The sequence below is a fragment of the Gambusia affinis genome, linkage group LG17, assembly GCF_019740435.1.
Source record: "Gambusia affinis linkage group LG17, SWU_Gaff_1.0, whole genome shotgun sequence".
NCBI classification, from domain to species: Eukaryota; Metazoa; Chordata; class Actinopteri; order Cyprinodontiformes; family Poeciliidae; genus Gambusia; species Gambusia affinis.
Window position 1 is genome coordinate 1,993,354 of NC_057884.1, and position 144,179 is coordinate 2,137,532.

Here is a 144,179-nt window from a genome sequence, read left to right on the forward strand (position 1 = left end):
TACGTTTTAGAAAAGTCTTGTTCATTATGAGAATATCTAAAAGTTATGTTACAATCTAAAATATTAATGGTACCTAGTGATAAATTGTCCTGCTTAGCTTTTAAAGACTATATTTCAGTAAAAATTGAATTTTTTTTTCTATTTTTCTTTTTCAAAGTAGATGATTGCCTTCATCTCACCCTATCACTGTCCTCCATATCCATGAACTATCTGTGGCCTTCCTCTTTTCCTCCTCCTTGGCAGCTCTCATCACCTTCCTAAAATAATGGCCCAAGTCATTTTATGCAAAAAGTGGTTTGGCAAAAAAAGAAAGAAAAAAAAAAGAATCATCACGTTTTTTTTTTTTTTTTTTTTTGCCAAAAGATATGGACAAAAAAGAATCTCCTTTGGCAAAACATGATGTAGTCCATTATTTTAAAGAAGGTGACGATATTCAATATCCTTTTTCAGCCTTGCTATGTGCTTCACTTTTACAACCATCCTGTCACAAATCACTCTGTCCACTCCATGTGTCTCTCTCATTCACACACACTTTTTAAAGCTGCAGTATGTAACTTTTACAAAATATGTTTTTTCCATATTTGTTAAAACTGTCACCATGTTGTGACACTATAATATTAGACAGCTACTATTGCATCTGACCAAAACAACCAATCAGAGCCAGGAGGAGGGGCTTAGTGCTGCTAATCAATGCTGCTCAATGTGCTAATGGCAGAGAAACAACTTACCATTCCACAACAATCGTTTATTTGCTGTCATTGGTAACAATGCTAACTAGCATAAGTACCCCAAAAATAAATACTCAAATAAAGAAAAGGTACTTAAAAGACAAACTTAAGTACATTACTCAAGTAAATACTCCATTTACTTGAGATAACGGCAATGGAAAATCCCTCAACGAATCTCAGAGATGAGAAATTTCTAGAAATTTGTTTGGAAAATAAAGATACATTTGATGACGATAGAAAGGAAAATCAAGGCAGGTTTTTCCAACCAACGGCATTTAAGTCAGCAGCCTGTTGAAACTGGACAAAACCTCCGAAGCTGGAGTAGAGAGCACATCCAATAATTGTCTATATTGTCTGTCGCAGTATATAGAGAACAAGTTAGTTAAATACAGCCAGGTACAGACGCAGGCAAAGAGCCAAGCTGCTGAGGGTTGGAGAGGTGATGTATTCAGGGCTGGTAGGAAAACACAAAGCAGACTCAAACAGGTAATTGGAGAGAAGGCGAAGAGCTCAGTCTTATGCGCATCATGATGATACAACATGAGTTACTGAACAGAGTGAGTCCCAGCCGCTCAAACATTGTTGTCATTGTTGTGAAGGTTGTTTGCTTCTTCATAGCCACATTAAAGATAAGACAGAGAATATCTTGAGCAACTGAAAGGAAGACGGCAAAGAAAACTATGAACACTCCTCTCTGTTGTTTTAGTCTCCTTACTCAGAGACCAAAGAAACAATCTGATGGATTCAGTGGCTGAGGAGGAAATGAAAGGATTACTGAACAACAGCGATTTGAACTCAGCAAACAGACACAATGTTGAAGAAAAAATATTGTCAAAACTGCTCACTCATTAATTTGCTTTTTGCCAAGTTACTCTGTACTTTAGCCAAAAATCTCTCATTACACATCAAAGACATCAAAGATCTCATTACGCATCAAAGATGCGTAATGAGAGATTACACATAATAAATAATAAAGCTGCCTTGTCTTGCTGACTCCTGATAAAGCTCTTGGTGCCCACTCAGGAAGAGAAGTGATCCTATCATAAATGGACAAGAAAAAATTTAGACAAATAATCCACAATACAGTCAAAAATCCTGACTAGTGTGGCTCCAATAGCAGGGTTTTGACCCGATGTTAATTTCCAGCTTATTAAAAAGAAACATAGAAGTTATGAAGTGTAAGTGTTTAGCACTGTAAATGCTGACGTGTTTAAAAGATTAAAATAATGAAGTACTGCTAACTTCAACATAACAATATCTATGACAAACAAAGAATGAGTAAAAATTTCCAGATTTTTATGCAGTAATCTGGATTTGTCCAGCCTGTGACAGGGAACTTGGATGTCTTCTGGAGCCTCGGGATATCTGCTCAAGATTTGGTCCGATGATTCACTGTCAAACATTAGCTTGTCAACAAATTTAGTATCCTCTTCATGCTGGTTTTCTATTCCTTCTATTCACTGAAATGATGTATTTCATCATTCTCCTGCAAATCAAATTCGATCTTAAACAACATAACATCATGACAGTATGAATGCCAGCAGTTCATAAAGTGGAAAACCTAGATGATTATCACAGGGATCTTGTCCAAGATGTTGCTAGTCCATTAAAATGCCTTTTTTCTTTCGTCTACATTTTTTTCAAACTGAAAAACGTATAATACGTTATTCCGTATTGTCGCTTATTAATGACGTGATGTAAGCCTCGCCTTGTGTGGCTTCTAGTGACACTGGCTTCATCAGGTTTTCTTCTAAACTCAGCCGCCAGACCATCACTGTTCCTCGTGAGGTAAGATAAGAGCTAATGTTTTGTTTTCGAAGTAGTAACGAGCTTTTCCTCGCGCTTCTGTTGACTTGTTAGCGCGAGCCGCTCTGTGTTTACAAACAGTTCCACCATCTGTTAGCTCTGACCAGCTAACTGCTAACACTTACATTTCTGCAGCTTACTGTCGTACAGGCTGGATATTAATGAAGTCATCTTTCAATTATAGCATTTTGTGTATTAGGAGGGTTTACCATTATTTTGGGTTTCAACTGGAACAATTAATAAGCAGAAGAATAGCAACACACACTTTTGTACGTCAAAGACTCCGCCATATTGGGAGGGTAGACTAGATTTTTCACTGCATCTAAAATAAAGTAAATTTTCATGGAATTCACCAGACACGTTGATATATACGTCATGGCGTCATTCTCTAATGAGCAGATTTGTAATATGACTTTGAAAAGCATCATGTTGGTTTCTCCAGCTGCTTTAAACATTATAATAAGTTGTATCTTATAGTTTCCAACAGAAAATATTTTTGCCAGAAGAATGTTGTATTTAGGCAATAGTTGTAATTGCAGTCACTTTTTACTGGTAGATTTTTTTTCTCTTATTTTGTTTGTCTTTTAAGCTCTTATTGCACAGTCAAATGCCTGCAGTAATAGTAAAGAAATGATCTAAAACAGGCAGGTGAAGCACTCATTGCATTTTATTAATACGACTTTGCAGCTTAAAGCTCTGACAGAATATTCCCTCCATCCCTTTTCTTTCAGTTTTACTTGGATGCAGAATGATGGGACAAAATAGTTCAAAGGTGCAGCTTCTTTTCATGACCTGAAAAAACTAAAAAGGCTGGACATCTCTAACTATTATTATTCCACATCCATGCAGAAGAGCTTTTGAGCTTTTGAGAAGAGAGAAAACCCTAATATTGCTCCCAGTGACGGCAAGTGATATTCCTACCATATGTGAAAATATACATTGTAAAGTAATAATAAAAAAATATATATTGTGTGAAATTTATTCATGCTTAAAATATAATTTAGAATTTTGTAGCTGGGAAATTAGTTTTAGGGCAATTTTGGAGGTTCTAATATTTATTTGCTTATTTCCTAAATTAATAGTTAAGAAGTTGGAACACATTCTTGTTCTTTACAACAAGCTATATCAGAATACTACGCTGTAGGTTGACATCTGCATGTATTTCTTTGTGTTTCTACAGGGATGAACACATCAGTGCGTGAAATCCACCTCTCCTCTCAGGCTGACTTTTCCTACTTTCTACGAGTGGACTGGGAGGGGCGGGGCTTAGGCTTTGGGTTCAAATTGCTTTTGACAGATGGACAGAAGGCATGGAGTGGAAAGGGTAAAAGTAATCCTTTGTGATAATTCATTGAAGATGTTAAACAGATTTTGTGCTTAAGTTATTTAACTATACACACTATTCCCACTTCACCTGTGTTTGCCTCCATTGATAAAAATTGGAGGATCAGTTGTAAGGGATTCCCAGTGACTTCCTGGAGGTCCTTGTAAAGATCATGTTGCTCCTGGTAGTTCTACAGGTGCTAGTTGAGTCTCCTCCAGTCTTAAAGGTTTAGCCTTTAAGACGTGATTTAATATATTTTCATTAACTTTACCAGCTCTTGAAATCTCAGATGACTAAGTTTTCTGTGCCAATAAAAACAAAGTAAACGATTGGAGTTGGTGTAGCAACAATAAATTAAGGGAACCATAGGTTCCTCGTTGTGCTATTTAAAGCACTAATAATTGATCATTAGTGGTGTGAAAAGCTCTATAAAAGAATTGTTGGCAGCTTGTTGGTCTTGAGCATAAGTGTGTGTGTTAATACAATGCTAACTGATTCTTCAGGCCTCACTTGGCATGTTAAATGTTCTACACCCTAAAGTAGGAACAAGCCAGAAGAATTATGGGATGTTGGGAAGAATTACCAGGACAAAGCCTTTCTTCAAAAAAAAAAAAAAAAGCAGCTTGATGTACAATGTTGCATCTAAATGAAATTCAAGTTTTCTTTGACAATTTTCTCTGGTGGATGAAACCATCATAACAATATATCACTGTAATGCATAATAGCGTGTTTGCCAAGAATGCATTTATTATAAAATACTCTAGTTAAATGTGAAGCTATCTATCCAGAAGCTGAATGTTGGCAGAAGCTGAGTTATGATCAGGATAAGAATCCCACCCCCAGTAGCCAGTCTGCAGCAGAATGTCAAAAAGAAGAAATAAAGGTGTTGCAAAATCACAGCGTAAGTCCAGACCAGAGCTTTATTGAAATTCTGTGGTATGACCCTTAAGGGAGCTGTGCAGGAATTACTGTGTGCAAACCTCAATTCACTGAAGCAACACTGCGAAGAAGAGTGTGCCAAAATTCTTTATGCATAAAGTCATACAGAAAACAATAACTGAGTACCGTGGCTGTTAAAGATTGTTCTACAGGCTGCTGAATCGTGGGGTGCACTTATTGTCTGACTGTATGAAGGAAGGTTATACAAAGAAAAGCATTTTATATGCAGATAACCATTTTATACCACTAATAACATTGGTATGTGTTTTGTATGTGTGCAGTGAGTGAGGCGGTGGTGAATGAAGAGGCAGAGGAACTGGAGATGGTGAAGGAGAAGTACATCCAGGACCTCCTGCAGGCTCTAACAGAGCCAGAACCCTCTGCCTCCTACTGCTTCACCCTGAAGCCACACCCACCCACCAGTAGCTGCACTGTGACTCTGACATATGAGAAGATGCAGAAGGACATATCTGTGAGCGTTGCTTACTTTTTAAGCATGTTATGTATCCACAAATAAAGACAAGTTTAGCAAAATTACATAGTGCAGCCTTAACAGGAAATTTATTTGACAGGTTAACGTTATGTCTTATTTTGTGACTGAAAAACAAATTATTTGACGTAATTTTCAATAGTCTTGCTTTAGCATTATCTTCTTCCCTCAACAAATATAAATAAAACGTGTTAATTGCTAGAGTTGCTCCCCTCATCAGATCCTGTACATAAGTATTAGTTTGTAAAACATTTTCACAATTCTCTGAATGAATCCTCCTTTATGCTGAAACTGCAAAAAGTCCTTGTTGTGACAGAATGGAAATGTGTTGCCGCAAAGGAAGAAATGAATCATTGTTTGCAGAAACAATTAAACGGACTGTTTAACAGAAGTTTATAGTCAGATGAGATTTTTCTTCCTCTAAAATGCATACACAAACAAAAAAGATGGTCTCTCATGTGTTTTTAAAATATATAAGGAGTGTTAGGACTTTCCATCAGAGGAACACTTTGGTAAAATCCCATTCTGGCCTCCCTTCCTTCATTCTCTTTCTTTATTTTCTCTTCCCAATCATTTGTGATGTGGAGCGACAGGCAGCTTTCTAACCCCTAAGAATTAAAAGTTATGAGCTTCACCTTGAATTATTATTTGTCCTTTAAAATAATTTGATTGACCCTTAAAATCTTTGTAATGTCTACTTTGAGTTGTTCTCTTGCATTTGATATTACAACTTTTATGTAACAAGCATAGAAATCTCTGTAAAAGCTTTGTGTTTCCAAAGTAAGAATTTCTGCTTTAAACAACTAGGGCTGCAATGTAGCAGCAAATTATATATTTGCAATGATTTTGCTGGATATTGTGGTGCTAATTGGGTCTGAAAAATATATATATATATCCCAAAGGTTTTGTTTGGAATGCAATATTTGTTATGAATTGGCATTTTTCATGTTAATGTAATATTTGGTCTCATACCAGCAGATGCTCACAGATCCATGATAAACGTCTGTTTATTGGTTTTAAGTTAGCTGCTGCAGAGACACCTCTGTCACTGCTACCACACCACTACACAAATGTGGCTATTATCTGCTAATAATAAAAATATCATAATGACAAGAAAATAACTTATTGACAAGTAGATCAAACAGTATATCTAACTGTATCAAACAGAGTACAAGCAGATAAACACAATAAAATTATCTTACTTTGTGCTGTGAGTGCAGTTACAGTTAGAAAGTTGGGCCATAATTCCTGTTCTAATTGATCTCAGCTGTTATTAAACTAAAAGCAAATTGTGTAAAACTATTTTAATCTGATTAGGTGGCCAGTTAATGGCTTCCAATTCAGTTTAAGGTCAGAAAAGGGAATGAAGTCAAAGTTTTCTTTCCATCTAATCTGTGAATGGACAAAAAAAACCTACAGACTAGAGATGCATACTTCTTTAGCATGCATGCTACAAAATGAAAGTGTCATCATTTGAATTTAATTTGCTTCTCATTTATTTAAAACCAGATCTTTGTGAATGGAAATAAGACTTATTGACTTCCTTACAAACAAAATAAACTAAATAGTGTGAAATTTGTCTCCCTCAGTTCAAACTTGGCTCTGTCTCGCTGGATGCTGTCGAGGAACCAGCTGAGGCGGTGAGAGCGGTGCTGATGCACACACTGCAGGAGGGAAACAAACTGCAGCAACATAACCACAAACTGAAGGAGGAGAACCAGAGGCTGATACAGGAACACCAGTACATCACTGAAAAGTAAACACACACTTGGTGTATATAGAACACTGCAGACAGATAAGTTCTGCTCCTGGAAGGCTGAAGTTGGCAGGCATGTTTGAAAAATTCCAAATTGGCATCAGTAGAACCCAAGAAAACATCAACAAACTTATAAAAATCGAAAGCTTATTTTTTTAAAGCTCATTCATGATGACTGTCATGGTGTTCATGACCATGTGTTGTTGTTTAACATTCACTTGGTCTGTATCCTAAGCTGTTTAAAGGAAACATGCTTCTTTGGCAGCACAGCATTGACCTGTCAATGTTTCGGCTTTGGTCATGTCTTTTTTCATTTAAAGCTCATGATCAGTGTCGGAAAATATGATTCATTGTTTGCAACAAAACCTATTTGAATCTGTATGGAAGAGGTTAGACGGCTTAAACCTGATCCTGCTCCATATGTTTGGATTAAGAGTTTGGAAACTAAAAGTCTGAAAGCTGCATTAGCATGCGTATTAGCTAATGCACCAGATCATTGTTGTAATATATTTCCAAGTAGATTTACCCATGTCTTAAAGAATAAGACAGAATATTCTCTAAGAATATTCTTAAAGAATATTATAACTTTAGATTTATAATCTACAGTTCTAAATCTAAACTGTAGATTTATAACTTTAAAAGTACAGTTATAGCCAATGAACCATTTCTTTCTTTTGCCAATGTCCCATTTTCACAAGCAATGTATTATTTTTTATGTTGGATTCACTTTGACTTGAGACTTTAATTCAGTTCAAAAGACCATTATTCATCCCAAAAGAATATTGTTGTAACTCATATCCATCCTTCCACGTACAATCAAAGAGTCATCAGTTGTTGGTGATGCTGTGGGCAGGAAGTATCTCGGGTAGCAGTCTGTCTTGCAACATTTTGTAGTGTTGAAGCCTCTGACTGAAGACACTGCTGCTGTACACAGACTCATAACAGCTCGATATCCAGGCAGCAGAGATTGGATTTCATAGTAACGTGTCCTGGTAACATCCTTGTGTGTGTGTGTGTGTGTGTTGCTGAACCCTTCCCCTCTAAATCCCTTCACTGAAGGTCACTGCTATTTTTTATTTGAAGTGCTAAGCCTCTCCCAGCTAACTAACTACCCACTCTGTGAGGTTAACATCTAACCGCCTCTCCACCCTTGGGGGGTGCAAAGATCCATAAATCTGGAGAATATCACCCTCTTCTCTGATGAATCCAGGCTGGTTTATTGGAGAAGACCATTGTGGATTTCTAATGGCCCACATCTGAGTGTTCCATCCCAGATGTGGTTAATTCTTCCCATGGATTAATCAAACTGAGTAGTCAGCAGCCAGCCAGCTTCACCAGATCTGACACATTAAATGGCTCCTCTCCCTTTATTACAACTGATCCAGATTACAATTTATTGACTCGTATAAAGTCCTCGGGATGTTGTGTTAATAATCTTGGGGCATAGCAACTACTTTTTATAAATCTGCAAACCATGCACTAAGACTGTTTTACTACTATTGAACAACTTCAGATTACAATGACACGATAATTGAATGTCCACACTTCTCTAGTATTTTACGTGCTTTCATTAGTAAGGTTGAGGATATGTCACTACCACTTAAGTAGCACAGAAAAATCTAACTAACCTGTCTTTCTCTAAATCCCTGTGTGTCCTTTGTCTCTGTCATCCATCACAGATGGATAGCAGTAATGTTAGGTTGCTGCTCCATGTCTGACGCATATGTGACCTATGTTGGTGTATGTTTCAGGATGAAGCACTACGCTGAAGGTGTAGAGACCCTGAAGGCAGAGCTGTACTCTCGGTTCGTCCTGCTCCTCAATGAGAAGAAAGCAAAGATTCGCAGTCTGCAGGAAGCTTTCACAAAGCTGCAGCAAAGAAGGTGCTGGGCTGACATTAACCAGGCTCTCCATTAGCTCTGCAGGCTCAGACATTCAGTCTTTTTGATGAAACTCACAACTAGACTTCCAGAGATATTTTCTTTGGAGCAACAATCAGGAAAAATAAACAATGCTTCTACTTACTTATTTTTAAACCCCTATTTTTAAACCCCTTAAAACCCCCTTTTATTTTAAAAAAGGATCAAAGATTTTTTTTTGTAACACAAATGATGCATTTGGAGTTTTTCCTCATTGTGTTGATTATATTTTTATAACATATATGGCATAATTTATATACTTTAAAAAAAGGAGAAATTACTGAGTGAAAATCAAGATTTTAGCATAGATACACATTCTCTCCAGTTTCTGTCATTTCATGTTTTTTTTTAACATAAGTTGTTATGACCCTTTTCAAAACAATAAAATAAAAAAACAGTTTTATGTTTTATTTTATGTCCTATAATTATTTCTTTTTCCTCCCCTTCAGGGGGTCTTTTGTGGGCTCTAGTGTCCCTTATTTGAAAGTAGGCTGACAGGAAAGTGGGAAGAAGAGGGGGGAAGACATGCAGTAAATGTTGACAGGTCCGGTAATCGAACCCGTGACGGCCAAATTGAAGACTCAAGGCCTCCAAACGTGGGTCGCGCTATCCCCTAACCCGCCACAGCACGCCCATGTCCTGTAATTATTTCAAAAGGAGGAGTTTGTAGTGTTGCCATCTTGGATCGAGACCATTCATAAGAAGGCAGAAAAGAACTATTGGATTGATTACATGCTTTTGACTAAAGGTCTCAGAAGCATGAGTTTGAAAAGTGATATGCTAGATCTTACAGAGCTATTAATAATAAAGTTGTTTATTACTCTGTTGTTTTCTTGTAGGAATTCTGAAGAACAGAAAAACAAGGATTCTGCAAAATCAGATCAAACAGCAGGTCACAACAGCGAGGTTGATGAATATGGAGGCAGTACTGACGAAGAGCTGAAGGAAGAGCAGTCAACAGGAACTTCTCATCTGACATCTAAAGGTCAGATTATTGGTAATTGGTAAACAAAGTACTCATGTAATGCATATAGTAATTATAAGAAGGTGTTAAACTGAACATGTTGAGTAGCACAGCACAGTACATTTGCTATTTACCATTGTATTTGTTGTTACCTGCCCATGCCTGCGTAGAACAAACCCTAGATCCATTCGTTCTGCCGCTTATCTGAGCTTTTCCACCTGCCTAATACTTGATACCACCACAGAGTGTGTTACAGGAAAGTTTCACTCTGAGACCTGGTTTCAAAAAGTGCCACTGGTCACCGTTTTTATACAAACGAGCTGCTGGATCGTAACCTAAATGTTATTGTTGAACAGAAGAGCAGCTCTGTGTCGGCGTAACCTAAGCTTGACCTTTTCTTTCAAAGAATAGTCAGCAAGTTGATAGATTCCCCAGCTGTACTGTCATCGTGACACAAACACACTTTTTTTCAGAGTTCCATTTGTAAAAAGGAATTAAAAAGAACATGCCGTGTTTCTACAATTTACAATTGTGCACTAGTTTTTGTTGGTCTGTTACATAAAATCCCAACAGAAAAGGAGTGCACTTTGTAAATCGCTTCTACTACTAAGATTGGATCTAACAGATTAAAAACATCATTATTCATCACATGGAGATGAAATGTTGTAAAGGATGAGAGTCAGTCTGGTATTCTTATGTCTTAATTACAGCAATATTAATGATTTTAATGTGTTTCTAAGCACACCTTTTCAGTCCCTCTATGTTTGTATGAAAGTAATGTCTAATGATGCATTGATGAGTCTGAATGTAGTAATCCTGGTTAATAAAATCCAACTGTAGTGTTTTTAAGTTCCAGGTCGGTTAATTTAACTGACCTGGTTTGTCAACATTTAATTAGATCTTCTGAAAACTACTGTAGTTCACTGCGCTTTTTTTTTTTTTTGTCTGAAGTGAGCAGATGTATGTTTTGGTGTTTATAGAAAACGCCATATACGCTTCAACATCACTGAGAACCTTCATGGGAAGTGTAATGAAAGATCCATAGATTTGTAGTATTTGGTTCAATGTGATACTTCTGACTGCTGCTGTCATTGGAGCCGAATGTTTTTGCTCCATTACTGTAGCAGTCATGACGTCACCGAGAGGTTAGGTAATACATCGAGTTGGACCTCTGTGAACCAACATCCCCACACAGCCTTAAATACAAGCAGCCGCTAATGTTGACATTACATTTTGTTATCCTCCTGACTTTTACTCGCTGTTGCCCTGGACACGAGTAGCGCGCCATCACCAGCGAGTACGAAGTGCAGATCATTCTTTACCTTTCAGACAGCTGTGAGAAGCCTTTACAAAAGTTGGCAGAACTCCCAATGTGTCATAGTTTTTTGTTTTTTTTCCTCCTAGAGCATCACAGCCAGGTTAGGTTTATTTTTTTTAATCCATCAAGGCTTTTTGGCAACTTTCTGGTCCCTGTTGGCTTTCCTCCTCCATCTTAAGAGGAACAGCTAGCTGGATTTATGTTGTTTCTGTTGCCATGGTGCTAACTAACGTGGTGAGCAGGGGGAGAGGGATAAAAGAAGTGTTGGGGAATGTTAGGTTTTGTTTTGTCTGAAAATGAGTTTGTTTTGTGCTGCCAGGGGGAAAAATGAGCACAAATCAGAGTAGGTAAAATTTTGTGTACTCTGATGTTCACACCCAGTAATAACCAGGAGGAAAAAGACATTTGCTTTCATTTAGTTTGATCTTAAACAAGATGACCACTAACCACTGTTTTTGTGTTAGAAAAAATGTTGCCAGTGCAACTATTGGTGAGTCAGATTGTGATAAGTAGGTAAATGAATCAGAGCTTCTCCAAAACTGAAACTCTTGTACGTTGTTCCTAATCTGTCAATAGTGGGCCAGGGAGGGAATACTGGTGATGGGGCCATGACTCGGTGATGCCACATTACTAAGACCCTGATAAATAAATCAGGGTCTTAGTAATGGTGATCATTACTAAGATTCAACATGTAAGCTTAATCATAATCTTTATCCTCATAAGATATAGGTAATCAAAGAAAAGTTTCTTTTGACATGTTTTATGCCTCGTATCATTCTCTCCTCAGATTCTTCTACTCCGAGCCCTTTGAACCTCCGTGACATCACCGATGTTGCTCCCTGTCGCAAGCGTCGTTTCCGCCATCTTGGTCCTCCAGAGATCGCTGTGAAAAAGCAGAACCCAGAGGCAGCACAGAAGAAAAGGTATGAGTGTGTGTTCCATGCTTTCCTCAATGGTGCCCGTCTGTGTTTGTGCTCCTGTTAAGATAATTGACCGTTTTGAGCTTTACATCGTTATCATAATGTTGTTCCCTCATCAAAAACATACAGGTGTTACCTTGTTCCTTTAATGCATGATTGAGAAATCCTTTAATCTCCATGGCAACCATTCAGCTGTGCACAACACCCTAGTGAAAGTATCACCACCTTTAAGGTGCAGATCCTCCTTAGAGCTGCAGTTTTTAAGCTCCCAAGTTTCTGCCTCACAGAGCAGCTCCTTCAGACTAGCCAGCAGCTGTTAGCAAACACCTGGTGGAGCGGTGTATGAGCTGAGCTCATTGTACCACCTACGTCTCAGTGCAATGCTGGTAAAAACACTGTTAAAGGCTTAACAGAGGAACCATATTTCTGGAGGTGAAGTTTCAGAAAGAGTAGAAGTTTTTAAAGAGACAGATGTCCTATTTAAAGGAATTAAATCAGGAAGTAAATTTCTTTTAAGTAATTTTTGATTTATGTCATTTTTATAACAACTGAAGGTAACAGTTCTTGGCTGTGCTACAAAATGGCAATATGTGCCTGAAAAACCATAGAACTGCCCCTTTAACATGTTGGTTTCATTGCAGGGCAGTGCACATCTTCACTGCAGGTACCAGGGTGTCAGGCGTAGTGTGACCATTTGGTAGATGTTTGGTTTCCTGTTGATTAAATTGTATCTCACATTTCAGAGCTGGATAACATCTCTCATAAGCCCCTTTTGCAATGCACAGCCAGACCGGACTGACCCGGGCCAGTCTGGCTTAAAAGCAGGGCTGATTGTTTTTGCAGTAGCATCACCGAGTTTGCACCCAACTCCCTGGAACCTCGAGAGCTGGGGGTCGGGTCGGTCAGACTGGGTTGGTTTGGAGTTGGCTGTTGATTGGTTCATTGGCTGCGGGGGCGGGACAAAGACCAGATCTCTGGGTTAGAGGAGCACGAGACTTTCTCGATGTCTGTCATTTCAATATGATGCATCAATAAAATCACGTCATAATCTATTCTTACCCTCCACTGGGATTACAATCACCTCTAAAGCTAAAGATTTTAATGGTAAAATGTAAATAACATTTCTCCAATTGAACCAATCAGAAGTCGGCAAGGCTGTGAACGAGGGGATTTCCACATTTGGCGTTGCTCCAGCGGGGAAATCCCACCAGCTGCAGCGTGAGTCCAGCTCAGAGAGACATTCAGATGAGATTTATTTATTTTTTTGTTAAATGTTTCCCTTAGCTCCCTCGCTCATGAGCTCATTCAGAAAGAGCGGGACTGGAGAACCAAGAAGGAAAATGTTCTGCAGTCGCTGGGGAGATCACCTCGGTAGCTTTAGCAAGAATTCGATTTACGTGACGATCCCGCTCAATGCAAAACAACCAAGGCTATAGGACCAGTAGGACTGAGTGGAACGGAGCCGGGCTGGTCCAGGCCAGACCCTGCAGTGCAAAAAGGGCTAAAGAAATGATTTGGCCTTGTTTTACAGTAATATGTTTTTTATTCTTCTTCTCCAGATTGTTCAGGTGTGATTTCTAAATGACTTTTCGGACTTGAAGCTAAAAGCTCAATTCCAGACCTCAGTGAGACAATTATGTAACTTTTCTATGGTGTCTGTGTCAGTGCTCCAACTCTGTTCCTGCTCATTTAAAACTTTGAAAAGATGCTGATTTGGTGGCCAAATACTTTATGAGCCAACTTCTGTTTGGATCACCTTCTAATTGAACACGTCCAAAGACTTGTCTCAGTCTGACTTTCTCTGTAGCAGTCCTACATCATCAAATAATAGGTGAATACGCTGCATCTAAACTTTCCCAAGAGCAGCTGATTGTACACTGTGTGTCTGTTACCAGCCTGCCAGTGAGCAGCTGCTGTTGCCTGGACAACAGATCGTTGCTCTCTGGTGGCTTTTAGTGGACAGGGGTGGTTGTACTTTCAGTTTTCACTTTTCTCCTTTTTTGTTCCCTTTTTTTTATTATTTTGGAATGGAGATTTAAAGAAAAAGAAACTGACCATTGATTGGCTGAAGGAACCAGAGTGGAATGAAATGAACGGTCATATGAGAACAAGAAGAGGGATGAGTAATTAAGGTTTTGTGAAATCTCGGAAATTATTTGCAACAACTGTGGCATTACAGTTTTGCTTAAGGATGAGTCAGTTGATGCTGAACACAATCTGGAGCATTTTGTTTGAAGTTTCTGAGTTCTGGCCACCACTTTCCAATTTTCATGCCATCATGTTGATTTCATCACAAAAAAAACTTGCTCTTTATTGTAAGGTTCCCATCCACCTAGCAGCTTTTACAGCTCAGCGTCTTCTCAGTGTTCAGTCACCATGACAGAAGGACTGAATTGTCCTGTCCAATAGAGCGGTCAACATTTCACACTCGGTTGTCTCCACCATCATTAGGCTGAGTTAGCTGTCTGGAACATCACCATTAGTCTAGTGAGCAATTGTCGATTGAATTTGACATCTGGTTGAAGTTTAAAAATCTGTTATTGAATTTAGTTAGCATCCTGCATCCTCTAAGCTGGTGCTGCTCAAACACTGTTATAACAAGTATCCAAAATTAATATTAAGTCTTCCATCTACAAAAAAAACAACAAAAAAACAAAATCAGACTTCAGTATTTTTTTTATATCAAAGTTACAGTTAAAATGGTTTTTTTGCATTGTGCTTTTCACTAAAGGGTGCAGTTTAAGTGTGTTCCACTCTTACTCAGAAGTTGAAATGTTAAAATTTTGAAGTTGGAAAAAATGATATGAAGTTTCATAGAAAACTGGAATTCCAAGAGTAAAATTATATTATTATTATTGTTGTTGTTGTTGTTGTTTTTTATTAATCCAGATGTCAAAATCCAATATGGCTGCCTTAATGAAAGTTACTATAGAAACAGATTATTTTTTTGGGTTCAGTTCCGTTGCATGCCTTCTCACTTCTCTCTCTGTCTGGTTTTTGTTTAAAAAAAAAAAAAAAAAAAAAAAGCCTTGTCACAAAAAATATGTTTGCACATCAACATGTTAGACTCAATTTAGAATGGTGGGGTAAGTAAGATTTCATTCTCAACTATATTTCATGTTCTGTCAGAGTAATGCACATTTTCCATTCAAACCATAAAATGTGTCCATGCTAGTTAAAAGCAAAAGTCAAACCCGCAGTGAGGCACTAGTACCACTGTGTCTTGTAGTGATTATCCATGATTACTGGGAGCCATATTTGATCACTTGCAGAACCAGTACATGTTTCAAGGACAGCCAGTGTTTTACTGTTACTTTCTGTTAGCTGCTTTTCGTGGGAAAACTTTCCTTAAAGTACACAAACACTTAAAGCTAAATGATGTGTTAACAGGGACTAAACCCAGGCAGAAGGGACAATCTGTATATTGTTAGAAATGTAACTTCTTCGTTTTCATCTGAGGAGGGATAAACTGCGGGGTGTGTGTTCTGCTCACAACAAGCTAGGAAATGATCATTTTTTTTATTAATAATCATTAATGGAAATCTTCAATGGTTGCTGTTAAAGGATGGAGTACACTCATCCTTAAACAGCAACCTGGAGTTGCTGTTAAACTCGGTTCATAAAATGGTAAGCATAATGAAAAGAACACTTGTTAGCTTTGTTTGTTCATTATCTTAAATTTTACATGGTTAAATCTGCTAACAACCTCTCGCACGCCATCATATCACATATCCTGATGTTTTTGTAAAATCATTGACCGGTAATATTTATGGGGGTCAGGGAGCACAGTGGCCTGCAAATAACTAAAATCTGTGACCATATTTTAGTCTTAAAATGCTTACAACTGACTATTTTAATAGTCCAAACATTATATTTGTCTTAATAAGCAGAGTGGAACCCATCTTGATACTACTGCAAGAAATGTATGAAAACAAACTGAATTGCTTTGGGATTTCAAATGCAATGGAGATGAAAAAGAGAGGGTCATAAAACCAACTTAATGAGGCGTGACAAATAAGGAGTAGATACGAAAGGAGAGAAAAAAGGATAAAGAAAAAAACACCTGGATGTTTGCTTCTACACCTGGAGAATAAAAGGGGAAAAACCCCAAAGAATGAACTGAAAAACCACAGCAATAAAGAACAATTGCTTTACTTCTCAACAAGACAAATTATAGCTCGCAAACTTTGGTGGTGGCCTTCATAGTGGGTGTGTTTGTGGTTAATTAAGCCACATTTTCCCTATTCGTGTTATTTTGTTTTTTTCCACAATGTTCCTATCACTTTTGGTGAGTCTTATTGTCTCAGTTTGTTATGTCTATATTAGGATTGAGTGGTTAAGAATGGGAAAGAGTCCATTCAACTATCAAGACACGTAGCTGGGATGCAGAACATGGATTCATGACCCTTGAAATCTTATACTTTATCAAATACATCCAAACAGTCCTTGTGAAATTCTGGCAGCTTTTTGTGCAGTTTTGAACAGGTCCCTTACTTTTGTAGTTATCCAGTCAAATAAAGCTTTTAGTTGTACACAAAGTTCCAATCTTGTGTCAGTTTACTTGCGTGCTTTATGCAGTTTTTCTTTTGTCTCTGGGATTTAGACTTTATATCAGTCTTCAGCATAATCAATAGTAAGGGAGTATTTGTCCATCATTGCTGTTTAATCAGAGATTAAATTTCCACTAACATAAATAAATACTTTTGTTGTTCCCAAAACATCCACATCAAAACTGCATACATGTTGTGAGCATTGTCAGTTAACAGTTGTTTTTTTTTGGGAGGGGCAAACATAAACTCTTCCAAACAGTTTGACTCACAGTGGTATTGTTTCTGTTGAACTTGGTCACTAGCAGAAAACAATGTTCATCAAACAACATTTTGATCTTTTCATTGGAAGTCAGGAAAAAGACCTCAGGCGACAGAAATACACAAAACTCTGTTCAAAGAAAATCTATTCAAATTGAAAACAAAGCCGCTGTGAGCACAAGACTGTATTTCTCCAAGATTTACTATATTATAAATCATTATAAATTCTCTGTCCATCATGGTCAAATAAACCGCATCTTCAACAAGATGGCGATGTATTGTATTGATCTTGTGTTGTTTTACATACTCCAGTGTATTGGATCGCTCATGCAAATAGTTAAATCCAGATGTCCCCTGGACACAAGTGTATAAAATCCAGCACATAGACAGGCAAACTGCCTTCACAAACATTTGTGAAGGAATGAGTCGCTCTCGGTGAGTTTCAACATGGTCCTCTGAAATGATGCTGTTTGTGCAATAAGGCCATTAGGAAGGCTCCTCACTTCCACGTTCAGCTGATAGTGGTATTATGATGAAGTCAAAGTGGTTTGTGGAGGAACAAATCAAGCTCGTATGTCTGAAAAACCACTGAAAGTGTTTGTCTTTTTTTTTTCAGCAGTTGTCTGGAGAATGATACTTGGTTGAGTGTAATGTGTCTGGCTTAGGAATGGTTTTCAGGAGTTTGAGTTGGCCCCTTAGTTTTATTGAAAGGAACTGCTAATGTTTCTGCATATTAAGGCATTTTTAATAATTTTATTCTCCTTAGACTGTGACTGCCCGCTTCAGTTCTAACATAAAGGCACACCAGAGCATGAAAAAAAGCAAGAATTAGCAAGCTTGGTGTGGAGGAACTTGATTGGTCTACACAGAGTTCTGACCTAAACCTGATTAGCAAAATTAATCTCAAGACAGAGACTATGTATATATAAACCATTATTTCCTATCCACTGAACGAGGTGAGACTCTTGTAAAGGATCAAAACATTTTAAAACGACCCAATTCCAACTTGAAGCAGCTAAATGGGATGAAAAAAATGCAAAAAGACACACCTGACAAATGCAAAGTGCCTCAATACAAGCCTACCCACACAAACAAAAAAACTCCAAACTCTCCTCTTTCCAAAGGAGTATCACTGCTCTACATGCAAAACCCACAGAGCCAGCGGCCAAGAAGACAGAAAAAATAACCTACCTTGATGAAACCATAGCCATAACTGACACATAACCTTTGCTGTTTTATGGTCATAATCCATGAGAGAGTATAGATTTCCACTCGGCTCCTGTAGTCTGTTGACCCTGGGTCACTTACCTCCAAATCTATTGGCCCTTGACTGTTTAATGGACATGTTAATCATCCAAATTGCTCTTGAGAAACTTCCCTGAGTGCAATTTACTATGTCTGACACGATTATTGAATGTTTTTACGCAGAGATGTTATTTTACAGTATTTCATCTCTTTTTGTGATCTTTTACATGTTGAGAGAATAATGGCGTGCTAGAACAAGAAGCTTTTCATGCTTACGAGTTGCTGGATTTGTTGGCGGCTGGCAGCAGAGCTCGTCTGTGTCCTGTCAACTTAGTTTATTCAGATTGGGATCCCAGCAAAACTACTATTAATAATTTGATTGCTGTGATGATAATGAATTTGTACAGCACTTTACATTTTGCAATCTCTTAAGTGCTACAAAATATAAAATATAAAAGAATGAAAAACGACAAAGAAATACATTTAACGCTCTAAAATCTCTTGAAAAGGAAGGTCTTGAGTCCTTTCCTGTAACTTATTAGGAGTTTGTGGTTTCCTCAGATTGTTTGGAGGGTATTCCACAGACGAGGTGCAGCAGAGCACCCATGGTACAGAGTGTTTCCCACATTACTGTTAGTAGAATGAGCCATGGATGAATTGGGGAGAAATCTTGTACCCGATATGGAGTGAGATGGGGAGCCAGTGGAGGTATTTCAGAGTTGGGGTGATAAGGTCTTGTTTTTGTCACTTTATCAGGATCTAATAAAGCGTATGGGTAAGCCAGAGTAATAAACTGAGTTTGAATATGTTCTTGGGGTGAAAGGAGATGGTCTTGGAACTCTGAATGCAAGATGATCATACACCAAAAAGAGTGATTATAGAAGAAAGAGGAATGTTGTGGCCAGAGAAGGTTATATGGAAATAGGTAGGAGAATCTGATGTTGGGTACCAACCTAGAATAGCTTTTGGTTTTGATTCTTAGTTGGAATAGATTGATGTTCCCACAGGGCGTTTACTCACTGAACACAGCTCATGAAAGTGGAAAGTAATGAGTAAGAATTTAAAGAGAGTTTTGTTGTAGAGCAGAATGTCATCTGCATTAGACTGAAAACAGATCCTGTGATGAGTGATGGTGTGACTAGGATGTAGAGGATAGACGGAGTGGATCCAAGAACTAACCTATGAACGAATACTGATTCTAAAATTTGATGACCAGAATCATTAAATTTCTGTAATCGGTTTTGCTGAGCTCTTTTTCTTTTTTTTTTTTTTTATTAAATAATACCTCTTTAAAACCTTAATTCTTTGCCTGTTTTCATTCATTTTTGTGCAGTTAGTTGTCAGATTGTATACTATGGCTTGCTACATGATTTGGATTTTATATACATTCCTTCAAAAGAATTACAAAGTGCTTTTTGTGTAGCAGGAAATGGATTTCTTTCTGTGGTGTGCCATTTTTAATTTGCTCTTTGAGTAACGTGGCTTTTATTACTTTGGGGTATTCTTCAAATTCCTCTTTATTGCTTTATTGTGTTGGGGTGACTGACTCTGTGGGTAGTGTAGTCGTTTTGTGATCGGAAGGTTGCAGGTTCGATTCCAGCTACCTCCTGTCACATGGCACTTAACCCCAAGTTGCCTTCCGATCGGTATGTAAATGTTTGTGTGTTTGTGAGAGCAAAGGGTGAATGTGACTCTAGTCTAGAACACTTTGAGTGATCAAAATGATTGGAAAAGTGCTATATAAGGTCAGTCTATTTACCATTTTAGTTTGGAAAATGGATACAATTCTTTTTAGGAATGTCATTTTCTTGTAGAACTCTACAAAAAAGGAAAGGTCCAGGGTTCTGGAGGTTAAGAATGGAAGTTTTATGTGTATAATCTGAGTCTATGGGTTTGGCAATATTGCATACATCAGCCAAAGCTGACTATGGTTCTCCCTGTGCAGAACAAATTCTCCTCAAGTCAAAACTAAAGCTCAGTTTAGCTTCTCGGTTGCCAGCAAACTCGTTATTATGGTACTGTACATCCTGCTGCTCTGACTCTTCCTCAGATCAGCTCTCTGTGGGGGCTCTTGCACACTCGCCACCCGATTTTAACCTCACCCCCTGGGGCTAAAAGAAAAAATCCTCTAGTCATGCCCCCCTTAGTGGTCTTCTTCTGCAGCATGCAAAGATTTCCCTCTCCACTGAAACACTTCTGTTGTTTGTTCTTAACTGGTTCCAGCAGTGCCCCAACTACAGTTGGTAATGATTTTAAACTACCTCTGGGCCTCTTTCCCCCTCTCTCACGCTGTACTTTTCTTCTCATGTTCAACTTTTTGTCATCACAGTAAGTTTGGAGGAGAAAAAAAGGTATGAGGCTGATGATGGATTGTATTCAGCCCTCAGGTTGGTTCTTGGGTTCAGGAAGGTGAGAAGAGTTGCAAGGTTTAAGAAGGTTTAGTTGATTCCTGATTCTCAGTAGCCTTGTTAGGCTCTTAGATTTGGATGTGACTGCTTCACACAGAATCAACTTCCTGCCCCTAACAATTTTAAGGGAAGTTGGTAACATATTGACAGTAGCTGCATTTTCTTTACAAATGTGCATAACACTTTGTCAGTATTCAGCTAATTTAAAAAAAACACAATTTTGCAATTGCGGTGTTTCTATTAAATAAGAAACACAATTAAAATCACATGTGAATAAGTTTGTTCATGCGAAAAGTCATGAAAAAGCATTGTGAGCCGTGATCCTTCTACTACTTCCTGTCGTCTTCTTAGTGGTTTACACCTATAGGAACATCTGGTTATTGTTTACGTGACTCGTGTGATGCCTAAAAAGTTTTTCCATTGCAATTTTGTAAAATAACCCAATTTTGATATGGCCAAAAAAAAAAAAAAAAAACTGATTTTGAACTGATTTTGACATATTTTATTATTTTTTTATTTTTTATTTTTTTCCCACCAGGGGGTCTTTTGTGGGCTCTAGTGTCCCTTATTCGAAAGTGGGAAGGTGAGGGGGGAAGACATGCGGAAAACTTCGGCCGAGTCCGGGAATCAAACCCGCGACCGCCGCGTCGAGGACTGAAGGTCTCCAAATGTTGGTCGTGCTATCCCCTACGCCACCACAGCACGCCCCAAACTTGACATATTTTCATTAAGCAGATTTATTTTTGATATGTGGTCAATGGAAATGCAGCTACGTCAAGTTCAAATGGTCTTAAGACATTCACACACCAGCCCTCCCATCTACATGCAGTCTGAAAGGCTGTGCCTCATCTTTCACCTGATTGGCCACATGACAAACTTCTTCTCTCTCCTGTAGACCAGATTCAATAGCCCACTCATCTTCTCTCCCTCTCTCTCTCTCTTTCTGTGTGTGTGTGTGTGTGTGTGTGTGTGTGTGTACCGAACAGGGCGGACCCCTCTGCAGCATCCAATCAGCTGCAGACTCCCCAGCTCCCTGTAGATGCTACGAAAGCAGCTTCAGCAGGAACGTCAGAAGCTGAAGACCTATTTGATGATTTCTGACTTCCAAACAGTCTCTGTTCCATTACTGCTGCAGGTATTCATCTCAAAGGCATTTTTTCTAAAAGTAAAGTGAATAAATGACGGTGATGACACTAAACTCTTTAATAATGAGCTATCTATCTGTAGATGCAGAAGAGCATATACATATATATTTGTATCTATGCTGAGAATCAAGGCCTTCATAAAAGATACATATTTTTGTCAAATTTCACAATAAATTGGAATTTGACTGTTAGTACAATATAAAAGGTAACAGTGTACATGAAATGTAAGATTTGCTATTTTTCCTGCTTAATGTAAGTCTAGCCTAATAGATTCTTGTCACAGTTGTATTGATGAGTACTTTGTATTTCACAATGTATAAATATTAATGCATTGTTTTTTTTTGGGTTTTTTTGGCCTTTTCTCACTTTCGCACAAAATAAAGCCACATACTAGAAGGTAACAGATGTGCAATGTCCAACTAGCACTGCAATAAAATCATCCAGGTCCTTTGTTACTGGGTTCAATCAAGTCTATTCATATAGCACATTTCAGAAACACAGCAGTTCAAAGTGCTTTACATTGTGAAAACATAATCATAATCAGTCATATAGTCAACACCTATGAAAACCTGTAATAGACACTACATTTTGTCAAGTGCCATGATAAAAATCATCAAACATGTTGGTCAATGTTCTTATTTTGGGTCTTGGTTTAAAGGAGCTCAGTGTTTCAGCTGTTTTGCAGTTTTCTGGGAGTTTGTTCCAGAAACATGCCATAACGACAGTCTCATCTGAGTGCTTCTGGACATGTGAAGACCCAGAGTGAAACTGAAAGTCAGATATGTGTAAAGTGAAAAGAAATGGAGCTAGAGCCGAACTGTGTGGGCCCCCCATGGTGCTGCAAACTGACTTATGTATTTTCACCATCTTGTTGAATCTAGGCCACAAGGAATTCATGTAGGTCTGAAGGTTTGCCACCTGCTACTATCAAGATGTATTTTCCTCAGTTAAGCTGGAGAAGTTTTCTGAAGGGAATCTTGGTTTGTTTTTGGTTCAACAGATTCTTTAGCAGAGCCAAATGACAGAGAAGATAAGTAAAAAAGTTAATTATAAGTAGAACTCAAGTTTCCAGAGTTGATTGGTCTCAATAAAATGTTTTACTCCAAATGTTTGATTATGTGATAACTTCTAATAGATCTGTTTAAATTTCTTGGCAGATGTTGAGGTTCAGACGAAGAGCTAAGTGGATACAATTCTAATTTCCAGGCTTTTTTTAGTCGTAAAATTATAAACTTGAACTGAGATCTTCTAGCTGGATTGAAGGCAGATCAGTTTCAAACTTACAGATTGCAAATTCAGTCTTTGACTCCGATGTACCACTTTAGTGAAGTTGCCAAATGATACTTAATCACAAAGAGATTCCAGCAAAATTATTATTGAGGTGAGTCGTACAACTAGAAGGACTCAGTCTGCACTGGAGAGGTACAACCATGGACAGAGAAGACCAAGAAAAGATCCAACACAGAGAAAAGCGAGCAAAATACCTCAGGTATACACTTGTCTGTCAAACTCTGCGAAGTGTGTAACCCTGGTAAGTTTTGGGTCTGTTTATGTAAAGCAGCAACTCCTTTTCTCCAAACTTTCCCAACATAACCCAATTTTTACACCTGCTAAAATAATTATTTAGATGGTTGAGTCATAACTAAGATGATCATAAGTTAGGTTTGGAACGCACTGATGCAGTGTCCTCATTAGCAAGCTCATGATTCACTGGTCTGTAACTTTCTATCTTACCATTGCTCAAGAAAACGACTCTAATATTCCATCTGCTCCATAACAACTGACTTTGGGTCAGTGGTCCTGTCCTGACAGCTTTGTCAAACAAAATGTAGATCTCGTTGCTCCTACCATATCAAGGTACGTAGATTCACTTTACAAGAGCGTGTGTATTTAATAAAGGTACCAAAGTACTCACACTTACTCTGTTATACACTTGTCTATGGTACCAAAATGTGAGACTTAGTCTATGTGTCCATTCTTAGTTGAAGGTTATGTTTCTCCTTTGAAGAGTCTGCAGTAAGACACTTTCTGTGTGGACAGAGATGTGTACCAGCTGTGGGCTTGAAGAGACATCGGTCATAGAAGACCTCTTCTAATGGTTGACAGCAGAACGCAGAGAATGGAACAGCCACTCAACAGCTTGGATGCTAAAGCTGAAATCTAAGAAACCAAATTGTCTCAACCGCTTTATTTTTGGCTATTATTCGTAACACTAGAATGATAGCACTTCCTGTTTCTGGTTTTCCAGTTAATCCCTGATAAAAAGAAAGATGTTTCTTTTTTAACATTTTTGAGAATTTGTCATGAATAGCATGCTCATGAAAATTGTAACATTTCATATGTACATTTTGTTTGGATTATATGTAAAGATGTAAGAAGCTTTTAAATATGAAGAATTTCTCTGTGACTTATAGTTGTCAATATTGAAAGTAAATTTAGTCAATTAAAATCAAGTAAGACCAATGCCTCATTGCCACTGAGCAACATGGCGCGGGTTGATGCCATGTTGTTTTGTCTATTGTAAAAGTGGCCAATACAACCACCAGTAGCACATCATTACTGGACTCCCTTCTGTTGTAGAACCATAGAACTATGGCACAATAGAACTAACATGTAGGACTAAGATGGAGCTACTGCCTTCTTAGACATAGTCAATAAACTGTCTGACATAACGCAGTCCATTGATTGGGGAACAGAAAATTGTTACTGTTTGTGAGGCATACTAGTGACATTTGTCGTCACATTAGCATGTTGCCATGTTGAGCATTTGGGTTTAACCCCGCCCACCCAGTGAGAATCCAACTGGCAGTGGAAACTCTGTTCTGTTTATCTCCTACCAGTTGGGTACTGCTGAATGCAAACGAGTCATTAGTCACCTACAAACAATGCAATTAAAATAACAGCTGACTAAAACGAAATTAGACCACGCTTTTCGAATCAACATTTGTAACGGAGACATTTACTAATACCACTTACCCAGGATCTACAGGAAGGTGTGGACAACTTTCCTAGAGTCAAAGATCCTTCAGATAGGGCCCTTACCAGATGTTCCCTTCTGTTCCATTACTACCCATTTAGTTTTGACTGTCCTCCATGGCTTCAGGTCCAGCACATATGTGTGGGCCATTTGGAGCATTTGCATGCTCTTTAGCCAAGCGTCTGATTCATATAGCTGTTAAAATGTCAAGGAAATACATCAGCTAACATAATGTTTGTAATAGGTGTCCTATTCCTACCATGGAAACAGATTGTCTCTTAGAGTAGCTTAGGCACGAGTGTGTGTGTCTGTGTTGCCCTGTGATGGACTGGTGACCCGTCCAGGGAGAACTCTGCCTCTCGCCCAGTGACCGGGTAAATGGGATGGACGGATGGATGTTATCAACTCTGTTTATTATAAAGGTTTTACAACTTTATTGTGTTTATATATTCTACAAATAAGGTCCTTATAAAGAAGATAAATGCAATGCAAATGGAATGTGATATGTTGTGATTATTGATCTAGAAGTGTTTTTTTGGATCAACAAGTTTCTTGCTTGTTCTTGTCATACAGACCTCACCTCTTAATGTGTCACTCTCTTTGTATTTTACTTTATTTCAGCATTCTACTGTGAGTCACTCCTTCTCTCTCCATTTGGACCAGTCTCTGGCTTTCCCCTCTCTCACCCCTGGACCCCCACCTCTCCCCAACTTTACTTCCCACTCCTCTCTCACTTCCCTCTTCTTCCTTTCCTTCTGCGAGTTTGCCTTGCGGGCTCCTCCTCTACCTCATAAGTGGTTGCAAAGTGAATCTGAACTTACTCGTGGTGGGCGAGGACATCTGTTTGAGAGGAGCTCTGCACAGACATTTATCTGGGGCTTGCAGGGAAGTTTGACTTGCGAAGTCTTAAATGATAAATCCCTCCGAATTTTAGGACTGCAAGGTAAGGGAGGAAGAGTCTCTGAAATGAATTTGTATCTTGAACACTGTCTTGTATGCAATGTATCTCAACCCTATGTCTTTTTTTTTTTGAGATTTTATAAAAAAATAATGTTTAATGCTTATTTGCTGTTTTGCCATTGAAAAGGCTGATTTCTGGTGGCTGTGACTTTTTCCCATGCTGACAACACGAAGCAGGGAGATAAGAAGCTCATTAGGGGAACTGACACTGGGGACCAATTATGTCATTTCCATTGACTGTCAGTGTTATCAGCTGATCTCTTTGTAAAACACAATGACCAGGCTGTGTCACAGCTGCTGATGGAGCTGCTGTTATCAACTAACACAACTTCAGCTGCTCTTTCTGTTATTTTCAGTTTGTACAAAGACCAATATTTTTTTTTCTATAGATACAATTTTTGTTGAGAATGTCAGAAATGTTTGGGTAATTTTGCTTCTAGACTAGTTTTTAATTTGTTTCAATTAAAGCAACTCGGGTTCATAAGTTTGCAAATAGTTAATTGGGATTATTTTTAAAAAGATCATAGCTGTGAAGATATTCACCAACATTTAGAGCAAATAATTTTTCATAATGATGAATCCTGTTTTGGTGGCAGAACTTTAAAGTCTTTTAGAGTATTGGAGGAACATTTCCTTTTACTTTCAGGATGCTTGTGGTATTCTAAGAAGTGTGATTGAAGCAACGGAGGCAAATATTTACACTTTAAGCAAATAAAGTTTTTGAAATATGTTCCTGTTTCTAGTCAAGCTGAAGTATATTTATTTGTATAGCACATTTCAGCAACAATGTAGTTCAAAGAGCTGCACAGCACAAAATCATAATACAGTAACCAAATATGAAGCAAGCAATAAACATTACATTTTGTCAAATGCCATCATCAAAATCATCAAGCAAATAGGCATCAAATACACAGATTAACGTTCCATTTACTATGAATCAAAGAGCCGTAACGAGGTGGGGTTTTAGCCTTTCAGCATCTTTGCAGTTTTCCGGAAGTTTGTTCCAGATGTGTGGTGCATAGAAGCTGAATGCTGCTTCTCCATGTTTGGTTCTGGTTCTTCAGACGACCTGAGAGGTCTGTAAGGTTGATACAACACCAGTAGAGCTTTAGTCCGTTCAGTGATTCATAAACTAACATTATCTTAAAGTCTATTCTCTGACCTGCAGGTTTCTAGTGTCGTTGCTTGGCGCTTCCTTATGGGGGCGCTAAATTCATAAAGGTCTTTATCAAAGTCAACCAGTTTAAAAAAAGAGCCTTGCTACTCTGACCATTAAAAACAAAAAAGTTACTAAACATTTTTCACTTTAAGATTGATGTATGGGTTTTGATTCAATTATTTCTGTTGTGTGACATCACCATGGTTGGTATATTGAATCATTGTTACTCCAGTTGCCAGGGATGCAGAGAAAGCTGGTAGATGTTCATCTGTTAACATTAACTGGTGGTTCTGATTCATATACATGTGCAACCCAATTGTCACATAGCTGTGAGCAGATGCAGTTTTTAAATAAAATGCTTCGGGAGTTTTATCACTTTGTAAATAAGACATTGTTCATAATGTTTTACCTGGTGAAATAAAGTTCTAGCTAACTAACAAAGGACAAACAATTTAGGAAACAATCTGCTTTTATTTTCTTTATTTAAAGGTGGTGCGTCAAAAATTAGTAATACTACTTATTGTTCAGTGGAAAAACTTTGTTGGCAGTGCAACTGCCCAACCTTTCTTGTAATGACATTAAGAAGGCAAGGCTTCTCTCCCATCACCCTAATCTTTAGTCCCATCTGTAGATGGGTTGCAAAATAAAATATTGTATTATAAGCAAGAGGAATGAATGTTGTCACACTGGACACAAATGTTCAAAAGACAAAAAATAATTTTCCTCACTAACTTTTTCTCTGTTTTATTGTTTATGGTAAATCTTTGGATTACCGGTAATCACAACAATGAAATGAAAGAATGCAAAACATTTAGGTTGATTTATATGCTTCAATGAAAGGTCCGTGATACATACATGGAATGTTTGAAGAGGACATCAGTAGATTAGAGTAAGGAAACAACTTTACGTCACACTGACCTCCAGATCTTTCTTACAGACCGGATGGAGATGACGGGACACATCGTCACACACCTGCTCTGTCTGCTGTGTCTCTGCTTGGCTCATCCTCAGCCAGGTGAGTTGGTCCAGAAACAAACTGTGTGATTCAAGCGCAACAGTAATTCATGTCCCCCAGGAGGAACCTTCCTGTTCGTGTCCAACCTGGGTTGTTTCATGTTTTCAAAGACACTTTTTGAAGTGTCTTTTCCATTCACCAGCATGTCAAAGAAAAATCCGACTGAATATATCTTCATTTTATTTTTAACCAAAACTATAATTACGGCAAGGTTAGTGGAGTCGGTGAAACTGGTTATTTAAACCATACGCTTCTCAAAAAGAGATAACTAAGGAAAGGTTTGGCAAGGTAATTTTATATATATTGCACAAACTCAGCAACAAAGCAGTTCAAAGTGCTTTACATGAATTAGAAGGAAATACAGACAAACAATTTGTTTTAGAATTGTAAGGTTCTCCATGTTTGATGGAGAACCAACATTTTGGTTCATGTTTGAAGGAATCAGGACTGAACAGCTCAGTTGAAATGAGGCCTTGAACTTTCCTGCATTCTCCTAACTTGTAACCACAAATATTTACTTATTTTATTGAGTTTTCATGTAATTCACACTCCACATAGATTATTATTAAAGAGAATTAAAATAATTAGCTGTTTTCACATTTGTATTGAGTCCTGTAAGTCGATGTTTAGTAGCTCCACCTATCACTGAAATACCTGCGACCTCCGCCAGCGGACTAAGGCCTCGATACGTGGGTCAAGCTTTGCCTCTGCGCCACCACAGCGCCCCCATTGGTCTTCGTATTAACACTGACATTACTTAATGGAAATAAAAAGCCCACAGCCTAATGCAGCCACCATCATGTTTTGGAGTGTGAATGCTGCGTTTAGGGAGCGGCCCAGTGCTAGTTTTCATGCATGATGACCAGACATGTGCTTCCTTCCACATGTCTGCTGTGTCCTCTACATGACTTGTGGAGTCATGTAGGATAACTTGAATAAAATGTGACATCTGACAGTTGGTCTTTACATAGGGATTGAATCAGTAATCTGCAGTGAAGCGTAACTCTCCCATCCCCATCTTAGATCTACTATCTATCAGCAAAATGTATTTGGACTGCAGTACCCTCAGTCTAAACTTGTTTTCCTGCCCCCCCCAACCACAGTGAGGATACCTGGCAGCATGCATGTAGCTGGCTCTCTGGGCAGCAACGTGGAGTTGCCGTGCAACCTCCCCACGATGCCAGCTTCTCCCAGCGGTCCCTCTGCCACCTCCACACCGGGACCCCTTCTTGACGAGAAGGTCAGAATCCAGTGGGTGAAGCTGGAGAAGGATAAGCCGGTACTGGTGGCCCAGGACGGGCAGATTAGGGTGTGGAAAGAGTTCATAGGCAGGGTGTCGGTGCCCAGCAACCCGCCGTCACTGGGGCACGCCTCACTGACCATCACGAGGCTCCGGGTGACAGATGCAGGACCATACCTCTGCAAGGTGACACAAGGACTGGAGGAAAAGCAGAACGTCGTCCACCTCAGTGTCTCCGGTGAGTAAAACCTTTTATATACTTTTTACAGGCAAATAAACAGACTCCTTTAAGAGTCTACAAACTCTCTGACCTCCTCCAGATGTTTACTGCTGGTAGAGTTCAAAGCTGAAGGTGTTAACAAATGCATGAAATAAACCTTGTCCACAAGCTGCCTCCTTCAAGGCCCCTTCCTCAAACAGGTTCAGCGAGTTCTTACCTGTCAGCTGGACAAAGGAAGGCACTTGATCTTAAAATGTTTATTGTTCGCTCTTCCTGTAAAGCTGGAGACAAACTGTATGAACATCGTGTGCAAAACCTCAATCATTTTTGCAGAAAATCAAGAGTTTACATAATCTACAGAACCTTCCATGCCTTTAGACCTTCGGTACTCTGGAAAACAATCACTACAAACTAACTTAACCAGATAATGAGCTCAGCAAGCAAACCAGACTACTGCCCCCTTCTGTCCTGGTTCCTCCAGTGGTTCCTCCAGCTGTTGTAGGTCTCCTGCCTTGCATCAGTTTGAACCTCTTGAATAAACTAGTTAATGCTAAGCTTCAGTTGTCAGACAAATACGATGAGTATCCAAAATCATTGGATTCAGGTGTTCCAATTATTTCCATGGCTGCAGGTGCAGATAAAATCACCTGTAAGGTTTGAATTTGTTTTCTGTTTGTTGCTTAGCCTCGTTAAAGCCACTAAATGACCCCTGTTATAAACCCTGGTGGCTGATGAGCCGACGTTCCTTGGAGGCACTTTGAAACTCTCAGCTCTCTGGCATCCATCAGTCCCCTGGAAACGGCTCATCCAACAATTAAATCCAGGCTCTCTCCTTCTCTCTCTCCTTCTCTCTCTCTCTCTCTCTCTTTCTCTCTCTCTCTCTCTCTCTCTCTCTCAGACATTTCCACAGATTCCACATTAACGCTGAACAGAACTCTTTGTTGGGGGTCACCCACACAAAGGCCCTCCCTATGACAGACACACAACTCTCCATTTAACGGCTCAGACATCCTTTCACGTCCTCCTGTGACTCTGCCAGGATTTCCCCTCAATGAGAAATGTTCCACCAGACCTAATAACACAGGGATACAGTGATACGTTTAGTCCCAGGATGACAGCTGAAATGCTCTCTCTCTGTACTCCCATGTATCTGATTCAGCATCTGTCAGCAGCAAATTTCTGTTCTTATAAATAACTGTGGAGGAGAGAGACACTTTTCCAGTTTTCTTTATTATTTTCTTCCTTTCATGGAGAACCCTTTATGTTGGGGTCGTATTATGTAAAATAAACTTTTTTGAGCTTTACGTTATAAAATTGTTCCCATATCAAAACATACCTGCAGCCTCGATTCTATCATGCGTGTTTGAAAAAATCGTTTAATCTCCAAGGCAACCATTCAGCTGTGCAAAATGCTTGGGTGGACTTAGCCCCGCCTTCATGAACAAAGCTCCTCCCCAGAGCTGCAGTTTCTGAGCTTCTGCCTGTCAAAGGAGGCATCCCTGCAGTCCCCTCCTCATTCAGCTCCTTCAGACTAGCCAGCCACAATTAGCAAACACTTGGAGAAACTGAGCATCAGCTGATCTCATTATAGGAGGTCCTTCTCAGTGCAACGCTGGTAAAAATATTGTAAAATGTTAATAAAGGAGCCATGATGTGATGACTTCCTCCAGGTGGAGTTTAAAAAGAGCAGGAGGCCTGATTTCAAGGCATTATATTATGAAGTCATATTTGATATATAAAACATTTTTTTTCAACAACTGAAGATAACAGAGCTACTTGATTGTCCTGTAAAATGGCATATGCCTAGGAAAGACATAGTACTGTTCCTTTAAGTTTTAATCTTATTCAAGATTATGAAAATCTTTTTAGAATAGTTACATCAATTCCAGTTCAAACCACTGAAATCCCATTAACTCAGTTCATTTTTGCTCCCCTAACCCTTGGTGATTTCTGTCCAGGCGTGGTGTTTCACTACCGAGCCAATTCCAGCCGCTACGCTCTGGACTTCAAAAAAGCGACGGAGGCTTGTCTGTCTGTGAACGCCTCTATGGCCACAGCTGACCAGCTGACTGCTGCCTTTCACGACGGCTTGGATCAGTGCGACGCAGGATGGCTCACTGACTATACTGTCCGGTTCGTTCAAGTCTAATCTCTCCCATTCACACATCCATTCCAGTTTTCTACTGTCAGGGGAGAAAAAACCCACTTCACAGGTGTCATTGCAATGCAGAGGTGGATAGAGTACCTAAACGTTGTACTCAAGTAAGAGTAGCACTACTTCAACATATTTTCACTCAAGTAAAAATGAGAAGTATCTATCGAAGAAATTACTCAAATAAAAGTAAAATGATATTTAGTAGAAAGACTACTCAAGCACTCTGATTTAATATTTAAAAATGACATCATCAGACAGAAAAAAGACATATGGTTGCATAAAAGTTTGGTATTTAAAGGCCAAACATGGAATAAATGAATACATTTGGACAGAAGAAAGAGTTTTATAAATTTATTTATTTTTTTTTTTAATCAATATTTTTGGATGGATCTGTCCCTCTCTATCAGCAGGTTCTGCAGACAGACACTAACAGCAGAACAACAAAGCTTGTGTTCAAACAAGAATTTTCCCTTTTACATAAATTGTAGTGGTGTGTGTGTGTATGTGCTGCATTTTTGATTTTCATTCAGTGAAGTTACTCACAGTGGTTATTAGAGTACCCAGAAATTATACTTGAGAGTAATAATACTTCACAACAATATTAGTAAAAAAAAAAAATGGAGTAGTAAAACTGCTTCTAAAAGTAATTTTTTTTTCCAAAAGGCTATTCAAGTAAATGTGAGTAAAAGTATTTAGTTTCTACCCGCCTCTTGTACTTAAAATAAGTCAATGAATAAAGAGGCTGGTTCAGAGGTTGTTTTGTTGCTGCAGGTATCCGATCAGACAGCCTCGTCCTGGCTGTGAAGGCGACCTTCTGCACCGGCCGGGTGTGAGAACATACGGCCGTCGTGACCCCACAGAGAGATACGACGTGTACTGCTTCGCTGACGAGCTGCAGGGTAAACACTGTTTCATTTAGGTTTTATTTTCTGTTAAAATATATTATCTTTCTGTTTTTTCCTAATATTTATGTTCTACAGTTTCAGACTTAAATTTTTATTTTGACATTTTGATTTAATTTCTTCACTTTATTTATATTGTAGTTTACTATTTTTTTTAATGTTCCATCAGCTTTACTTTTTGAACATTTTTTCCATAGTCAAACATCTATAACTGTGCTTTATTTAAGTCATATTTTTACATTTTAGACATTTTATCCATTTCTATTTTTGTTACTTGTTTACAAATTTTCACTCATTCCTTTTTTTGGGGGAGGGAAGCTGATATTTAGAAAAACATGTGACCATGGATGTGTTGACATTTTAAGCACTCAGTGTTGATTGGCAATCAGAGGATCATCTTTCTCTGTAACTGTATATGGAAGACTTTATGGACTAACCTTTGGCTGAATAACTCGAAACGACTTGCATGGGTCCAAAATTGCAAACCCAACCGTCTGAATCTTCCGTCGTCTGTGTGCAGGTGAAGTCTTCTATCCGTCCTCCATCACTGAGAAGATCACCTGGCAGGAGGCGAAGGCGGAGTGTGAGAAGCATGACGCCGTGTTGGCGTCCCCAGGCCAGCTGTTTGCAGCCTGGAGGGCGGGGCTTAGCCGCTGCGACTACGGCTGGCTGTCTGACGGCAGCGTCCGGTACCCCATGAACATCCCCCTGCCTCAGTGTGGAGGCGGCCTGCTGGGGGTCCGGACACTCTACAAGTACACCAACCAAACCGGCTTCCCAGACCCCACCGACAAGCACGGAGCGTTCTGCTTCAAAGGTTCGAGTTAAACACAGATCAAACAGAAAACGCACATAATTAAACAAAAGCAAAGTAAATATGGTGCTTTTATTACATACTAAGTATTTTAAGCGCGTAAAGCTTGAAGTTATTTATTATGAATCTGATCAATCCATTATGTCTGTCTGCTAGCAACGTGAACCGTCATAAAAAGTGTCATGGAAAATCTTGCAAAATGCAACTTTTGCCTCACTGCCAGAACTTTCCACTTTAGCTGCAAGCTGTTAAGTTGAGGATGCTTTAGCACAAACAAGCCACCTAATGATCACGTGGATATCAGAGAAAACAAGCAAACCGCATTCAGACCGAAGCAGGAGAAGATTAACACTCCTGTCCTGTTTATGGAGGGCAGCTTTTATGAGGGGAAAACCCAGGCCAACACAGATAGAGCAGAAACACTCCACAGCTGGACCTCGGCCCAAGCAGCACAGACAGACAGAGGAAGTGGACAAGATTCAATAACACGACAGAGTGTTAATAAAGAGGTCAGCTCATAGCGGAGAGAAGCACACCCTCCCAGCGTGATGCTTTACCACACCGTATAATTGAAAACATTCCCTTGTCTGGCTCTGCAGAGGTACTTTCTGATGGCTGCATGGCGGCCTCTGCCAGGCTCTCAGAGCGGTGGCAGAGCTGCAGGAGAGAGTTAATGTGGACTAAAGAGAAAGCAGCTCAGTTCGGCCAGATGTCCACTGCTCGCCAAAAAACATGACATCATCTCTGGGCTGGGCTCAGCGTGCAGCCGGAGCTGCTTTCACAGTGCAAAACAGAAACCCTGAACGTGATGAGGACCCAGAGCCTGCTGGAAGCAGGACACCGTCAGCCTGAGCTCTGCTGGAAGAAGCAAGAAAACTTCAGACATATCCCCGCAAACTATTACCAGATCAGTCATTTCGAACCTCAGCAGTTAAGCAAAAAAGAGGGAAGGCTGCAATGAACCGGCACCACCGGGCAAGGCGGGTGAAGTTCATCCATCCACTATCGTACATGATTATCCCTAGAGAGGACTTAAGGGGTTCTGCCAATCAACGGGCGAGAGGCAGTGATTGAGTTCGAGCCCTGTCTCCATCATTGTGTCCGTGGGTTAGACACCTAACCCGCCTTTCCTGCTAGAAGAAAGGCGGGTTAACGTTGAACGTTTCTGTCAGACTGCAGGATCGCTGTGGCCACTATCCAGTAGCTCACCGCCATCAGTATGTGAGCAAGTGGATGAGAAGCTCTTTGATAAAGTGCTATGCAAGTACAGTTTTTATGCATTAAGTTTTTAAACATGTTTTTGTCTCATGTTCTCCTGTCTGTCAGCTAAACTACCAGAAACAACCGTCAGCTCTCCGATGAGTCCAGCTGCATCCCAACCCGACTCCTCCGCATCCGGTTTGCACGTTCTAACGTCTGCGCACCCAGACAGATCTGAACTTCGAGGCAGAACGCCAGAGCCTGGCACAGTGAGCCCGCTGTCTGTCACCTCACCTCACATCAGAGATATGACCACTCCTTCCACCACCAAGGATGACTTTGATATTCTAGATTTTACTGTAGTTAGCCAGCTGGAGTCAGAGCCAATTAGAGGGGACAGTTTGCCTCAGCAGCTGCCTCCTTTACCCACCTCCCGCAATCAGCTTTCACGACTGGACACTCCCCAGCCGGATGGCAGCGAGGAGCCAGTCTTTGCTGACCTGGGCTCCAACGTGGGTGTGGGAGGAGAAGTTAAACCAGAAAGCATCCTGACACCGAGACAGGCTGGAGAATCCACCACCCCATCTCCCAAAACCGTGGAGCCGGAAGCGGGTCAACAGCCTGCGGTGGTGTTCAAGGACGAGGTCCGCCAAGGGCCAACGATGGAGCTGGAGCTGAAACCAAACGGAGAGGCGCTTTTAAGTGGAGACTCATCAAACCAACCGCTCCACATCCTCGTCGTCAATGTGCTGAGGGGAAATCAGTCAGGTGAGTCTGCACAGGCCTGCAGAATGTGAGTAAGTCAAGCAAAGAGCCGTGGTTACCACAGTTAGTTCCTTGCTGATTCATAACCTTCAAATCCTTTGAATTTGACCATTTTGTCAGGTTGTAACCACTAAATTCAGAGGATTGTTTTAGGATCTTCCATGACGGATTGATAATCATGTCAGTGGACAAAAACAATAGGTTGTTGTTAAAAGTTTCACAAATCTTAAAGTGAAAAGATTTGTCTCTGCTCCATGAGTTAACATGTTGTAGATCTCATTTTATCTGTACTTACAGTTATAAGTCATTTCTGACCATTTTTTAAAAATCTCTGAAGCTCAGTCAGATTTCTTGAAGTGTGTGTGTGAACGTCAGTTGTTAAGTGTGTCACATACTCTCATTATGGACATGTGTCTGTTTGGACTTTGATTGGGCCATTTTACACATGGATATGCTCTGATTTAAACCTTGTTGCTCTTGCTGTATTGTTTAGAGTCTTTGTCCTGCAGCCTCTCTCTGGTTTTATCTTGTATTTAACTCTGTTCATCTTTTTCTTACCTTAGAAAAACCTCATAGTTTATTGCATGTAGACCAAATAACTTCCAGTTTGGCCTCAACTGATCATGGCATCTTCTTCCATGTATTTCCTGTCCCCTTCATGGCTTGTACATTGTAAACAGGACTTTTTTGCTTTCCTTTCAGTAATGTTGTTTTTCTTGCCACTCTTCCATAAAGACAACATTTCTGGCGTACATGACTAGCAAGTGTCATCATGACCGACTCTATCTGCAGCTCCTCCTCTATAGTTACCCTGGGCCTCTTGGCTGCTTCTCTGATTAATGCTCTCCTTGTCCTTCAGGTTGACTCTTCTTAGATGCAACTCAGGCTTTTGTAAAAGCTGATAAAGTAAAGTTTTAAATCGTACCTTGTTGCTAACGTTTGGCCGTGACGTATATAATGCACCAGTCTGACATGAAGAAGCTTGCCAGAAGTTGCCTGTGCAGTAAGCAGCCGACCTCCACTGAGGAGAGAGCAGCTCCGATCTAAACAAGGCCACTGTTAATGTGAATTTATTATTTGGATGCGTGACCAACACTGAAAACTTCCTCTACTTCCATTGCTAAAACTACAGGTAGACTACAATTCTCAAACAATTCTGTTTGCTCATTGGCCTGGTAGACAATCTACCAGAGGGAATCCAAGTCAATGGGAGGAAGCCCAGACTGTCTGTGAATCGGGATCAAAATTGAGCAGAATTCCACAGCAAAGCAATGGCCAGACTTGTTAGAAAAACTTTGCATCATAAAAACATTGCACGGCCACCAATTATGAAACAAACAATAAGCTTTTGTCAAATGGCATCATCAAAATCATCAAGCAAAAGCAAAGCGGTGTCTGTCTCTAGGCAACTGCAAAAACAGCAGCAGGTAACAGCGATGCATAGCCAGCCAGCTGTCCCACATAGATCCCATCACAACAACTGTAACAGTGTTTTGTTTCTGTTCATTATTGTTACATCTGGTCTTGATGTAACAATAATGAACTCTCATTGTATTGAACTCTCATGAAAATACGGAACAAATTGGTTCAGAACTTGACTGTTCAGGTGGCTCATGTACCACCACTGAGATCTCTACAGGGCTTAGAGAGGCAGAGCTTCCCTCTTATGTCCACTTCATCATGTGTCGCAACATATGACAAAGCTTACATTGTGCAAGCTCTTTTTGTAAACTCTTGGTCAGCAACATTTTTGTCTTTTAGCACAAGGTTTCGCAGAAGTTGCTGTCCGAAATCCCAGAGGAAAGTCCTGCAAACAATTCTGACGTGTTTCTGGTGTGTCTCAGCAGGAAACAGCTAACAGCTTCTTACCTTTAGGTTTACATTCTCAATTATGCACATGAACATATGCACATCTGCAAAACCAGATGTTACTCACACACTGCCGACCACTCATGACTGTGTGGTCGGCAGTGTGTGAAAACATACAGCAAACATGTCAGTTTATCTTGGGAAACATCAGAGCAGAGACTCTGTCCCTTCAGCTCTAAAGCATCATCAGTGTTGTGCCGGTTTATCTTTATCATAAACCAGTTGTGAATTCATCTAAGCCAGATTTAGATAAATTCATTAATGCCTATGTTTGTACAGCGGCGTTTTAGGGCCATTGTAGATCAAAAAAAGGAAGAGTAAATTTCTGCCAAAAACTCATAAATGTTGAGATCAATCAATCAAGTAAAAATAAGGAAACTTCTCAGTTACAAAAGTTAACAATCTGCAATTTTTTTTTTCATCAAAAGTCAATGATTTTTGACTTTTGAAATTAACTAAATTTTTATGTTTTTTTTCTAGAAAATGTCCCAGATTAATATCAACATTTCTGATTGTTTTTTTCTAGAAGATTTTAAACTTTTGGAGCTCAGTAATTGTCTATATTTTTTTCTAGAAAATCTTTGAGTATTTTTGGCAGAAAATTACTCTTTTTTTTTTTTATCTACAATAGATAGGAAAAACCTAAACATGGTGCAGTAAGTTTGAACAACACTGTTCACTCAGCGCTCACCATGAGGGAAACTGCTGCGAAATTTTTTGCATGAAAAAAAAAGTGGGCCACTGAAGAAAACTGTCTCTCTTATGTTCAGTGATGAAAAAACTCTTCATCACCTGACATGCGGCTGAGCTGAGTATGTTGTATAAAAAACACCATTGTTCAGTTCAGATTGTATACAAATAATGTGAGATCCTCTCGTGAACGTCATGATGCACAACAGTGAACATCTCTGTAATGATGTCAGCACTGAAACTGTAAAGTGTTGCTTCAGAGAAGATAACCTGCTCTCTGTCCTCTTTCTCTTTTTTCACTCTTACCTTCATATCATTGGATGATTCCAGGGAACGATCAGGATGACCAGTCAGCTGCAGGTAAGATAATGATGACTTATTGCAACTCTACTTGCACCTGCAAAAAAACCTGCACCTTTTTCTTAAGTGCTTCAAGTGATCTACTGCAGGGATTTGTCTGTATAGGGGTCCAAATGTGGCCCAAATGTTTCTCCATGTTTGCACATGCGGTGTCATCCTGGTGCTCCACTGGAGCTGCTTGTTTCAGTTTCTCCTCGTGTCTTTGTGCCTGTTGTCTTCCTGTGCCGCTGGGATTTGCTGTCTGACTGTGACAGTGTAAAGCTGCCTCACTGTTGTTATGACTGTTGTGTCGAAGTCAGTTTTGAAAACATTGAAAAATATTAACAGTAAAATATGTTATTAGAAATGCAGTAGGGTCTCGGAGGAGGCACACAAGTCAGAACTAATTTAGAGTCAAAAAGTTACATGACAAACTGGCGAAAAAAAAAATTCTATAATCTAAAAATATGAAACATGGAAGGCACTAAACCAGTATGAAAATGGATGTTTCTGATTTTTCCAGCCCACTGAAACCAGTTTCCTCATTACTTTAGACTCACAGGATCATACGAACTGGAGGCTCTGAAATGTTTAGCCCTGACTTCACCACAGTCTTAACAACATGGCTGGACAGCACAGCAAGATGACTTTTCATGTTGAGACGAATAACAAATCAGATTGACTCGTCATGACAACAGGGCCCGACTGTACAGGATGTTTTGTCAGGTTAGTAAATACCACTGACAGTGTGAAAGCCAAACGTAGATTTGTCACCACAAAGCCACCACTGACTGTCACATGGACATGCAGAAATATCACTTCACCTGTTCAGTGGACATGCTTAGGCATAAATGCCCATTTTTTTCCCCCAATTAGTAATTTTTTTGATCTTGGAGTGTAGATTTTATATTCCGGGTTGTTTTACATTTCTTGTGGATTCTTTATGTCATCTTTCTTCACTTTTCTATGGAGAAAAAAAAAATTACTCTTTAGATTTTGCTGGCTTCTTGCACCAGATTCTGTTTTTCCAGGCCCATCATTCATGCTTAATAGCAGCAGTCTGAAGGAAACGGTCCTCGCTTTCTCAAATGTTGCCACTAGAGCAGGAAAAAGAGCTAATATCCACACAGAGAGCAAGCGCAGCAGAGGAAATGTTTATTTCCAGGTGAAATGACACCTGAGAGCAGGTCCGTGTTGAAAGAGGTCATAAAGTGTCTGCATGAGGCCGTCAGCTGCTGAGGTGGGCAGAAACAGTCCAGACTCATCAGTCAGCGCCGATATTCTCTGTCCTTCAGCGCTTCCACTTCATGCTATTATTATCCACCTATTAGCTTGTTATTTCCCATCCCGTTCCCACTCCCGAATCATCACACTCTGACTCTTGGCCAGCTCTGTGTCGGGGTCAAAACGCTCTGGGTGTCGCTTTACTGCCGCTTTCCTGCAAACAGGCAGGTCATGCACACAGCCGCTCCAACAGGAAACACAGGTGTAAAATAAAAGTGATATCGTCTTCCTATAAACAAGTAAATCAAACCATGTTAGGAAGCTGGAGCGTGAGGGTGATGGATATACAATTGCCAACGGAGAACATGGGTTTTGAGTCCAGCCTTAAAATAGCTGCGGCTGAGGAAGTTGAATGAAATCGCACAATAAAGTGCGTTTTATTGAGGAAAGCTTTGCAGCCTTTTTTCTCACATCTGAGAACCTCCCAACTCAGCAGAAAAGCTTTTCAAAGTGCTTTACTGGATGAAAACAACTCTGGAAACCACCCGGCTGGTAAAATTAAACTCAAATGTAAAAGCTTAAGACAATGGAAGCATTTTGAAAGCACTAATTCTAAAATGACATGGAGATCAGAGATAACAAATGCAAATTAAATCTGCAAGCAGCGGTGGGTGGCCCTCGCAGCTCGGTGCCGATTCGGCTTCGAGGCGACAGCAGAGGTTCCGCCACGCCGTCGTTGACACTTTCACACTCATCACAGCCACATGTACTGCCCAGCAGATATCACTGTATCAGGGAGATATCACTGCTGGAATAATCTAGGGGACTCACTGATGTCAGATTCCAATATATCCATATTGGCTTCTTTAAAGGTCGACAAAGGTCATTCATATTCAGCTTGGTGCAAATCAGATTATGTACATGTGATCTAGAGCCAACCATAAGCAAACGGCAGGGGATTGGAACTTCATATTCTGCCACGCCCTCATGCTCCAGCCAGTCGCCATGACGACTCAGCATCATGTTGGTCCGTCATCAGATCAACATGATGCAACTCTGTGACATGGTGAGTCAAAGAGTAAAAGGAAGACAACCAGCAGCTAAACAGGTGACTTTCTGTTCAAAGGGGCTGGGGATGTTTCTAGGTTGTTGCTAGGTAACCAAAGACTTAGTTAGTTGATACCACTCACTTTTATTTGCTTTGATTGCCTAAATCTCCCACAATGCTGTATGGTACTGGATCAGACTTCTGTGAATATTTTATATATTGAATATTCTATCAGATGTATTATCTATTGATATTGATCATACATCTATCATGATATATATTATCATTGATTTATTGTCCAGCCGTATGTACCACCAGCACAGAGCTTGCTCGGCTTTGGCAGCAGGTAACTCTGAGTGGGTCTGTTCTCTCGGCCAGAGGGGCACGCTCCTACGATCCCAGGAAAACTTCAAGGGCAGACGGAAATTCTGCAGGAGGTTCTGATCCAAATCCTTTGGGGGCATCTGGAAAATCATTTGTCCAGAGAACAAAAGGTCTTCAGTGAATTCAGTATTGTGCAAACATAAAATATCCTGATACAATACACGTGGGATTGTTTGTCATCCAAAAGAGTGGGCCTCCTCTCAATTCAGCCCAAGAACTCTGCCACGAACAAAGAGTGGGATCAAAACGCCTCCAACGTCTTGCAACAGTTCAGAGACATTTTCTTTATGATCTGTGGATTTTGCAGATTGATGGAGCACCGCGTCCCAAGGCTGAACTAAACAAATCACCCAGAGATCAGCTCACAGCACCATGACGCCGATCTGTGCTGTTTAGTGAGAAATATGATAAATCTTGCCGCATTCAATTGAAGAAATTAAATAAAAAAATACTAATTCTACAAATTTTAAAGGGACGCTTTGGGCTTTTTCCTGAATACCAGCAAGGCAGAGCGAAAGTCAATTTTGGGGCTTTTCTAGGATTTTTTTCACAGAAGGTCATTTAAAATTGAAGGGTTTTATGTTTGTGTACTTGAGTGAGAAAAAAAGCTGATCTGAAAAGTGTTTATGGAAACTTTGAAGAGCTTTGTTGCATGGATTTGAAGAAAGTCTAAAAGTACCTCTCAATAAGAAAAGCACTCGGTGCATAAACCTCACTGTACAAACACAGGTTAGTGTGTAATTTAGCTTCTCCTCTGCAGTTCTTGCTGTCTTATCACTTAAGTAATAAGCCTACATAGGTTTTGAAAGCCTACGTCTCATTAAATGTTGACAGAATTAAAGCCATCGAATTACCAAGAAACTAATTCTGGCCTCTTAAAGTTGTAGGCATGGCGTTCTTTTCGTCTTCGGATGTCAGTCTGAATCGCTCCTAGCAGAATTTTAACCAACTTCCCACAACCTTTCTCCCATTTTGAACATAAAATCCTAATGAAGAGACAAAAGCATGCATTGTTTCAGAGCAGCTGCTGGCAGCGGCGGGTCTTAATCATAACAAACAGAGGCCAGAAACTGTTTATGATCTGTGGCTGCTTTAAATCAATATCAGAAAGGAGCTGCTGTGGGGCAACGCTGGTTGCAGAAGAAGTACTGCAGAAACCACACATTTCCATAAACGTAAAGAATGACAGAGATCCCCCCCCCCTGGATGACAACATTAATCCAGACTAAACTTTTCCTGCTTTAAGTCAGTTAGGATTACCAAAACAATTTGTTGCAGAAAGGTTTCTAGGGATTTGTTTTTCCACCTCTGCTTCTTTAAATTCAGACGCTTACATGCATAATAACATTCATTATCCCGTTTATGCCGAAGCTTCAGCTTCCTGGCTGATGTCTTAAGATATTCCTTAATATTTCTACGTATTATTCGTCCCTCATCATGACGTACATTTTGTGAATCACACCAGTCCCTCCTGCAGCAATGTCTCCTCTGAATCATGCTGCCACCACTGAGCTTCACAGTTGCTGCTCTTCTTAGATTTGCAGACTTTGCCAAATTCCACCATGAGCAAAAACAAACGGTATGGTCAGATGTTTAATTATAGCTTCATCAGGCCACAGGAGATGTCTAAACATTAGCAGTAGACTGTGTTAAAAAATATTGAAGTGGTAATAACACTGGTAAATATTGAGATGATATCAGTTGCTATTTGCCTGTTTTCTTCTGTCATCTTTCTCATGAGTCCTTCAGGCAAAGTCATTCTTGTTCAATATGAGTATTTATTGTTGCCTGAATATTGCACAAGTATGACAAATACAAGTTCATAATGCTAGGAAAATATTGGCCAACAATTAAAGCACTCCAAACAGTCCTTTACAGAATGAATATCACACAGATCCATGTTGTGATGCCGGCATATTTCAATAGATTGTACAACCCAGCAATGCACTGAGCTACTTTTAGTTTTACTCTCAATACAAATATGTGAGGCTCTGATTCATACATTTCTCACTTATGATGACAATGGTCATCATTGGTGAATAATTTAGTTTTAGTTTTCACATGATGTCACTGAAGGTGGCGTGTCTTTGAGGTGCTTCCATTAAAATACATCCACAGATGCATTTAATAATGATACAATTGTATTTTATTTCTAGATCCTGAAGGGCACAGTCCAAAAAGAAGCACTTAAAAAATAGACGTACACACAGAACACAGCTAAAGTTTGTAATTTTACCTACCAGATTGATAGAATCTTCAGGATTTAAACAAATTGTGTTAAGGCACCGTAAATTTAGTGCCTGTAGGCATAAGTCTTTTAAGAAAGGAAAAAAAAACAAAAAAAAACTTTTCTATGAAAACGTTTTCTCTCATTGTTATTTCTCTCATTGTTATAGTATTTAGCAGAGAGACATATTTTGGTAATCCTGATTGATACAAATGGTTTCTCAGCGAAACCATTTTTTCCTCAGCGAAAAAATGGTTTCTTTTTATAAACGTATATTAATATCTTGTTTCAACTGTGCTCATCACAGTTTGCATACAATAATTAGAGGATATAAATTTCAGAGAACTATTAGCAGCCAGTGTTTCTCCAGCAGGATTCAAAGTAAAGGGTCTGATCTGTAGACTGCATGGAAACAGAAGACTCAATAAATCTGCGGCAAAGAGAAGAGAAAACAAACGGATAGATTTTCAAAGATTATTCTCATAATATTATGATTCCAAGTGAGCAGTTGGGGGCAAATCTGTTTCTTTACTAGAACTTACAAAAAAAAGACTTTACAACCTTCTGAAAGACGCCAGTGAGATTTCTTCAACAAGTTACTTAAGTAGAAAAACAACTTTTTTAAAAATGTTATTTTAAGATCATCAACATGAACAATGTTTAGTAAAATGACAAAAAATACACTCTCAGACAAACACATTAAACTACCATTTTTATCAAACTGAATTAATAAGTCCTGTTTAGGTGTATTTTGATACACAAGTACATCAATAATGGATATTGAAAGTGACATAATCTAATGGAAAGCATATATGTCTGTTGACATCTGCGTGAATATGTCACAAATATGTGACTGGCAGAGCCAGGGAGAATGGTCTTTCTGCATTCTCCTCTGGTTTGGATTGTATAAAAATTGTGAAACCATGAATGATGCCAAAACAGTGATAGAAGGTTTAACAGACTGCATCTCTGGCATTAATAGAGTTTGATATTGGAAGCATGTTGGGTTTACTTGAGTCCAGGTGGTCATGCCATACAGTCACTCCATATACAGAGTGGTCCGATGTTTAAACCTCTGAGCAGGCAAGAAGAACCACAGACAAAATGTCATCTCACACTCTCATTATAAAGTCCAGAACACTCTGTCTGTATCGTAATAGAACATGTGATGGGCTTCTGTAAGGTCGGTTCCCTTAGTGCTGCTTTGGACAAGTTTTGTTTTCATTCCAATCTGTACTCGCTCCTGCATAATATATTTTTGAACAACATAAGCTGATTTCAAGAGCACATTTTTCCAAGAACCAACCATTAATTTTTTAAAAAGTATTATGTGTTTTCCTGCCACAGTCAAGTGACTGTTACCTTCAGTTGTTATCAACATGTTGTGTATATCAAATATGACTTAAATTTGACTTCATAACATGGCACCTTGAAATTGGACCTCAGTCTTTTTAAAAACTCCTGCTCTTTCTGGAACTCAACCTTCAGGAAGTCATCAAAAAATGGCTCCTCTGTTGTCAAATTCTTCAGAGAACTGATAATGATATAATTATTTGATTGAGGTGTGTTGAAACAGAGATGCTTCAAAAGGACGAAAAACAAGGACCCTCGAGAACTGTAGCTCAACACCTGTGGTTCATCATATTCATCATGGCCCACACTTTGGCACAAATAGTAGACAAAGGTTTTTACGGCAGACCAGTTTGTGTCGGTTTCTGTTAAAGCTTGTTCTGTCTCCTCTGCCTCCAGTGAGTCGAGTCTTGGATTTCCTGAACAAGCCATCAAACGGCTCAAATCCTGTGTTTCCACAAATCTCCGGACTCACTCAGGTATCCAGTGAGGCTGTCCTGAACAATGAAGACTCGGAACTCCTCCCTGAGACCATCCGCTTTGTCAATGGAAAACATGAGGTACAGAGGAGACTTCAGTCACCGGATAATTCAGCCAGCCTTTGTTTCTCCTTTTCTATCTGTTGTAGTCGATGTGCAGTAACAATTCTATGAATACTATTTCTATTGTACTTGAAAGTAGGTTGAGTGAATCAGTTAAGTTAAGTAAGGAGTAGGCCTTGACCTTGTCAAGTTAAGACATTCTGCGTTCATCAAGCTGATTTCATCAAGCTGGTGCACTTTGGTGGTTTGGTTCTGATTGCAGTCAGCAGTTCTGTTTTCTAAATAACAAGATGAGTAGAACACCACCAGTTGACTTTGTTGAACCAGGAGTGTCTTCAGCCAGACTTCTTAGAGGACTAGACTGCAAAAGGTTATGTCAGTCTCAGGTTTGGTTGTAAAAAACTCCCAAAAAACAAAATAAAACATGCAAGGTCATCTGCTGGACAAATGACTAATCTTAAAGCCCATCAGTTTATACTTTGAAGGTTTAAAAATCTTCGTTCCCATCCAGCAAGTTAGAAGAAAAATGATTCACACATGAATCCGTGCCTCCTGTTAAGGCCTGTCAGTGACGTCAGCGAAAGTTTGACCCGTTTGAGCAAAACTAGGTGACTGATATTCTTCTTTATGAACTTTTTTACTTGCTTCTGTACATTCAGGTGTCATTCAGCCCACAACCTCCAGAAGAAGCCCGAGGGGATCAGTTTGAGACGGCATCTCCTGTTTATGTTAAGGAGGTGGACATTGGAGACAAAGACGATCTAAGTGTGCATCCTTTAGACCACAGTTTCTTACAGAGTCACACAGACGAGACCAGCGATGAGGCCACTCCCCCCACAAATACAGCCCAACAGGGTGTAACAGTTCCAGTCCATGACGACAAGCTAGCCCCCAAAGCCTTCCAAGACCCACAGACCACTGCATCTCAAGGGCCAGAAAAAACAGCAGCTACCACCGCCAGCCCGTCTTCATCTACAGTCTCATCAATAACATTTACAACACTGCCAGATCCTATTGTCCATAATGTTTCCCAGACCGGCCCTCACTTGGTCCATGAAGGCACAGTGGACAATAATGCCGAGGCTTTGAAAGAGCGTTCTGACGATGGAAATGTTCCCACTCCAGCTTCAATTTTGCCTGGTGTGATGACGGATGAGGCGGAGATAGGAGGGAGAGAACCTCCAACTTTTAGCCCAGGTATAAAGTCCCAGAAAACATCCACACCCACCCAGATAGGCAACTTTGAAGGATCTGCTTCTGGACAGGAGGAGTCCTCGGGGCAAGATGATTACCTTCCAGATATACCCAGCCTCGCCAAGACACCCCCATCAATTCACCCCACCCTTCACACCAAGCAGCCTCTACACACAACAGTCATAAAAGAAACAGACGGAGTTGCAGAGACTGATGATGGAGCTCAAGAAACAGGCTCAGGTGCAGAGCAGATGTCTGGAGAGGGCGAGGCCTCTGGGGATCAGGCTGGTCCGGCTGACCTGCCTCCAGGGGTCATTGCCACTGTTTTACCAGGTGTGCCGCCTCTGATTCCTGGACACCAAAGTACAACAGAAACACAGGACACAAACTCCAAACCAAGCAGGGTTACGCATTATTCTGTCACTTTACCGGATCTCAAGAAACATTCAGCTGTCACCAACAAGCCTTCACCTCCAACTTCTGATCATACTTCAGGTCCATCCACCACAAGCTCCACACTAAGCATAAGGGATAAACCTGCTCCAACCACAGCAGCCTTTACTCCTGCTGACCAGACAACCCTCTCCACCCCCCAATGGGCTCCAATCCATGACCCTTCAGCTAACGCTCTCCCAAATGAAGAATCTGTGGACTATGACAGTAAAAGCTCCCCTGATTTGCTGGAGTCTCACCCGGAGACCCCTTTACAGAGTGGAATCACAGAGAAGGCAGAGGCCTGGTCTGAATTAGAGCCTTCTGTGGAGCCCAGTCCTGTGAAAGTTCAAGGTATAAGGTTTGGACCAATTGAGTACATGTAGCTACATACAAACAGATGCTGGACATCACAGCTCAGCTGTTCCATCCTTTCTTTTGCAGACCTACTGCCGTGCTCAGTCAACGTCTGTCTGAATGGAGGTTCCTGCTTCGAGAAAGGCCCAGTGAACATCTGCGTCTGCACACCTGGATTCAGTGGACTGCGCTGTGAAACGGGTACCCAGACTCAGAGAGCCGACCACTCCATCCCCATGCTGAGAGACTGATGATGTGTAACAATAATGCCCTGTGTTGTGTGTCTGCAGATGTAGACGAGTGCAACTCTAATCCGTGTCTGAATGGAGCCACCTGCTTGGACGGCGTCAACTCCTTCACCTGTCTCTGCCTCCCCAGCTACACAGGACAGCTCTGCGAACAAGGTCGAGTACAACAACTAAACAAACTTTGATGCTGCCATCTGCTCTGTGAAAGAAGTGTTAGGTCAATAAATTTGAGGTTTATAAGAACTGGAACTAGAACTTTTTTCTTTTTTTTGAGTATCTGACCATGATCTTTGCATTCCTACACAATTCTGCGCAATTTTAATCTCACTTCAGTGATTCGTCTGGACTTTCTCCAGTAGAATTTCAACTGGGCCTGTGAACGACGACATCAACTTTCTGTGTGTTTTAGAATTGTGTTCTGCTTGTAGCTCGGCAATGGCAGCGGAAGAAGTTAACGAAGTCGTTCAGTAAGCTTTGGCAATGCTTCCAAATATCAATTAACAACCAGCTAGGCACTTCTCTCTTCACTGTGGAGGATGGTTGTTCACGCCACAGGCAAATTCCAGTAAGCTCATTAGCTCATGCTGTATTAAAAATGTCACGGTAGCAATTGGGCAAAATTTTTAATTTATTCAGAGTTGCACTCCTGTAGAAAGTGAACGTCTCTCAATAGTCGAGGGTCCAGAGCCTCTGTCTGAAGCAAAGTGTAGAACAAGGGGCTGCTTTTTACCAGGCTACAAAAGCTGAGCAAATTTATGGACTGACCACTGACTGGTGACTGATTTGTTATCGCCTTTAAAAAAACATTCATCTTAATCACAGTTTGTTTTATCCATCCACACATTAATTAGAGCACCAAATGTAAATGTTATTTCACAACACTTTTTGTGTTTGGATTGGATGTCATTTTTCTCTCCGTCTCTATGCTGGCTAAGGTAGTACAAAAATAAGTGCAGGATGAATGAGGGACGAAAGCTTTGAAGGATCTAATTGGGTCTTTAACTTCTATATTTGAAGGCTCTGCTACAGGCTGATGTACAGTAATGTTTATCATTCTATTGGTGATTTCAACAAGGACATGGACTGACTGTGAGTCAGTGGGTAAGGTACTTGTCTTACAGTGGGTTTGATTCCAGCTTTCTGCCACACGCCAATGTGCACATGCACTTAAGTCCAACTTGTCTATCGGTCTGTATGAGCTGTGCACAGATTTGTGAGTGCAGCTGGACAATCTCCAGCACCGGGCGTCGGCTCCTCTGCAGATTAGTTTCAGCCTGCCGTCCAATTCTTCTGTCATTACTCAGCCTCCCATCCAGGTTTGGACGAGGTCTCAAGAGGCGCTTGAGAGTCTGATTTTCCAGAACTGACGGCTGGTTTTCAGCCACAAGAGTTATTCTGTATTCAAATGAGCACTGAGTAAATTTAAAAAGATGATAAGCTTGAGTATGTTGAACACTGGACTAATTTCAGGCAGGCCAGTTGCATTCTTTCTTCCATTTATGAGCCAGCGTATTATATCTCGAGGTAAAAGGATTGTTCATGCAACTTCTAATCTAAAGTGATTTGTGAAACTGCAGACTAAGAAGTTATCTAACTTAAAAGCAGAGCTTAAAGTCATTTGGTTCACATCTGGGGGAAAGGTGCATGTATTTTTCAAAAGTTAGGTAAGCAATCTTTTGAAGCAAATTGTCGTTGCTGGTATCTCAAGATTTGCTTTAAAAGAACTTGACTACGGTCAAGGGACAAAGAAACAACAAGCCTATTTGAACTAACGGGTTCAAATATATATATATATGTAGAAATATACAAACCACAATATTTACTAAGTCATTATTTATTCAATAATATTGAAGCTAAAACGTAAAGCTTCTGAAAAACTAAGTATTGCAATTTCTGGACTATTGAAGTTACTTGAACTGAAGCCACATCCACTATCTTCAAAAACAAAACATTGTAGACATTGTAACATATAACTACTTACACATTTTTTTAAAGCTATTAATGAAATTCATACCGGCTGTATCTTGAATACTTACCGTAAAAACGTTTTCTAAACAGTGCCTGTGAAACGGCTCCTGTAGAAGAAAATTAATGCCATTGATGGCTGTTTTATCTTCCTCCTGCCACTTCGCACTTAAACCACTAAAGGTTTGGTCTACAGAGTCAGAAGTGAACAGCCTCACACTCACGTGTCCGCTCCTCATCATCACACTGCTGCCAAGCTTTTCAAAACCCATTGGTGAAAATTCATGTATTAGCTGCACGGCAGTGTTCAGAGCGTGTGGACAGTGTAGCAGCTAATCCAAAGATCATCTTAAACCCCCTAAACCAGAGATAAGTAGGAAATATGTAAAACCTTCAGATTTAATAGGTATGCACTTTCTTACAATAACTAAACCATAACAAACCCTAAACTATTGTAACCCTGCCCAGGACTCCTCTTCTTGACTGATGAATCTCATCCATGCAGTCTGTGAAGATCGGTGTGCTAATTCAACTTGATCCAGCAGAAAACCTGCTTCCTCCCAGTAGATCTTCAGCAGAAGTCTCACTGAGCGTGCTGCTGTATCGGCCAGATGTCAACCTCTGCCTCTGGCAGAGGAGCTCAAGTGAAATCTCCTCTCATCTCGTTCTCATGAACCAAACATCATGTAGCATCTTCTCGTCTCGTGTTGTTGAAGCCCTCATTATTTAGCCCTCATTATTTACACTGCTTCCCGTTTCATTATGAGCCGTGAGGTGTGGGGGGGGTGAGAAAATCCCCAGCCTCAAATTGTTTGCCTGCACAGTTTATTCCATTTGCAAATAAATGTGCTGCATGCTGCGTGTAGCGTTAGACGAAACTTCCGAATTCTCCTCATTGGATCCAGACGGTGGTGGACACAGCGGCAGGGACACGGATGTCCTCTTGTAGACTTCTCATAGCGGAAAGGATCAGGAAGAAAAAAACAAAACAAAACAGATAATTGCTCTATTATTCTAGCAGAAAGCCTTTGCAGCTGCTTGGCACCGACTCATTCCTGCCACATGGCGCCTCCCACCTCGTCTCCTGGATGCAGGAGACGAGGAGGTGTTTTAGGCTGACCTCCTGTGACCCCCGCGTCGCAACACGTCCGAACGGCGCAGCTCATCTCACACGGCCTCAGGCAGAGGGCAGCGCTCCAGGCCTCACCTGAGCCTCCAGGTGGCTGCACAGAGGAGCCATTAGGACGAGGTGGGCTGACGAAGGCTCATACCACCAGGCCTTGACAGCAACTTTCCATTGCGATTTTTATTGGCGTTCACATTATCCTGAAGCCAGTGACACAAAACAGGCTTTGTTTGCTGAGGCCAACAAAGCAGAGCGCTGACTCTGAGACTTGAAGTCATTGTACATGGAGCTAAATGTGCCTGTCTGTGTGCTTGACCTGCACACAACGGGATATTTGTGAGGGCTAATGAAGTCCAACTGTGCGTTACTGAACTCCTTCAGTGAGTTGGGGGGTGAGGTGTGTGTGTGTGTGTGTGTGTGTGTGCGTGTGTGTGTGTGTGTGTGTGTGTGTGTGAGGGTTATTCCCCCAAGCTCGACTGCAGCATCGATCTGGCCGCCGCAACAACTGAGCCTGAGAAAACAAATGAAAGCTTTTGTGGAACAGCTGGAGGTTGTTGTTAAGACAGCGTGGCTCCAGCTCAACTCCCTCATTTACACAGCCTGACCGAAAAAAGCAAAACAAAGCCGTCACACACACGCTCAGTTGCTCAGTTGGACCCTCCGTGCCTCTGATTACTGCGCCCGTTCACGGTGGCGTTCTTACGCAACGTCTCCACATTGGTGCTCAGCCGGAGTTTAACGTTTCACCAAAGTTTGGTTTCAGTGATGGGCGAGCAGAGCTGCTGTTTGACTTTTTCTATTGCGAAAAAGGCAGTTTTTGTAAAATAAAGGGAAAAAAAGTTGACATTCAGTTCAGTTTATGTATACAGCGACAATTCACTACGAATGTCGCCTCGAGGCGTTTTATGAAAAAGTAAATTCGGTTCAACTACACAGACATTCCAGTTGATCCCAGTTATCAGGCTCAGTTAATTATTCAAAGTTTAAAAAGTTTCTGTCTAAGGAAACCCATCAGGTTGCACTGAGTCATTGACTTTCAGCGTTCGCTTTTCTGGACGAACACGTAGCGACAGTTGCTTCTGTTGTGTCGTTGACTCACTACATTCACTTCCTTTTTGTGCCATGACATTACTCTACTTTGAGCTGGTCAACTAAGGCAACGCTGACTGATGGATATGAATGATTACTTGTTGGATGGCTGTCAATTTGTTCTTTATATTTGTAGCAGAAAAAAAAGAAGAAAAAACCACAAATATGGTCTAAAACGGTCTTATTCAAAAGCTGACCTTTTAGCATACATTTACATTTAACTTGTCACTATATGGATAAGTTAAATGTCTCGTCTTTTTATGTGAGAGGAAAAAATGAAATCCCTCTGTTGGTTAAATAGTATTTGGTTGCAGCTCTTTTATATTTCATATTTATGATCCTTTATATTTTATCTTGTGTTGTCAGTCGATTAAAAAAAAAAAGCTGATTAACCATTATCTAGGGCTGTGATTAATCAGACTAATCAATAATCATGACGATTAGCGATAATTAATCACTAATCCTCATTATTGAAGACAACGACTGGACAGTTTGAACATTTGACAGAATAAAACCTTTTTCATTCATGCAAAGCGAGCAGTATCCTCTGCTTGTGTTGTAATTCAGCTCCGTTTATTTTTAAAATTGCAACAATGCATATTAATGAACATTTTCTTGTAAATACATGAGACTGTAGCCAAGTGGCTAACTGACAAACACAAATAATACCGAAGAAACCTGACCAAATACAATACTACAAAGTAAATGATGAAACGCATCTAAACTACATCGAGGATGCAACCACAAGATGGAGAGTTCATAATCATACTATCATTATAAGAACTGTGTGTTTAGCATTGGCAGTGTTTAGCATGCCGTGTTTCTGTGTGTGCAGACACTGAGGTGTGTGGGATCGGCTGGGCCAAGTTTCAGTCCCACTGCTACAAATACTTCAAACACCGGCGGACGTGGGACGCTGCGGAGAGAGAGTGTCGTCTGCACGGCGGCCACCTGACCAGCATCCTGTCGCGGGAGGAGCAGATCTTTGTCAACCGTGAGTCTGTCGCAGGAAGAGCTGCGTTGCTTCTTCCGCTTCACTGACCAGGCCGTCCGTCCATCCATCTGCAGGTCTGGGCAGTGACTACCAGTGGATCGGCCTGAATGACCGAATGTTTGAGAGAGACTTCAGGTGGACCGACGGGAATCCAATGGTGAGCCGATGATGGCGGGTGATGGGTTCAATGATCCGAGTGGACCGGATTGAGCAAATTTTAAACTTCCAATTTGTTTTTTGTTAGCAGTGAAAAAGGGTAGAATTATCAAATAGTTGAAACAAAAAACTTAAAGGGCCAATATTGAGTGAAATTGGCTTTTTTCATGTTGCCCTCAAGTGTTGCCTTGATTTTTTTTTTCATGCATGTTTGAGAAATATTTTACTCTCCCGGGGAAACCATTCAGCTGAGCAGAACACCTGGGTGGACCTAGCCCCGCCTAGGAGGACAAAACTCCTTCTTGGAGCTGCAGCTTCCAGCCTTCCTCCTTACAGAGCTGCTCCTTCAGACTAGCCTGCAGCAATTAGCAAACACCTGGTGGAAGTTCACCAGCTCATTATAGGAGCTCCAGCTCAGAGCAACGCTGTAAAAACATTGTCAAAGGGTTAATAGAGGAGCCATATTGTGACGACTTCCTGGAGGCAGAGTGTTGGGGAAAAGGTCAGAGTTTCTTAGAGACAGAGGCCCAATTTCAAAACGTTAAATTACCAAGTCAAATTTCTTTTAAGTTATATTTGCAACATTTTTCTGACAACTTGATATGAAGCCACACTGTGTGGCTGGAAAATACATAATACCAGCCTTTTGACATTAGTTACACCTTGTTTTTTTTTCCTTTTTGTTGTAAGAGAGCCCGGCAGACTGAGGTGCACGGCTCACAGGGAAAGCACATCCTAACAATCAACTGTAGAGCAGCAGGCTGAAGCAATTAGCTGATTCTACTTCTGACAGGCAGTTAATCTGAATCTAATAATTATTTTCTGCTCCAGAAATCAAAAGTGCCTCAGGATGTTTAGATAAAGGTGATCAGATACTGTTCAATCTACTGATTACAGCTATAAAACACACACACACACACACACCTCCACACACACACAGATCACATGCTGGAGAAACACAGGAATTTGCTGTAAATTACTTTTATAAGCAGCTTACACATTAAGCATCATGTAAACACACGGAATCTGGAGAGATTTTTTTTCCTCAGCGTTCTGCAGATTGCTGCACACAGCCGCAGTTTAAGAATTTAAAACGTTAACTTTTTCTTTTCTTTTTACCTTACCATAAGACGGAGTCTGAGTTACGGTAAAATATTTGCTAACAGATGACCTAGCAATACCGTGACACACGGAGGCCCTGACGACGGACCTGCAGACCTGTGTTTGTTTGACATGGAACCCGAACACAGCTGCACATGTGTGTGTTCTGGGAGAACTGGGCTGCATGTGGGCCAGATTAGTTGATGTGAGCAACAAGAAAAATGTTGTTTTGATGTGTCATCATTGAGGAAGTGGACACACCCAGAGACGTTAAACCTGCAGCTTCACTTCTTCTCACTACCAGCGCCATCTGAACCAAACCACAGGACCCTCTTTGTTTGGGTGTTTACTCCAACCTACATGAGGCTTCAGCTTCTCCACCCCTGATCTCTGGGTTATTTTGCCAGCGCCACCGTCTGGTGGCTCAGTGAAATACATCCAGCTCCTGGTGAGAAAAAAGAAGAGTGATGGTAGCTGCTGGTGTTTTGCAGCTTCACTCCTGCATGAGTCTGCAGATGTTAGAGATCAGTTACTATGCAATAACTTCCAGTTTTCATTTACTCATTAAGCTTCCGGGTACATTTTGTACCCTTTTCCTTTCATTCATTAAGTATGGTTGGCAGAATGAGGAAAGAATCCGATGCTGACTTTTTTCAAGTTAGACCGTTCAAAGAAAAATGAGCCTGCAAGAAATTACTGGAAAATAAATAATTGCAGCAGCATATTAGAACCGATGTAGGGAATAAAAGAGGAGTACATTTTCACCAAAAACTAAGACATTTTTAACTATAATACTTGGAAATATCTGAGTTTGAAAAGTTGAAAATTTGCTAGAAAACCCCCCCTGAAATTTTTTAATTAAAAAATTTCTAGAAAAAAGCCAGTGAAATGTTTCAGTTTCAAAGAGTCAGCATTTTATATTTTTGGACATTTTATTTATTTATTTATTTATTTATTTATTTATTTATTTATTTATTTATTTATTTATTTATTTATTTATTTATTTATTTATTTATTTATCTATTTCCAACAGACAAAAAGTGAAAACAGGGGGGGAAAAATAATAAAAGCAAAACAAATGATTATGCCCACTGCATGCAGTTTTCCATTATTTGCTCAAAAAGGACACAAGATCTGAATTTCAAAAGTCCAATCTGAGTATAATATCGTGATATTTGAGCGTCTGATTGTTGTTTGACTAAAATTCATCACTAAAATGAAACGTGTTCTGGCAGCAATATGACAACTGGAGGCCCAACCAGCCGGACAGCTTCTTCCAGTCGGGGGAGGACTGCGTGGTGATGATCTGGCATGAGGGGGGGCAGTGGAACGACGTGCCCTGTAATTACCACCTGACCTTCACCTGCAAGAAGGGAACAGGTGGGCTCCAACCCGCAAGTCCAACCTTTCAGTTCCCTCATTGGTCAGAACTACTCTGAACGTCTTTCTGTAGCGCCCCCTGGTGTCGGAGCACAGGCACACAATATGCTAGGCTGTCTACACTTCCAAAACTCAAAATTGTGTTTAGTATTTTTGATCTAGTTTTTACAGTAAATATAGTTTTTCAGGGAGAAATATGAGCTTGTTATAAGCCAATAATTCCTCAATGTTGATAAAGAGAAATTACTAGTTCCATTGGCAAGTTATTTTACTTATAACAAGACATTTTTCTCATCTTAAAAGTGAAATAACCTGACAGTGGAACAAGTACTGGTTCATTAATATTAATGAATTATTAACTTAAAACAACCTCCTATACTTACTTTGAAGATAGCTTTGTCCTATTTGAAGTGTACTAAAATAACAAGTTATTTGCACTAGAAAATAGTCTACAAGTCTATTTTATAGAAATAGATTGTGTTTTTTTTGTGTGTGCAAAAACACAAAAAGAGATTTTGTGTTGTTGCTGTGAACATACAGCATATATTTACAATTTGACAGCAAACTTTATTTTCACTCTCAGATGCTGCAAACCTTCCTTGCTTCCAGATATTCCCTCTGATACCAAGATAAAAAATATTGATACTTTTGATACCATTGTATCTACAGCTGAGGGAGAATGACTGAACACCCAGTAGCTCAGACTGGTTAATTTTATCTCTCTCCAACTAACATATAATGTTTATGAGTTGTGTTTAGCTGTAGCTGCACTGTCCATTGCTGATGACAGAACGTGTCCGTCGCTCTAGCTGCTCTCTGTTTCTCACCATCCAGTGGCCTGCAGCCAGCCGCCTTTGGTGAAGCACGCCGAAGTGTTTGGCGCAAAGAAGCCCCGCTATGAGATCAACTCCCTGGTCCGCTATCACTGCAAAAAGGGCTTCATCCAGAGACACACCCCAACCGTCCGCTGCTGCGCCAACGGCCAGTGGGAGACGCCCAAAATCACCTGCATGAGTCGTAAGTGAGCTCAGAACGGGACTGAACGCCTGCAGCACTTATTCTGCTGACACTTTTTTTCTTATCTGTCTCTCTCAGCTGCGACCTACCACCAGTCAATGATTGTTGAGCACTACGGCAACCAGAGGGAAGAGCTACAGAGGAACCACATCCATCACACCAACGGCCAAGAGAAGGCCAATCAGACGCAGGAGCAGAGCTACGGCATCCTGCAGAGCCTCTGGAGCCCCTTCCAGGCCCGAGTTCAGCAGCTGTTCAGGCAGAAGAAGCACGCCAACCAGGGGGATCAGCCCGGTCACTGAATGAGTTGGAGGTTTTTGTTCGAGAATCGGCAAACAGATCAATGTGGACCGGCCTTGTTGGTCCGCAGGCATCGGTAGACAGAAGCAGTGTTGTTAGATCGCCTGTCTGTTGATGGATCTCACAAGAACAACATGTGAGATGTGTCAACATGTATTTTCTAAAAAAAAAAAAAAAAAAATGCAAACAAAAAACAATAGGATATTAACTGTAACACTTGGGACTGATTCATTTTTTTCTTTACTCAACAATTGTCTCAGTTTTCATACGTCGCAAAACTTGAGTCATTGACACTCTTTCTTGTTGCTTTAAGTTTTAGAAAATGTTCGTGCTGAGGACACTTTGCCAAATACGTCACAACATGGCAGAAGGTTTCGTATGTGGATGAGAGGACTCTCTAGCTCTACCTTTTATAGAGCAAGAAAACACAGTTTTTTGTAAAAGCACACCAAGAAACTACCATTTTTGTAATAACGTTTTGAATATGGTCAATATAAATTACATTCCTAGTACCAGAAAGACTGCATAGCATATGAACCACTAGTATTCAAAGTGAGGGCTAGATGAGAAGTGTTTCAGTCCAATCCAACAGGCAGGCTGGAAACGGTTTTCCCAGATGACTTTGGGTCCTTACAGCAGTACGATGCACCCTGGCATGCAGCAGCAATAGAACAGCTTCAGTCACGCATCAATAAATGGATGTTGTTGACTTGACCTCCGAATTCCCCAGATCTCCAAAGAACTGAGCATCTGCAGGTTGTGCTGGACAAATGGAAGGATTGTTCTCCACTTCTGACACCTGCTGAGTTTACCGCTGATGTGCAGGACATCACAGCCCACCTCTGTGGTCCAGAGGGATCCAACATTCCTCTGGTCAAAGGTGTTCTGTCAGAAAAAGGGGGACGGACACAATGTTAGGCAAGCATGTCATAATGTTATGCCAGGTTGATGTATGTCATCATTTAAAGGGGCAGTATTATGTATTTTCCAGGCACATTCAAGTAACTGTGTTGCCTTCAGTTTTTATAAAAATGCTCTATATATCAAATATGACCTAAAAGAAACATAAAGTTTGCATGTTCCATAAAGTAATCTTTCTGGATGTGGCCATGGAGGGAGCTGTGATGCCCACCAGAGAGAATGTGTTCAAAAACAACATATCAGTTAGCTGAGCAGTCGCACTGGTGCCTTATTTAATGCTTAAAGGATAAGTTACTCATAAAACACCAAGATCAGTCAGACACAGCCTGTTGGATCCTTTTATACAGTTTGATTGATTATTTTTTTATTTTAAGGTGGTCATTTGCAGAGAGGTTGTGAGCAGTTGCTATCTTACCTGCACAGAAACAAATGCAGACCGTACATTCACTGGCCAGTTCCAATGCCGATCTAAAACAAGTCCAAAATATTAAAAGCAGATCACTTTTCAAATATAAAATTATAATATATAGAGCAAATTTTATCTTTTTCGTATTCTAACCGCATAGTTGTTTTTACGATTTGTTTTCTCTTTAGAGTTTTTTATGTTGTTGGGGTGAAAACGTGACATTAATGCACACAAAGATATAAAAATGGAATATTCAAAATTTGCAGTGTGTGCTGTTCCGGTTATTCTTGAGCTATGTATTATGAAGCCATCTGACTTTAACTTATTACATACTTTTACTATGAATGGACTGTGATTAAGTAAAGGCTGTTGGGCCAGAGGTGATTTATCCTTTATTATCATTCTTAATGTTTACAGATTTTTGCCTCTCATCAATATGAATTTAAAACATTGTTACCATGGTGCATTACTAGGTTGTTTTTTTTTGGTTTGTTTGTTTGTTTTCTGATACACACTGTATGTGTTTCGACATGGTGCAACTCAAAATCAGTGCAACAAATTGACCGAACCAGTTCTTGTAGTTTCTCCATCATGAGTTTTTTTTTTTTTTTTTTTTTTTTTTTTGTCATCCACATGCTGCACAGCTGGGATCTGTGTTCTGAAGCCTAGAAATAACAGACAGACATAAACAACCTTTTCATGCTCCTTTTGAAATATTTTTCTACATCATGTCATTACTGTACTTGATATATCTGTGGCGCAAAAGGCTTATTTTTTATGTAATCATTGTTCCATCCATTTTTAACTGCGCAACATCTCATTATCGGTGTTTTATTGTATTTGTGTTTAAAGTCGAGACGTTGTAATAAAACTTTTACAGCTTTTTGAAAAAGGTGCTGGTGGGATTTCTTGCTCTTTGCTCTCATCTCCCGCTCTACAGTCTGCACACCTTCTGATGTAGAATCAGATGAATATGAACGGCATGAAACTAGACCACAGAAATCATTTCAATATTTGTTCCAAAAAGCATGAGTACTGTTTTGACGGTGAAAAAGCAGTTTAATCAGGCCGCTATTATGATTGTAGTCTCATTTTTATTGTAGCTGTTAGTATTTGAAGTCACTACAAACTGTGGAATAATGCGAAGGATCCTGAGTGTGTGCAGTTGGGTATTTCTGGTGATGCTGGTCTAAATTCACTTCAGAAACTCAGAGATGAGTAAGTCCCACAGATGTTCTAGAATTGATATTGTGTTCTGAAACCTCCATGATGCGTCCCGACTGAGCAGTGACCACACACACACACGACGCACTGTCTGTTTCTGCCAAACTTCAAATTAATCAGTAATAGATAATCCTGAGGAATTCTTTATTTTTCTTAAATTGAAATCATAGAACATCAAACACTATAAAACACTGTTTTCTCTCTTACTCACCGGAACCTACATTGTATCTGTATTTCAGATATTGTGGAGATTGGAGTCAATCATTCCGCCAGGCTAACTTAGACTGAAAGTTATTTTGTATAATCAAAATCAGGAGGAGGCAGATTTCATGACCTAAAGTGACTGTAGAACCAAAGACAGTCCTAACTAAAACATCTTCATGTTGTCTTCCTGTTCACTCTGTCGGACGATTTAAATCTTATTTTATATTACGAAAAGCTAAAATGAAAAAAGACAAGAAATGAAGTTGCAACAATCCATGTTTAGCAGTTTTCTTTTATTGTGTGATACAAAATTACAATGCCGAAAAATAAACAAGAAAAATAAAAAAGTAAAAGCAAACAAAACAAGGAGAGCTTTACAGATGACACTATGTATTAACCCTTTAACTGCCATGAGGACGCCGGTGCATGTGACAGTATTTGGGGTGACAATTAAAGGGTTAATCCAATGCTTCAAAGAGAAATCAATAAGAACATGATGTAATCTGGATTTTCATGTTGGTGTAATTTTTTGCAGCGTCATTTTTTCAAACTGAGGACCGGGTCATTAAAAACTCTGGTCAGACTGACGGTTTGTTTAAGATCTTCAGTGATTCCCTCAAACAGCTAAACTCAGTCACAGAGGAGCTGCTGTGGGAACATCTGAATCATGCTGAACAGCTGAGAACTCTGATGTCTTTTTTTTTTCTCTCTCTCAAACTTTACTGCACCTGAAGTGAAGAAAGCTGATATTGTTTGCTATTTTCAGCTGTTTTTCTTCCACACAAACTGTGCATGAAACACAAAAACTCATTTTATTAGATAATCATGCTAGATGCCTCTGATACCAGTTATGGTAGAAATGTTGCAGATAACCTGAGTCCTGGCAGCTGACTTCTCATGTTTAACACAAACAGCCTTCATGAATCCAGTGTCCGACTGGATTCATGTGTTTTCATGTGCGTCAACATGAAAACCAAGACGTCACCAAAGCTGCTCTCATTCGCTTCCTAAAAGCAACCTTTACTTTGGCAGGAAGCTTGAACTACGGTTACAGAACTGAGTGTAAGGAGCTCGGTGAATTGGCCCTGTGTTCAGTGGAGGTGTGACCCCTCCCTGTGGAAACACACGTGCTGCATTACTGCATGACTCAGGAACTATCCGTCTGTGGAGTCAAACAGCCTCCCTCTGGCCAACGTTGGTTTATTTTATTTTATTTTTTTCTATCTGCTGTAAAGCCTGCCTCATTAGTTGTCCTCCTACGTGGTGATGGTGGGCACATGAAGATGCCAGGGATTATGATGCGTTTAATTGACTTTTTATTTCAAGATCTTAAAGGTTTCCAACTGGAACGACGAAGATCCCCAATGAACAAAGAAAAATAAAATAAAATACCCCGACTGACAAACATAGCTAAGCGCAGAAAAATAATGGCCTGACTTGAAGCTAAAGCAGCGCGCTTCGAGACAGGAGAGGAGCATAACGTAACATATGTATGGCATCAGGACGTATTAAGGGCTCTGCATGATCGGGCCCGAACGCCCAAATCAGTAGTTATTGTCGCAGTTGCGGCACAAAAATTGCATCACTTTGTTCTCATCCTCCTGCTGTCCTCCCTTTCTTGCCCCTCTAGTAAACTTCACGGCCTCCACTCGAAGATTTTGTGAGATTGCTCAGACTTTTGTGGGTGTGTTTGTTTATGTGTACAACAGCCCCAACTACTCAACTACTTCCACATTTTTCACCCAGAAAAAAGGTGTGTGTGAAAACGAATGTCCCGAAACCACATGACTCTGCGTCAACCGTTCGACTTCATCCCAACCGTGTGGGGCCTTCACAGGCGCTTATCAGAGCGTTGTCTGAGTGACCAACAGTCAGTCCAGACAGCGAGTAAAGGTCACCACACAGGTCAACATTACCAACAATTTATCAACGTGTGTCAAGATTTTTGACAAACCTCTCTACATCTGATGCGCGAACCTCATGAACAAACATGTGTCCCTCTTGATGTCATAATTCAGCTCAATAACTGCGTTCCTTTCAGAGAGCTGCAGGTTTCATTGCAGAGTGCACCATGGAGGAAGAGGAGGAGAAGAAGAGAACAAAGTGAAGAAATGCCCAGAATATCAATACTGTTTCCAGATCTTTGATATTCCTGAGAGATACATTTTTCACACTGGGAAACAGCTCGTTTCTTCAAAATGAGCTCTGTCGACTGTTCTGGAGCCACACTCTTACTCGGGGTATCACTGTCACTGTTGCCCTGGATAGTCATAAACATCCCGGAGGGGTGAAGAGCATCCTGGCTCTAGGAGTACAAATGAAAAATTTGACTTTGCAGGCGCTGTGGTTGGGCAGTACAACAGAGTAATTAGGGGCTTTATCAGAAAATAAATGCATAATAAAAATAAGAGAATAAGAGAATTGTTATTGTACGATTTTATTCTCAAAATAGGATTACTTTATTCTCGTATTATTTCGACTTTATTCTCACAATATTATGAGAACAAAAGTATGGCTATTTATTCTCATAATAGCTACTATGGCTTTAATCTCATAGTTTATTTTTTTTTTTTTCTAAGTATGGTCCTAATGCTTCGTTATGGAGCAGAGATATGAATTAGGAAACAGAGCTGAAATTGGGCTGTCACAAGGTCAGCTGTGTAATCATGCAAAATATAATCTAAAAGTAAAGTATCCTAAACTGTTTTAACAATATATTAAATGATAAACATTGTATGTTTTGTACAAGTTACATTTTGTTCCATATCTGACATATTGTGTGGAAGTGTGGAGTAGTAAATGTAAAACATATGTAGATTTACAGAACAGAGCTGTTAGGAGTGGGAGTGGAGATCCCACAATGCAATATTTATACAGTTAAACTTATTGAAACTTCATGAGCTGAGTAAAATATTTTTAGATATATGTACAAAGTGAGACATTAGGAAATAATCCCGCCGAAGCGATTTGACGCCGAATAAGCCGATGTCTTGTTGTGGATTCTTGGTTTATTTTTTGTGCGTTCAGAAGTTTGTAACAGTCTGAATATCTCAGATGGTGCAGACATTACAAGTTCACATTTCTTTCTGCCTCACTTCATTCATGATTCCTTTTAGTCGTTACATGAACTATCCATATTTATGACTGGGTGAAAGAAATAAAAAATTTAACTAAATGAAATAATGTTCAGTAATTTGTCTGGGAGAGTTTAGACATCATGTCAGGAGCCACTTAATGCCAGCACATCTTCATCCAGTGTGTGACCTCAGCTGACTATGTGCCATCAACATTTTGTCACCAAGCGTTTCCTCTTTAATCTCATCCGGCCGTTTGTATTTTCATCTGCCACCCAGGGAGTGGGCTGCACACTTTCAGCACAGATTTAGATTTTATGAACTCCAAACTGTTGATTACGGTGGAAATCCGAATTTATCCGTTGATGGAAAAGGAAAGACATTATTTCTCTTTGTTATGAGCACCGAAAAAAAAAAACAGCTGCAAAGATGTCAGTCTGTTTCTGCTTCAAATAAAGGCAAATAAAGGTTGAAGTAGGTTTAGACAGGTTCATGTATTTTTACTGTTTGAACCTTAAATAACATGGCAAACATATCCTGAAAGTAACTTAAACCTAAAAGTGATATGAATTGAGCCAAAAAGTCATAGCAGGATTTTGGTTTGATCTGGTTTGGAGTTTCAGGGTTTCAGTTTTTGTTTCTATGCATTCTTACTAACTGTGTGTTAATCTCTGCTGATTCTGGTTCTGCTTTGTGTTTATGAGTCATTTCTGTCTCAGCTCTCTCCTGCTCCTTGCCTCTACCCCAGCTGATGCTTGCTGCTAAGCAACCACCTGTCCAGCATACACATCTCCCTGTTAGTCAACCCTTTATCAGATCCTTCAGGGTTTTTTTCCTTCCTGCTGTGCTGCAGCCAAACTCACACCAGAACTTTACAAATTCACTAAACTACCCAGTTTAGCCCTCAGAATCCCAATTACTAAATAATTATGCCGATTGGTTTTTGGGTACATTTTTTTTTGTTTTCATTCACTTCAAGCTACATCATGTAACTTTAACAACAATATATATTTTTGACATATTTGCAAAACTGTCACTATGTGGTGGGAGTGTAATATGAGACTGTGAAGAGATGGAGCTCCACTACTTCTTCCCAGTGCTACTATTGATGTCTGAACTATCTTAAAACAACCAATCAGAGCCAAGGGGAGTGTCTTGGTGTTGTCAATCAAGCTCGTGTACAAACAAGTCTTTTTGTTCACATGACAGCAGGTGCATCTGGCAGAAACATAGTCTGGATGTGCATTCTCCAAAAATATGTTTTAGCAGTTAATTAATCAGATGTTATTTGTTGATTGGATAGTTTTTAATCCCTTAATAAATACATTTCAAAACTGAGTTTTGTACTTAGTTTATCTTCATCTCAAATTCAAATGTATTTAATGATCTAAATCATGTTAAGTGTGACAAAAGCAAAAACCTCAAAACAATCCATAATACTATTTTACAGCATGTCCTGTATGGGTTCTTTGATTATCCTGGAAATGAACTAAATTTAAAAATCTTAAATTGTTTCCTTTACTAATTTAAACAACTGAAGCACCTAACTCAAAGATTCCAACTTTAGGGAGCATTAAAAAAGGAGAATCCTTTAAATTAAGTCATAAAATACAGCAAACACCATTTCATCTAGTCTACATCTACAGAAAAAAAACATCTGATGAAGACAGAAAAGAGTCATTTTTAACTTTTAGAACAGGTCATGCTAAAAGTATTGAGTCCAAAAGAATATAATGACAAGCATCAATAAGGTTTGTTCTGCTCTTTTAACTTAAACCCAGTAACTGTATCAAAAATACGCTTTATCACAGCATTGACACAAAGTTGAGAGTAAATCTTCTGGAAGCTGCTTAGCTGTGTGCTTCTTATAGCTGAGCCATGCTCTGAAGCCAAACACTGTGACGGCCTACAGTCCCTGCATCGCTCTAGAAGTGACAGCGACCCAAGCAACACGAGCAACGCTGCTTCTACTCAGGCAAAGCATTTTGGGAGGAAAATTGCAGTTTATGTCGTCCACTATCCTGAATGTCATCTGATCAATGCAAACACCCCCCAGTCCCAGTCCAAGTCCCAGTCCCAGTCCCAGTCCCAGTCCCAGTCCCAGTCCCAGTCCCAGTCCCAGTCCCAGCCCATCCTGGTAATACTGCAGTATGTTTTATGTAAACCAAGAAGACATTGGCCAGAGAAACAACAACAACCATATCTACAGTGTATAAAAAATATCAACACAAATACATTTCTAAGATTATCACATTCTACATACTTAGAAAACACATTGCTAAGAGCTAGATGTTCCTATTTGTTTTTGTCTTTGCTGTTGGTCCAGGTTTGGTCCAATGCATTTGTAGAAAAAACATGACAAAAAAAGTGGACGGTAGGATGCAGCTATAGCACCTTGTTGAGAGGGGAGGGGCAGTAGGGAACGGTTTAGCTAACGAGTCCTGGCTAACGAGCTTCACAGAGGCTGAGCTTTCATCTGCTCTTCATGTTGGGACCGAAAACAGGAGAAGTGCCCAACGTTTTGGTCCAACCGTGACACACTTAGCTGTTGTTAGCTTTGTTGGCATGTTTTTTTTTTTTTCTTGTATGACATTTTTGCATTAGCTTTTATATTTCCAAATCTCACCCACACACATCAGCCCCACCCAACCGATTATTGGCATTGATTAAATAATATCTAATATATGTGTGAAATATATTTTAAGGTCCTGAATGATGATGCAACATCTTAAATCTCCCATGAGTGAAAGCATCACCTGTTATTACAATTCTCTTTTCTATGCAGTTTAAGAGTGTTCTTTGACGTTTATGTTTGTACATGCTTGTGAACTGTGTATAGGTGTTTGCAGAACGGCCTTCGCAGGATTAGTTGTTCTCCTTGTAGCAGTATACTCCGTACAGCTTGTGCTTCTTGTCGGGGAAGCCATTGAACCTCACAGCGGCCTCTGTGGGACTGCAGCGGCGCCTTGGATGGTAGATGGGGTAACGGACGCTGGCGTCCGCCAACCAGCCGGCGTCACAGCGGTCGTACTTGTTTAGCTTCCAGGCAGCGAACATTTGGCCAACCTTGGCGATCTGAGCACCATCTTTTTGACAAGCCCTCACAGCCTCGTCGTAGGTGAGCTTAGACGACTGGATCAGGTAGTAGAATTTACCTGGAGGGGAAAAACACAAACAATAAGAGAACCAGTACCATGTTATACACTGTGTTGACGCTGCTCATCATCTGCTCTCTGTCTCTCTGTAGCTAGCGCAGCCTGCTGTGAATGCTACGGCTGATTAGCGTGGAAAGTTGTTTCTCCACCGTTAGCACATTAAGGGGCGTGTACACTAGTTTGATTGACAGCGCTAAGACCCTCCTCCTGGCTCTGTTTTGTTGTTTTTGGTTGGGAGCGATGGATTTCTTCAGACGGCAGGGAGGAGATTGATCTTCTTACAGATTACCTCTCTCATATCACTGTTGATAATGACAGTTTTAACACATATGTAGAAAAATATATATATATTTTTTTTTATAAAAGTTACATAGTGCAGCTATAAGTAGGTATTCTGCTAAACATTTCTCTACGAGATGTTGAACCATGAGGTGTATTCAAGTGTCGGCGCATGAGGGGAAACCCCCTTCACAGACACACGGAGGTAAAGTCTGACCCCTCACCTTTGTGGAAGGAAGTGAAACAGAACACATCGTAGTGGCTCTTGTCCTTGTCTCTCAGGCCATAGTTGCGAATGCCCGGCACCGTGTTCCTCCCTCCGCAGGGTTCTCTGGGGGTGGTGATGGGGTACTGCACAGAGCCGTCGCTCAGCCAGCCGGCGTTGCACCAGTCCATCCCGCCGCGCCACGCCCCGTACAGCTGGTCGAAGGATGCCACCACGGCATCCTGATCTCGACATGCCCGCTCGGCATCATAAAAATTCAGGTTGTAGCGGCCCAGCCGGGGGAAGTAGGGGAAGACAACACCTGCAGGGAGAGGCCAACAACAGGAAAGCCTTGATGCAATAATTCTGTTATACATGGGAATTAAAACTGGAATTTGTCCAGTTTTTATTGACCCTGATGAATGAGAGGAGATGAAACACAGCTGCTGCCAGCGTTTTTAGCTTTAGGCTCTAATGGCAGGTGTCCCAAGCTACTCACACACATAATGAAACTGCTTTGATGCTAATGTACACCATGCTCACATTTGCTGACATTCCTCCCAGCAGTCTTTGACCCTGGAGCTAAATTTAGCCATTTAAACAATATAACACTGACATTGCGTACTCCTTCCAAGAGCTCATTGCTTTCTGTACTAAAAAAAACCCGACCCCCCAATCATTTTACCTTCAAGTTCGAGGGACACCACCACTGTGTCATCCTCCAGACCATCAATCACTTCACATTTGTATCTCCCATAATCGTCCAAAGTGACATCTGTCATCACCAGGGAGGCATCCACTGGGGAGGAGCCTTGCAATTGGACACGTCCTTGGAAAGTCCCGTAACTCCTTTTGTGGTAACCCATGGCGACAAACACGTCCACCTAGAGAATAGTGAAAGGACGTAGGTTGTGTTTTCCACATACTTAGAGAAACACTTTCAAAATAGAGTGGGACGCTGAATAAAGAACAGAAAAACATTGCCACAACTGAGTTACAATTGATATTTACATACACTGTATAAAATGCCACTTTATTTCTTACTGTCTGATTTTAAAGAAGTTTGTAACTTTTATATAAAGTGTTTTAAAAAAAATATTCACGTTCAAACGGTCACTATATTGTGACAGCATAGTATGAAACATACCATACTGTTGCTTCATGTGAAAAAAATTGAGCTCTTCTGCCTTCTCTGATGCTAAAGAGAAACTACCAATCAGAGACAGCAGGTCTTAGTGCTGTCAGTCACCCTCCATGTGGCGCTGCTCATCCCCCCCACCAACCTTTCTCTCTGCTATGATGCAGCCTGTTGTGAATGCTTAATAAACAGTTTTCCTTTAACGGTTAGTTGTTTTTCCACCATTAGAATGTTGAGCAGTACATGAGAGTGATTGACAGCACTAAGCCCCTCCTCCTGGCTCTGATTGATTGTTTTAGGTTGGGAGCGGTGCATTTCTTCAGACGGCAATAGCAGCTCCAGACAAAGGAGATCGATCTTTTCACAGATTATCAGTCTCATTTTACACTGTCACAACCTTGTGACAGTTTGAACAAATATGTAAAAAACCTATATTTTTTATACAAGTTGCATACTGCAGCTTTTAATTAGACTAAACGTTTCCTGTTTTAGGTCAAGTAGGACCAGCAAGAAATTCTGAAATGCCTATCAAAACACTGAGCGAGACATTCCTACATTACTTTCTGCAAATTCAGACGTGGATATACATCACTGTGCTTTGAAACAAGCTAGAAAAGCCCAGATGATCGTCTTCATCTCTTTGTCAGCTTATTACAGGTAAATTTACAATATTTGAGTTATTTGGATGAATGCCCATAGATGCATTAAAAGCAACAGCCATGATATCAGGACTAGTATTTATTGACTATTTAAAAGTAGTTCAGTGTTAAATGATCCACTGAGATGATTTTAATCAGTCATCTCAGTGGATCATGCTAAATGTATAATTTAGCATTAACATTATATTTGTGCTAAATTAGGAGTCAAAATGGTCACAGAACTCTTATGATGCATTGACAAAAACTATCTTAAATTTTAAACAAAACAATTAGTTTCATATTTGAATTGAATTGAAAGGATTCAATTATTTTAATGTCATCATTATATTTGAACAATAAATCAATTTGAACAATGTATATCAAGATAGACACCTTATCAATATTAATAGATAATATTTTTCCTGAACTCTGATCCAGAGCAGCACAGCATTCTGGGAGATGTAGGCAGAGAAAAGGCTTTAGCTGCTCAGCCTCTCCCAGCCTGCACTAGCTATTATAACTGAGAAAATAGAAAACTTTTTCATCTAATTCAGATTAGTTGTTACCTCTTTCAGATAGTCTGAAGTCAGTTTGGTCCACTTGATCCTCATCTTGCGACTGGGTGGCAGTTGCTGCTCTCTCTGAATCAGGCATGGTAACGTTACATTCCCCCCTCGCCTCGTTACAACCTTGGCTTGTTCAGCCATCACATTGAATTTGGGCCCATTTTCTGCAAAACGGAGATTTATTGTAATTACAAGTAATATCAATAATTTGTCTCTTTGATATTTAAGACCAAACAGGACAACAAAAGTAATGTTTGCAGACGTCCGTTTGTTCATTAATTTAAGGCCAACACAACAAACATTTTGTAAACATTTGAATGTTTTCATGAACTGGTAGTGCTTTTTTTTTCATAAAAATTGATCTAATTGTACAAAAGTATCAGTCAGGAGAAGGGTCCAGAGGAAATCCCACAGTACTATCCATTCGCCATGGCAAGCTGGAGGGAGTCACCAATAACATGAGATGACAAGCACATTAGAAACATCATCAGTTTCTCCAAAATTAATTAGAGATTTAAGATAAAAAGTCAACGCTGAAGAATCTCTAAGGACTGTTTGTCTCTTACAGGCGACAATAATCTCATGTACTCTCCATGCATAAACAAATACAATAAGAAGCTGTATTTTAATGCTTCATTGAGTTTCTCTGGTAGATAGCTAAATAAACCTCAACAACACAGACCTGACCTGCACTGCTTCATTGGCTTTCTGTAAATAAAGGTCAGGTTTATATTATTCTCTGTTGGACTAGAATGTTTTCTAAGGATGTCAGTCGGAGGTGACTTTAAAGGTAACTGAGACAGTTTTAGATAACCTCCGTCTCCCGACCTCCTTTCATCTGGCCTATCCATAAACCTTCTGACAAATATTCAGCTTCAGAATGATCCAGGAATATTCTGAGCAAACTGATGGGCCTAGTTTGGGTTTGCCTCTGTAAACTGTCCCCTCCTTCACTGAGCTTATGTTGGCTGCCTCCACATAAAATGTGTAATTCCAGCTGCTGCCTAAGCATGAATGAGATTAGCTAAACAGCAAATGGCACATTGATTCCATGCTTTGTGCTGAGGAACTGCAAGTGTGAAATCCTGTGCCTCTTCATGACACTCGTTGCTAACAGTCTGCACCTAGTAGGCTGGGTGGAAACACACCACATATTGCGACATTTCCATCATCTTGTTTTACCATTTAAAGGACAAACATCGTCAATGACTTATAGAAGCAAGTTAGGAAGTTCCCCCCCTTGCCTGTGGTGGCGCTGCACCAAGTACCACTGAAGGAAACGACATCAAGCGCTCAGAAGCAAAACTTCTTTACAAAATGTAAACAAAAATGGAGTGGTGTTAGATTTTGTCAGGTATAGGATTTCTCGTTTGTCGTTGGTAAAAGACTACGATCCATTGCTACTGCTGGCGCTAATTTTGCACACTTGATTTGGTAGTATTTACCCAGAATGCCCTGTGCAATAGTCCACTTCCAGCTTTTAGCAAGTTCTCTGGTTTGCTTGGCATTCAAACCACACCAGAGTCACTTCAGATGCACCAAGACTGGGGTTTGTAGGTGGACCACAGCTTGACTACGCATTCACGCCTTCCCAAACAAACTGGACTTTGTAGGCAAACAGACTGGAGTTGGATTAAAGCGAACTAAACAGGGCTGGTGTGAATACACGCTAAGTTGTCCATCAGTCTGAGGAAGGTTGTAGGGACCATTTTTGTACAAACTGAAGCCTATTATTCTAAAGACAAAAATAAAATTGAGAAGTTGTAAACATTTAAGACAGCAATCAATCTTTTTGAAATCACTCTGACATTGCATTGCTGAGAGAAATTGTAGAAAATAATTCAATAGAAACTTAATCTCAGCTGCTAACGGCCCTAGCTAGGATGTCGAAGTTCACAATGTTTCAATTAGAAACGTGTGTCCAAAGAAAGCATTTTCTCTCTGGGAAGAAAATGACAGCATGACCTAAATGTGCAAAAATATTCCTAAATTAAGCAGAAGGCTGGAACAATGTCCTGTCCATGTTAGGTGAAACAGCTGATGACTGGGCCTCATTTTGCAGCTACAAGAACCCAGCCACCCTGCAATCACTGAGTCAACATCAGCTTTGTTTACCAAAGTATTATAGGTTGAAGTGTGAGGCAGTGTGTTGCTCCAAACTCGGTTATGCAAACATTGAACTGATATAGTAAAAAGACTGATAGGTCAAAATTTATCCATAGTAGAGACAAGTTAAGTCATACAGAAAGCAAATGTGTCACGTGGATGTTTATAAAAAATGGTACATCAGGATATTAATCATCATGGATATACTTTTCATATATAGACTTTACAATTTGACTTCTTTGTTATTAACAAAAGTGGAATATTTGAATTTTAATATGAGAATTTTAGAATCCAATGAAGACTTTCAGTCTGATGAGGACCAAAACAGCAAACTCTGGTCCAAACTTAGGTTTCACTCCGGTAGATGTGAACTTTGGTTTGGTCTGAATGTGTGTATGAACACCAACTAGGCGTTCATACACACATCCACAAAAGGAGGAAGAGAACTAAAATCGCAGGGCATTCTGGGTAAATACAACTAAAACAAATATGTAAGTCTAGTGTTAGCAGGAGAAATGACCCGTACTCTTTTATCAAAAACAAAAGAGAAATCCTACAACCTCTAGAATCTGATGCCACTTCATTTTTTGTTTACATTTCACTAAAGGCATTGCTCTTAGTGTTTTCTTCTAACGTTATCATGTGGCTTCCTTTAGTGGCTTTTTGTGCAGCGCCACCCACAAGCCAGGAGAAGAACAAGTTTTTAAAAAGGTTTGGTGGGTTTTACACAGTGCAGTGTGAAAGAGAACTACAGCAGCTGAAAACGGAACAAATATTGTAATTTTGGTCCCTGATCGAACCGAGTCCACTGGACTATCAGGTGGGAAAACACATAAACATACACAGAGCTTTGATATCAGAATCCTGCAAACAGCTTTTGGAATCTTGACATTTGCAGAGTTTTCATCTGCCAGTACACAAACTCTAGAACAATATCTGTGTTTGACTGCAGCCTTATCTCTAAGCCACACAGATAAGTCAAGTATTCTGCAGAGAGAGTGTCATGAACGAAACACAGCAAAGAACACTAAAACAACTCTGTATCTCATCTGACAGAGCAGAGCTCAGGACGACGCTGTGAGCGAACAGAAGGGAAACAAAACTTACCTGTAACATAGATGGTTCTGGAGTGCTCCAGCTCAGGGTACAGAATGTCTAAATTGGTTTCCGCAACACTCAGAGAGACCAAAGCACAGATCAGCACAGGAATCATCTTCACTCAATGCACTCCAGGTCCGATCACTGCAGAAACACAGGGTGACGTTGGGTTAATGCTTCACAAACTTGTCCTGTGGAACCGTGTCATTGTTGCAGGATAGAAAGAAAGCCCATATTAAAGCATGCGGCTTAGGAGAGCAGCATCTCTATCTGCATGGCTCTCCCCTGCAGCATCTCCAGCAACTACAGGGGAGCAGAGCGGCGCGCTGCCGGCTCGCCTTGAACACTTTCCACTGCCAAACACAAAGTCTCAGAGTCTCACTGCAAAGTTGACTCAGCAGATTAACAACAACAAAAAATATATATAAAAATCTGTGATGAAGAAACTGAACTTCAGACAAGAATCCCATCAGGACACAGGAACACAAAAATCACAATACACTCTAAAGGAAGCACAGTGTACCTACAGTGTGAGAAACACAGGCAGAGAGAGGAGGCAGCATGTCCTAATCGCCAGCAGTTCCAGATTGCAGACAGACTGCCACAGTGCAGAGTGACTGCCTCAGTCAGCTTCTCTCAATCTCTACCCTGACTAGTGAATACATTCAGGATTAACCCTCACATTCTGCACAGATTACACCTGAAGAATGAAAATCCTAACTTGTGAAAATTACCAAAAAAAAAATGATGAAAAACCCTGACACACATAATAACAATGACATGACTGGCAATTGGTATATTTGTGCTAAATGCTCTTTTATTCTTTCGTCTCTGGACGAAACCATTTGCTTTAAGAAGTCACTTAATGAGTGCAGCGTCAGTGTCAGTATTTACAATTTTCTCAGTGGAAAATTTGCCAAAGCAACTGTAAATGATTCTCTGGAAATGTGTCTATTTGCAGATATTTTTCATAGAGTGTGTCTAAAATATTTGAAAGAAAAGGCAGCTTGGGGATCTGAGATATAAAAGCACGATACTAATTGACATTGACAGCCAATCCAGAAGCAGCATTCATTTTCCTTGGCACTGATTGGCTGGAGCCCAAAGACTGGTAATAATGAAGACAGTGGATGTTATCTTCTGCTGTAGTCCTAAGACGGATTCTGTTGTGTGTGTCTATGTATAGTAAGATATATTTGTTGTTTGAACTACTAAAATAGGCAGGTGTAAGAGTCTTCAGCTATTATTTGAGCTTTTAGTGCTGTATTAATGTTATGGGACATGAACTATGAAGGGTGTGTGTATAAACCGACTGTCTTTTTCATCTTGTGCTGAAGTGCAGCTGTGTGTGCAGTAGTAATCAATTAGATTGATCTTTTAGCTCCTATTTTCCTTATCTTCATTCATTCAGTTGCAAACTGCTGATGCACTTCCCACTCCTGCCAAGTGGACGTCCTGCAGTCAGCAGAATAACTGCAGCATACACACACACACACACACACTACACCCGTTACAAATACATCCTCTATTACCCCTCCCTGCCTCAAAAAGTCATTTTCCTGCTAGAGTGATTATTTGAGGGGGAAGATAAGACGTCCTTCCAAGAAGGGTAAAAAACTTTTGAGTGCCACTGTTCGCTCCAGGACAAAAGGAGTGCAGGCGAAGTGTGACATGTCAGTGTGGGACGGAGCAGGGACGTGAAGACAGCCAGGTAAACCTGAGGTTTAGCTGAACCAGGAAGGGAGGGAGGTTGAGGAGGCAGGGAGGACGCTGCAGCAGGAAAAATGATGCAGCTTCAGACTTTATTGGTGCAATTAGCAGCAGTTAATGTAACACAGCACAGATTTCCAGCTGTTCATCAAACACAACTCAGGTTTTCAGAATGATGTTCAGAGGTTGAGTTCAAGATAAAACACCCTCTAATGGATCCGTGCAGTGGATTATCACATGTATTTATAAATAATATCTTCTTAATCGTGCAGTATGTAACTTTTATTTAAAAAAAAATTTTTTTTACACATTTGTTGAACGTCTTATTATGTAGTGAGAGTTTGGTGTAAAACAAATAATCTGAAAAAAATAACAAATGAATAAAAAAATCAAGCTTCTCTGCCTTCTCCCATGTCTAACGAGAATCAGGCTCGTGTATGTGCTGCTCATGTGCCTTATCCCCCCTTCCCACTTGCTTTCTGTTACACCACAAATGGCACTCTTTGGACACACTTACTTTCAGTACTTTTAGTAATCATATTTTCATATACTGCTGTGTACTGATGCCTTCCTGGAACCAACAAGGAAAGCTGATTATTTCTAACAACACAAGTAATAATCCCAACAATGCTTTCCTTTATAAATAATGTAAACGTCTTTCATTCATCTTTAACCCCAGGTGCTATAAATGATGCTATAATTGCTGAATCATAACTTCCAGCCCTGATGCAGTGTGACAGAGGTCCCATATCAGGTCTGTGTTGGTGATGTTCTATTATAGAGATCAGACTGGTCCAATGATAAATTAACTGGCCTGGGATGAGAGCAGATTGCTGAATTATTATTGGTTTGAAATGTTTGCTGTGTAATATTTGGTCGACTATGTTATGTCAGGAGCCATAATATTCACACTCTGTGTGTCAATAATATATTTACTCACTTTGACTTATTTTAAATTTCTGCAACTCTACCTTCCAGGAAACAAAGCTTCAGGAAAATCAGGACTGATCAACCAAACCCTGAATCCATCCTCACTGTAAGTAGATTCTCTTTTTTCCTTGGCAAATTACAACAACTTGGAAAAAAACCTATTAGTCGTATCAGTACAAGTGACCTTTGTGACCTTGTGCTTTTTACTTGCCAATAAAGTTAAAGCCATCCCATGTTTGACCTTGTGGTTGACATCTTTATCCTGAAGAGAAACCTGACCCTCATGAAACCTCTGGGAGAAAAAAACAAACGAGCTGCAAGAAACTGAAAGGCTTAAATCCAGACAGAGAGCTGAGGAAATGTTTTAAAAAAGGATATATGGGTCTGTCTGGCTTTTAAATTTTCACTGAAGCTTCATATTATCAGAAAAACAGAGATTTGCATCTATATTGAATCATTGGACTCTGGAAAGGTTCTGACTCAGATGCAAACCACAAAAAATGACTGCAGATGTGTTTTAATCTCAGATGATTAGCCCTGTAGTCTGCTAACCTTGCAACGCTAAAATTACATGTTAGCGTTACCATTATTTCCCTCCTTCAAATTCAGCGCTTTCCTCTGATTATTATGTCTACAGCAAGTCTGAGTTCTGCACCTGAACCTGAAAACAATCAGTGAATCCAAACTGGAAAATCACAGCAACAACCATATCTAATAAAACCAACTTGATTTATACAGCTAAATTAATAATTCTCATTATTTTAATGATCTGATGTCGCTTATGCAACGTTGAAAAAGAAGGTCTGTACTGTTGCAATTAGTGATTGTAGTTAATTTGCATGTTAGATTAAATGACTAGTTTAAGAGTTGAAATTAAGGACTCAGTCTTGTCTCAGGGTGGACAAAACTTAGACTCATTGTGGTTTCCAGAGCAACGATACCTTTAGAATGACCAATTAACATTTCAATTGTTTGTGGACGGCGGGAGGAAAGTAAACTACAGACTGAAAAGCTTCAGGCGAGAAGTGAAACCATCTCGCTGTGAGGCTGCACCATCCATCACTCTGCTGCCAGAAACTTTAAATAGGCCCTGTATGCAAATGATGTTGACAAATGTCAGGTCAGAACATTGACATTCATTCACTGCAATGTCTGCTGGGTTCAGTTAGAGACTGTGTCAACATCCTGGTCAATCTGTTGCTGGTTATTCATTTATTTTCTGTGTAACGTCAGTTTAATATTCTAGTACTAATTTACAGTGCTACATGCTAATTCCCTTCACTTATTTAATGGCTCCTCAGTCAGATTTCTGCCAGATTATTTGATGTATAACCACTATTACAAATGCTGAAAAAGTGAGAAGAATAAAAGTTTTGTAAACTTTAGACCACTTGTCTAACTCAAGGGCCGGGGCCGAATCCAGACGCCAAATTATGGCAAGATTTCTATCTCACCACGCCTGGTTTTAAGTGCAGATCACACATTAACTGTGGTTATCCACATTTTTCAGAAGGTTTATGTTAATTTCACTAGTCAAACTGGCAGATATTTGAAATGAGCAGGTTGTTTAAAAAGAACCTTTCCAACAACAGGAAGTGGGGACACATCACAAGTTTTCATGTTTAAAACTCTCAAGGTTTTAAGCTTCAGTAAGTCTGCAGGCAACACAGCCGCCTGCAGGAGAAAATCCTGAAGAAAAATGCTACGAATGCATATTTTATTTGGTTTAAGACATTACAACACGCTCCAGACATTTTCACCATCATATAATGCAGATCACAGTTGGAACATCAGTTTTAAATTCAGAGTGAGGATGCATTGTCATTTTACTCAGATCTTTAGGGGGGTTTTGCTTAACAAAACGTGAGCAGATAACTACTGCAGGCGGCCCAGCGATGCAGCAGCTGACCTGAAGTGGTGCTTGACAAGCTGTGTGGGAGCAATAGAAGCACCTCTGGAGACTACAAAGCCACAGTGAGGAAGATGTGGTTGTTATTACACGCATGTTGTAAAGCTAATTCATGTCAGAAACAGCATGATATCACCCAATAAGATGTCAAACCTGTTTGGGATGCAGGACGGGGCAGAAGTTCACATCCACTTATCAGGAGCAAGACTGCTGTAGTTTGAATTGAATTTCAAAAACAAGAATTGGGTGCAAAAGCTAAAAAATGCAAAAAATTAAAAAACAACAATGTGGAATTTGTCAAATGTAAATAGTGCTGGGACTCAATTTAACAATTTAACAGTGTTAATTGCAGGATCCATCATTAATGAATGACAATCACATTTTTATCAAAAGGATTTGTAGACAAAATAAGCAACATCTCCAGACCAAAAAATATCACTGCTGCGTCACACTTATGGGCGTACAAGAAACACATGAATATAAAGGTTCCAGGCAGGGGTGCCGCTAGGAATTTTGGGCCCCATGACAAAAAAATGAAATTGGCCCCCCACACAGCTGCTGTTACAATTTCGTGAGTCTATCTGAACTGAAGGCTCGCAACCGCCTTGCTTTCATTGGTCCAATACTGATACTAGCACAATATCTACTGCTCATGAATTTTACATGAAAAAGTTCACATACAGTGTGCAAGTAAGTTGCTGAAATTTTTTCTAATAATTTTAGATTACTGTCTCTCCCCATGAGCAACAATCATAGACAACATTATATATATATATATATATATATATATATATATATATATATATATATATATATATATATATATATATATATATATATATATATATATATATATATATATATATATATATATATATATATAAACATTTTTAATACGTTAAAATCTATGTAATTGAGTAATCTAAAGTAATGCAAAGTCCTGCCTATACACACATATAGATCCATAGTTAGAGTTTGGAGTTTCTGTGTGTGTGTGTGTGTGTGTGTGTGTTTCCTCTCTACTGGAGCTGCAGGTTTTCCCTGGAGGGTGGAGTTAAGCAGGATGTCCACACACACCTGTGATTCATCACGCTCATCATGCTGCTGGATTAGAGGAGCTGCCTGCCAGTCATTCAACACCTGAGTGATAACACCAGGTGTCCCTCTAAGCCCTCTGAAGATCTTCTGCTGTTTCAAATGTTTTCTGGTTCCTTCACCCATACTCTCCTATTGATCACCACATACTGTAAATTTATCTCCAGTGACCTGTGAACCCCATCTGTCTGCCCTCCGACCCTCCCAACTCTCACCTGGCTACACCAACAAGTCTGCTCATTCCCATCTGCTCCCACTCACCCCCTCAAAAACCATAAGCTCCTCACCTTCTCCTTTACAAATATCTGCCTTTCATTCCCCTGGTTCATTTCTCATCCTTTTTTGATGTTCCTCTTTAGTCCAAGAACCCTCTTGTTGATTACAGAAAATTAACAAGTATTTTCAAGAAAGGTAGCATGTGGATTTGGGATTATCTAAATGTTGTACAACCAAATTTTGCCCATGTTTCGTCAATATGGGTCAAATTCTCACCCACACATAAAATGACATGAAGACATCCAAGAACAACCCAGACTAACTAAGAACCATCAAAGCTCAAGTCTATCCTACACTGAAAGACGTTGATACACACGACATTGTCCACAGGAAACTGAGTGTAACATAAACCTAGACTGAGAGGTCACTGAGTGAGGAAATTTCCCAGATTTTTCTAAAAGACTTCTCAGATTAATCTCGAAATTTCAGATTTTCTTCTAGCAAACTTTCAACCTTTCAAACTCAGAATGAGAGTAATGTGGAAGATTTTCCTAGAAAGTTTCTAAGATTTTATGGCAGAATTGTTTTTATATCTACAATGGCTGATCAACATAGAAAAAAGTCCTCTCCTGAATGTGTTTAATTTAACATGCCTGTGCACAATATTGACAATTGTACTCTGAACCCAACAGAGCAAATACTGTAGTAGAGTTCCTCCAGTTTAGTTTTTTTTTTTTGGCAACAGGCTGCTGTAAATGCGTAACACTACCCGTTTATTCAGGCTGTGTATCGATGGCAGTACTTCACCTTCATCAACCCACTGGGTTGACTTGTGGCCTGTCTAAAACCACATGTGTTAGATGTGACCACGGTTTTAAATAAACTCAACTTTCAAAGTTCTAGCTCTATTTATATACATGCTAAACAGAGACAAGCTCAAAAACATAAATACTAATGGAAAGCACATTAGTCCGCACGACAAAAACAGCAATTCATGAGGCGAGTAAAAAGTCACATTCTCCTCTGCACATAAAAAGTCATTAACTCCTTTGCCCTGTTGTTCGGTGGTCCCCCATAATTCACACAACCTGTTTTCAAAGAATAATACCCCCTTTTTACTTTAAAGGGTAGAATAGGCCCCTGCAACCCCCTGGTTGCTTAAGTATGTTCATATATATATTGACACACACACACTTTATATATATATAAAGTGTGTGTGTTGGGGAAGGAGTAATGGGTGGGGGATTCAGGGTGGAGTCGCTAAGTCTAAGCCAGCGAACAGAGAGGGGTTGTTGGGCTCAGAGCTTCTCTCGAGCTCAGGGCTTACAGCTCTAAATCACTTAGTGCACAACATGCTCGACCACAAATATGACGAGTTTCACAAATACGATAGTCTGCATGGGCGGCGAGTGACCGGATGAAAGCTGGGCTTTCACAGCAACGCACAGACAATGCTCCACCACAACTGTGCTCTATTTCTTCATTCCAATGAGAAAATGATTGCTCTGCTGTAGTTAGATCTAAATATGTCAATACTGATTGACAGTGCTGGGAGAAGATGGGGCTGTTGGCACTTTGTGACATCTTCTCTGTTGTCAAGTCTCACTCTAGCTGGTTAAAGTCTGGTTTGGTACTAACCAACTAGGGGTGTCTCCATGGCAGTGTTGTGGGAATGTGAAAACGTGGACTCGTTGTGAGTGTGCCAGAGCTGTGGTCGATGCTCCGATGATGTCACTTTGACTGTGTGGGATTTTGGTCAGATTCTCCGAAATCTCTTAGTATATCTGTTCGTTACACGTTGCCCTGTCCAGCTAACGCTTTATCCACTCTTCAGCCACAACTGATAAAAACGCTTGGACATCAAGGTTTGACCAATGAAATATCGATTCACAGCTCATCATCTCACCAACTGCTACGGTTGTAGTGGTTGAACTGTGTTGTTGCCGTAAAACCGTTGGTAGGTCAATCAATGCAGTCTGCTGCCAATCAAATCACTTATGCTCAATACCTAGCTAGGTCTGGCTTGTACAACCCCTGAGGTGGTTTCAAGAAACTGTGAAGAATTGTGCAAATAAAGACAAGTCTGGCCAGGGCTGACTAAGGAAGAACTGGTTAAAGCCACACTGGTGGAGAAGGGCTTTACTGGCTTCCTTTGCTCAGATTTAAAGTAAGTCAAAACATGTCCCAGTGCTGTGGTTTGTTTTCTGATTAGTCCAGAAGCATCATTTCTGACTGGGTTCTCTAAAGCTATCAGTCTTTTAATGTTGTCAGTTAGTGTCCAGCTTCAAACTCTATCTATAGCTCTTGGTTTTAGCACTGCTGGTGCTGATCACAGATCAGTTTTAAAAAGCTTGTTTAAAATAGTGAAAACATTAGAATAATATTAGGCTAAATCCAACAGAGGAACAGACATTCACAGGAAGAGACACTTATAGACAACTGTCTTAAGTCATCCCCATGGGTGCAAGCCATTCTTTTATGAAATTAGTAAAGAACTGGTTCAAGCACCAGTTCTGGTAAAGTACTGGAATGCTATAGATCAAAAAACCCATAATTAGAGCAGTTCCAGGACTTTTTCATTGTATAAAGATTGGCAGATGGATTGCTCTACCTGAACAACTTAACTAGACTAGGTAGACTTTACCCACAATATAATTGTATATAGATGATCTCACAACATGTCATGTCAGAATTCTCTGTTCATTTTTGGTGGGCCAACAAGTCCACATGTAACAACTACAAACACCATTTTTTAAGTCATTACTAAGGTATCTACTAAGAAATACAATTCAGAAAGACATTTGTGATTTGTATTTCCGTAATGGGACATCTCTTCTGACTCAGCAGACCAGGAACGAGAGTAATGTGGAAGATTTTGTAAGACAAGAATGCTTGAAGAAATGCAGTGGTCTATAACAAGCCAACCAGGAAGGGTGAGACATAATGAAACAATGCCTGTTGAATCAAGGGAAGTTTGAAAGTACTGCTTTGGAAATGATGCTTCTAAACTTTTCCAGCCTTTAACAGAATATCTCCTCAGTCTCTGCTAAAGCTAGTTGACTGGTTCGTGAACGGGATTCTTCCAAGGGATTAATTTTACTGAGCTACAGGAATACTAAGGTACATTTTAAAAACAAAAACATCCTTTTTATGATCTCACTCCAAACTCTTTCATTGCACTTACAAACAGTTCCTGTTTGTGAGCAGAAATTTTGAGAATAGAGCCTCAGATTTGGTCAGTTCTGTGCAGTCTGTCATCTGTTCTTGTTTGTTTTTAATTACTATTTTTATGTTCCACTATTATTAAAGGAATAACCTCACTCAGTAACAATCCCATATAAAATAGTGAGAGTTTGTGACTGTGATGTCACTACCCATTTCTGGGTGTGATTGTTTTGCTTAGAGAGTTCACTCCAGATGATAGCTAATCAGCTGGATTCAGCTGCACAGTGTTCTGAGAACTGAATGAAGTACACACATTACACATGTCCAGAATTGGAAGACAGAGGTAAGAGAACAATAAGGGATGGCCCAAACGAGAGAGCATAGTAATTAGAGCCATTATTATATATATTAAGTATTCATTTTAAAGTATTAATATTTTTTCACACACTTCACAGAGTGGAAGAGTCTTGATGTTTCACAAATTGTGCTTCATTTCTTCATGTTTACATCCATATAAAATGTGTTACGTTTTTGCCCAATATATGTGGCAAGATAAGAAAAAGTAACAGAAGATTTATAGCACACACTCACACAACACACCACAAGTACAATAATGTTATGAAAATCAACACCATGTATGAGAGTGAGCTATTCAGTCATAGGGGCTCCTTTAGTTTTTACACTATTATTATTATTATTTATTTATTATTATTTTTTTTTTTACCTGAAATATTTCCATATGAAGAAAACCTAAAATAATGTTAGACAGCTAGCACAGCAACAGGTATGAAGGCACTGGTGTTGCTCCAAATTACCAGGGATAGGTCACTATGGCTACATTCACACATGAGGCTAATGCGACCCAAATTAAATCTTTGTGCCCACATGTGATCCATACCTGACTTTTTCATTTCAGCCTAAAAGGACCAACTCCAGTCTTTTCACCCTTCATTCACATGAGACGTGTCATAATTCTGCACTAGAAGAAGCCAGATGCAGTAGATCCGGATGTAAACAATGGCTGAAAATTAAAATGGTGAATTTATGAAAGCCGTCTACGTCAGTGAAGCGCATCACATCCCAATCCCTGTTCAATCCCAGTCCAATCCCAATCCTAATCCCAATCCCACCACTCCTGGTCCAACTCCACTTCCAGACAGACTTCTCTACAAAAGCCGCACTCAGTGTTCCACAAAAGACTGTTTCTATTAGTTATGGTTTCTTTTTATGAACTTCATTCGTCTCATCATGATCGTGTGACGATACTGTCGGCTCCCGTTGCCGAATATCTTCAAATTCAGCCATGGGAGCTGAATCTGAAGTTCCCGTTCAATGACTGCATTGTCTATCGATGCCATCGTCTGTAGACAACAGCATTCACTATTACTTCTGTAAACAGAATGCTGCTGTGTAGCATCAACGTCATTCTGTGCATGCAGATCGCTTTGGTGGTCGTAAACCTTTCACATCTGACTGATATCACATCATTCACTAGTATTGTCTGAAAAATTGGATTCAAGCAAAAAATTTCAAATTGAGCATCAAGACCTGCTGTGTGAATGTAGCCGTTGCTACTTTCCAAGGCACCTCATGAAGAAGCTGCATGCCAGAGCAGTTTTGTAATCATCACTGTTTAAAACTCAATATTCCTACATACTGGTAACCAGACCATAATGTCTTCTCACTGTTTCTCTGATGCTGTGATTAATCCCTCATGGGGAACAACTGAGGCAGTCATCAACTGCTTCCTGTGTATATCTGAGGTGATCTGGACTTGTCCTTCTCACTTTCCCATCTGACCAGTACAAAGGCAACTCTGAATACAAATTCATCTAGTTTGAGTAGATAATTTCAATCTTGAAAATGTGTATTGAGAGACATAATTCCCTATTGAAAATTTGGAAAGAAATATTCATATAATTTGTTCCAGCTCTTACCACTACATCTCTGGCAAAACATACATCAAATGTAATTAATCCTGTATTAAAACATTGCTTATAGCTCTGTATGGTGAGATATAGATGAAACAATGCAGTTTTTGGAAGGACTAATAGGGAAGAAAGAGTGTTCTCCTTCCAAGAAAACTCACAAAAAACCTAACACAACAACACATTTTGGCATTATTGGCATTCCACACAAAACAGCCTCAATGCGCTGAGAGAAATTGCATCACTAAATCTGGACCTACAATCCAAAATAAAAGTGTGAGACAGCAAGAGACAACTTTTCCTGTGCAGCGCACAGATGCTTTGCACTTTTTCTAACATTGGACGTTGCACACCCTACTTTGATGGTGAGCTTTGCACACCATTCACAGAAGAAGCAGGGAAACGGTGCAGGTAGCTGCAGCACATGGAGCACATTCTGACACAGCAAAGCCAGGGTTGCGAGGGGAGCGCAGTGGTCTGGCTCAGGTTCTGGATTCCTCACTTGAGAACAACATCGTAGGAATTCATATTCCTATTTGAGGAAAATTGCTGTGTCATGAAACATTTGTAGCTAGAAAAATCTGTATTCAGGTGCATACATATTCAGAGGTTCCATTGTGTCTCCCTTCCTGCTTGCTCATGCTCTGCAGTGTGAGATCCAGCAGTCTGATGAACATCTATTGCATCTCTTTTTATTATTAATGAGGAATCTATTGATGGGCTGCACAGTGGCGCAGTTGGTAGAGCTGTTGCCTTGCAGCAAGAAGGTCCTGGATTCGATTCCCGGCCCGGGGTCTTTCTGCATGGAGTTTGCATGTTCTCCCTGTGCATAGTGGGTTCTCTCCGGGTTCTCTGTCTTCCTCCCACAGTCCAAAAACATGACTGTCAGGTTAATTGGTCTCTCTAAATTCTCCCTAAGTGTGCGTGTGTGTGAATGGTTGTTTGTCCTGTCTGTTTTCTGTGTTGCCCTGTAACAGACTGGCAACCTGTCCAGGGTGACCCCGCCTGTCGCCCGGAACGTTAGCTGGGGATAGACACCAGCAACCCTCCCAACCCCATTAGGGAAGAAGGGTGTATAGAAAATGGATGGATGGACAGATGGATGGATGGATGGATGGATGGATGGATGAAGGAATCTATTGAGTGTGTTGTGAAGTAAAGCAGTGACATCCGTCAAACAACTGAGATGTTAAAAACTGGAGTAAAATATTTGACTCTTGGGGTTGTGAATGGTACTGAAAACCGATGTCCACCACCATGAGGTCAGGGTTAGAGTTTCCTCTAAAGTGTGTTGCTTCACCTGACTTGCTCTCAGATGAACTTGTTTTCAGCATTGCGCAGGGTTTTTTTACAACCAAGAAGAACCCATCTGTTCCATTGGGTTGTCTAACCACATTAAGCCAAAGGTGACAACAGGGATTATAAATGGATGCAGTAAGTTGCTCTGATCCCAATCATTCAAAAATGCCTTGATCGAGACCCCAGGGCCAAACTTGTGACCATGTTGGGAAACCGCAATGATGTAAAGATCTTGTTCCTAAATATAATAATCTACTCCACAAATATGCATAGTTTTCCTTTTTTATTAAAAATTTTATGTGGTCTGACTGCTAAAAGATAAAATAATTTAGTAGAACTGCTTATGTTGGTTTATTACAGTTCCTCTGAGTTCAGCTCTCAGAAAGCTACATATCAACCAGCAACCACAGAACTTGACATTTAAGATCTATGTTTTACATTTTTACAACTTTTTCTATTTTGATCAAATTTGTCCGAACACTACCTTACTCAACGCAGCAACCATCTTACTGTAAATCAATACACAATGTGAATTGTTGCTTCTCTTCGCTGCGCATCATCAGTAAGAATCAACAGCAAAGACTTCTGGTTCACTCCCGCTGGTTTTTAAAGAGTCTTGTGAACCTATCAATCCTTTTCTACAATACAAACAACCCGCTGAAATCTCCTGGACCTGGAGATAACACAACCCCCCTCTGCAGGATCCTTGGGGTGTAAAATTATCTACGTTTCTCTGGTGCTTCCTGCAGAGGTTCCTGTTCTCCGGGAAAACACTCTAACAAAGAAAACACAACTCTGAATACTTTTGATGATGCATGTACCCAATGTTAACCATCCAAGTGGAAAAAAAACTCCTGTAGTGTTGATTTTATTAGCATTTAATTTTACTGCCATGACTGGAAGTTGTAGAAAATGAATCAGAAACATTCTCTACTGCGCTGTCATTTGGAGAAAGGACAATGCACAATGCCTGGTCCCACAGATGGATTCTCCTGAGTCCGCCCCTCCATGCTCACAGCGTACCAAGGTGATGGAAACATCCAGATAAGTGGATCCTTGTGAATAAGAGTCAGCTAAAGCAAACAGAACAGCTCTAACACTTCCAACATGAACTCAAACAAACACTCAAGACGTTCCAGACTTCTAAGAAATGATCTTATTTACCTCATCTGAAGATTAGTACAGAAAAAATAGGCAAAGAATGTTACGGTTAGAAACTCTTTGATATACTTTGGTAGGAGTTTATGTTTGTTTCAATCAACTGAAATGAACATCTTGAATCAGAATGTGTAATAGGCTACATATTGAATATTGGCAGCTGACGCTTTAAATAAATTAATTGACTGATTAACCACGTGGTTAATGTAGAAATTGTACATGTTAATGTAAACTAACTTCCTGTCATCTTTAATGCCAAACATCTATTATAATCAACTTGATAATGACAATATTACAGAATATTACTCAATTTAAAAAAGTACTTTCAGCTAGAGCGTCTTTCTTAAAAACACAGCAGTGCACCTTATATTTCTAATACAAATTCTGTTCATGATGTTAAATTTTGCGTACATCCATCATCACACCGATGCTTGTTGGTTTTTGTTGTAATAATCAGAGTAATAAAGAGGAGAACTTCACCTGGACTTTTGCGCTGTGTTGCGGCTCAGGTCAAAACTCTCCGGCGGCCAGAAGGAACACTGGGGGCGCAGGACGACTGCGCCCGGTGAGGGCAGGAAAACCAGGCGGTGCGGATGTTTCCTGTCCAATTGCGGCTCCGCTGTGTGATGGCACAGCGGCGCGCGCTCCTTCTGGTGAGTGCGTGTGTGTGTGCGTGTGTGGGTGTGTGTGGGCGTGTGTGTGCGTGTGTGTTGAGTCGCTTGTGCTGCGCGTGCAGGTGAGCGCGACACCTCGCTTTGATTTCTCTCTGCCGTGGAAATCTACATCCACGCGCTCTGAGGTGGCTGTCTAGGCTCTTGGTTGTTGTGTTGTGACACTTTTCAGCCAACAAGGGAGGCGCCCCTAAAGTTGCTCAATGTGCTGTTAACTTGATTTAGAGACACCACCGCCATCACCCTCCTCCCCCAAAAACCCTTGTGTCAACAGTGCTCCCCACTCCGTTAAACATTTTATTTCAAGAATATACATCAGCTTCAAAACGTCAAATTAAAGCTGCAATATGTGATTTTATATTATGATTATTTTAACTGTCACTAAAGCTGCTCGTCCATTGCTAATATTGTCTAAAATTGGAATTCCGAAAATTATTTTTGTAAGTTTAAAAAAACCCAAAACACTCGTTTTTTGTTTTTGTTTTATTTTTGGTTCAGGTGGTCTGGTAATGAAAGAGGGGGAAGACGGCAAAGGTCATCGAGGCGGGACTAGAACTTGTGAGCACTGTGTGTAGGACTAATGGTGTGTTCACCATTAATCCTACACACAAGAACTAATGTTTGTAGGACTACACACATTAGTGTGTGTAGTGTCAAAAAAGGTTGATGCATGTGCACTTTGAAGTCAGACGCTTGACATTTTGTTATAAACGTGCATCAGATGCATGAAAATCGCTCAAGGCAGGGACAGAGGTGACTCCTTGGCATACGTGTCCTTCAGACTCTTCCACCGTCTCCTCCATATTTCATCTAAATAAATACAACATTTATTTAACGTTCATTATTGTACCCAGAAGCCTGAGTACCCAGAGAAAACCCTTACTTGGAGAGAACATGCAGGCTCTAGGCAGAAAGACGGCAGATTTGAATTGAAGATCTTCTTGCTGTAAACAGCAGTACTGCCAACTGCAAGACCATGCAGCCAAATCTGTAGTACATGTAAACTTCACCTGGGTTTGATTATTTTACATCATAAAATTATTTTTGAAGCCGATGGTGATTTTACTCATTAGTGTTTAACTATTTACATCACGTTTATTCCTGCCATTTGGAGCCCCTTCACAGGGTCTTGTGACAGAAATGCTAGTGAACACCATGTCAACTGGTGACATGTTCTGTTGTTCGGCCCAGACATAAAATTCCTCATTTGTGTAACTTTCTGTACACACTATGGGTTTACCTCACCAAATGGAGACGCAGGGCACAGTCCGGAGACATGTTAATTCATACAAGCTAATTTTATGTACTTTTTCTGTAAAATGCAGTGGTGTTTGTATGTCTTGCAGCAGTGTCCTGTCTAGCAGTTGGCTTCCTAGGTAACGACAAGAACCGGCTCTACGCTTCACCTCAGTTGCTTTCCGTGTACGATTCCATCAGTATGGGCCTGATTTAAATGGGTCCCAGATTGAGCCCAGCTGTGGTTTATGTGTGAGTCCTGTCATTAGGCTGATGAGGAACAGTTCCTGGGTGTCTCCTTACAGATAAACCACATGATGTGGGCAATATTTCACAGCAGTCACATCCAGGAACCTCCCCAAAGCATCTGATGACGTTGACACGCTAATAGCTGGTACTTGAGTGTGATGTTCACCAACAATCCCAGCAGCGGAGAATGGCGTACTTGTGTGTTCGTTGTGTGTTTAAGATATGACGATGACAGGGGAGTTGAAAGGAAGATGAATGTTTTTAAAGAAAAAGGAGAGCAATGGGGCTCAAGCACCTGCCAATAGCTGTTGTGCTTCACTACAATAGCACAATGAAGCACACATAGGAAACAAGTATTTAAACTCAACTTTACAGTGTCATTTTCTTTGAGGAGAAAGAAATAAACTTTATGTCATAAACAGTTAAACACTTTGAGAGAAAAGTAGGATTGGGACATAATTTGGTCCACATGCAGCAAAGAAGTGGTGATTTTAGCTGTTTGAGTGACAACAAACTGGAACCTTTGGGTGTCAGGGGATGAAGTACTGACTGCCCCAGTTTTTCTAGTGTTTCCTGAGAACTGCCTTATTTTATACACAATGTGCAAATGACAGGAAGAAATTACAAAATATTAACAATCATGAATGTGATTGAAGCAGCTACAGTTTCTGACAATCAGTTAAAAGAGGGACCTGGAAACAGAGAAGGTCTCTCGTTTGTTTTTACACAGCACTTCCGGCACTCGTTGGGGCTGACTATGGGTTTGCATGAAGCCAAGTTGTTATATCATACAAGTGGTCATCACATGGAGCCTACTCTTCATAGCAGGGTGTCCTTACACACCTACTGGTTCCAACATGCAATCCGACTTTCACCTACACGGACTGGTTCTTCTCTGATGTCATTCCAGTCAGTGTCCTTGCTGGGGAGTTGACTTGTGAAAGGTCAAGGTGGCTAGTGTCTCAGTCACCATACTGCAAAACCTTCTTGTGAAATGTCAATAGGGTAAGGTGGATCCTTTTCTCAAGGAGAGCTAATAAAGACCTCATGCATGCTGTTTTATGAACAATTACTGGCTCTAATTTCCGTAGAGCTGAATGAAAGCAGAAGTACCTCCAGATGCTGTGAGAACTATAAAACTCTCTCAGGAGTTTTACAGTTTTCTACGGTTGAAAGCAACCGTTGAATACACCAAATTACAGAATAAGAAACAAGACATGGAACCATTTTGATAGTTCACTAAAAACTCGGTTAATTGGTACATTCCTTTGATTTTAAGGCACCAGTTTGTATTCAATATATAAGGAAAGAAGAAGTGAGTATCTGAAGTTCTGTGACACTATAATAGGCTCTGACCTTACTGTTTATAACACTTCACACAATGAGCTATACATGAGTATTAAATAAACTACATAAGAATTCATACAAAATCTAGAAAAAAAAACAAAAAAAAAAACATATTTTTGATTAATTTGATGTGGGTTAAACCAAACCCCTTGCCTGTTTACACGTCTTCCTGCCACTGAAGCTGCAACAACACTCTCTCACATGTGCAGCGGGTCGTCAGACAGGGGGGTTTTGTGCTGGTTCAGGGTGGAGTTCAGTGGAATTTGCTTAAAAAGACATGAGGGAACACAAACACTGTGACTTCAACGAGCTGTAGCCCCACCTAAACCCACCTTAATTACTCCTAGTAACCATTCACAATTCATGATGTGAAAGAGCCCAGTGAACATGAAGTGTTTCAGGGTTTTTATGTGTGTCTTATTTCCTCCTTTGTCAGCTTTTTAACTCTGGACTGATTAAATCTCAAAAAATTACAATATTGTGAAAAGTTCTAAGTTTTGTTTTGTTTTGTTTTTTCTACGTATTTTGGAAAATAAAAGTCAAATATCATGTAGATTCATTACACTGAGTGAAATATTTAAACCCTTCATTTTTTTGTAATTTAAGTGATTTTGGTTTATCCAGGATACACACACACAGTGCAATACTGAAATTCACCACTTTTAATGTATTTCACTGTTTTATGCTGTCAAATTTATATTTGTGGTGTGATAAAGACACTCTTGAAGTGGCACAGAAAGATCATTTTCTCATTGCAAAACATCTCTTCTACACGCCTGTCATCAGAACCTTCAGCACCTTTGTGAACACATATCAAACTGATGTGCCAATGATGCCATTCCTTGTGAACAATTAGGCAGAATTGATTATGGTAATTTTCTTCTACTACAAAAACCTGAAAGAAGAAAGCAGTTTTGACATAATTTACAGGTAATGTGTTTATAATTGTACAGGTTACATTTTGAACTTTTCTGCTCTCAGTGTACTTTTAGGGAAGTCATTCAGGACATCAGTCCACTTCAGTGAGGCAGCTGACCTGTTTGGACCCCAGAAAGATTTTCTCTAATCCAGAATAGTGCCATTTGTCAGGAGGTGTCTCAGCCGGTATGAAAGAATAGAACAAGTTCAGTTTTCTTTCCCCATTCATTACAATATCTGTCTCTATATGTTAAATAAGCTAGGAGTGATGTAAATAACATCATAACTAGTGTTAGATTTCCAGAAAACACATTATCAGCATAAATTTGCCTTGTTCAATCTAGTATTTAGGCTGACTAGAAAATAAAATGTTTGCATTGATTTTATTAATTTGGCTTGTCTTGTATTGTTTCTTGCAAGTGACGTATTTACACAACAGTTTTCAAATTTCTTATCCGTTGAGGCTAGAAATGACACCTTCCACTCCTACCAACCAGTTGATGTCTTCCTCCATCGGGCTTTCCAGAGAAAATGCTACGCTGAGTTATGGGAGTTTTGTAAGAAGCTTCTTCTCTTATTGCATGGCCAGGCAACAGTGCAGAGAGGCTTCTCAATAAACAAAGAGGTTGAAAAGTGCAACATGCAAGAAGAAACGATCATCATCCAGCGAATTGTGTTTATTGTGAAATTGGTCTTAAATTTAATTTCAGTTGGTATTTAAAATGTCTTAAATTTAACTGGCCTTAAGCTGTAGGAACCCTGAGTTGTGTCATGTCAGCCTATTAAAACCATGTTATGCTTGTGAGGCTGATTTATTCCAGCCACAGTGTAATAATGCTACACTTGTGTGTACAGTAAACAGCCATCGCTGATGAGAACGAGCCTTTCACCTGACAGCCAAACAAATGGGTTGGACAGCGCGCTGATACATGAGTGTCTTGAAAACTCAGAAATGTTGGGAGAGGAGCTGATAAATCAATTTCCGTGTCTATTTTCAGACACGCCAGGACGTATCGTATTTGATAGAATTTGATGTGGATGTATACATTTTGCTTTATGCTAAACTTTTACAGGGTAAACCTGGAGAAGCACAAGTACTTGGATGGAGAAGTGGCCTATATGCTTGATAATGGGATTGCACAGCCCAGTATGTCCAGTTGGGCATCACCATGTGTTCTGGGAGCATGTGCTGGTACCTGTGGGAGCCATCCGGTCAATGACTGAGGGAGATCCGTGCCTCACCAGGTCGAGGGGTACACGGTTGCGGTCATCTGAGCTGGGCCATAGCAGTATTCTAAACAGAAATGTCTGGCTTCTGAAAAGACCCTCCTTCTGGCTCTGATTGGTTGTTTTTAGCTGGAAGTGGTGCATTTCTTCAGAGGGCAATAATAGCACTGAAAGGAGGTTGGAGGAGATGCATTTTTTCACATATTATCTGTCTCATAATGTGTCACGACATGGCCACAGTTCTAACAACTATGTAAAAAACTAAAAGTTACATACTGCAGCTTTAAAGTGCTGTGATTTAGTAAGACATGCTCTGGAACTGTAATAATCCAGAGTAATTGTCAAATGGCGTCCATTATTTGATCAACTTAACTCAGAGACAATGTGCAGACCAGCTTGTGAAAAGCTTGACTCAGTCTTCTGTCAGAAGTAAAGCACTTGGTGCTTTTTGAATAAAGGTCTTCTCCTATTTGCCCTCCCTCTTTTCCTCCCTCCCTTCAGCTCACCTCCATTACGACCACATGTACTGGCTTGTATGCATGTACATAACATGAGCTGAATATAGAACGCTCTGTTTTGCACCACATGTGTGCAGGGGGCATGCTCTCATGTGGCTTTCTAAGAAAGCAGCCTCTGTACAGCTTACGGATGCTGGAAAAGGTAAATATGTCCTCCAATTCCCCCAGCAGTACCCCTCCACCGGTAGATGGATTTACCCTAGAGAGGAGGCATGAAAGAGGAGCTCTGTTTGAGAGGCAGAGGTCGGATCAATAGGAGAGCTGATTAAAGATCAAAATCAGGCCTAGACTGAGCCTCTGGAGTTTACTTTGAATAAGCAGCAGCTTTTTTTTCTCCTTTCATCATGCATTATCTCAGAGAAAGGAATAGCTGTTATCGCCATTTGTTATTTCACACAAGAGAAAGGGATTCCGACATCAATGTTCCTGAAATAACAAAGTCTCCTGACTTTACTAACATAAAGATCACCATTTTGTGTCCAAATGTTTGTTTGGATTGTAAGTAGAGACACATTCAGAAGGATGTTGGGCCCCAGGCGCGAGTAAATTAGACATATTATATGTCCTCTATAATTTGCAATATAGTTCAGGATGTGTCAATTGCAGATTGCTATGCCTTGTTCAAATGAAAAATAATGAAACAATCTTTGTATTTGTCTGTTTTAAAAGTTTCTGTTGAAACATGGCGTGACATTTCTGGCACCATGTTTATACATGGCCTTCACTCACACGAAGATAAGAAACTGAAAGGTTTAATTAACAATGAAAGGCCGGTCTGTGATGATGTAGGACTGCTGAAAAATATATCAAAACGATTGCCATTATTATGCCTGATGTGCTCAAGGTTTATGTTTGTGTGACATCATTGGTTTCAGACAGTCGGGTATTGGTCAATTCAAAACTACAATAAATTAAAAAACTTAATAGTGATATGGGCTTATATGCTTTATTCCTGAACAGTGTTTGCAAGACATCCACTTATTTACAAATGCAAAGTTACTGAACCCAGGGCTTCTGCCATGCAAGGCTATGCTGATGTCCACTACTGATTCTAGACATGAAGATGAATAAACACTGAATAACGAAAGAGAAAAATACAACCTTACGTGTTATATTACGTAAATATAACCATATTTTTTCTCCTGGACTAGGCTGGACTATACTCTTTATGGTCTACTCTAATGGAATACATAGAATGTCATAAAGAACTGTAGTGAACAGGTAAATCAGAAGATGGGGCTAATGGTACTAAAAGGGCGCAAGAGGGGCAAGAAGAAGAAGGACAACGCAATCAGGAAGCGCCTAGCTGCTGCCTAGCAACCAGCGACCAATGCGATTCGTGAACGTGAGCGCGGATAAAAGGATTTATTGTTGTGGTGATTAGAGCAGCGCTAACTGTGTGTTTGACTGTAAAGTTCTGTTTTTAGACCTTGAAACTAAAACCAGAATGAGTCTGTCTGTAAGGTAAGCTGCTGGGGCCCCGCTACTCTTGCTCTCTACCAGATTCACGGTCACTTTGAAGGTGATAAAGTAGCCTCGTCCGACCGGGTTAGCAGTTAGCATTTTGGCTTCCATCATCGCTCTTTGCCGAGGTTTGTTTTCAGGGACAGTGCACTGCCGCTGCAGCTGGGATCGGATCAATGTGCTCAGCAGGCGTGTTAGAGGATTATAATCAGTTACTGCTATTCGTATTTAATCTGATATCAGACATTTTTAGAAAAGTAATATCTAAACTGAAATCAAAACAGCATGCTTTCTTTGAGAATTCTTAGGGCCTCTTTAAAAAAAACAAGATGTTTTTATTTAATATTTTTTAGAACTGAGGAGAGTTTAAATTTAAACGGAACCATAGAATAGCTTATTTATGTGCGTCACAATACACCCCGAGCAGAACTCGATTCTTAGTTTAGAACTAATTAAAACCTGCTAATTCAGTTCAGTAAAAATAATACATAAGATAAATAAAAATGACTTTTGAAATGTTATCTTAAAAATGTTATCCTGTGATCTACAATGCCAAGAGAAAGATATTTGACTTGACCATTGTCCAGCGAGTGGTTATTGACACAAAGCCACAAATGAGGCTGACTGTGTCCAAACATATTCATGGAGGGTTCAGTGGGAGAAAAAAGTGCAGTTGGAAGATGAAAATAGAATTTCATTATGTGAGAAAATAAAATCTTAATTCATCCTAATTTGTTGTAATCATGGAGATCATGAAAATTCTTTGGAGACAGCTATACATGTCATTAAAAATGGCAATAACAAAGATGACACTGAAAAAGATATAATTTTAGGGTGGCATTTGCGCTTTCCTAGCTTGTACATGCCAACTACAGAGTGTAGAACTTGAATTTATAAAATACATTAGTACTGTAGTACTAATAAAGTAGTAGTCAAGAAATGCAATAATCTATCATGCATTTGTTTGGGTAATCTTTGATTTATTGCTTGTTTCTTAACAGAAGTGAGCTCGCAGGAGACAAACCCAAACGCAAGAAGAGGAGAGAGCTCACTGAAGATCAGAAGCATGAAATTAAAGAAGCATTTGATTTATTTGATACAGACAAAGATAAAGAGATAGATTACCATGAGCTGAAGGTAAGTGGGGTGAAAAACAGTAAAAGCTGTGTCATAAAAATCATGGAATATGTCATGAAAGCTATGGAATATCTCACAAAAGACATAGCCCTATGTCACACATGCCTCAGTTTTTATGACATACCACGGCCTTTATGACATGCTGTATCACAAAACATGGCATGTCAAAATAGCCATGGCACATGTCACAAAAGCTATTGCATGTCACAAAAACCATGTTATGTTACAAAAGTCATGGAAAATGTCACAAAAGCCGTGGCATACCTCACAAAAGACATGGTGACGTGTCACAAATACCTTTGGGACACATTCAACAGTTTTTGTGACATATCAATGCCACAAAAGCTGTAGCATTTATCACAAAACCTATGATATGTCGCAAAATCCATGGCGTATGTTACAAAGACCATGGCATGTGTCACAAAGACCATGGCGTATGTCACAGACGTCATGGTATATGTCACAAAGACCATGGCGTGTGTCTCAAAGACCATGGCGCGTGCCACAGAAGTCATGGTATATGTCACAAAGACCATGGCGTATGTCACAAAGACCATGGCATGTGTCACAAAGACCATGGCGTATGTCACAGACGTCATGGTATATGTCACAAAGACCATGGCGTGTGTCTCAAAGACCATGGCGCGTGCCACAGAAGTCATGGTATATGTCACAAAGACCATGGCGTATGTCACAAAGACCATGGCGCGTGCCACAGAAGTCATGGTATATGTCACAAAGACCATGGCGTGTGTCTCAAAGACCATGGCGCGTGCCACAGAAGTCATGGTATATGTCACAAAGACCATGGCGTATGTCACAAAGACCATGGCGCGTGCCACAGAAGTCATGGTATATGTCACAAAGACCATGGCGTATGTCACAAAGACCATGGCGCGTGCCACAGAAGTCATGGTATATGTCACAAAGACCATGGCGTATGTCTCAAAGACCATGGCGCGTGCCACAGAAGTCATGGTATATGTCACAAAGACCATGGCGTATGTCACAAAGACCATGGCGCGTGCCACAGAAGTCATGGTATATGTCACAAAGCCGTATTATATCTAAAACCATGGTGAAAATGAGGAAGGAAGCCACATTTCAACACGATTTGGGATTGCTGTCTCTAGGAAAAGTGTGTTTGAGGAAGACTTGCTTATTAGGAGTAAACAGTATTTCACTCTATTCATAAATCTTAGATTAGTAAATAAAAAAAAAGATTTGATTATTATTGTAGCCTGCACTAATCTGAAATGTTAAAAAAACAACTATTACACTAACTGTTAATTGCATTTTTTTTGTATTAATTTGGGTAAAATTTTTGTAATGGTCACTAATACATTATTTATCCCAGCATCAACTGCTAGTACTGGCACAACATTACATTCATGTTTCATTCAGCACTTCATCTGATTAAATGTCAGAGGTGTGATCCCCAGGTGGCAATGCGAGCGCTTGGGTTTGAAGTGAAGAAAGTGGACGTTCTGAAGATCCTCAAGGAGTACGACCGGGAGGGCAACGGCAAGATCACGTTTGAGGACTTCAGCGAAGTGGGTAAGGTGACGGGAGCAACTGCGCTAACAGTAGCCGCTTTTTCATTAAAAATAAAATTGCGCAAATGGAAATTCCAAAAATTAATTTGCTTAATTGTAACATGACATGTTTGAAAAAATCTCACTTTTCGCGATAAAAGTTTTTACGAGAAAAACAGCCGTATCAGAAAAGATGTATTTTGTAAAACTGCTATGGAAACACTTTTTTTTTTTTTTTGAATCAAACGAATTATGTGATCAGCAGCCAGATGTTACTACTGGTTAAAACAACAAAGAAGAAGACAGGAAGTAGCTGGAGGATGAAGGTTTGTGTTTTTGTTTTTTCACACAACCTGCAGCCGGCTCCACCAGAGCCCTCACAGTATTACATAGTTTATAAAAGGTTGTGTGTTATTCCAATGTGTTGAATCCATCACAGACTACAATTTACCCAAAATGGCGTATGTGTACCCGCTCCCAAGTAGGCGAGGCTTGTCACTCCAACGCCTGAATAAGATGCCAACATCTGTAATGGCTGATGGGTGGAGCACTAGCCCCATGGCTGAATTATGAATATATCTCATGGTTTTTAATGACTTATTGAACAAGCTTATTCACGTGTGATGTTAATTCCAATTTCTTATTCAATGGAAACACAGCAATTGCAAAATGGTGGTGTTGTTTTTTTCCTCCCCAACATCAGCAGAATATATCCAAAGACTTGCGCCCATTTGGAATGAAAATGCAGCTGCAGAGAGGCTTCGGCGACTAGTTTAACCGCGTTCTGTCGCCGTCCACAGTGACCGACCGCATCCTGGAGCAGGACCCCAAGGAGGAGATCATGAAGGCGTTCAGGCTCTTTGACGACGACGAGTCGGGGAAGATCAGCCTGAGGAACCTGAGACGAGTCGCTCGGGAACTCGGTGAAAACATCAGCGACGAGGAGCTGCGCAGCATGATCGACGAGTTCGACACCGACGGAGACGGAGAGAGTACGTCAGACTCCGGTTTTCCTACATTCTCAGCTGATTTGACAAACAGGAAAGTGTTGATGAGCTGACTTTACTTTTTCAGTCAACCAGGAGGAGTTCCTCGCCATTATGACCGGAGACTCCTGAGGAATCACTGACTGGCAGAAGCTAAACGACATCCAGCCTTTGCTTTGTGGCTCTGAAGTGAACTGGACTCATTCATTGACCTGGAGTCTTTTTTTTTTTCATTTTAGTTTTGATTTAGTTTTATTTATTACCTGGCAGTGGTGGCGGTAAAGATCAGTTACTCCTGGATATGCATGACGCTACTTTCTCATCTGGACTGATCTTCGTTTTTATCACTCTTGGTTCAAAATAAACTGATATAAAGAGGGAACTGTTAAGATCTGTGGGTTTGTTGTTTCCTCTGTAAGTTAAAATGTCAGCAGATCATTTCCAAACACGGCTGCGTTTCATATTTTACAGTTACTGCTTATATTTGTCAGGAACATGTCAGTGTTTGGATTTGCTTTTTGTTTTGTTACACAATAAGTTTTTGAGACATTTTCTTTATTAAGACCTGACTCTTACTAAACTCCTACTTGCTTTGCAAATGTGCTCTGCTTCATATTTAAAACCAGAAATCCTGAGTCGGAAAATAATTGACTGAATAATGTTGGAAAATTACCCATAACTCCTTGCAGTTTTCCACTAGCCTGTAAGATTTGAATTTGTCCGGTTATTGTCTGTCAAGTTTTATTTTTTTCCTTCCTGTTTAAAGTGCGCGTCCGCATTTCAGTGAGAAGTTCCATTTTCCGACAATGTTTTTTACACTTAAACATGTCAACAAGAACATAAAAGACAACCCAGATGGGGGAAAAGAATAAAAATGTATTTTGTATCACCACCTAGTGATCACAAGATGTACAGTATATTATCTCTTTCTCTCACAAGGTGAGTGTGATGAAAATTCAACAACTATTAAGTATCTGCCAAAACCTCTGTTAGACTATTAAACTACATATACAGTAAAACCCAAAAGTCTTCACACCCTGGTGGGTTTCGATTTTCTTTGAACCGTGGGGTTGGACAAATCTCCCCAATACAACAATGGGGGGGGAGTAAATGTTTGATAAAAATCTCCGAAATTTCAAGACTAATCTCAGGAATTTTTGTGAAAAAAGTATAAATGTCTGATTTTCAAAAGGCAGAACTTTTTCAGTTTTGAAACTCAGAACATTTGAAAAGTTGAACATTTTCACCTTTTGAAACTGAAATTTCTTTTTTTATTTTCTAGAAAATTTCTGAGTTTAATCTGAAAATGTAAGTTCTTTGTACTCCTCCTTTTGTTCCCCTATCTACAATGGTTCAAACGCATCATTGTACTCCAAAGCTGTTATAGCAACTTAAAAAGTATCACATTTAAAACTAAATTTTTAATGACGTGTAGAAATATCCTTGTTGCCATTACAGCAATACAAACATTGTTATATAGTATTTTGCAAAGTGGCTTGACTTGCCATATTCTCGAGCTAATTATGGTAAAACATTCTTTTTAGAAGTTATAAACTCTTTTCACATTTTTGTTAATGAAATCTTATTTTTCTGTCTTTTTTTTAAATTTTACTGTCATAAAACAACAGCCAGTAAAAGTGAATATGTTGGATGCAGATTCATCCAACATATTCTCATCAACTGAGCGCTCCACCTGAACACAGCGCCGCTGTTGGTATGGCAACTAACTGACCTGGTCAGACAGATTTAGGTCTTCAGACTCACTGTTTTATCATATCCAGCATGATGCATTATAGTGAAGCGCGGAACTTTCGACACTGTTGAGACTGTCACAAACGTGCTGTACCGTAGCTGTCCACTAGATGGGGCTGTTGTTATAGAACAACAGAGAAACTTCTCGTCTCTGACCCTAGCCCTGCCGTCCTCTACGTGGTTAATTATTGTATATTTTATAAATCTATCAACATTTTGTATGAACTGTAATTAATTTTTGCATTGCTATGTATATTTAATCTGTCATCCGTCATGTATTTGAATGACTTCTGCTGTATGATGTGTCTTAATGATGGAGCCCAGCTGGGTGTAAAGTCGAGCTAATGGGGATCCTAAACAATAAACAACAATAATGACATACTAATATGTATCTGTCTCTCTGTCTTGCCCTCGCTCTCTTTTCTATATATACATATCTAAATATATATATATATATAGATAAATTCAATATCTCAGAAAAGTATAGCTCATAGAAAGTTGAGTGGAAGGGAAACGTGGGGAAATACGCGACAGAGTTAACTGCAGCCTTGAGAGGATTATCAAGCAAATTGTATTTGTGAAATTGGTGGGAACTCAGTTCATCAAGAGCTAACAGGCACAGAGGAATTGTGTAAAGCACCTCATGCTTCCTGCTGCTGACAAGCTTTATAGAGATGCTGATTTTATTTAGCACCAATACTCTCTGCTTCCCTTCAGTGACCATGGTGTTCCTGTTCTTGATTGGCCAGTAAACTCTTCTGACCTTTAACTCCATAGAGAATCTCTGGGCTGTTTCAAGAGGAAGATGAAAGAACCCAGACCCAACGATGCAGACGACCTGAAGGCAGCTATCAACACAAAGCAGCCTATACAGAGCCACAGGCTGATCTCCTCCATGCTACGCCGCATTGCTGCAGTAATTCATGCAACAGGAGCCCCAGCCGAGCATGGAGTGCATAGACATGAACAGAATTTTTGTAAACCTCATACCTCTGTTAAAAGACACTCTTCTCAATAAACCTTGTATTTTATTTTATTTTTTTTTACATTTTGGTTTTCATTATCTGGGAGCCATAACTATCAAAATGACAAGACATAAAGGCTTGAAATATTACACGCATTGTGTTATAAATCTATGTGTAATTTGTGAAATCAGTGACAAAAACATGAAGCTTTTTATGGCACTCTTCTTTTTCGAGTTGTGCTTGTAGTTTCTCTGGAAGCTTCTACCTGAAACCCTGATGAACACAAACTCTTCATCAGCTCCGTCTGGATGGAAAACAGTAGAATGATTTAACATCCAACTGTTAAAACAATTAACAGTTGGATTATTAACACAACTGTTAATACTCCTTATCAATTATCTCTTTAAAATGATCATTCTCGTCGCCTCTTTCTATTGTTCAAATGAAAATCTTCATATGACATTTCTTGCCTCGATTTGAACTCCCTGACCTCTGAAGGAGAGCCGCTGCCTGTTTGCTCTTCCTGTCTGCTGAAGCCCAGAAGGCTCACTACCACGGTTCCTTCTGGTAAAAACCTCCATCAACCACACAATGACAACGCTGAGCTAAGACTAAACACTGTGTTGTCTTTTTATTTTTTTTCTGGTCCTGCAAACATTTAAGAGATTCCAAGGAGTTAAAATGAAAGTTACGCAGCAGAAAATCGTCACGGGGTGTGTGTGCGTGTGTGTGTGTCTCAGTATGCGCTCATTCAGGCTGAAGATCAGAACAAATGTGTGTTAATCAGAGCCAGCATCTGCTCTTTACTGCGGGGATCATGACTCGCCCTTGTACTGGCACATGTCTGACTGTCGGCCCCTGAACCAGGGCAGCACACACTCCAGAAATAACTCAACCCAGTTCCTCCCCGGTTACAACCCCAACACCCGCTCTGTTTGCGTTCACACAGACAGAGCCGTCAGTACTTGTTTCCAGCAGTCTGTGTGGCTGAGTGTTAAGAAAGTGAATGAGGACACATTACAGAAGGAAAGACGTAACCTGGAAGAAGATAAATACATTTCTTAACCATAAAACTACCCAGTTATCAAATATGTGGACACTGGAAAACAAGGGCAGGCAATACTGTAAATGAGTAACTTCCTAGTGCTACAATAGACGTGTTTGTGTGAAAAGGTTATGATGGCAATCAGCAGAAAATCACGTCTGGAGTACTGTTATGTCTTCAAACAGACTAAATGAAGAAAAGCAGGCATGTAATGGTATTTTATTTTAATTTGAAATCTGTTGGAAATGTGTTCTCTGTACCATGAGGATGCACAATTAAAATAGTGGAGTATTTTTTTCAACCTGACGTTGACTCTGCCGTTTTCTTCCAACTTTTGCTGCCACCATTGAGCGTACTGGCATCAGCGCCACTTGGAGGAGAACGGAGAACTGTCATGTATGGACACCTGATGTGAACTGCTTGTGTATAGTAAAAAAATCTATTTCACATCAGTCCACGAGGCAAATAAATAGATTTATAAACATGAAAATGAAGGATGTTATATCTATAATTTTAGTGTTTTAGTTTTATAAATTCTCAATATTTAGTCATTGTTTTCTCCAGTCAAATCCTGTTATTTCAGCTAATATTTTTTTCTCAATTTCAGTTTTTATTGTTTTGTTAGTTGCTGTTAGTAACTTTGGTTCTGATTCTTCTCTCCATTAATATAATAGTTCTAAAACTTTCTAATACCGGAACAACTCAATTTTCCATTACTCCAATCTATACCCTCTTTCACAGAGAGCTGGAGTAAAGACAGATTGTAGAGCGGTTACCTCTCCCCTCCCCCACCTGTTGCTCCGAGGTTATCATACCATCAGAGACTCATACCGGCCTCTGCTTAGTGAAATGAGAAGGTGACAGCATGTACATCTGACCCAGCAACTAACTCTGCATGCATTTCACACTGAGTTATATATGTTTTCTTCTTTGTTAATTTAATGTTATATTGTCCCTGCTTTTCTGTTACATTGTGAAGATGGCAGTTCTGAGGAGGTGGTTCTCATCGTGGATCAGAATCTTCTGCTTGAAGCTTTCATCAAACAGATTTGTGTTCTGGCCACCCTGAACAGAAATTAAATGTGCTGATAATTAAACTTGACATCTGAAAGAATAAATCAGAACTACAGTTACATACTGCAGCTACCCAGAAGCCTCCAGTCCCCGGCCTATTGGGAGCATGCAGGAAAAGAGCAATGCTACTGATGAGCAGAGTCAGAGTTCCTTCTGGTGAGTTCAGCTGTCAGTCATTAGGCACAGCTTTGTCAGCCATGTGTCAACACTTAACCTCTGACCCTGATCGAGACACTCGGACATGAGGCATGTTCAGTTTGATCTCAACAGGAAACTATTTGCAGATATACAGAAAAAGAAAAAAAAAGTATATATATTCAGCTGAGCTGAATCCCCATAGAGAATGTAGAGGGAGCTGCGTTTTAGGGTGGAGTTGTGAACGATGTTGATAAGCTGCACCATTTTAGAGCTGTAGTCTGTAGCCTGCCTTAACTTTTAGTGAAGGCAGCAGAGGAAGTGAACATGTTGATCAATGAAAGTCGCAGCAAGAGGAATGACTAAGATATCCTATTGCTCTAAAGATGTCATGGCCCTGCTTCCCACTGGGTTGTTTACACCTTAGGTAATTTCCTTTAGCTTCATCGAGTTGGTGCTTTACGTACTTCACAGCCATGCGTTAGCGATTTTGTAAAATCTGATCTAATCCTTTAAAATTGCAACAAAGGGTCCAGACCCTCTGAACGCAGCAAAACGCAGAACCAGGCGTTGGTTTCCACCGGAGTGCAGACCACCTGTCTGTGACTCCGTCTTTAGAAATGCAAGACGATGCTGACGACTCCTACAAACCGTCTCACTCTGCCAGAGCGTTTTCTGTCGGGTGTCAGCTGGACTCGTGTGTGACACCAGTGTCCAGGTAGGTGCCCCGACCTCTGACCTCTTCCGTTAGAATGACCTCACACCGCCTGATTTCTGTGAGTTAAACCCCACTGTGAAATGACTGGCATGTCAAGCAGCTCCTCACAGTTGTCTCCTGCCAGTGAGCATCTGAACTTCTGTCTGTCTCTGTTTTCAGCTGGAGCTGCGGAGGAACCCAACAGCTCTCATCCCCACAGGACAGATGGAAACCTTAAGGTACGCTGATAAATCTTACCAAGTCATGTTTGTGTAGTTTCTAGTGCAAATATCTTAGTGCACTTGAAATCGACAAACCTAGAAGTAACTTTCCAGCAGGAATTAGGAGCTTGATTTAATTTCACCTGTTATAAGGAATACGTTTGTGTCTTGTGATAAGTGAAATTATCTACCAATGCAACTAGTAATTTTTAATCAATATTAATTACTCAAATCAAGCTCCTATGTCTTGCTGAACGTGGCATGGAAGTTAGTTTTATCTTATTTCAAGTGTATTAAGATATTTGCACTAGAAACTACACAAAAATGACTTGTTAAGAGTTTGTTTATTTGCAGTGAGAGGTTACAGATTGGTGACCAGACTCTCTTCTCTTTCCTTCTACAGAGCAGATTCCAGGGTTCTCACAATTATGGCAAGTTGTCCAGGCTGAGAAGCAACACAGCAGAGCCAGGCGATCAGATCGCCATCACCGCTATTCTGAAATACTTTGTCAGTTTTCCAGCACATGTAGTGAAATGCACACCTTCCAAAAATTCCACTTTTGTCTCATCAGCCCACAGAATATCTTTGAAAAACTCTAAGGCAGTGATCTCCAACTCCAGTCCTCAAGTTCATCACACCTTAGATGTTGTTCTGTTCTGACCTCCTGGCTACTGGTAGGCCAGTTCATCACTGTTCCAGAGTCAACACGACGACATGTTTAAGATTCAACCATTCATGATCACATTTCACCTTTACGTGGAATGTACGTTCTCCCAGCAGTTTCGGACTGTGGAACAAAAACCAGAGAGCAGAAAGGATTAGTGCATGCAGAGGAAGAACAAAGTTCACATTACTGGTCCTGATAGGAGATTTGAATCCAGGACATCCTTGCTGAGTATTGTGTTGCTTCTGCATGAATTCTGATCAAAGAATACTTTGGTTACATTTGAGGCCATGTGTCCAACAGCTGCGGCTTGGTCCAAGAAAGATCCAGCAAGACGAGACAATAGGGGCAAGCTCAGCAGCAACTCTGAGAGAGAATGGCGATAAAAACAGGTATTCGAAGTGACTCTCAGGCCATTAACCATAAAATTATGCAAATTAGAATAAAAAAAATACATTTGCTCAATAGAAACAGCAATTTTGAAAAAAAAACAACTCACTTTTTTTATACGTTTTTGTGCCAGGGTCAGGTGGTTTGCAGGTATTTCGCCAACCTGCAATAGAAAACACTTTTTTTGCATCACACAAGTCACATGATCAGCAGCCAGATGTTACTGCTGTGAAGATGACAGGAGGAGGGTGATGGTGTGGTATGTTTTTAATGACGTATCGCCTGAACAAATTTATTCAAGTGTGATTTTAATCGCGTTTCTTGTCTAATGGAAACACCACAATTGCAAAATTGTGTCTTTATGACGTTAGCAGAACATCAACAGCGTTGTGAACACATTTGTAATGGAGACGCAGCTATGGAAACCAATGGACTGTTATCATCCCGTGGGCTTTAATTTACCCTTGAATTCTCTTGGCATTGTACCTACATCTACTTAAAAACAAAAAAAGAGTACATAAGAGTGCTTTTTTTTCACAACTTACCTTGAGAAGTATAAGATTCAAAGTCTACAGTAAGCATGATCAGAGGATCTGTGAGGCCAGCAGATGGACATGGAGAGGAAATGCCTCGAGACATGCGCTGGATTGTGGAATATCCCTGGCAGTTGGGTGAGGCAGGATTAGTTTACACTCGGTCATGGCTTTCACAGTAACTCTATCTCTGGGATATGCAAGCTTCACCCAGCCTGCACTATAAAGCACTGGGCCCTCTCAATAAACACAAAACCTTTCCGTAACATATTGTGTTCCTTCTGTCATGTTTTATGCTGTTGGAATTATAAAGTAAATAAGGCAGGGGTCACAACGAAAAAAACACACGTTTCTTCTTTTTGGCAGTTTTCTGTCATCAACTTAACTTTACTGTTGGACGAAGATGAGGTGAGCACTGCAAAAACACAAAATCTTGCCAGGTAATTTTGGTTTTGTTTCTAGTGCAAATTTCTTAGAAGACCTGAAATAAATCAAAACTAACTGACATGTAACTTTTCAGCAAGACACATTAACTAATTATTGACTTTAAAAAACACCTAGATCATGCTGAAAAGCTACTTTGAAGTTAGTTTTGTCGTATTTCAAGTATTTGCAATTGAAACTAAACTAAAATTACTTGGTAGGATTCTGTGTTATTGCAGAAAAGGGGAAAAACTATTCAAGCTTCGTATAGTAAAGGAATTTCTGTTCTTGTTGGACTATGAATTAACTTTGAACAGCCACTTATTATTTGGAAAGCTGAGTCCAGCTTCACAACCTACCAGCAGGCTGGTGGAGCAGTTAGGAAAAAAACTATTTGACAGACTGAATCAGTGGAATCACTCAAGAAAAGAAAATCTGAAACAAAGTCAACTATCAGTCTGGAGAGAGTTACATTTCTAAGGCTGTGGGGCTCCAGTGAACCGCTGACCACAGAGATCATCCATTATCCACAGTGGAGAAAACATGGAACAGTGTGAAAACAGGAAATTATCGACAACTTATTGAGGCGTTCCCAAAAAACCCCAGAACAACATCAAGACCTCGCAGATGTCACTGACCTGGGTTAAAAATCACTTTTCATGACTCAACAGCCAGGAAGAGGCTGGACTAGTTTCTAGTTCTTAGACCACTTGAAATGGGATAATAACTAAATCACTCATAACTCCAGTGGGATAAAGGAGCTGGTTTGAAGTCAATAATTTCTTAATGTTGATCAAAATTACTGTCTGCATTTGCAGTTAATGTCACTTCTCACAAGACATTTTTTTCATGTTCGAAGTGAAATAATTTGCCAACGGAACGAGTCATTTTTAATCAATATAAAGAAGTTATTGAATTCATACAAGCTCCTATATCTTGCTTGAAAGTCACTTGCAAGTTAGTTTTGTGTTTCAAGTGCGCTAAGACATTAATAACTAGAAACTAAATGAACATTACTCAGGAGGATTTTGTGCTTTTGCAGTGTGTAACTGATGCAAGGATGAATTCTGCTCTATTGCTGAAAATCCAGAGGAGATTCTGGATTTTCTCAAAAAGTCAAAGTCTAGACTGAACTCTGACAGACAATCTGAACCGGGCCGTTCTGTTGAAATCAACAGGAACTGTGACAAGCAGGGCAGAACAAGGCAAGAACCAAGAAGAGAAAGTAGAAAATCTCTAAAGTTCACTGCTGGAAATTTGCTTTACAGCGTGACACTTATCTTGATAGCAACACCCTCGACGCTGTCTACATGTCAGCAGGTTGTTTGGGAGTGATGCCAGAAAAGAAAAAAAGTTCTTTCCTACAATAAAAAATACATTGAAAAATGAGTTTTACTCTGAGATGGGAAAATATTGAGCTTTTCAGTAACAAACTCTCCAAAGAATGTGGCTGAACAGGTGGGGAAAACACCTGGCATCAAGAAGTACAGTGGAGGATCTGTGATGCTGTGGGTCTGTTTCATTTAAAAAGACCAAAACCCTGAGAACTCTGTTTACTAATTCAATATTGAAAAGTCCAAAATAGTGCAACTGAAATGCCATGGCACATAATTCTTTTTATGGAAAAAGATGCGGATTGCTTAAGCAGAATGAGCAAGCATGGGGCGACAGTCAACAACAACCAGGAGAAACGTCCAGGAAAAGCAGCTGCTCTGCTGTCCTTTTTGAACTACTGGTTAAGAACTGAGGTTTCCTTAAATGGCATTTTATAATGTACTCAGATGGCTTGTGTTTCATCTTTAATAACTTAAATGGACAATATTTTAGTCAGTGGACGCCGGCGTCCTCAGGACAGCTAAGGGGTTTTAATGGGCCGTACCGGGAAACCAAACATTCTGGCAAAGGACGATAAAGTTTCCACCTACTCTGAAATAAGAAACTCAAACTGAAGGCCACATTACTCAACACATCTCTTTTTTGGTGTGGAAAGATTTGCTTATTTAAAGTTTTTCTTTCTCATCTTTACAAATGAGTCTCTAAGCGTATTCTGGAATCAGACTGTCAGAGTCAGCCGATCCCCGATCCCTCCGCCTGCCTCTCTCTTTCCGTCTGCCGGGCCTGACAGGACGGGACAGCTGAGCGTAATCCTCCGGCTAGCAGATGCTCGGAGCGCTGATACCTCCGACACGCTGGCAGGCTGGGTCTGTGTGTGACGTGTCCACTGTAAAACCTCAGTAGTTCTCCTTCCTTGAAAAATATATGCAAACTCCTTGCCTCCTTTTTTGTTTGTTTTCACTAAATTAGCTGATAAACTTGTGCAATTTTAGTCACCTTAACTTAAATTAACTTGTTAATCTGAGGATTTTTTTAATTGTTTAAGCAATTCCGTTTTTTGTACATGTAAATAAACTCCAAAGCTTTTTGAAGTCCATTTTTTTAGAACTTGATTGAAACACTTCCTGGCTCCTGCTTCTTATTTGTTTCTCTACTCAAACGTTAACAGAAGACACAAGAAGCAGTGATAGTTTGCTCACTTTTTCTTTCAGTAAAACAAACCTAATCATTATGCCAAGCTGCACCCTCACATAGAACCAGGTGATGAAAATGAACATAACTCTCTCATGGTGCAGTTTAATGTATTCAAAGTTGCACTGCTCTGAAAACGCCTCACTGTGGATGAACCAACTGCATATGAAGCTTAGGAGTCGACATTTTTACCTTAGACATCTTAAAACTAAGTTTTGTAACAAATAAAAAATTAGGTAAATTAGTTGCTGTTGGTGGTAGCACAATGCACTATGGGATACCTTCCTGGCAAATCCCCATGTCACACTTTCACATGACTTCAAATGAAGTAAGTTCATTTTTAAAACCTTTTTACCGCAATACTTAAATCAAGTACTAAGTATTAAAAAAAGCTAAAACCACTCAATTCATTTGATCGAAGTCAATTTTGTAACTTACTACACAGCCAAAAATTCACTAGACTTAGTTTAACTGAGTCTGAGCAAAACCTTAGATTCACTCCTCTGTTTTCAATTAAACACGATGTCATGATTTACAGTGCAGAAGCAGTAATCCTGGGCTCTCGCACCAAGACCACAGAGGGCCCCTGAGTGTCAGCAACACATTTTTCTCTCCTCTACACACACACACACGCACACCCACGCACACACACACACACACACACACTGCATCAGTGACACCTCACAGCTAAATATACTGCAAGTGACAGCAACAGGTGAGCGCGCTCTTCCACAGACATGCACTGAGCTGGGACGCAGGAGGTCATAGGGTGTGTGAATGTGTGTGTGTCTGACTGTGTGTGTGTGTGTGTGTGTGTGTGTCAGAGGGCATGAGGTGGGGGTGTTGGATTGTGGACTACCTCAGCTGCTCACTTTGCAGAAAAGTCAGACCCAAACGCTGCCCAGCTCGGGCTGCCCCGCTCTCCAAAGCCAGCTGGTCTGGCTTAGCAGCGCTGCTTTTACTCACCTTTTTTATTTTCTATTTGGTTTCGGCTCATCTTGTTTGATACAAGGGACCGAGTGAGCAAACCCACAGCTGGAGCTGCTGGGAATCCTTCCAGGTGAAGACAGAAACAGAAAGCACTGGTGAGTGAGCGGGCGGTTTGATGGATGTGAGAGGAAGAACAGGAGAGGAAAACGTCAGAGGAGCACTGCAGACACAGAGCAGAGGACTGACTGAGAGAAGTTCAAGTTTGGGCAAATAAACTTTAAGCAAAAATCTGAATTTCCTTTTCCACAAGAAGCAGATGCAGAGAGGTTTATCGTTATATTTCTCCACTTCAAAATCTGTTTTTGTATCCAAAAGTATCCTCAGCTTCTACCTGTTCTTAATAAATGCAGGAATCTTCTGAACATTTGAAACACCTGTTAATGTTACTGTTTTCTTTTTTTTTTTTTTTTTCATCTACGCTCTATTATAATAAAATCAACACAGACGCAACCTAGGACAAACAGGGACCTGTGGAGAATAAATAAAAGGATGTTAAAATATAGTTACAGAAATTTTATTTGGGGAAAAAAACACCTTTTGTAATTACAGATGTCAGAAGTCGAGGGTCAACAGAATCAGGGGCCGTCGCTCATGCAGTTGTTTCAAGTTTATGTATCTCACCTGCTTAGCCAAAGATTTATCATCCATTCACTGTCGAGCTTTACTTGTTAATAAAAAAATAAAAAAAAGGTTTTTTTCTACAAAATATCATGGATTATATCATTTCACAAAATTTTGACCAGCAACAATTAAAATGAAATAAAATAACAGTAAAAAAAAAAAAAAAAAGGTAAGCTGAGACTTTCAAAAGCCTACTAAAACCAAGATCAGTGTTACACCAATAAAAATATATATTACCAAATAAACACAATGAAATTTAGAAAAAAGTTAAAGAAGAATGACAGAACTGCAAGAGACATTTGTCCAAACTGAAAATAATCAATTAGATTTATTGGGTTGTTTTCTCATTTTCTGATGTAATTGCCAGTTTGGTATGTTCAGGTTTCTCTGAATATGATGACAGATGCTATAAGCCTAAACTAACACATAGTCTGAAAAAAGAAATTCAGACAAGGGGGAGACATGTTGACAAATAAAAAAAAAAAAATGAAATTGTGGAGCCGCTGATCTTCCAGAACACCTGATTTATTTTACCATTTGAACTCAGTCTGGATTTTACTGTTCAAGAGTTTTGGAACAGCAGTTTTATCATGATCTGCCAGATTCTAGAGTTTTATTTTTGAAATAGAGCAATTCAACAAAACTTAACTATGTTTAAGAGCCCAGCTATAAGAGGTTTTTGGGCGCTCTCTGCTGGTCAAACTGTGACACAAGAAGCTTGTGTGACATCTTACGTTATGTTGGACAAACATTTCGTCCAACGGGCCAAAAACATCAAGTCTGAAGTGCATTGTTTTTGAAATTTAAATATTACAGGGGTAAAGAAATCAAGCCAAATTTTAATTTTATTTATTTATTTATTTATTTTGTTAAAGCATGAAACGAAAAGGGGCTTCAATTTTAATGCAATACATTTTAACTAAATTAAAATACACGCTTTTTTCATTAATGGTTCCTGACGAGGCAATAAAATCTCCAATTTATACTTCATACAAAGGTTTTAAACCGAAATTCCGGATACATCACTAGATATATAATTAATTAAGTATATTTAAAAACAGATTTTTTAGAAAAGTTGCACTTTCAACTGTGTCCACCTGGGGTCAGTGTTGTACCTGTTCTGCGCTGTCTTTAAACTCTTTGTACTCTCATAGTTTCAATACCTGTTGAAAATGTAACTTAAATAAAATAAACATTTTCAATAAGGATCCGTTTATTTTATTTTTTTATTTGTTGTTGTTGTTGTTTTTACCAAACAGTGGTACTGTGGTTTTCTGCCACCATTCTAAATTCATTTTCCTTTATATGTCTTACTCTGCGCCTTCCTCTGTGTGTGGGCGCGTGACGATGCTGCCTGACGTGCGTTCAGGTGCTTACTTACTCACTGACAGCCCGGGAAGCGCGTGCTCTGCTCCGAGAGGAGACGACTCGCTGGATGGACTGAAGTGAACCGCTGGACGGAGACACGCTGCAAGCAGGACGTGGCGTGACGAATCATGCGGGACTGAGCGGGAGGTAAGCGGCTGTGTGAGGACAGAGTCCGGTAAATGTGATGCGGGAGTGGACATTGAAAGGTCAGGTAGCAAAAGTAATTGTTTTCCCTTTGCCCTGTTTCCTGCACCTTTTTTATTCAAAACATTGGCTAAAAGTGTGTGTGGAGGAGCGGGAGAAGTTTTACTGCCAGCCCGGTGCGTCAGCTGCTGCTTCTTATTGAACAATGAGCCTGTAGATAAGAGCTCGGAGCTGAACGGAATACTTTTTATACACAACCGAGGAAGGGTCGAGTTTTCCGCCTTGGGCTTTTGGGAATACTTTGGACATTTTCCTGCCAGAGTCATTGAACTCGGATAGAGAGATTCTTTTTTTTTATTCCTCAAAAAAGTAAGTGATAGAAAAACACCCTAAAGACCTTTTAAACTTTTCCTCTTGTCAGTCTTTTAGTGGTATTTTTGGGGAATGGTCAGATCGGATGAGAAGTGTCTGTAGACATCAAGTCTTGTCACAAGTCATTTAAGATTTAATTAAAACCTATAACTCTGGACTTTGGGTAGGTTATTCTAACATGCTTTAATCTAAAATCCACTGAATTCTATCTCGGCTCTATCCCTGCTGAAGGAAAACATCTCCACAGCATGAACCTTCCACCTCCATGTTTTACCACATAGGTGAGGTGAAGCTGAAGTGTTGTCTTCTGTTTTGCATGTTGACAAATGTGCGTCATACTTTCCAAATTTGTTTTAAAGCATTAAAGTGAGATGATAACACAGCAAAATGTGAAACATCCTACAGGTGTGGATATTATTTTTGACCTCCTGAGATTATTGGATTTTTTACCTAAAAATTCCATAAATCATTGGATTAGTTGACCAATTTAACCTAACTTTTCTTTTTTCTCCCAATGATAGTCAAGCACTTAGTTTTTAAGCAAAATGTTATTTTTGGTTGAGGCATGGAGGCTTGTTCAGGTTCTTATGATACATTTAGTCCCACCGTTGTCTGAATTTTTCAATATTTGCTGATACTTGCTGCTCTACAGTCCATAAATAATGGCTTTTATTGAAATGTCATTTAACATACTCACAAATATTGTTGTGAAAAGCTGCTGTGAGAGATGTCTGACTCCATTTATTTAAATTTGTCTAGTGAGAGTGATACCAGCCTCACATTGTCCTTAAAACGTGCATCAATGGTGTTTTATTGTTGTTGTTGTTTTCGATTATCCATGTTATGACATCATCCAGCTGAGCCTGGTTTAACTTACCAAATAGAAGGTTAAAAAGTGGCTTAAAAATCACAAATTCACGTGAGTGATGAACCATCGTCCCTCATAGTTTCTCTTCTAATCTCTCACAGATTTGACTGGTGTTTGTAAAGCAGCCAACCCAGAAATGGTATTTATTTTCCATGGCTGTAAGCCCAAGAGTAGAAATAAGGAAAACTGTACATGTTCGCTTCCGCTGTAGTGCTAAGATAGCTTCCACAGCACATACTAAAGCACATTAAAGTACATTTTGTGTCTGAACGACTAAAATAAGCAGCTATACATGTTTTTAGAAGGGGTCTTGAGTATTCACACATTTCACAGATACTTTATGAGTTTCACCTGACAAATGACTCAAAGTAGTCTATACACCACTTTCACAAATAACATCTAGAATATGAAATGTTCATGGCAAGTAAATATATTGTACATATACTTATATATGTATTTGATCATTCATTTATGTTGTCTTTTATAGGAATGTTTAAAGCCAGATTTTTATTCAAAAATCCATAAATCATTGGATCATAAGAGAAAATGAGAATGGTGGTTCATTTTTCAATGCCATATTTTCACCATGTTATTCATTCATTTATAAATGTCACAGTTTCAAAGTAAACATTTACTTAGTAAGCGTAGTATTAAATAAGCGAGTATAAACAACTACATATTTAGCTTGAAACTGTGACATTTATAAATGAATGGTGAAAATATGTCATTGAGAAATTAACCCTCATTGTTTTTTTGTCTTCTGACAGACTAAAAAGCCCAAAATATTGCTGTTAATTTTGACTGTGTAACTTTACAAATGCCCCCCTTTAGCAGGGACCCTGAACGGTCTTTTTACCGCTTCAGCAAAGATCTACATATCTCCCTCTTCCAAGCTTCCTCCTCTAACTCATGTTGGGCAGTCCGAGGCTTTCCACTGCCCATGTGACTTAATCTGTTCAACTGCAACACCTCCCTAAGAAGGCATCCAGAAACCATCCTAACCCAAAGCCCAAACCAGCTTAACTGTCTCCCTTTGACAGAGAGAAGCCGCAACTCTGTTTCTTCCTAAGGGCCAAGCATCACCAGTTCTAGGGACCAAATGGCCCTTCTTTAAGGATTCTGACAGCCCATATTCCTGCAGTACTCCCGTACAGGAAATGCTTTAGGCATATGGTCACAAACCTCACCCAAGTGAAGACTTATTGGGCCATCTTCCATGCACCCCTGAATGTTGTTGCCTGGTACAAGAGCTGATTCAGCATCCAGTGGCCGTGATGGAAACCATCTTGTTTCTCCTGGATCTGAGACTCAGCAGGATTCTGATTTCCAGTGCCGAGAGAGATCACATTCAGACACAATGCATAGTTTGACTGTCACTTGCATGGAGTGAGAGGATATAAGCTGAGCATGTGGTTCGATATCTGTCTCACAAAGTGACTCAAGAGTTGGTTATTACAGGGAGTAGCTCGTCATACCTCACATTCAGGGTCATGTTATGTCTGAAACTCGCATTGAGAATGTTGAAGGGCCTCTTCCCGGTAATTCTGTGCCTTTAATCATACTTTCATGATTAACATACAAATGTACTCTTCAAACTTTTAAAAACACTCGGCAGCCCTGTGACCAGGCCTGTCACAATAACTCATTTTTCTGGACGATAAATTGTCCCAGAAATTATTGCAACAAATGATAATACGTTGCATAATAATGCAAAATTGCCTGCTTAGTGACCAATAAACCTTAATTTTATTAAAGAGCACTTAAACTGGAACTGGAAGGTATTTTAAATATCCAAAATAAAACACAACAACCAATACCAATAACAGAAAGAAAATAAAAATTTGCACACAACCGAATCCATAAATAGAATTGATTATTAAGTTTCTCTAAACTAATTTGCTCTTCAAAAAATATTAATCATCAGAATGGCAATGATCATGCTTTTTTTAAATTTATCAAATAATTAATTGACTAATTGCTTCTTGTGACAGGCTTACCAGTGACTTAAAGTTTTTATTTGACATGCTCGGAGCAGGTCTGCACTGAGGATCAAATCCATCCTGGAGTCTCTCAGCACGGAGTTGGCATGTTCTCCGTGTGGATGTGTGGGTTCTCTCCAGGCACTCTAGCTTCCTACCACAGTCCAATACAAGCCTGCTAGGTTAACTGCTCTGTCTGAATTAGCCCTAGGCTAGGTGAGTGTGTCCGTCCAGACTGTACACCTCCTCCATTGACCGTTGGAAGTTGGCTTTGGGATCCCTGCAGAGATAAGCAGGATTAGACAGTGTGATGGACGCTTTCAGACTTTAGTCAAAATATGTTTTTACATTCAGGGTTTCATTATCTGTAATGTCTGAAACCAGACACTAAGCATGTTGTTGTCGCTAAAGCTCCAGGATAGAAAAGTTTAGGATCCATGTCAGTTCTGCCCTCTGCAGAACCAAATTTAACTGCGAGAGCAGCAAGAACACTTCAAAAGTTTCATCTTCAGAACAAGTTTTGGTTCTAAAATTTCCAAAATGTAAACGATTTTACAACCTTCAGTATCATGTAAAATCTAATTTTTTGAGCTTTACATCATGTTATCATGTTACTCCCTCATCAAAAACACACCTGGAGTTTTTTTTTAATTGTTTCATGCATGTTTGAGAAATCCTTTAATTTCCATGGCAACCATTCAGATGTGCAAAACTGCTGGGTGGACCTAGCACCACCTTCAAGGCGAAGCTCCTCCTCTGAGCTGCAGCTTCCAAGCTTCCACCTCACAGAGCAGCCCTCCCCCACAACACCCCCACTCAGCTCCTTCAGACTAGCCAGTAGCAATTAGCAGATACCTGGTGGAACTACACATCTGCTGAGCTCATTATATAATCTACTTCTCAGCACAACGCTTGTAAAAATATTTTGAAAGGTTTAATAGAGGAGCCATGTTGTGATGACTTTCTGAAGGCAGAGTTTCAGAAAGAGCAGGAGTTTTTAAAGTGACAGAGGCCCAATTTCAAGTTGTACTTTATGTGTACAGCATTTTCATAACAACGGAACGCAACATAGTTTCTTGATTGTACTTTAAAATGACACCAAGTGCCTGGAAAACACATAGTACCCTTTAACAAGCAAATGTCATTCTCAGTTTTCTGTGTTACAACTTGATAAGATTACTGAAACCAGCACTTGACAATCCTACCTCACAAGTTTTCACACTCCGTGATCTTTTTTCACATTTTATCATGTTACATTCATAAAAAGTTTTTATTATTATTTTATGTCAAGATCAACACAAACAGTACTATGAGTGTGAAGTGCAAGAGGGATAATAGATGTAACTGAATCTCAGTAGAAATGTGTTGGTTCTGCTTAGAGAACATTAGTGACCTAACAGCATCATGAGGCCTGAGAAACCCAGCAGACTGGTCAGGGAACGTTCTGGAGAGGTTTAAAGCTTTCAACAGCTTTCGATTAATCAATTTTTCTGTTTTGAAGATCTACTTTGTGGAAAATCTGGACGGTTTCACTAATGCACTTCTTGGAGTTCCAGAGTGATGTAGACCTTCCCAACAACTACCACCTTGTCTGACAAACGTGTTTTACAGCTTCGATTCGACTTTGAATTCAGGTTTACTCACAGAAGGAATTGTTTTGACATTTGTAAATTTATCTAAGGGGGCGGGGAGTAAGGACAAAACGTATCAATTAAAATCAAAAATTTAATTTGTTCTAAAAAAAAAATCTGATTTTATCTTTAAGCCTCTTCACCCAGCTCCACCCAGAGCTCAGAGGCTGAGTTTCACCTTCCATCAGGATAACAAGCCTACACCTATGACCAGAGCTACAATGAAATGATTTTGATCAAATCAGATTAATGTCTTAGGATGGCCTAGTCAAAGGCCAGACCTAAATCCAATTGAAAACATGTGGCAAGATTTAAAGTTGAGGTGTGTTGCAAAGAAAAATTACCACAAATTTCCCCCAGCAGAAGTAAGCTGCTAATGACACCCGAAAAGCTTTTTGTAAAGCTTTGCTGCTGCAGAGTTTTTCTTCAAAGGGTGGCTCAAGGGGACTCCGATTCTACTGCCATCGTTTAACAAAGTTCTTCTTATTCAATGATAAACTGTGCAATTTGAAGAACACAGCACATGATTGGTGGTTTTCTTTAGCAAACAATATTCCGCTCTCTCTCTCTCTTTTTCTTTGCTCCTGTTTTATGCCAGTCCACATATTTGCTAGACTTGGTTTTAACTTCAGGCTGTGGAGATGATTTTGCTTAAACAGAGGGTTTGTTGGAAACAAGCAGATGCTTAGAGCCTTCAAAGACAGCACCACTGTTCTTCTACTCACCTCACGCTCCCCACCCCTCAAGGCCGTCCACGTCTCCAACAAAGCGCTGCAGGCTGCTATCAAAGTGACTCAGACAGAGGAGGGTTTGTGCACAAGTCACACAAAATCTCCAACGGAATTATCACAAGGTTACACAACTACGAGACATTGGCACCTGCTTTATTTTTATTAGCTGTAAAACTAATTGGTAATAAAACTTTTATTACTAGTTGTTAATCTTTCAAAGGTGGCTGACTTCATTTTATTTGAGGAAGATTAACACAATACTTAAACAGCACATTAATTCATGGTCAGTTCTTGGCATAGGTTGACATAAACGGTCAGCAACTGCTGATACGACAAAATAAAAAAATGGAAACCCCTCGCCCTCGTAATTATTAAAGGTGCAGTATGTAAATATTGTGAAAATATGCTTGTTTTTTACATTTTCTAAAGGAGCAGTATTGTTTAAAATTGTCCTTTTTAGTTTACACTAGTGTTGCTTTGATTATTTCATGCATGTTTGAAGAATCCTTTTGTCTCCCATGGCAACCATTCAGTTGTGCAAAACACGTGGATGGACCGAGGCCGAGGTCTTCTAGCCTCGACGTGCCTCATAGGTTTTTGTTCGTTTTTTTTTTTTTCAACTAGAGGACTCCTTTGTTATTTTATATGCACATTTCCTACATATTCTAATGTAACACTTCAGTCAAACCAAAGTAATCCCAAGCGATTACTTTGGGAAAACCAGGATGCGTGGTTTTTGGGAATCAAAAACCACGCATCCTGACAGTAGTCTTAGGCCAAGTACGCACGTGACCAAGTCTTTATAAAAACAAATATTTCTGTTACATCTTTTCTGAGAAGTTTCCATCCTCATGAATGCCGCAAAATACGCCAAGAGCTTCATTTGCATGTACAGATATCTAGGTTGAATTACTTTTAAATTGCGTATTAGAATGTAACATTGTTAAAACACACGCACAGCATCAATATCTGATAACAACGACGATATATTGGTGTATATCTTGTTACAGTCTGTAATGCGCAAGACCCTAAATCTTGGTTTTTCCATGTACACATGCAAACATAAACACTTAGTTTTCTGTAATCTCCACTTTAGTCTGAGTGTCATGTTTTTTTTTGTGATAATAAACAGATTTTGTTTGGATGGAAGGACAAAACACATAAAAACTTATTCGTCTTCCCAGATATCTGGCAATGCGTGGACTAGGTCATAGTAGAATCTAGAAAATTATCTTAAACTGCTGGTTGTTAAAACAAATGCACAACATCCCTCTTGTGATTACAAATTGATGGTCAGTACAAAGCTAAAAATTACCTATGAAAGGAGTTGAATTGCAAAGATTTGAAATGGAAAAGTTGTGAAATGAGCAGCAGCTGGTTCTGTATGAAGAAGCTTCATACAGTTCCTTTCTGTCAAGACAGTTTGATCCCTCACAAACACAGCCATGGCCCGCACCAATCATCCTGCAACCTCAGGCCATCTCAGCTCTCTTCAGATCTTCCTTATCTGCAGCATCAAGGAGCAGGGAGTACGAGGGCATGTCCACATGTCGCCTATTAGCTGTTGCTCTGGGTGATGTGCTTTGTACACACGTGTAGTCCCGAAAAAACACACAGCTCTCCGCCAGCCTTAGATTGTTCAACGGATTGGGAGAGATTGCTCGACAGCTGATTTCCATTTCTCTCTCTGTTCAGCGTTTGCTCTCGTTCCTGCCAGCCAGAACCCAGCCGTATTATTCTTTGGGGTAAAAAGTTCACTCTTTTATTTTTGGAGTCCTTCTGTTTTACACGGTCTATAAATAGTAGGGAGGTTTGTGAAGACGCAGGAGGGGGAGCTGTTTGGAGATTTGCCGTCATCCTGGAAATGATCAAACTCCTCATGAAGTGACACCTTCGTGCTGATTTCTGTGATTTGAAGCAACCTTCCCTGAACGGCTCCCATCTTTGCTTGACCTAAAATTCCCTGTTCAGCTCCAACGTGCTGAGTGTGCGTGTCTGGGAGTGCTGCTAATTTAAACGCCGTTGTGGGGCCGTCCTGCAGAGAGGAGCGCTTGCAGGCGCTTTGACTCATGCACTAGATATTCACATAATGCTCAATCGGCATGTCTCTACTTGCTGCCGATGGGCTCTGGGTTACTGTCACAACACAAAGCTTAATCTTCTTGTTGTGTTGTGACAAAACACATCATTTATGGCGTAGTGTGAGAAGCACTGGGGTAATGCTTCCTTCTAGCAGAAAACCAACATGTTCTGATCAGGTTGTGTTCCGATTGATAATCACATCAGTTATTTTTAATTGCTGGTTGTTTTTATCAAATATGTACCTGTTCTGGGTTTCCGGTAATCGGCGAAGGATGAGCTATTCAGAAACGAGGAGGGAAGTGACAGGTTCTAAAAGCTAACGGTTTCACAGGATCTGCTGCTGTAAAGGTCGACCTTGCTAACGTGCTGCAGCAGATAAAACACCTGATGTTTTGCAAAAACTGCTACAGTCAGCATTCTTCACACAATAGAAACACATTTTGAAGGTTTTGTTTTCAGTGACTTGAACATGTTTATGTTAGACATTAGTATATATTTTTCATATGTCAATGCTGCCTCCACAAGCCAACAGAGGTTGGAGATAGAGAGAGTTAGTAGCTAGGCCTGTCACGATAGCAAATTTTGCTGGTTGGTAAATTGTCCCAGCAGGTTTTGTGATAAACTATAATATTGTTATTTTGAGAGTAACATCATGGTAATGGAATAATAATGCACATACACCTGCTCAAAGATGAATAAACTTTCATTTCACAAACATTTAACGCTGGAACTGGAAGACATTTTAAAGATCCAAAATAGACTAAAAATAAATGAATAAAATGGACACTGAAAGCACTGCAAACTAAATTTTTGGGCTAGTTGAGACCAATGCACTAGGCCAGTGGTGCCCAAAGTTGATCCTGGAGGGCCGGCATCCTGCCTGTTTTAGTTATCTCCCTGGTGGTAATAAAAACCTTCTCAGCATGTCAGTGTTCTTCTTATGAACCATCACATCAACCATCATTTGGTCCAAGTACATTAAACCAGGGAGAGAACTAAAACATGCATGATGCCAGTGCTCCAGGACCCACTTTGGTCACCACTGCATTAGGCTGAAACATTTTGTTATTCAGTCTTTGGTAGAAAGAGAGAGAGAGAAATGAGAAAAATAAATAATCAAGCTCATTGTAATTTATCATGCAATTAATTGATTTATTGTTCATTGCCACAGTAGTAGTGGGAAAGTAGTGCTTTGCTTTTTAATTCCCTTCATAGTGCTTTGTAGATTTATTCACACTGCTTGGATTTTTCTCATTTTTTATGTCACAATCTACTTAATTGGTTTTTATGCAACTGCTCCAATAAAGGTCAGATTTGTGGAGTAGATGATAGATAGTTGTTCTAACCCTGCTTTAAGCTTCTCCACAACTTCCTCCATGACCTGTCTGCTGACCTCTACTTTATACTGAGATTAAACACACACACACACACACACACACACACACACACACACACACATGCACACGCACACACACACACACACACACTGTTGGACTCTGTTTTCTAAGTAGGTGACTTCTAAAGCCAATGGGCCAATACCAGGCCTTCCTTTTCAGACTATATTTGTGAAAAAAAATACAATAACTTTGAGAACCATGTAGAATCTTCATTCCATCTAACAAGTTTTCAGTTTTTGTGTTGGTCTATTAAATAAAAGCATACTAACATCTATTGTTTATGGTTGCTGCACAACAATATATTGAAAAAGTTTTTGTACATTTGCAAGGCACTGTAATAAAATGTAACCTTCACTTCAAATCTATACATCGCATAGATTTTGAAAGCTTGGTTGCACAAAGAAAAAGAAGCTTTCAATTCTTCAAAGGAAAGATTACTTCAACCTACTAATTTATAAATAAATAATGAGTACATAAAACCCTTAAGTTGAACTGAGATGTATTCTGAATTTACTGTGAAACTGCAAACCAAGTCATGTCTGGAATCTGACCAGATAGTATGGTTTTGATATCTCTGTTTACTTTAGCCCAATACAAGTATATCGTCTTGACATAGGAATAATCACAGATTTATTTTAAGCTTGTAGACTAGAGTAGTTCTTCTAACATTGATTTAACCCTTTTAAATACTATAAAAAGTCATATTTGATATATACAGCATTTTAATAACAACCAAAGTTAACATAGCTACTTGACTGTGCTATAAAATGGCATTCTGTGCCTGGAAAACATAATACTGCCCCTTTAGAGTTCCGAGCAAAGCATGTCTGTTGGCAAACAGAAAAGCTGCAACAATAAAACAGAGCTCCTTAACAGTTTCCATTACATAACAATCCTCTGTGGAGTTTGGGTCTCTTCTGATCCAAGTCCGTAATGTGGCTCTTGGTGGTCGGAGGTGTGAAAATGGAGACGAGCGGCTCTAAGCCGGCATCTGTGTTTACAGTAACGCAATAACACCCTTATTAGACAAACACTGACTGAAGAATGTGGAGAAGAAATTCCATACATCACTCGTATGTTTTCATACAACTACTGCACACTTTGCATGACAATTTAGATATTTCCGCTCATGCATTATGCTGCTAACGCAAAGTAAGTTGCAGAGGCACAGAGTGAGAAGTGCTTTCAAAATCGAAGCAGAAATTCAGTTTGGCTCTAACTCCATCTATTGGGATGTTATATATTTCCTTTTCGCAAAATAAATAAGTGTATATATATTTCCTTTCAGCATTACTCTGCTGAAAGGAAATAAACCACAAGAGCAGCAAGTAAAGGGATGATTAAATATAATTTAGAAATAGTTTCTTTAGTGAGTCCCAGCATCACACTCTCATCCTACAGTACCAGTAGAAGTGGGAAACATCACATCTTTAGACATTTTTAGAAAATTGTTTAAACCGGGGCTTTTAAACAAACATAATGGATTCATTCTTTAAATTAACGTGGTGGAACCAGTAATTGTTTTGTGTTTATTTTTAGAATTTCCAACTAATATTAACCTATTCGTATAACATTTGTAAATGATGTGTATGTTTTTCTGTTTTCTTTACTGACTGTTTAACGTATTCATGTTGATTAATATTAAATCATAACAATAGTAAAGATCGTGAAAACAAACAGGTAGTTTGAGTTCAGCTGAGCTGCTCGGTGGTTTGGAAAAACATTCTGCCTTCTAGTTTTGCTTTTCAAAAGCTGCAGATGCGATGGTGCAGCTTACAGCAGATCTGAACTCCACAATCTGTGATTTGCATTCTGACATGGCCGCCTGTTTCACTTCCTCCTGAGCACAGAGAACCCCCCTGAGGAAGCTGGTGATGGGCGTGTCTGGGGGGATACAGACACAGTAACACGCAGACAGACGGCATGCTGCCTGTCTGTGCGTGCACAGCAGTTAAATTTAGTACATACAGAACCCATTTTTATAATTAGGTGCAACGTCTACACATGTCTGTCTGAGTTTTAGACTATAAAAATCACTTTATTATTTGTATGTTTGTTGTCTGTTGTGTGTAGGAAGAAAAAAAATCTTCTTTTTAAACTCTTGTTTATTGCCTAAAGCTTTCACACATGGACAATAATTCAATAACAAAATATATTACAATAAACACGTGATCAATATTAATATGTAATTTATTTGATAGAATATTCACTGAACTCTGATCCAGAACCGCACAGCATTGTGGGGGAAGTAGGCAGAGGGAAGGCTTTAGCTGCTCAATGCCTCATTGCTAAGCTAAGCTAGGGTGGTGGCATCAACTTACTCAGTCACTCTTTGGCTACCTAGCAACAAGATGATAAGTAACATGTGCAGTCACCGGTTTTGTAGTATTTCGGATATTTAAAACAGGAAACTAATCAATAATTATTGATATAAACAGCTATCCACATCAACTGATATGAAACACTTTTATCCTGATGAGTTTTTCAGCCATGTCATCCAGCAACTTTCATATATTTTTTGAATTTGATAATAAAGACAATGCTTTTCATTACCATTTGATTTCGTCTCATTGAAATCTGAATTGTTTTAATGTGAAACTGACTGTGTGTTTCTGGATGTTTCTCTGCAGGTTCCAGCCAGCAAATTTGAGACTGAGAAGAAAAAACCATTTGAGGAGCTGGAAGTGGATTGAAGGAGGCATTAAGAAGCAACGTTTGTGAAAGAAAAGAAGAAGCATAAGTGGGAAAATCGCAACGATGGGGAGGAAAAAGATTCAGATTGCACGAATAATGGATGAAAGGAACAGACATGTAAGCAACAAACAGAAGGTCAACAGAAATTTTCAGTCAAAATCAGTCCAAGTTTCACAGTTAGAACTGTGCAGACTGGATGTCTCAGTGTTTTAACTAGAAGCTGAGAGCTGAAAGGATGTCACGTTTATATGATTGTGATTGTGCTTAATCTCAGTTCAGTTGTTACTATCCAAAAGTAAATTTACAAATTTCACCAACTGATGGAAGTAATGCTTTTAAAGTTGAAACAAAGTAGCATCCCATCATCCACAGACTCACTGTCATGTGATGTTCACAAGCACTCACTGGGTCTGATCCTGATTGTGATGCACCAGCTGGCTCAATGCAACATGACTTCTGAGTAATGAGGCCCTGTTGTCAATAGGACTGTTGCATGAGTTCATTATTACACACAAGTGAACATGCAGCAGAGTGCACACCCACACGCACGCACACCCACACACACCCACACCCAAACACACACACACAAGTTGTGTTTGAGGGAACGTTTTTTCTCTTCCTGTTTTGACAGGAAGTGCAAGCACATGTGCTTCCTGATCCACACCAGGCAGGATCTACCCTCACAGTTCTTCCCTGGACTGTGTGATGGGGCATCCAGCACAGCGCATAGTGCTGCAGCAGCTTACAGTCGGGCTATTTTTTGAAGGAATAATAATTTAAATAAAAAAAACTCACCAGCCTGTTTAGGGCTGTTGCAAATTATTTTGAGTAATCTACTGATTGCTCTGACAGTTAGTCAAGTAATTACATGAAAAAATAAATGATAAAAAACAATATTTATAAATACTGCCATGACTGCAATATTAATATTTTAATATCAATATCTGCCCAAATTTTTATATCAGCGCAGCCCTACCAATTAATTTTCTGCGGCTTAGAAAATTAACCTTCAATTTCAAGAGCTAATTTTTTGAATCAACCTGAAGAAAATTACACAAAATATAAAATTATATTCCATTTAATACAGTAAAAATAATAAAGCAGCAGGACACTTTAAAAAAAAAACTGTGCAGACTGCTGCAGTTTTCAGATTACATTTTCATCCTGAATCAGTTAAATAGATGAACTCTCATTTTGCAACAAAAGTTACAGCTCTTGTGTCCATGTGAACGACGGGATCTTTGGCAGCTCCATCACACAGAAACACACGTCAGCTCTGTGGACGACACGGTGCGCTCTGTCACTCCTGAGTTGCCTCTTGGAATGATGGGAAATATATTTTCTGGATTGTGACTAAAGCTACACTGTTTCATGTGGTACATACTATGACAAAGTGGAACTTCCCCAAATTTGGATGGCTATCTGAAAACAGCACACCTCGCAGATCACAGTAAACCTCTGCAGTCGATACAGTCTCTCTTTCATTGTAAAAGTGTAAAAACCTTTCAGGACTGCTCAGTGACTGTTGAAAAATAACATGCCATGATTTGACCTGCTCAACTATCTGACTTGTAATCAGGGGAAACTAAGAACCTATTTTAACCTCTAATCATAATAAGGCTAAATCAGAGGCAACAACTCCAAGCGATGCGGAGTAAAATTATTTCTTAGCTGCATTTAAAACAAACCAAGTAAACCAAACATTGGCTTTACCTTCCTCACTAAAGTGTCAGAATAATAAAAAAAGAAAAGGAAAAAAGCCAAGTGGCTACTTTTATCAAAAATGTAACTCTCGTGTATAAGACTGGTCCTCACTTTCCTCTTGCTCTTAGGTGACATTTACAAAGCGCAAGTTTGGCCTGATGAAGAAAGCCTACGAGCTGAGCGTCCTGTGTGACTGTGAGATCGCTCTCATCATCTTCAACAGCACCAACAAGCTGTTCCAGTACGCCAGCACCGACATGGACAAGGTTCTGCTCAAATACACCGAGTACAACGAGCCACATGAGAGTAGGACCAACTCGGACATTGTGGATGTGAGGAAACGATACACACACACACACACACACGCACGCACACTGATAATGTGAAATGGGGATGGGTAGAGAATATCTTTTAACATATGATGGAACATTATCTACTGAGGTTCACATGTCTTTAAAGGAAAAACTGTAAGGTATAGGATTAGGATTTCAGCAGTTTCTTTTGTTGTATTTATGATGATGATGATGATAAAAAATACACTCTCCCATTTACCAAGTGATCAAATTAGTAATGTAGGAGATGCATGTTTTAATTTTTGTTTTGAAGGTTTCATAGCCTGTGTCCTCACAGGATCCTTCTGCTCAGCGCAAGTACAATTTATTTTTGATCCAACATTAATTTTTTTTTTTTTTCCCATGATCCTTGAGATGTTTTTAAAAAATTGGAACTATGCTCTTATTGTCCATCTTCAGCAACATCATCCTTGCTTATGCAGCTTAGCAATAGCATACGGACAGCCTGGTTTCCTTTTACCACCCGCAAGTCACAACAGAGAGAACACCTGACAGAAAATGACATGAAAGCCACATTCATTTCAGTTTTTTGATGATCTGAAATTAATATCTGAAAGAATCTGATGAACAGCTTTCTCTGTTTTTGTGTCTTGTTGTTTAATTCTCCTTTTGGACTTTGAGGGCTTATTGTTTATTAGTACAACACATGAATACTCGTATTTCCTTCCCTGATCTTTAGATGCTGTTCAGTAATTTATGGAGAAACAAAACAAGGTTTTGTTGTCAGGTACAGAATTAAAATGTTCCTTACAGTTCCTGACAGTACTTTTATTCTGTGTTCAAACATAAAGGAATACACATGCACTAGGTTGAAGCTTGTGAATTTTACCATGTTACAAGCAAAGTAAGTTGTATTGTCCATGCGTAACCGTCTTGTTTTCTCCTCTGCTGTGTTGATGTGGTGATTAAGATGTTGTTGCTGTGGCATTCACTGGTGGATGTAGTGGGGAAGTCCACAATGTTTGGGATTCATTTCAGATTGTTTTAGTGTAAGGAACAACTTTTTTTATACAAAATAAACTTGTGACCCTCTTGGCCTGAAAGGTCAGGGCTTACAGAACATTCTATGAGGCCAAATGAATATTAGCTAAATTAATCAGAAAACAGGCCCAATATTCCTGCCAGATCAGGCTCTCCAAGCGTTCAGCATGCCGACCTGAGGGAGTCTGTATCAATGCAGACAAAGATACCATATGCAGTATTTGATTATACATTTATTACCAATAAACTGCTAGAGAACTTTAAATGGTTTTGTCTTTGTGGTGCACAAGTTGCTTCTCTCATGCAACAGATTTTTTTTTTTTTTTTTTACAAAAATCCAGGACTGCTGGTGTTTCAAGTGACTACAGTACACTCTGTGTGATTGTCAGATCTGCAGAAGCAGGGCTACAACTTGATCCAGAACGGCTGATGTTGTAGCCCTGCTTACAGTCTGTTTCTTGATTTGTCATTACATACATTTTTGTGACAGATGTTCATGTTCAAAATCTGAGGATCGGTGATCGTTGAGGCTGTTTGCAATTGCGGCTGCATATGGATGTTTTTTTAGTGTCGTGTCAGAAAACGTCTGTGAGTTCAAGTCTGAGTGTGTTATTGTGCTAATTTCTCTGTTCGGTGAAGGTTTTTAGTCTCTTTAACTTGTTTGCATTGGTGAATGTTAGTGACGTTGCCGCACCAGGACTCAGTGATACAGTATGTACTGGACGAAGGGCTTATGTAACAGTGTTAACAGGGCTCAATCACAAGCATATGCCCTGACACACACATGTAAACACACACACCCAACCTGGGGATATTAGCTCAAGTGTGACTCCCAGTGACGTTTAGGTCCAGACAGGATTCTGATGCAGAGGCTGCAAACCACCTGAACCTAACAGCTGACAGTACGATTATCTAAAGCTACTAATCAATACTCAAATGTAGCATCTATTCTATTTACTATTTTCTGAACACCAAGAGCTGCAACACTGAGCTGCTGCTATCACCAGCAGAAACACTGACTTAATGTTTTTTCTTTCTTTTACCTACAAGCAAACCAGTTCTAATTTCACACACACGATGCCTTATGAAATTGTGAACGTTTTGTTACGTTGGAACAAGGGTTGGGTAATTATCTGATATCATTTATGGTGAAACATTTCTTATCATGGTAAGAATTTTGATTTATCGTTGCCATTGTAAATTTCACTTAGTGATATTAAATAAATAAAAAAATGACAGTATGATCAGAAAATGTAACTTCTGCTATTTTCTCCACTTTTTGTTCCACAAGAGCATCAATAAATATCACTAAATTCAACAGTATCATTAATTGCAGTTACTGAGAGCATTTTGGTTTAGTGACATGAATCACACTTTTTGAGTAAATGAAGAAGCCTAAACGAAAATATTTTTGATGAACAATATTTATGGTTATGGCGCTACTAATGCTGTGCCATGCAGTTACCATTCTGCAGGACTATTCATTGCTTATAACTAAGTATTTTTCTTATGATATTCTTTATCATTATCACAATAGCACCACAAAATATCTCAAAAAAATTATTGGGATTTTACTCAACAACAAAAAAGCACAATTCATATGTTAATAAATTGTGTTCAGAAACCAGGTGGGAGTAAAGTTTAAAGGAGATTAGGTTATAAGTTAATATCTGAAGCTTAGAGCAATAATCAGTTAAGCAACCTGCTGGAACTCTGGAGGAGCTGCAAAAATCCAGAACTCAGGTGGAAGAAGCTGTTTCATATATATGCTCCATAAATCTGACCTTCAGAAGACAACTGTTGTGTCAAAAGAAAGCCTGCTTCCAGTTTGCCCAAAACCTGGTAGACGACACAGTGAACATGTGGAAGAAGGAGTTCTTGTTTTTTGTTTTGAATGCTGACAGGAAGAGGGATGGCGCTAAATACAGAGCAGTCCTGGAAAAAAGTCTGTCAGAGGCAGCAACAAAACAACTTATGTCTGGAGCAAAGGCTCACAGTGATGGTGAAGAAAATACTCACTGCAAATATAACTATGAAAGACTGATCAAAACGCTTCTGTTGAGTGCAACAATAAAGGATTTCAGACAGGAAAACAGAGTACTCCCAAACCAACAAAGTCTCCTAGTGGCAGCTGATTAGATTGTTTATTTCCTTAAAAAAAATCACATTCGAAATTGGACGAAAAAACTCCAATGTTTTCTGTAATATAAATAAAATCTTTAAATTAGAGGGAAGCTTTCCTCTGGTCATTTTAATTTCCATGAAACAAGGGTCGTCATACCATCTTTTCTTTTTTTCATTTTTCATTTATTTGCTATGATTATTTGTGTTTCTGAGACTTCTCTGAATACCCTGCAGACCCTGACACATTTCCACAACCTTCATCGCAAGTTAGGATATTACTTTCAGGAATATTTCCCGAATAACTCCGTATGTCTTAAGTGTCAACCAGCACCAGCTTCATGTACAGTACATACAGTATTTACCTGAGCTTCCCTGTCCACATGGTCGCCCTGTCAGAGGCCGGCTTACACGTGCCGAAATCCTCGGTAATCCACGGCAATCCTGTTTAGCTCATTACGGTAATCTGCACAGGCAGCCTCTTCATCTCTGCAGAACATCCACAGAGGCTGGATTATTTATGCCACACACTGCTCTCACTCCTCCTGCATCACCTTTGACCTCCATGCTCTGTTTTCTTCCTCTCTGCTCCTTGGCTGCCTCCTCCTTTGTCTCAAACCAGTTTAATTGTCATTTTCTGTGTTGATCTTGGCCTCACTCTCATTGAGACACCTGATCATCACCTATGCTCTGTAGCATACATAGTTTGACCAGGCTGCCACTACACAAAGTACAACGTAGGAACATCTTTATTATTTCTTGAGAAGTCATATTGATTGAGCAGCTGTCATTCTGTTTTAGTCTTTATTGTCATAAATGTCTTATAATGTTTTGGTGTGTATGGCTGGTGTTTTGGCCAGGTCTTCTTTATAAAAGAGATCACTGACCTCAGAGGAACTGCCAAGTTAAATGAAGGTCAAAATCATTTGAAATTTTGCCCTTTTTAACTTTTTACAACCAGTTTGACAAAGTTTTAGCGTGGCAGCCAGTTAGAACGCTAGATGTAGCCACATGTTTTCTGTCCTGAACACAGAGGACAACTGGCGGTGGAAGGTTTCTTTGGTATGTTTCTGAAAGCAGCCTTTGTGAGGTCTCATCACACCTCAGAGGCTCACGTCCACCTCCCAGCACGATGAACCAGTCCTGTAATATCCCACCAGCTAAGTGGAGCTCCAACATGCATGTTCAGCACAGCAGGAGCAACCTTGGCTCAGCCAGCCCTGCACCATGTTGAGGCAGGCGCTGCTACCTCAACCTTCAAGGTTACGCATGCCTCTCGGTGACCTTTATCCCTCCCATCATCTAATCAGAGATCAACAAACTTAAGCGGTGTGAGCTGGCCGAGTATCAAAAGCTACCAGCAAACAAGAAACACATGGAGACGTGTGCGTATGTGCGCGTGTGTGTGTGTGTATATGCTCCTGAGGAGTTCTGGACTCCACAGCACACACATAGTGACCTGACACACACGAGGAAAAAAACATGACAGCTGTTGTAATGACTCTGTTTTGTCGCTGAAGATGATAAAGTGATAATAATTGTGTAGTTCTGTCTTACAGATGGTTACAAAAAGATACTGAACATAAAAAAAACTTCAAGCTATTTTTAATGCAATTTCATGTGACAGACAAAGGCATGATGTGATGTGGATTTAAATGATATTTGATTCTCAATTTTTATTTTTATTTTTTACATATACAGCTTAGTAGAGGATTTTTCCGTAGAGCAAACCTAAAATATTTGAAAGAAAATGCTGCATGAGAAGCTGAAATATCTGCTTGCTATTTGACACACTGTCAGCTGCAAGGCAGCCAATCCAGAAGCTGCATTTATTTTCCTTGGTGCTGACTGACCGGACTCCAAAGAGATAAGGAAGACTGCAGATATTACTGTCTGCAGTTACAGCTTGGTGTCCACTGTGTGTACCAGATTTTTTTATTTTTACCATATTTGTTTCTTGAGGGGAGGGGAGTAAGTTGGTCATGTGATATTTGGTCATGTGACAGTGATGGTGATGCAGAGCAGCATCGTGGAGCGTTTCAGTGAAGCAAAGAAGCAGTGGTGTGATCGGAGATGTTTTAAGATGTAGAAAAAGTAGTGAAATAAATAAATCTGTTCATATCAGTTATTGACCATGCCAGCAACATTAATAGCATCCCTAACATAAAATATAATACACCAAAGTGTATGAAACTCTATAAAGTATACTCTATACTCTATAAGTATAATGAGTGATCTGGTCATTGCCTTCTGTTCAAGTTTGCTGTTAAAAAATCTCCATTTTTGAACTACAGAACCATGTAAGAACGATCAAAGACCCCTTTTTGGGCAACAAAGCAGATTTCAAACTCATTTCGAAGTCATTTTAAAGGCTGGAAAAGGAGAAGCTGTTTTTGAGAGGTTGGAGTGTTGTTTCTGGGCCTCCGCACCGATCAAAACCCAGCTAGACAGGAATTCAGTAAAAGAGAAGCTCCTTTGTTTTGGTCATCTTTTTCTGCCCTCATGTGGCTTCTTGGCATGCGCCTGTCTGTGTGCGTGTGTGTGTATGTGTGTGTGTGTGTATGAACAGGCTGCGGGCCAGATAACTATCAGCGTATTGTTTTGTATTCGTTTAGTCTGGGAACCTTGTTGCTATTTTTAAACCAGAGGAGTTCTGCATTCCTCGCTGTAACTCTGTTAACCTTCTTCTGCTGGGGCGAGCTCTGCCTCATCAATGTGTGTGTGTGTGTGTGCTCAACACCATGCTGTTTTCAGATTAGAAACAGATGAAACTGACGCTCGCAGGACCTTCCAGTTCCTTTGTGTTGGCTGAGATCCCTCCCTGCTAAATGACTGGAAACCGGCAGCGGTCTAAAAATAACCCAGAACACGGCTAAGAATAGCCATGACGGCCTGCAAGTGTGGGTGACTGTGGTTTGCTGTGAATGACTGAGTGGTTTTTTTTTTGTCTGTGTGTGTGTGTGTCTTATTTAATGTGTAGGCAATAGGAAGAATAGGAAAAGAAAGAGAGGCAACTTCAGGCTAAGTTTTATTTTGCCACAGCTTCCTCTGCTTCCATCCTTCCTTTTTCCCTTTGGGACTTGCACAGTTTATAGCAGCTCAGCAGGACGAGTGGGCGTACACTGGCATGGCATGCAGCAACAGGTCATCATAAAAGTATAAAGTGACTTAACTAATAACATCAACAATTGGATCTCTATGAACATTTAGAAATGAAAAGTTGATGTTTAAAAGCTGGACGTTGAAACTGTTTCCGCCTTTCAGAAACTTTCAGAAACTTTCAGAAAGACTTTCAAAAAAGGAAAACCCAACTTTTCCTTTTTATCCTGGTTTGTTTGCACAAGTGTGCCAACTCAAACCAAGTGAATCGCTCATTGAACTGGAAATAGACTGATGGTTGTTCCTTACAACACCTGTGGATTTTTCTCTTTCTTCCTGCCGGTAGGTGGTGGCTAAGTTTAGAATTCTTTCAATAAAAATGTTGTTTTTTGCAACTTACTAGGAAAATATGATGCCATAAAACAAAGCAATTCTATTTATTAGGTATCCAAATAAAGTAGCTCTAATTTTGGTAGCTGTGGGATGCTGTAAAAGCCGAACGTCACGGCCCGGAGAGCGCCGTCTCCATCACAGCAGACACAGAAAGACACATGCATCCGGAGGATCATCTGGTGTGGAAGTGGTGGTGGAGGAGTGGGAGACCACCCACGAAAAGGCAGAGCGCTGGGACGCGAGAGAGACTAGAAAGAGAAGGCGGAATCAATGGAAAAGCAAAAAGATGGAGGTTTGAATGGGTGTAGGAGGTGATGGTGGCTGCTCTGGTGTTTGTCCTCTGAGATTTTCTGATCTACTGTTCCTCACACATTTACCCATTAACATACAAAAAGGCTTGTAGTTTTCCTCATAAAGTTGCTCATTTGTAAAGTTTTTCATCTTGTCCGAAATCCAATTTTATCTAGAAATGCATCCATTAGATGGCATTATGATGGTTTCTTTAAATATGACAAAACTTCCATTACATAAGGTAAAGGCACCATCATGCTCTTTCCTATTGGCTGTATGTTATTTCATATCAAGACAGAGATACACACACACACACACACACACACACACACACACACACACACACACACACATCCCCCAACACACGTATATTAAGGCTGAAACAATTAATTTGATTAATCATTATGAATCAATTATGGAAATAATTGTCAACTAATTTAGTAATGGGTTAATTGTTAAATGGAGGATACAGACTCAAACAAAAGGCCATTTGCTCAAACAACAATATGCTCCAAGCAGTAATTGAGCCAAAATAGTACAAAAATACATTTTTCATTTAAGATTTATAATAAAGACGTGTTTGTCTGTAAATATGTTCTACCCAGAACTCCTCCAGTGGCATAGTTTTAGCTTCTGTAAACCAAATCTTCTATCAAGCACCTTTTGCTGTCCAATTATGAATCGGTCAAACCAAAAATGAATCACCAGATCAGCCCAACGCTGTACAGATGCTAAGTCCAGCAGAAAGGCCTGAACTTTTCACATGTTGATGTTAGAAGGATTGTTTTAGCTGCAGACGCATCGAATGATCAAGCATTCACTACAGACATTCTGTTATTGCATTTTAGGCAATAAAACAGTTTCTTTACTTGTTTAAAAAGGGAATTGATTCATGTTTTTATTTTCATCTTTTAATGCATTCTCATATTGTATAACCCCCACACCTCCCAAAAAAAACTTTGCGTAGAAGTAGACAAAGTAAGTCTTCATACTGGTGGAAGGCTACCAGCTCCTGTTTAATTTGATTTTACATAATTAAAAGTATTCAATCTAAAATACTCAAACCACTGGACTCAAGACTGTTAGTTGATATTTGAGGTATTTTTGTGGCGGGTTGTATTTGGGGGGTATTTAGTTCAGAATTTAAAACAAACTGATCATAAGATTTTTCTGCCCTTTAAAATCACAGTTTATCATTTGGAAAACCTTCACTTTATTTGTGAAAACCACAAAATGGGAATTCTTAGTTATCCCATTAATACTTTTAAAACTTTGCCTTGGACCTCTAATAGATACTTCTAGTATATAACACCCAAAAATCCATCTGGAAGGGAAGTTTGAGCTTTAGCTCCACCCTCCATCTGAATGACTCACTGAAGTTTAGTTTTCTTCAAAAAACAAGCTAAGGGTGTTGTGTTGTGTTTGGTTTTACTTGGTGTGTGTGTGTGTGTGGGCGTGTACGTGGGTGTGCGTGTGTCTGTGGGAGTAACAAGAAGCTCCCACACACTCTGGGGCAAAAAATAGCCTTCTACGGCCATCCCTCCGCCAGCCACACTTGTATTGGTGGGAGCTGCCTCACCACACTCCACCCTCTCTCTGTAAAGGGAAACAGGTGGACTCAGATAGATGAGTCGGACGCTGTGATTGGCCCAACCGCTGGGTGAGCCTGCAGTGTCCTTCTGCTGACAGGCTCGAGTGATGGGGTGTGAAGTGCTGAAGCAGGCCACCGCGAGCCAAACTGCATACTGCACACACACACACACACACACACCCATCACCACCTGATCCTTATCTGAACAGATGTTTCACACCACTGACATGTGGTCCGCTCAGTGGACCATCCTCATCAGAACACGTCTTCTGTTCATGTAAAAATGAAGAGTGACTCCTTCTACCATGAAAACAGTTCATCAGGTTGGAGTTCACCGCTGACAACTTTTGTTGCAACCTAAGCCTCACTGGTGACAGTATCTGCTCAGACAGCGCCCTCATGTGGTCAGCACTGCAATAGTCATTTTAAAGGGGGAGTTTCAGAAAGACCAGGAGTTTTTAAAGAGACAGAAGCCCAATTTCAGAAAGATAAATTTCAAAGTCACATTTTTTAAAGGTCTTTTTTGATAGCATTTTTATAACAACAATATAAAACTGTACATCATTTTTATAATAACCATGGTTATTTTGGTTTAAGCATGGTTTAGAAGCACCAGTCGACTAATCCCCTCTTGTCTTGTGTTTCTCAACAGACTCTACGGAAGAAGGGTTTAAACGGCTGTGAAAGCCCCGACATTGAAGCTGACGACTCTGCTGGCCAGAGCCCAGAGTTAGACGACAAGTACTGCAAACTCAACGAAGACATCGATCTGATGATCAACCGGCAGAGAATCTGTGTACGTCTACATCTTCTTTCTTTTGCATAGCAAGTGTATGGTCTCGTTTCATGAAGGTTCTGAAACACTTTCTGGCTTTGCTCCAACAGGGTCTGCCTCCCTCTGGCTACGACATGGGGGTGACCCTCCCAGGCAGCAATCCCAGCGGGCTTCTGTACTCTCACCAGGCCATAGGGGGCGCTGTGGGTAATCACAACTTGCTGCCCATCTCACACTCATCCTTGCAGAGAAACACTATGTCCCCCCAACGACCCTGTAGCACTGGGAATGCAGGTGTGTTTATACTGACTTTAGCTTTAGGCTAGACGTTTTCCATGAAGGGGTTTGATGAACATTTTAAAAGCTGGGTTTGTGAGAAATTAACATCTCACCTACAGTAGATTACATTCTTGGTATCTTCATTCAGTGTAAACCCAGATTAGCGGGTTACGAGATAGTGAGATGGCTAATCCAAGAGGGGCTGAGGCCAAAGGCTATTAGCATATTATAACCGTGAGCAGTTCTGGGCTAGAGCAAACCAGGGGCCAGTGGCCCCATAGCGCAGAACCCTGGGACCAAATTTCATTGATGTATATTAATGGACAGGTGACTGTGATGAGACACACATGTCATTGCTATGCACTGAGTCAAGAACATTGGTGGTCGGGAAAATAACACAATCACACAAAGAATGTAAAAAAGGGATACAATGTTTTGATATTAATTGTCTGCACTACAACAGTTAGATATCAAGGTCATTTTCTGACCTACATTATAGGTCAGAAAAAAGTTAAAATTTAAATTACAATAGCAAAGAATTGGTTAGCTATGCTAGCTTGACTTTGACAATCTTAACATGTATCTGTGCTGCACAGTTTGGTGTGTTTCGGTTCTGGAAATTTAAACAATAAGGCGACCCACACACCTACACCCGAGAGCCGGTGTCCTGCAACTCTTAGATGTATCTCTACTTCAACACACCTGAGTCAAATAATGAGGTCATTAGCAGGACTCTGGAGAACCTGACTGCACTTGGGAGGTGTTTCAGCTCTTGGATTCAGGTGTGTTGGATCAGGGAGACATCTAAGAGTTGCAGGACACCGGCTCTCAAGGACCAGGGTTGGCCACCCCTGGTCTAACAGATCATCAGTCTCTATGACTAATCAACCACAGCTGGTGTTCAAGCAACCATTTATTAATAATTGTGAAAATAAATAATTCCTGAAAACATAAAACTGTAACTGGCCGAATGTTCTGTTGGAATTTTTATGTTCTGTTGTTTGTGTTTCTTGTGGTTGAACCCTTATACACTTATAAACGTGATCGCTGCTCTGCCAGCGAATGGAGCAGTTGTAAATTGGTTGCCACGGCAAAGCATGTGTGTGGCGTAAAGCCGTCAGAGTGGGATAAAAACTCCTAAAGAATAGGAGAGGTTTTGAGTTGTTTGGCAAAACTGGGTATGAATTATGAGTCATGTTTTTCCCCCATGATCCAGTCCTTCTAAAGTCCAATTTACATGAATCTATTAACAGTTTAACCACTACTGAGAAAAACTGGGATGAAAACTTTGAATTAAGATAAACATATTGAGACCATTATCAGCTCAGCCTGAACTCCAGAAGCCTAACCTAGTGGTTGACTTGGGTCAGTGACTGCATGTCTCCATCTCCCTGCAGGGCTGATGGCTTCTGACCTTCCCAACACTGTGGTCTCCAGCGTGGGTAAGGCTGCCTTCCCATTCCTCAAATCCACAAATTGCAAGTGGCCCAAACCATCCTCCTTCTGAGACCTATCTGCTCTCCTGCATTTTGCGTTTAACTGTAATATTCAAACTTCATGATCTCTGACAGGAAATGGCAACTTCAGCTCCCACTGCAGTTCCCCCGGCCTCATGTCCCCGGCCGGCGTCTCTAAGAACATGCAGGACAAGAGTCCTCCTCACCTGGGCATGAGCCACAAGCCTGACCTCCGCACACTGATGCCGCCCTCCAACAAGTGCTCCATCATGCCAACGGTTTTTATCACACTTCACTGTCTCACCTGGTTTTCTTCTTCTGTCCAGAGAATATTTAGATTCTTAGAGGAAAGATGTTAATAATCAGTTGAGTATCAACCAACGCAGCAGTTTGATAAAACCAATGAGCTAATGACTAATATTTCAACATAAGTGCAGCATTAAATACCATTAAACTGTCTTTCTACCACCAAGTCTATTTACCCTTACAGCTAAGAAAATCAATTCATCACTTATTACCCTGAATCAATATCATTAAAGGTAGAATAATGGTAGAATATATTTTTCAAATGATCAATAATTCATTCTACTTCAGTTCAGCCCAAAAACGACCCGGCATTAAAATGGGTCATCATAACGTCCAGCAGTAATCACTGCAGCAAACAGACAAACACTTAAATATTATTTGATTAAATCAAAGCTTTAATGGCTCTTAGGTTATCACACCAACATAATCAGCAAACACAGTCACTTAGTGTTTGTTTTATATGAAGTACATTTTTAATTAGTTGCAACTCTGGGATGTCCAAACTGCGGCTCAGGGGCCATTTGCCAGCCTGTCAGTGGTAGAAATTTGGCCACTCAGCTCATGGACACTTTAAATTTGTTTATTTATTTTTTAATGGCACTTAAAATCTTTACAGAATGAAAAATATTAGGTGTCACCAAAATTATTTCTGTTTTGTGAACCTGGTTTTTGGAGCAGACTTGGGCTGAGCTTTATTAAACTCGACTCAGAAACAGACTCTGCTGAACACAGGCTGACAGCTTTTCAGATTCTGTAAAGATTTAAAGATAAACAAAAATTAAACAACATTGCATGTTTTGGATTTTTGTTGTAATATTGCAGGTTTAGATTTAAAAAAGTTAAATTGCAATAGGATTTTTGTGCTATTAATTAAGTTTCTTTTGTGGCCTTTAAGTACTTTCAACTTGGCAGTTTTGGCACACGAGGCAAAAGGTTTGGGCATCACTGTTCAAAATAAAGTATTATAGCTCTTGACTCCGGGACATGCAGTTATTTTGTAAATGCAACAAAAACTTGCATGTAAAAAGTGAAGTGATCATTTTAAAATAGACACACACAAATTCATATTCCAACCTGCAGTGGTACATGAAATACCACTGCAGGTTGTATTTTATATACTGCCTGCAGTGGTATGAAATCAGGGTTTACTGATATGAGGGAAACCTTGATATGTCTTAGTGATAACAGTATCATAACTTCACAGATGACCAAGATCACCTAATATGATTCAGTCTTTGTTTAGTATTTCTAATCGTCAAACTTCTCTCTTATTTTCAGAACCAGAGAATAAATCACTCACAGACAGCTCAGACTCTGTCCACCCCTGCAGTGTCCATCGCTGCCTCTGGGATTGGTGGTTATCCCTCTGCCATCTCCTCCTACAGCACAGGTGAGGACAAGCAGGCCACTGTTACAAGTAAAAGGTTAAAGGTCAACCTGACATTGTGTTGTCCTCCCTCAGAGTTTTCCCTCGGCAGCGACCTGTCCTCCCTGTCTGGGTTCGGGGGCTCGGGTCTGGGATCAGTGGCGAGCTGGCAGCAGCAGCAGCTGCAGAACCTCCAGCACTCTGCGCTTGGACACATGGGGTGAGAAAACCCGACCGGATCCATTCCGATGACGAACCGTGGCTTCGCGCATAGAACCAAAGCGATTATCACTTCGTCTCCTCTACCTGCAGAAACTTGTGCCAGAACTCCGGCCTGGACGTCGGCGTTCACAACAACCTCCACATTAAGTGCGAGCCGGCCTCTCCTCCCAGAGACCGGAGCCTAGGCATGGGCGGGGTCGGACTCAGAGGAGGCGTCAACACGGCCGGATACGCCCTCGGCGCCGGCCGGGGGCCCCACGAATCCGGCAGTTCCCCTGGCGACAGCGCCTCCAGCTGTGGCAGCTCGTACGAAGGCAGCGAGGAGCGCGAGGATCACCACGGCAACGATAGCTTCCTACTGCAGCCGCTGCCCAGTCAGGAGGAACGTCACAGCCCGTCAGTAAAACGGATGAGGCTATCAGAAGGCTGGGCCACATAATGGGAGGAAGCATCTCCACAGGAACGGGGGGGAGTAAAGTTACCATATAGTGTTATTATTATTATTATTATTATTATTATCACTATCATATTCTCCTTGTACTGAATGCATGTGCTTTATGTTTAATGGTGGTCTGTAGTTGAGGTGGCTGGTTTTGCGATGTGAGGTCAGGATCAGCACACATCACCTGAAGAACAAAACTCTCAAGTTTTATCTGTGTGTCACAACATTCTGAACATAAATCATATGAAATATTAATTTATTCAAAATCTGGTAAAATACACCTATGCAGCTTTTTGTGTACCACAATAACAGCTTTCTTCTTGCCAATAGTCCATAAAGTTTCAGCCGATAATCGACAGATCCCAGCTGATATGAGGATCTCCACAGCTCCTCCAGAGTCACCAGGAGCCTCTGCATAATGCTGCCACTACCAGCTAGCTGAGCTGGGCGAACATGTGCAGCTGCTCCATCCTCTTGTTTAGTCCCTGCTCTGACCAGACGTGTATTTTGGTATTGTCTAACTACGGCTGCAGCTAACGACTATTCTAGTAATCCATTAATCAGATTTAAAAAATGCCCAATCTTTTATTTTACCACTTCAGCTTATTTTATATAATGTTGGAAATACATGAAAAATATACAAATGAACAAAATTATATGACTTTTTATAGGAAAATATACTTTTTAAGCCTAAAATGCATGAGCATCATTACTCATCTGCAGCTGAAATAAAACATCTGACATGAACATGTGGAAAGCTCAGACTGTTCCATCGTTACAGTGTCAGACTCATCGGCTGATTAACATTTGGAGAGCAAAAGGTGCTTAAGAGGAGATTTATTTTATTTTTTTATTTATTTTTATTTTTTTGCAGAATTTGAACCATGTGAAGCTAAAAATGCCAGTTATGTTCTGGGTAGATCAGATTTTTCTATCTTAAATCCAAGTTGCAGATGTCTTCATACAGGGTTTGGTTTAGTTCCTGCTTGAGTGTTTTTTCTTTCTTTCAGCAGTTGGCCTGTTTGAGAGCCAGTTAACAATTAATCAATTAGTAGATTAGTTGACTATTATTTCAATAATCGATCAATCATGATTAATCCAATTAATCTGATTAATTGTTTCAGCCCTAAATATAACAGTAGTTTATCCTTCTCCTGAATTTTCTTTCTGTTCTGCCTATTTGTAAAAATAAGCTCACTTTAATCATGTCTTCCCTTTATTGGACCCAAAGCTCAAACTTTCTCACAAGAATGTTTTGACACAGGAGTAAATCTTGAGAATGTTTGTATTTTATATATATATTTTTTTGATGTAAGCTGATAGATGAGACTTTCACCTGAGGCCATCTTCCGCGAGGAGGTTTGACGGTGTACATTTACTGCTTGTTTTCAGTGTGTGTTTAGGTAGCGTGGGGATTATAAGTGAGTTTCTCATGTATGCAAGCTAAAGAAGAGGTCAAAGTGAAGAAGTCTGGTACTCTGAACAGTGAAGCTACTGGCGAGTTTGAACGTGGATCCGAGCTGATGCTCTTGCTCCACGGCTGTCATACAAATAAATGCTTCTAAACGTATCGCACAATTAAACGAGAACAGGTTAAAGGGCAAAGAAGCCGCTGAAAAAAGTAGGAAAAGACTTAAAGAGGAGGGTAGGTGCTGAGCGGGGGATTCTCCACTAACAGTAACCACAGGAAGAGCCTGCTGGTCCTGTTATTGGAAAGGTTGAGGACAGGCGGAGGTGTTGAGATGGCTGCTGAGAGGTCTAATGGAGTCAAGGCAACAGGTTGCTTAGAAAAAAAATGTTTTATTGATTCTACTTGGGATTGAGATGCTCAGTTTTTGATGAGTTTTCTGAGTCTGGTGGCAAAAAACAAAAATATATATATATCAGGATAGTCAAAACGTCAGGAGCACTTTGGGCTGGATCTGACAGGAAGCTAACAAAATGAACCACTACAGAATGTTAACACACAACGTTTCCTCTAGTCCCTACTGACTGCTGGGTGTACGCTGAAACCAAAGCTAACGAGACAGTAAAGGCTTAAATAGTAATAAAAACAACTGGACAATACAGAAAGCCAAGCTAAGTTGAATGTGCTGACATCTAGAGGCCACTTTAGAAGTTGCAGCCTCTCTATTTGCAGAGTTGACGGTTCTGACAGCAGCAGAACTGTCAGGCTTGTTTCCTCTACATGTTTGTGGGCTGCTTTGGTCTTCAAAGAAAAGCCAACAAGAAGCAAAATGTTTCTATCAAAAGTAGACATTAAATATTTTTCTCTTTGTTTTGTAGAATGGTTAAATGGTTGTCTCCTACAGCACTAAACATTCTGAGCATTTATCGTATCGTTGATCATTTATCATGATAAATTTATTGCCATGAATTTGACATTAATTAAATGTTAATTAATAACTATTAATTCTGAATTAATAATATTATCAATTATTCAATTAATAATATTTAAAACCTCCCAAAACTGTTCATATTGTTGGCATTGTTAGTTTTACAATTTTCTCCACGGTTTGTTCATTGAGAGTATCAATAAATTTGAAAATATGATTAAATGCAGTTACATGCAATTACCTAAAAAAGAAGGGATAAATAGTGCTTTTCAGTTTTGTTTATCACAAAATATTGTATTAAAACTTTAAGTCCACGTCACCCACCCCTTTCCAAAGCACAAAATGACTCAGATGGTCATCCAAATTGGTCTTCAGACACTAAATAATCCAGTCATTTAAGGTTAGTTCTAAATAGTCCGTTTCCTGTGTGTTTGAATGGGTTCATGCTGTGTAACTTCCTCTGTTGTGGTTCGTTTTCAGTTTTCTGTCCAGTCCACATGAAGTCAGGCGTCACAGTGACGGGTCAGAGTGGGGAGCTAAAAAGCCATAACATACAGAACAGAGATGCTTTACTGCACCAACCTGCAGGTGTGTTTAGAGACTAAAGGTTCCTTTGTTACTATAGAAACGGGATGTTTTATTGAACGGTCTAAGTCTCCATATACACACGCAACAGGAAGCACAAGGTTTTGACGGCTGGTGTCAGACCTGGCTGCTCACCTTACTGGGCTTTTTCATTCACTCAGGTCATTTGGTCCAGAAATGTCCCATTACTACTGTACAGTTTCAGTAATAGCTACTGTAACTGTAAATGTAACTACAGGGTTGGTTCCCAAACCAAACATGGAAAACAAAATCCAATGAAAAAAACCCAACGGAACATTCCCATCCTCAGTCAGAGAAACTATTTTAGCTGCTTCTAGATGTAGCAGACTAGCAGTGCACCGTATTATCTTCAAGAAGTCTGACCCGTCGATTCCCATTTTGGCCGTTATCTATCTTTTTATCTGAAAAGTTGCTAAATGCAGCAAGAATGTCGCTAAGTTGGCAACAATTGGGTGACTATTGTCAACTGCAAACGTGCAGACATGGTGGGCGGGTCTGTCAGCCAAACATCAGCAGAGGACACTGCTGGTGTTTTTGGATCTCTGCTGAGGTAGATAAAAATCGACTTCATATGTAAATATCATCCGATCTCCCAAAGTTAAGGAGATCGGAGCCGATTTATCAGCTGGTTTATTTATTAATATTCTATTTATTAGTTATGGTGCCTTGCTGGAGGTTGGGACTCTGATTTAGGAATGAGTTCCTGTTTAGCTTTTGAAATTAAAACTTATTAATTCTCCAAGTCCAAATAAAACACCAATAATTTTCCCTGTTGCCGTGTTTCAGCCGGTCTGACACCAGCCACACATGGAGGTTGTTCCAACTGGACATACAATATCATCCCTATTAGAGTTTTCCTTTTGCTTTTCTTTCCGTTTTTTTTTTTTTTTTTTGTTCTGTGTTTTGTTTTTCTTTCTGTGTATTGATTGAAAAGACAGAAGTGGCTGAGGGTTCAAATTTGAATATTTTGGCTTAAAACTGTATATTTGGAGCTCGACCCCTCAGCTACTCTTCACTTTTTCTGCTCTGCGCCTGAATTCTCTTAGAAATTCAGAGAGGTACTTCTCTCCTCCATCTCCATAAGTCAGGATGGTCGTCTAAAACCTAAAAGATGTTAGACACACAAAAAAGTCGGGAGCTCATTCCTGGACTCCAGGTGGCGCCAGCTAATTGCAGATGAAAATAGAAGGCTGGCTTTAAAAGGAAGAGAGAATGTAAGCTAAGCAGCGTGAAAAACTTCAAATCAAATCTTTGTATTATTTCTGGAACCAGTTTCGGTCTGGACCTCTGTCAGGTACCTACAAAGCTCTGATTAAATTGTTAAAAAAAAAAGTTGTACTTAATTATTTTTTTTTTTTATCTGACCAGGTTGGTGAATCTTTTATGAACAAAAGAAACGTAAAAGTTTGGCCTGCATTCTCCCCTCATCACAGGCTTTCCGGATGTACTGAGAGGTTGTTAGCGGCATGAGCTGGCCTTTTGTCGCCACCTGACTCACCGACCAACCAAGTGCACATGGGTTGTCGCAGAGCTCCCTCACTCAGAACTGTGGTAGTGTTTGTATTTTGCAGAAAAATAAAAATGCTCATGTTTTTGTTCCACATGTCTGATGTGGTTTGTTTTTCTGTCCCTGCAGCTACACTTACACGTAGGACTGGACGATAAATCATCAACAGTATATATCGCGACGGATACGTGATCGGTATCAATAGGTGATGGATGTGGGGTGGAGTAAAAGGATGAAACAGAAAAGATTACGTCACCAGTTTGGCTGCGTTACAGATCTTTAGGGAACTGAAATACTCCCGCTTCAAATTGAGAGTTCTCAACTTCTTATGTACTTTAATGAAAACCAGGGGATGAAAGATTTCACATAAAAACGATTCCTCTGATATATTTAATGACTGATACATTTAGAGAGCATTAAAAGTACTGAACACCAGATGGCGTCATGGGCCAGCTGAGGCCAGTGTTCACCAGTGTTCACTGTAATCTGCATGTGAGGCTCCTTAAAATAAGAATTCCACATTACATTGTAAGTTATGTTTATTAGAAGTAAGGTTATTTTCAAATAACTCAAAGTATCGGCTTCTTAAAAATCCTTACATTCATGAATCTAAAATGAAGGCCCTAATATGTTTAAAATTGATCTTTTTTTTTTTTTTTTTATTACATTTAAGGAGGACCAATAAGTCGACCTTAAATATGTTAAGCAAAGTCTTACATTTTGTGGTGGCTGGACTACTTAATCTTGCATAGTCTATGTAATTTATTTTTTCTCATTTTACTGTCTAGCAAAACATTTGATTCACATTCAGACATCATAACCTTCAGTGGCTTAAAGCAGTTGAGGCTACTGCTAACTAGCTGCTAATTATACCCCTGCTAACGAACGACCTAGTTTTTTTGTGTCTGAGTATTGTAAGTGTATTTTTTTGACACTTGGTTGGATGATGTTCTTCTTTGCCAAAGGCTCACTTCTGTTGCCAACCTTTAAGATAGTACATGCATTCTGTGTGAAAAAAAAAGTTCAGCCATAATGGCATTAAAAAAGTCTTTAAAAACCTTCAATTTGAGTTGGTGACGCCTGCAGAAACCCAGCAACTGCTCTGTGTTTAGATGGAAAAGATATTAGGTAACCTTGGGTATGATTTAAAGTTCAGTTTATAAAACCAGAAAATCTTTACTCCACCGGAATCACAAGGAAAAGTTAAACATGCAATAAAAATATATAATTTCTTCTTAAACTTCCCAGATGAGAAATGATTTCCTTCGACTTCTCTTCCCGGTGGTTAGCGCTGTCCTTGTCTCCTCTGAAAAAAGCCTTTCAGACTCAGACTATTGCATGCAGGAGGCATTCTCAGTTGGACTGTATTTACAGAGAAGAGCGATTTCTGCTTTGTACTGGCCTCTCTGTCGACCTGCTGTCTCAATTTACTGCCTGCATGTCTGCAGAAGTGTGTGCAGTAACAACAGAGCGCCTGCTGATGAAAAGCACACCAAAATACTATCATTCTGTCATTTCTGCACATAAAGGAGGATGCAGTCAGATGAATATATGTCAAGTCTGCGTGCCGTAAACCAGACCGAGTGTTCGGGCGAAGGGAACGAGCCGAGCTCTTCGGCACGCCGACCCGGGCTTTGTTTAGAAGCCGTCAAGGACAGGCTGTGGTTGGCCTGCAGCCCACATTCCTGCCCGACACATTGCATGAGGGCCGACAGTGTGTGCATGTGTACATGCATGAGTTTGCTGGTTGAGCAAACACATAAACATGTTAATGTAATTCCTTTTTTTTTTTTTAAATGTTCAAGCCGCTGCGTTTGGTGTTGAGCGCTCCTAAAGATGGCCCAGTTTCTGCTTTGTGTGATTTCCTGTTTGAGCTGCAGTGGATGGAAAACAGATTTGTGGAAAAATAGTACTTCACAGTGTGTTATATTTCCATTGCAAACAAAACGAAACCACCAAACAAATATCCAAACTGCAGATTCAGATAAAAATATTCTACAAATGCAGCAAGTTAAAGTTTCGACTCTTTTGATTTTTCTCTGTGTTTTCCTGCACTTGCTTTGGATTTGCAGTTTTATTCCAGTATGTTTGTGTTTCCTGTGTCTGCAGCATGTTTCCAGCTGTGATAGTCTGTATTCTTCTGTGCATCTCTCCTTTATAGAGCATTTCACTTATAAAAAGTAAAACGGTTACTCTTTGACTTTTATTGTGTTGCACAAAGACGCAGACCTGTTCCCAAAGCGTTGGTCTGGTCTGCTTGTCCCGGCCTAGTTGTCTGTGTTTTCCTAAACATCAGACCAGTGAGATCCGTTCTTATCTCATAGACTGAGGAACTCCTGAAGGTCAGCGACTAGAAGAAAGGAGGAAATGTTGTTCTATGAAAACCTTGTTTTCAGCTGTAGTATATTTAGTTTAGGGTGTTGAGAATGTTCTGTGACAGACAAACACAAGAAGCACATTACTGCAAAGTAAATGTTTTCCGAATGTGTCACAAATAAAAATCTAATCAGTATGGCTTGTGAAATACAGACAACAGATGGCCATTTCAAAGCATGTTCATATTTAGAGTGGCCCAGTCAAAGTCCAGACAGAACTCCACCTGAAAATAGTTACTAAATTCAGAGGCAAAAATTGCCATCTGTAGATGGAAAAAGACACAGGAAGTTACAGACTTCTTTACTTTACTAAATATTGACACAGTGAAGCTGAATATAAAGGCACTCCACACTATTCAGATTGTTGTTTGTAAAACACATTTGAAAGTCGGCTCTCATTTTCCTTTGACTTCACTGGGCAGCGCTCTGTGGCTGCAGGTTCCTGGTCTGATTTCCTCCAGCAGCGCACTGAATTCATTTTAAGGAAACTCATTTTATGTCTCGTCTTTTTCATCAGAACAAGTTCTGTTCGCTGTGATCGGATCATTTCTTTTCTCAGGTTTCTTGCTTTATACTTGAATTTTTAAATTTAAACATATATCCCTTTGTTTTTTCTATCATTTTTAAAGTGCACAGCGCTTTGATCAACAGCTGCTGTTATTAATGTGCTTTAAACACAAATTTGACTTTATTACTTCAACAAAACCAAATGAAATTTGCTGAATTTTGTGGAATGAGCCACAGCTATCAG

General features: G+C 39.9%; 5 protein-coding genes and 1 long non-coding RNA gene across 8 annotated transcripts; 5 read left to right on the plus strand and 1 right to left on the minus strand.

Moving 5' to 3' along the window:
- The first annotated feature begins 2,385 nt into the window (after positions 1-2,385).
- LOC122819215 (DNA repair protein XRCC4-like) lies at positions 2,386-22,392 on the plus strand. Its single transcript, XM_044095765.1, has 9 exons — positions 2,386-2,516; positions 3,266-3,438; positions 3,715-3,858; positions 5,079-5,269; positions 6,877-7,043; positions 8,795-8,926; positions 9,802-9,947; positions 12,032-12,167; positions 21,612-22,392. Exons 3-9 carry the CDS (start codon positions 3,717-3,719, stop codon positions 21,724-21,726), a joined length of 1,029 nt encoding a protein of 342 aa, XP_043951700.1. The 5' UTR covers positions 2,386-2,516; positions 3,266-3,438; positions 3,715-3,716; the 3' UTR covers positions 21,727-22,392.
- A 2,984-nt stretch (positions 22,393-25,376) lies between these two features.
- Positions 25,377-58,402, plus strand: vcanb (versican b). Its single transcript, XM_044095874.1, has 17 exons — positions 25,377-25,690; positions 27,804-27,881; positions 28,985-29,359; positions 31,300-31,474; positions 32,268-32,395; positions 32,919-33,215; positions 34,539-35,180; positions 38,067-38,096; positions 44,708-44,868; positions 45,510-46,830; positions 46,921-47,034; positions 47,124-47,237; positions 52,097-52,255; positions 52,330-52,412; positions 54,748-54,892; positions 55,727-55,909; positions 55,988-58,402. Exons 2-17 carry the CDS (start codon positions 27,809-27,811, stop codon positions 56,209-56,211), a joined length of 4,224 nt encoding a protein of 1,407 aa, XP_043951809.1. The 5' UTR covers positions 25,377-25,690; positions 27,804-27,808; the 3' UTR covers positions 56,212-58,402.
- Positions 58,403-64,630: 6,228 nt separating this feature from the next.
- On the minus strand, positions 64,631-85,209 carry LOC122819229 (hyaluronan and proteoglycan link protein 1-like). Of its 3 annotated transcripts, none has more exons than XM_044095785.1 (6): positions 85,114-85,209; positions 71,233-71,367; positions 68,020-68,183; positions 66,363-66,561; positions 65,697-65,999; positions 64,631-65,193 (listed from the first exon to the last, which is right to left on the minus strand). In XM_044095785.1, exons 2-6 carry the CDS (start codon positions 71,336-71,338, stop codon positions 64,904-64,906), a joined length of 1,062 nt encoding a protein of 353 aa, XP_043951720.1. In that variant the 5' UTR covers positions 71,339-71,367; positions 85,114-85,209; the 3' UTR covers positions 64,631-64,903. The 3 variants fall into 3 exon arrangements, with proteins under 3 accessions (XP_043951720.1, XP_043951721.1, XP_043951723.1); XM_044095786.1 differs by lacking the exon at positions 85,114-85,209 and adding an exon at positions 75,926-75,980; XM_044095788.1 differs by lacking the exon at positions 85,114-85,209 and adding an exon at positions 71,751-71,829.
- A 6,907-nt stretch (positions 85,210-92,116) lies between these two features.
- Positions 92,117-96,310, plus strand: cetn3 (centrin 3). The gene is made up of 5 exons (XM_044144851.1): positions 92,117-92,263; positions 93,265-93,400; positions 94,843-94,957; positions 95,736-95,927; positions 96,010-96,310. The coding sequence occupies exons 1-5, from the start codon at positions 92,247-92,249 to the stop codon at positions 96,051-96,053; spliced, it is 504 nt and encodes a 167-aa protein (XP_044000786.1). The 5' UTR covers positions 92,117-92,246; the 3' UTR covers positions 96,054-96,310.
- Positions 96,311-101,527: 5,217 nt separating this feature from the next.
- Positions 101,528-103,641, plus strand: LOC122847235. The gene is made up of 3 exons (XR_006373354.1): positions 101,528-101,610; positions 101,770-101,828; positions 102,214-103,641. It is a non-coding gene; the product is annotated as an uncharacterized LOC122847235 (long non-coding RNA).
- Positions 103,642-107,203: 3,562 nt separating this feature from the next.
- On the plus strand, positions 107,204-141,147 carry mef2ca (myocyte enhancer factor 2ca). The gene is made up of 11 exons (XM_044144660.1): positions 107,204-107,432; positions 109,328-109,473; positions 121,161-121,341; positions 123,057-123,260; positions 132,410-132,553; positions 132,643-132,826; positions 134,209-134,253; positions 134,383-134,546; positions 135,853-135,964; positions 136,037-136,160; positions 136,253-141,147. Exons 3-11 carry the CDS (start codon positions 121,288-121,290, stop codon positions 136,599-136,601), a joined length of 1,380 nt encoding a protein of 459 aa, XP_044000595.1. The 5' UTR covers positions 107,204-107,432; positions 109,328-109,473; positions 121,161-121,287; the 3' UTR covers positions 136,602-141,147.
- The last annotated feature ends 3,032 nt before the right edge of the window (positions 141,148-144,179 follow it).

What these genes read in the sequence shown, in the direction of transcription:
- LOC122819215 (XM_044095765.1), top strand. Translation starts at nt 3,717, where the DNA reads ATGAACACATCAGTGCGTGAAATCCACCTCTCCTCTCAGGCTGACTTT. An exon ending in GAAGGCATGGAGTGGAAAGG is followed by an intron (nt 3,859 to 5,078) that starts GTAAAAGTAATC and finishes GTATGTGTGCAG; the next exon opens with TGAGTGAGGCGGTGGTGAAT. An exon ending in TTCTCATCTGACATCTAAAG is followed by an intron (nt 9,948 to 12,031) that starts GTCAGATTATTG and finishes TTCTCTCCTCAG; the next exon opens with ATTCTTCTACTCCGAGCCCT.
- vcanb (XM_044095874.1), top strand. Translation starts at nt 27,809, where the DNA reads ATGGAGATGACGGGACACATCGTCACACACCTGCTCTGTCTGCTGTGT. An exon ending in CTTGGCTCATCCTCAGCCAG is followed by an intron (nt 27,882 to 28,984) that starts GTGAGTTGGTCC and finishes CCCCAACCACAG; the next exon opens with TGAGGATACCTGGCAGCATG. An exon ending in CGTCCACCTCAGTGTCTCCG is followed by an intron (nt 29,360 to 31,299) that starts GTGAGTAAAACC and finishes ATTTCTGTCCAG; the next exon opens with GCGTGGTGTTTCACTACCGA.
- LOC122819229 (XM_044095785.1), bottom strand. Translation starts at nt 71,338, where the DNA reads ATGATTCCTGTGCTGATCTGTGCTTTGGTCTCTCTGAGTGTTGCGGAA. An exon ending in CTTCAGACTATCTGAAAGAG is followed by an intron (nt 66,562 to 68,019) that starts GTAACAACTAAT and finishes ACTATTCTCTAG; the next exon opens with GTGGACGTGTTTGTCGCCAT. An exon ending in GGTGTCCCTCGAACTTGAAG is followed by an intron (nt 66,000 to 66,362) that starts GTAAAATGATTG and finishes CTCTCCCTGCAG; the next exon opens with GTGTTGTCTTCCCCTACTTC.
- cetn3 (XM_044144851.1), top strand. An exon ending in TAGATTACCATGAGCTGAAG is followed by an intron (nt 93,401 to 94,842) that starts GTAAGTGGGGTG and finishes TGTGATCCCCAG; the next exon opens with GTGGCAATGCGAGCGCTTGG. An exon ending in CACCGACGGAGACGGAGAGA is followed by an intron (nt 95,928 to 96,009) that starts GTACGTCAGACT and finishes TTACTTTTTCAG; the next exon opens with TCAACCAGGAGGAGTTCCTC.
- mef2ca (XM_044144660.1), top strand. Translation starts at nt 121,288, where the DNA reads ATGGGGAGGAAAAAGATTCAGATTGCACGAATAATGGATGAAAGGAAC. An exon ending in CACTGTGGTCTCCAGCGTGG is followed by an intron (nt 134,254 to 134,382) that starts GTAAGGCTGCCT and finishes GATCTCTGACAG; the next exon opens with GAAATGGCAACTTCAGCTCC. An exon ending in AGTGCTCCATCATGCCAACG is followed by an intron (nt 134,547 to 135,852) that starts GTTTTTATCACA and finishes TCTTATTTTCAG; the next exon opens with AACCAGAGAATAAATCACTC.